This window comes from Micromys minutus, assembly GCF_963924665.1.
Source record: "Micromys minutus genome assembly, chromosome: X".
Classification (NCBI taxonomy): Eukaryota; Metazoa; Chordata; class Mammalia; order Rodentia; family Muridae; genus Micromys; species Micromys minutus.
This window is the reverse complement of record NC_137970.1, coordinates 20,575,926-20,682,948: the sequence shown is the minus strand read 5'-3', so window position 1 is coordinate 20,682,948 and position 107,023 is coordinate 20,575,926. Positions and strand designations below refer to the sequence as shown.

General features: G+C 40.4%; 2 protein-coding genes across 4 annotated transcripts in view; both read right to left on the bottom strand.

The window, feature by feature from the left end:
* Positions 1 to 5,610: 5,610 nt before the first annotated feature.
* Positions 5,611 to 67,874, bottom strand: CLCN4 (chloride voltage-gated channel 4). Of its 3 annotated transcripts, none has more exons than XM_080909988.1 (13): positions 67,741 to 67,874; positions 66,355 to 66,539; positions 41,871 to 42,042; positions 40,182 to 40,281; positions 36,569 to 36,756; positions 33,552 to 33,674; positions 26,477 to 26,683; positions 26,181 to 26,261; positions 24,554 to 25,099; positions 22,279 to 22,465; positions 20,815 to 21,213; positions 14,744 to 14,960; positions 5,611 to 7,549 (listed from the first exon to the last, which is right to left on the bottom strand). In XM_080909988.1, exons 2-13 carry the CDS (start codon positions 66,366 to 66,368, stop codon positions 7,459 to 7,461), a joined length of 2,325 nt encoding a protein of 774 aa, XP_080766114.1. In that variant the 5' UTR covers positions 66,369 to 66,539; positions 67,741 to 67,874; the 3' UTR covers positions 5,611 to 7,458. The 3 variants fall into 3 exon arrangements, with proteins under 3 accessions (XP_080766114.1, XP_080766116.1, XP_080766115.1); XM_080909990.1 differs by having other exon boundaries at positions 41,871 to 42,025; XM_080909989.1 differs by having other exon boundaries at positions 66,355 to 66,497.
* Positions 67,875 to 90,365: 22,491 nt separating this feature from the next.
* The window catches only part of WWC3 (WWC family member 3), a 106,554-nt gene continuing 89,896 nt past the window's right edge, over positions 90,366 to 107,023 (bottom strand). Inside the window, exons 12-23 of the mRNA XM_080910350.1 lie at positions 105,283 to 105,403; positions 104,006 to 104,080; positions 103,006 to 103,092; positions 101,910 to 102,102; positions 101,392 to 101,559; positions 100,864 to 101,015; positions 99,326 to 99,491; positions 98,064 to 98,228; positions 96,250 to 96,342; positions 94,784 to 95,011; positions 94,192 to 94,319; positions 90,366 to 92,835 (exon numbers count right to left, since the gene is read on the bottom strand). Of these exons, the coding sequence (XP_080766476.1) occupies positions 92,769 to 92,835; positions 94,192 to 94,319; positions 94,784 to 95,011; positions 96,250 to 96,342; positions 98,064 to 98,228; positions 99,326 to 99,491; positions 100,864 to 101,015; positions 101,392 to 101,559; positions 101,910 to 102,102; positions 103,006 to 103,092; positions 104,006 to 104,080; positions 105,283 to 105,403 (1,643 nt within the window). The 3' untranslated portion in view covers positions 90,366 to 92,768. The remainder of the gene's footprint in view (positions 92,836 to 94,191; positions 94,320 to 94,783; positions 95,012 to 96,249; positions 96,343 to 98,063; positions 98,229 to 99,325; positions 99,492 to 100,863; positions 101,016 to 101,391; positions 101,560 to 101,909; positions 102,103 to 103,005; positions 103,093 to 104,005; positions 104,081 to 105,282; positions 105,404 to 107,023) is intronic.

The window sequence follows — 107,023 nt, the reverse complement described above, 5'->3', positions numbered from 1 at the left end:
TTACTCAAAATATGAGATATTGCAGAGATTTTTCTTTGTATCTCAACTGTATAGTTCTCAAACATGAGCAGTTGTAGATGACAACAGTGACTTGATGGATACTGAGAAAGGACTTTGAGTTCTTCTGCCTAGCTTCACTCCATCTTCTTTCTTGCTCCAGGCTTCTTCCAGGACTATAATTCCTTCTTTGAAGAGAAAATCTCAGCGAATGTCTACCACAGAGCTGAAAGTAAAATCTCACCTGGATAGCTTTTCAAATTGTATTTCTCACACAATTCAGCTGAGTAGATAAGCTTAAGACTCAGCACTTCAGACCAGGGAACAGGCGGATTGTGCATTATGGCCTCACACATTCTCCGGTACTATAGGCCTAGTGGAGGTATCATCTAAACTGTTGGCAGAATGTAAGGAACAGTCCTTACTATCCAGATGCTGCAATTATAGTCCACTCAAGTGAACTCACTTCTCTCGGGGAATGCAAATAGAAATTCTAAAAAAAAAAAAAAAAAAAAACCTTAAAAAGAAAAGTTCCTGGACTTCCATGTTCCCACCCCCAATTAGTGAACTATAGCATCCACTTGCCATCTGACATACCAAATCATCCCACAGAACCATGTTTACCCTGCCGGAGCTGTAAAAATACATCTCCCATCATGCAGTCTTGCTCTTTCCTATACCCATTTAATAACCTGTGAAAATGTTTGCCCTGGGGGAAAACCTAAGCTTGGCAAGTTTCTGGAGAAAGTTCCTTGTTGATCCTGTAAACCACCCAGCAGCCATTCCTTAAAAAAAAAAAAAAAAAAAAAAAAAAAAAAAAAAAAAAAATTATCTTTCTGGGAACGGGATGAAGTTTGAGAAAGGGCAAGAAAGGAAACCTGTTCCTCAAAAGGGAGTGAGCTGCAATTTGCACTTGCATTTGCATTGGCTAGAAACAGGTGGAAGTCCTGAGAATCTGAGCTTGGTAAATGAACATGGAGCCCCATAGAAGGAAGGAATAGTATATCAGCATGCATCCTCTGGACCCAACCCATCAGGCAGCCTGTGTACTGAGAATTTATGGATGTGTTTTCAATTTCTCTGACAGAATCTGTTTGGATTGAGGACGGCTGTTTAATCTTTGAAATAATGTGTTCCATAACAAATGCTGGAATCACATATAAATTGCTCCCTTCATTCTGTGAGCCAAACCCTGACTAAAGGGGTTTGGAAATCCCCACAAGGTGCTCGTTGCTTATTGCTCAGTCAGAAAGAAAAAAAAAAAAACTTTCCTTAGTGAAATGTAATGTTGAGGAACTGCCAAAAATAGAAGCTCCCTATCTGCTTTCACATAGCTTCTTTCTAGCCAATTAACTACCAATGAACTGAGAAGAGCCAAAGGCATAGGCAGAGGCATGCCGGCACTGTGCACATGACCCCAGGCAGGGCAGAAGTTTCTGGTCTTGACTCAACCTACAAAAATCCAGGAAGCCCAGGCATGACCCAGACTTTCATTTGTGAGGCCACTCTGGCAGAGTTCCCAGAAGTAATACTGAGAGGTTGTCACCTCTGGGACAAATCCTGTTTGTTCATTATCACTCTTTAGTTTTTAACTACATCGAGTTAAAGGGAAATGCCTAAAGCCTTCGAGGGCTCTTCTTTCATGAATTCTAACAGACTTGTTTCTACATTAACACTCCAAGGGAGAATTTCTTCTTTGTCTAGTGAGTGTTAGGTTTTTACATTCTCTGAAAATAAGCAACATATACACATTCTTGTGTACCATGAGATCTTTTTCCAAATTTCAAATTAATCAGTGTACATGATCCATTCATACTCAAGATTTTTCTCACAAAGCTAATATAAAGTGACAGAAAAGTGAAATTTTCTTTTAAGTGTTTTCTTTTCTATAACTTCGCTCCCATGAACTTGGAATTGACAAACAATTTTGAAAACTCTCAGGGGGTCTGAATTTTGGTCTTTTGGAGTTTTGTGGGGAGGTATTTGCTGCATTTTATTGCTAAACTAATTAACAGGAGCTGAAAATAGAAATATTAGTATGAAAGTGATATGTGCATTTTTTGAAAACACTAAATAAATTACCAATCAAAGATAATTTGAAGGCTCCATTATAGAAGAAAACAATAGCTACATTTTCCTATTTATGTCATACACCAAGATTTTACAGTAGTTCTTATATTTAATTCTCACAAGGATGATAATGGGTGAAGGATAGTATCTCAATCTAAAGACATGGGGAAACCAGGCTCTAAGATAATGGCTATCAGCCTTTCTAATGCTGTGACCCTTTAATACAGTTCTCCATGTTAAGTGTAAATGTCCCAACCACAAAATTATTTTCATTACTTCTTAACATTTTGCTACTATTAGTAATTTTTCAAATATTATAAATTATAATGCAAATATCTGATATGTAGGATATCTGATATGCTACTCTTATGAAAGTGACCTTTGACTCCCCTAAAGGGTTCATGACCCAAGGGTTGAGAACTGCTGCTCTAAGACATTTGAAAAGATTGAAAATGTCATTTAGCCAGGTCTTGATGGAGCTGGGATTCCAATGTAGTCCTGTGGGCATCTCATATTAGCATTAACTCACTGCACTCCCAATACTGAAATGCTGTTAGGATATAAGTAGACTTAGGATGTTACCAGGCATGGCTTTAAGTGTCACTGATATACCAATGGCCTGATTTCTCTAACCCTATGGATTCCTGTGAACTCTGTACTTGAAAGCTTTACATATGGTTGTTCGTTAACATTTCTATGTGGAAAGCCTTTTCTTATCTAGCTCATCTCTGCCAATATAGGCAGTCTACCAGGAGGCTTCTCCTTTTGGCTCTTCCATAGCAATCAATCCTTTATTCATGTATTTGACTGGAGCAGGCTTCACTCCCATCTTTGTTCATCCATTCAAACTCCTGACGTCCAGGATCAATCGCCAGAATGGTTTGTGAACAGCACAAGTCAAATTATGTCACTCCTTTAAACCCTGACTCTTTGCCTAGCCCTTCAAGATCCTGAGCTATTTACTAATGTGTGCATTCTCTCTCCAAAAAGAAACAGATTTCAAGCATTTCTGTTGCTATCCCAGGTTCTACTCTGTATCTGTATCTATTTTCCCTGGGTGAGAGAACAGCTGACTAGGCCCCTTCCATCTTAGGACATTTGCAACTGATATCTCTTCTCTGTTGAGGATGTCCTTCCCCAAACTGTTTTCCTCTCTAGACAGAGAATATGCCTCTCAGTGCAGATAGTAATTAGCATCTCTTCTGGATTTCCACTTGCTTTAAAACCATAAGCCAAGCTGTACTCCTTAGCTTCCAACACAAAGCAGACTCACAGATGGCCCAGGGGAAAGTGATCCTTCCCTATCCTTGGAAATTTAGAGGCCCCTCTGCCAAGAACAAGGAATTTTAAATCCAACCACACTGACATCACACTCTGCACAACAATCTCACAAAGCAGGTCTTTCCTGTGACTGGGTGTGTCAGCAACCATGACAAGAAAGTTTCAGGGTGCCTATTGGGAATAAACGTGCAATGAAATCACCTCTCTTCAACTTGTAACATGCTTATTGAAAACTGTGCTTATTTTTTACAAAACCAACAATTACTATGTTCTTGTGGCAAAAGCAAATGCGAATATATCTCACAGAAATCACACCTAGTATGGCAAATAAATGATTATTACCATGCCAGCAAACTGAGATCTGGGTAATGTTTCAAAAGTCAGATACACTGACTCGGTACTTGCAAATCATTTCACAGTTTACAAATTGAATCTGATAAAGCACCGTCCATATCTGAAAGGTGGGATATTGTAATTACACAGAGATTGCATTGTTCTCCATTGTGAGTTTCTCATTCCCCAGCACATCTGATAATACATACAGAGCAGAATATGCACAGGTTGATAACGTGAAGTGAGACATTCTCACCTAAGTGTAACAAATTGTTCTCAATTTTCCAGTTTCTTTGGAAGGCCTTTGAGACGTGCTGGGTAGAGAACTGTTCTTGGAAACCATGAGGACGAAATAGTTGAAGATTTCCTTCTGGCTCATTTACCTGTCCTGAAAAGTGACAGGTACATCTGCATTCCCAGGAGATGAGCTGAACAACCTGGAGAACAAATCCACATCTTTTTTTTGGAAGGGTGTGGACATTTTTTTTGGTATTCTATAATTCGTTTTCTTAGCAACAGAGATGGAAGGCAAGAAGTAGGTGGTGTGCCTCAGTAGAAAACACCACCTCTATTGTACATTTCTGTTGTGCTTGCATTGAGTATTAAAAGTAGATTCATAAAGACTCCAGAAAGTTTCACAGATGACTGAAGATTTTGGTCCTGGAAAGAGGAACATATTGGGAAAGATGTTTATTTCACCTTTGTGTTCCAGTTCTTAACAGACCACCAAGTGGATGGGAGCTCTAAATTGGAATACAGGAACCCTTAGAGTTCCTAAATAGGTGCATTCATAAAAGTGACAAAGAACAGGGCAGTGTGTTGGGGAATGGGGGTTATTAAATGGCAAATGAATCCTTGAGAAGAGATGGGCTCCCTGGGAAGAAGGCAGTCTTCACAGCACATTCCCCCATCCTTGACCTTAACCTGCCTGTCTGTCCACGGCTTTGATCCTCAACCCCACATTAGAGGATCAACTTGCAAATGAAAAGAAGCCTGACTTTCCGTTCAGTCACACTTCCAAATATTTCCTTGAGTTCTGAGCATCTCCATGCTATATGCACTAGGAGAAAGACACAATACTTTCAATTTCCCCTTGGTAACTTCAGCCCAGAGTAAGCTTATGCTCTTGTCTTCCTCTATGCACTCAGCTGGATTAGAGGGGAATTATGTAGTTTTGCTGTTCTTTGGCTATTCTTCTAATTCCATGCATTGTTTTTAAAGCTATTTCACACACACACACACACACACACACACACACACACACACACACACACACACGCACACACACAAAACCAGTGGGATTATAGAAGGCCAGGCTATGACTAATACTCTCCTTCCATTACAAAGCAACTCTGAGGGGAGCCACCTGGACCAAAGAAGGGGACCACATGAAGTAATTTTTCACACTTAGAATTTACATTCCAGGAGAACCCAGCTTCACTCACAAATGTTCCATGCAAAACCTACTAACAACCCTAAAATTAGGATCTCCTACTTAATAGTTCCATGCTGCGATGAGACAATGAACTTCATTCTTGAACCAAGGCTTAAAATCTCCTCTATTAACCTGGATATTTTCACACTGATGTGTCTCTTTAGTGCTATTTCAGAGGGAGTCAATTAGTTACAGAAACAAATACTTGAAACTATAATTTTCCACAGTTGTCAGCATGGTCTGACTTAAAATGTTTGCTTTCTAGAATATAGAATTCTTGTAACAATGAGAAGATTCACAGACACCCACTTGTAGCTAGGACTGTATTCAAAACTAAGATTCCTATTAGCCCTAAGAAGTAGACTCAGCTTAGGAATGAGTTCTCTCAAATATGACAAAATGGGTAAGATGCAAAACAGTTGTAAGAATGTTTGGGGGGATATTTGGTAGGGTTATCAAGGATGAGAGAGTAAAAAAAGACACCAGAGACAATGAGAGGGACATGATGTTGGAATTTAATATGACACATACCAATCGTCCTTCCTTAATTACAGAATCTAAATTTCATCCAGAAAGTAAAGTGTTTAGCTCAATTTTTTCCTTCTTGTGCTTACAGACATCTTGGAGGATTGGGCATATAACAGCATTCCAGCCAATGGTTTTATGCTGAGATCTCTGGGAAAGGTATACACATTTCATCTTGTTACTTGCCTCTCCCTCCTTCTTCCCACACAGAGAGTAGATATCACACCTAGCATCTGGGCAACATTTTTACAACTATGAGGCAGTGTGCCAAAGGACATAGAGGAAGAAAACTGAAAATGAAATACCAGAAAAATTTGGAACCCTGGCAATAGTGTAAAGACAATCCTGGAGTGGCCAGGTCCGATGTTTCTTAATTAGGTGCACTGTCGGTTTCTGTTACATACAATCAAGTGCACGTGTACCTGATGCAACAATACCCAGTGACAATAAGATGGAAAAGAAGGATGATGACTTGGTGAAAAGTGAGGAGCAGAGCTGAAGTGAAATGGCAAATGACACAAATCTTACACAGATCATGCAATAGCCCTGAAACCCTAATTTCTTCTTGCAGAAAAGACAGATGTACAGAGTGTAAAGAATAAAAGTGGCACTAAGTTCAAACACAAAGAGACGCAGTGCTTCAATTGGCTGTATAAAATGTAACTCTGTCCCGTGCCGTGATTGCTAGTTTGAAAGTACATGCTTAGGCATTAAAACTGGACATTATATAGCCTACCGAGAAGAGAATGGAACAGATTTAGAATCAATTTTCTATTTCTTTTGCAATCCATTTGAAGGTGTTCCCACTGAGAACTCATGCGTCCCACTCTCATCATGGCTCTATCTGGAAGACCTGAGAAGAAAGTTAAGTAGAAACACTGGGAAGCTGGTTTCGAGTATTGCACATGCTACTTGGAAACAAAAAGCACACTACAGTAATCAAGAAGCACACAGGCAACAATCCATGGAAAGTGCTGGACTGACCAATCCGTCAAATGCACAAGTAACCATATACAGAAGTAAAGTTGATGCTTTGGGGCTGCAAATCAGTGATGAGGCAGGTGTCCCCTCAAAGTAAAAATGTGTCCCCTTTTATAGGAGAAATGTCCACATAGCACTACTTGGTTCACAGTCCAAAAGTTTCGTCCAGTCTCAAGGTTTTCTGTAGAAAAGTCTTTCACTCCATGCTCATCATGGTGGGCACCACTGTTACTGGTTCAAACTGATAAAGAAACTAAACAAGGGATTTGTGAACAGAGGCAAGAAATGAGATGGTCACGAGTAGACCACCCATCAGGGCCTGCTTGTAGCTTTCACTGTATCCAACTTTAATTTTCTTTTCTATTTCAACAAAGTAAGTGCAATATCTTCAGTATGATTCGCATAACATAAGAGCAAAATTTTAGGAACCAATATAGAACAGCAGCATGCTAATACCCTTTTGTCTTTTGGAATCAAAGCTTCATGTTTACTCCAAAATTACGGATTATCAACCTTGAGTGAGGTGCCAAAGTTTCTTGTGTTCCATGTCTTCGTATAACTCATGTCATTTGCACCCCCCCACATGCCCCCAAAGCATTTAGTAAATTTAATAAGAAATACAGCTTTGAACTCATAAGAGGTTAAAACTATAAAATGCCTGCTTATTATGGTTTTGCCTTTTTAAAAAAGTTACATCCTTCTCCCCTCCTTTCAAACAAGGCTTTCATTTCTGCTGCCCTCCGTGCATGTTTTTTCATTAGGATCATAATGTATCATTTGGTTATTTCTTCAAAAATGATATAATTGGTCTTCTCAAAATAATTTTCATCTTATTGCTAATTAAACATGATGGATTCAGGGTCCTGGTTTGCCATCTGGGCCATGTGTCTCAGAACATCTTTTTTTGTGATGATCCCAAGAAGTCTCCTGGAGTGGAAACAAAACAGAAAAAAATAAGTTAGCCTAACAGAAGGGACAGGCCAAGTTTCCTAGTTTCCCATATTATTGAGCAATACAGAGTAAGGTCCAACCAATGGCCTATGTGACAGGTACCTCTCTCGGGTCTTCTGTGCAATTCTCCTCTGTTCTACTCTCCTCACCTGGTACTCTGAGACAGGAGAGCCAGGGAAGGTCTTTGATATACAGAAGACTGATTCATAAGCCACTATATTCAAAGATATGAGTCTCTGAATGACTGGTTAAGAGCCTGTACTTGCATAGGAGGTAATAGGTGAGAAAAATGACTCCTTTCTTTCTCTCTCTTTCTTCTTTTAGTTCTTTATTTTTCTCTTCCTTCCTTCAGTTCTTTCTCTCTCTTTCTTTCTTCTTTATTTCTTTCTCTTCCTTCCTTTTTTCTTTCTTTCATCCTTGCTTCCTCCCATCCCTTGCTCTTTCTTTCTTCTTTCTTTGTTTCTTTCTCTTCCTTCCTTCCTTCCTTTCTTTCTTTCATCCTTCCTCCCTCCCTCCTTCCCCACCCCCCCCTCTGCTTATATGTTTGGAGACATAAATACAGCCTTTATTTGATATATATATATATATACACTTAGAATCAAAAAATTTTTTCATTGTTTTAGGCCACTGAGATCTTGTTGCAAGCTGTGTGTTACATAGGCTATGAAACTACAGTGATGACACAATGCTTTCGATTTAAGATTGTAATTAATTTATAAAGGGCTGTTATAACTATTGTCACAACTTGACTACACTGTGAAAAGTCCAAATACAAGATTTTTTTGTTTTGTTTTGTTTTTTAGTATAAGAAGTGAAGTTAGACATGGTAGTATATTCCCATTAATACTAGCACAAAGTAAGCAGAGGCAAGAGGAGTATCATGTGTTTGGGGCTAGCCTTCCCTACATAAGGAGCACCAGGTAAGTCTAAGATATAAAATAAGACTGCATCAAAACACAAAAAACTTCTACTTTTATGTTACTGGGTGGGTAAAATACAACATAAATTTCTGAACAAATATGCACATCATTCCCTCTTACAATTTTTCATCATTTTCAACTTATACAGAGTGTCAGTTTCCAGGATCTGTGTCTGTATGTCTGTCTGTCATCTGGTTCTCTCTGTCTTTCTCTCTGTCTTTCTCTCTGTTTCTCTCTCTCTCTCTCTCTCTCTCTCTCTCTCTGTGTGTGTGTGTGTGTGTGTGTGTGTGTGTGTGTGTGTGTGTGTGTGTGTATACACGTATGTGCATACACAAATGTATATGTCAAGGTTAGAGGACATCTTATGAGTCTGCCTACATTGCTAACCACCTTTTTTTTATTTTTATGCAGCCTTTCATTGAACCGAGAGCTCATTGATTCACTTAAACTGGACTAGAGGCAGAGAGCTTGAGAAACCATCCTGTTTTCTGATCCATGTAACTCCTGTGCTGCAGTTATAGATATGCAGTACCACAGCTTTTATGATGGGGTTGGTGATACAAAGCTCACAACTGCAAGCACTTTACCTACTGCATCAGGGACACAGTTCCCAGAGTTGTTCTTGTAGGGTTATCTGAACTGTACCAACCAAGGGAGAATTATTTACAGAGACTGGAATGTAAATAGGGCTCCTTTGATGATACTGTACCCATATGAACATTTACACCAACTTAGTCCTCCGTTCTTTTATTAGACATTTAATAAAAGTCTATGGAACCAAATTGTGTTCCCTTGCTGAAGTGAATTTTGCTACAATAAGGATGTGAAATTTTCTTTGGAAAAAAAAAATCCATCACCAGGTAAGCATAAAAATAATTGTTCACTCCATCTCCAACACACTGAAAAAAGGAGGCAGGAGAGAGTGTTCTGGAAGCAAGCCACAGCAGGCTCGTCTCAGAACCATGGAGCAATAAAAATTAGAGGCCACTACACCTGGGCCTGTGTAATATGATGACATATGAAAAGTATGAAAGCACATTGCCATTTAACAGAAGCTTAATTAAGTCAACTCATGTTGTAATACCCAGTAGTTAATATGAAGAATGCTAAATGAGTCCAAAGGGTAGCCATGTTGGCTACAGATAGTGAACAAATTAGGCTATTTCTGACCACATTTGGGCCTTAAGCAATCTAGGAAATACGCTGTTAGTTTCCTCGTCTATCACATTAGGAAAGTGAGTAAATACTGTTCCCTCCCATTGTGTCACAGGAGCATCTTCAAGAGGCAGGAAAACAGGCAGAGCATCCTATAAAAGTGTCCTAGATAACAACTTGAGTAGGAGTAGAGCCAGGAAGTGTGACTATAATTCAAGCTGCATAGGGCTCCTTGATTTTGGCCGTGTGTGTGTGTGTGTGTGTGTGTGTGTGTGTGTGTGTGTGTATACGAAATCCTCCTGTCTCAGGTTCCTGTGTGTTGGGATTACCAAGCATATGCCACCACATTCAGCAATATATATAAAGACACAGCAGAAACATAGTAGTGCCCATCTGTCATCCTAGGAAATAAGCTTTGGGGAAACTAGCCTCGCTGATACATTGATCTTACACTTTAATTCAACCAGCACATCCGTGCTATTTTGTGGCAGCAATACAGGGTGAGTGATGCCAAGACAGCAACTGAGCTTGGCAGATTGGGTAGAGCACCATTGTTCTTCCCTGATACAGCTGCATTTCAATTGTCCTTCATTGTGAGTCGTTGTAAACATATATAGATAGGATTTAGGAGTCAATTCAATCTTTAACAGGATTCTAACTGTCTGTGTTGGACAGCTATGATAAAGCAATTTATGCTGAATGCTCCCCTTTCCACGTCATGTGAAATTCTAAAGCTTGTACAATGTACAGATCTGAATTAAGTGAACTTAGCGTTTTCCCCATACGTCGGTAAAATTCTCAAACAACCTGAAGGAAGCAAACATTGCAACTGTTCTTGAAATGAAATGCTAGCTCCTTCCAGGAACCCATCCACAAGTGTGATCACTGACAAAGGAAACGAAGCACTCTAAGCTTCTCACATAGGAATGAATGGGCCTGATTTTAACTAGTAACTCCTGAAAATCCTGTTTTCCAAGCAGATTTGTTTTAGCTGCTTGGAGATCAACTGCCACAGTAAGAGCCCCTGTACTCATCCAATGAGAGGTAATGACATTCTTGATGGCAATATTTTCCAATATTTGGTGAATCACCATGCTTCAGTAGAAACATCACTGAGTCCTCTCAATCTTGTCCTTGGATCTTCATACATAGCTGCTAAGAACAATAGCACCAAGGCCTGAGCCATTCCAAAGGCTTGAACGCCCCAGGTTTAAAACAAAAAAAGATAGCTCTGTGCTTGGGATTAGATATAGATTGTTCTCATTCTGCTGATACTAACTTCAAGGGTACAGACCTAGCAAAGTGATTTTATTCTAGGTGAGTCATCATCTAAAGCCAACTGGGAGTGTTCAATGAGCATCCCTCCTACATCTACTTTTCTATACCACATAAAGGCTTTACCCTTGACTTCTCTACTTTGCTATTAGTAGCAATTGGGTCAATCTTTGTTGGGAATGACCTGTCCTGGACATTACCCAGATTCTAACTGCTACTTGTCCCAATCTGTCCTCCTCCTGAACCATGACAAACAAAACTTCCTCAGATATTACAAAATGTTATCCTTCATTGAGGAACACTGCCCAAACTGAAAGGAAGGGAGGGAAGAGCTAAACTAATTAAAAGAGTGACCACATGATTAAGCAACCCCACTCCTAGTTACCTAGTCAAGAAAATTGGAAATATGTCTGCTTCACAACTATGATCAGAACTAAATCTGAGCAGATCAGTTCACAGGAACAGAGTATCCATAGCTGATCTCAGTGGTACCAAGGGCCCATTAGCTGACCATCCTCTTTATGTAAATAATATTTCAGCTTAACCAGCTCACTCCTCTTCTACAATGTATTTTTTACTTGAAAACACAGATTGTGATGACTGCCTCTGGACCACCTCCCATGGATGATGCCACTTAAGTTGGATTCTATCCATATTCCTGTGTGTGGTCCATAAGACTGAATGCCACCCACACACATGCAAGGTAAGCACTCGGCCAGAGTCATGTCCGCAAGCCTCTAAAGTTTATTCTTTTTTTTTTTGAGATAGGGTCTCAGTAAATTACCGAAGCTGATCTTGAACTCGCTTTGCAGACGAGGCAGCCTTGAACTTGCCATCCTCCTGCTTTAGCCTCCTAAGTACATGGGATTTCAGATGGAGCCACTTGTCCCAAAAGACTTTTATTTTTAACATTTTATTTTTTAGGGGTGTTGGTGCTGAGCATGGAACCCAGGGCCTTGTGCACATAATAAGTGATGTAGCACAGGCTTCTATTGTAAAACCCTTTTGGAGCTTTCCCCAGTTCTCAACCAAAATGGGTACTCAGTAAGGACACTGACTGGTCCAGGACTCCTTGGAAAAAAATGAGGCCGCTATCATTTGCAAAGTGGCAAAAGTATGTACAGACACACACACAGGCACACACACACAAACACACACAGAGACACAGACACACACACACACACACACACACACACAAACACACCTTTCATGTATCTATACATAGTCTGTGTCATGTTTAATTATCTTTAACCCAGAGATAGAATCTAATATACCCAAGGTTGGTAACAGGACCCTATAGTCTCAGTTCATAGGAGGCCGAGGCATTTGAATCACTAGAGAAACTCAGGATCAACCGGAGTAGTTTAATGAGATCAGTCTCTTTACCAGCATCATCACAACAACAGCAAAAACAACTAAAATAAAGTATTTATAGTTCTGAAAACCTCTTTATAAAGTTCTGTAACTATAAAGTCTGCAAGTTAGATTGGTTCCAGCAGCAGTGAGGAAATATAAGTTCTAGATCTGCCTTGGGTTTGAGCATAAATCATGCTCTGATCTACAACAACAAAACATCAACCCAGAAGGAGGCAAAACCAAACCCAGCAGGCTTCATTAGTGGTAGTAAATGTCCTATTTGATTTAAATGGAGTGTTTGAACTCCCAGCATCTTTGGGCAGCACTCCATAAAAATTCAGTGCATTACAAATGGCCAGATGTATGACAAAGGACCTAAAATGTAGACCAAAGCAGCTAGGGTCTTCTGCTACAGATATGCTGCTCAGACCCCTATGGAGCACCTAACAAGGATAAGGTAAATCTAATACAATATTTGTTTTCCCTTGCTAGAATTTCTGGTGGAAAATGTATCCAAATTTGATATTAGTACCTGAAGGCTTCTTAGACTCCAGCACTGTGGGTACAAAGCAACTCTGTTTTTTATGAATATTCTGAGTCCCAGGCTTAGAGATAGCCTGCAGACAATCAGGTCAAGGGACCAGGCTCAGACTCTCATCCACTAGAGCAGGGACGGCACATGGCAATGGAATGTATCAAAACCATGAGCTGGCTTGAGCCGGGTCTGCCCTGGCTGAAAGCCCAAGGAGAAGATGAAAGGCCCCACAAACAAGAATCCCTTGCCAGCACTAACGTATCAGCATCTGTATTTGTTTAAAACATGTAGAGCCAGAGAATGAGGGAGAGTTGTTTTCTCTTAGAACATTCGGAGCCAATTTCAGCACCCAGATCTTCACAGGAAAACCTCACGGGGCTCCATGAGGTGTAAGTGGGCATTGGGGGCAGAATTTCCTGCCTGAACTGGAAATTCCAATGATAACTGACATCAGACTATTTTAGAGGAAAGGAGAAACTGCCATACACTTGAGATGGCCTGGGCAATCATTGTGGTATTTATCCCATGCTGAAAACCCAAGTGCAGATAGGTATTCATTTCAGTGGTTCTCAGAGTGTTATCCCTGGGAGCTTGTTAAAAACTCACTTTCTCAGACCTTACCCAAGTCCTCAGGGATCAGAAGTTCTGGAGTGGAGAAGATAAAATGGGCTTCACCTGGGTGTACATCCTCTAATGAGGGCATTCTGATATATCTTCAAGTGTTAGAAAGTAGAGAGTACCTCAAAATTTCATGGGCAGCTGTGACTTGTCTATGGCCTCAGCTAGAATGAAGGAGAAACCTGTCCCACTAACTAGGATTTGTGAAGGTAAGTCTGCACACAGAAAGCTTGCAAAGTCTGTAGTCCTATGATTAGCTCAGCAGGAAGGAAGCCAAATGAGTAATATTCCTCACTTAAAAATAATAGTCAACATGGGGTTCTTCTACTATGACACTAGTGTGACATTTTTAAGCAGAATTTGTGGTTTGGTTGCAGGAAATGTGATATACAGTGTATAATTTTAGCAGCACCATTACCCCCTATCCACTATGCAATCATACCACCAGTTTTTCAGGTTGTAACAACCAAAATAGTCCCCAGATCCAACAGAACAGAAACACTGTTGGTGAGGACTATTAGATACTACAGTGTGTTTGTTGACTCTAGAATAGTAGACTGGGTTAAGACAGGTCAGCATCTGGTTTCTACAGAGGCCTGAACTACATTGGATATCAAAGGCTACACGACATCTCTTATCTCCAACTTCTGACCTATAGAGTACGAATGACAGATGGCCATGGGTTCTAGCACCTTTCTCTACCCATTTGTTTTTGAGGATATGGAACTTGGGCCATAACCCTGAAACTGAAGAATAGCATTATCACAGCAACCCAGGCATTGTCCTAAGCAATTTGATGTTTGCAATGTTGATTCCCTAACCTGTGACAACACAAAGCAAACGTTTCATAGACGATGCCATTAGGCTGATCAAATTCCTCAGTATACTGTTTGAGTAAAAAGGTGTCACTTTTTAAAAAAATGTACACTGCTGTTTTAGGCAACTCTGAAAATAACATAAATGTGGTATTTACTTTTGGGTAATAACATCCATGATAAAGTAGGTGAGCAAAGAAAAGTTGTCCCCAGCTAAACCCAATGCTCTCTCTCTCTCTCTCTCTCTCTCTCTCTCTCTCTCTCTCTCTCTCTCTCTCTCTCTCTCTCTCTCTCACACACACACACACACACACACACACACACACACACACGTTCCCAAGCTTCTTGTACTTTTGTTTCTCAATACAATCAACTCAGTTTAGTGGTACCATCTGTCCAGGACAAGTCCACCCCAATGGACCATGACTCCTTAAGGGCAAACACATTAAAGCTGGCCCACACTGTGCATTTTCCCTTTTGTTTTCTGGATACTCACCCACTCCGTGTCACCAGGCATTGTCGGAGCCCCAGTTTCCGGAAAATGTCCACTACTGTCTCCATGGGGGTGTGGTCTGTGACAGTGAAAGGGCTCAGGTTCAGAATGCGCCTCAGCTTCAGTGGATGTGGGCTGTTGGCAGGCAGCTCAGGGGGCTCCTCTGTGAAGTACATGATGGAATTGCTCACGATCCCCTCTTGCCTCTGTCTGGCATTTTCTAGAAGAGTGAGAAAAAATGATAAGCCACACATAAAAACCTTGCACTTTACTACCCCCCCAATTACCTTACATACAGTATCTCAGAATCTCAAAAGGGAGTTCAGAGGGCAAAAGGCACAGTCATAAAAAGTACTTTAGCCAGACATCTGTGAATCTGGCATCCCTCTCACATGCTCTGAGAACCCCTGCTGTGAAAAGAAAGTTCATCGCCAACATCTTGCAAGATGGGCCCCCACCAACGTGGCTGTATACAGATGTCCCCTGTTTTTCTCTAGACTCCAGAGTACCCCAAGTGACCAAAGCTCCTCCATCCTTACTTTTATACCATCTCACCATGGGCTGAACTTTGTGAGAACAAGAAACCTCGTTTCACTGCCCAGTAACCTTAGCACAATGTTTTTTTTTTTTTTTTTCTTTTACAAACGGGCTTACAAATGGCCTAAATGGCATTATGAATCCTAAAGGAATGAGAATCCAATAAGACTTGCCTAGGCTCACAGCCCAGAAATGCAGCTCAGTCCCAAATATGGCCCTTGGGACCGAAGAAACAACCCTAGAAAAGCTGCATCCCTCTACCTCTTCATTCTCCTCTCTTTAAAATGTGCCATTTCATAGATTTCACAAAGAAAGATAGTAAAACTGTTATGGTAGCAATTACTTCACTTCTGTCTGTAGGCACGGCCATATGATGCTGAAGAAAAGTAGGGTAACCGGAATTCATTAGAGCTACACCTTAATGTAGTGCTAGAAACCCAAGCTATTTTAAGTCACACATGAAATAAATCCATCGGTCTCAAGATATTTCTCCAAGGCCATTTTCCTTCTGTTGGAATTTTAATCTTCCTTTTAGTTCATGGGAAAAGGTTGGGGAAAATGTACATCAGGGCCTGCCTTAAAAATGAATGCCAGTTCCTATAGTACAGTTCTTAACTTTCTCAAAGACGACTACTATCACCTATATTGTTCCTTCAAAAATAAAATTCTTACTGCTTCCTCTAAGACCATTTAGTGTAATAGAGTACTCTAATGGAATACTGGCATCATCTGGGTCAGGCTGAGTCTGAAAGTGGGGCTCTGTTGTAAAGAAGAAAGGTTGGCCTGCTGGGCAAATGCCTGAACATTATATGGGTCAGATTGACTCTAGCTACATCAAATGGGATGTGATTCCGCCACAAATACCCAATATCACTGATGTATAACATATTTTCAAGTGCAGATTCTGTACAATCCACACTACAGGCTACATACTGTGCTCTTGTCTCTTAATCCAGAAGGTTTCTGTCTTAAAGCTCTCAGCACAGGCCATATACAGTACATACTTATTTGCTCATTTCCACAAGCCAAATTAGTCTCTTAAAGTCCCATATAACATGATTTTCATCCACTTCAACAATCAGATTGAACATCAGGATTGGATCAAACCACAACCATTACTTGAGAACTGATCACATGGGTTTGCCAAGCCTCTCATAAAACCGCCCAGTCTAGTTGTTGAAATAAACAGAAAACGCATGTATTCTCACAGTCTCCTGATACTGTTTGAAACCCCAATAATAACTGCTATGAACTCAATGAAATAATCTTGCTCACCAGTATATCCCTTGTGCCAAGACCATGTCTAAGCATGCAATAGGCACATAACATTTTGTTAAAGATTTGTTTTCATTTGGATTGTGTGTGTGTGTGTGTGTGTGTGTGTGTGTGTGTGTGTGTGTGTGTGTGTGTGTGTATGTGTGATATTGGTGATAGGAATGGAACTTAGATCCTCTGGAAGAACAGCAAATGTTCTTAGCTGCTAAACCATTTTTTTCAGCCTCAACACAAAACATTGTTGCCATATGCATGTGTGTGCGCATGAGTGGATAAGATCTACTAAATGTCAGTGTATCTGGCTGTTTGTCGTATAGAATAGAGCTTATTTCATAGAGGAAGCATTAGAAAAGAATGTCCAAGGACTATCTACCACCAGGCAAGGATTGGGAAAAGTAGCTTGAATCAGATATGAATCTGAATTCTGTTTCTTGCTACACTGGGGTAACAGTGACTGATCCTTTCAGAATGGCTCTCCTAGGTTACTTTGGAGCTAAATTATAAAGATTTATAATAAGGTTTCAAACTCTGGAGAAGGTGCTACACCTATGATTGAGCCATATCCTGAACCTCTAAACATACAGTTTTTAAGACATAAAAGGTAGGTAGGAAGAAAATTCTGTGAATGCTAACTATGATGACTTTTGTTAACAGTGGTGAGAATGAGGGTATCTTTTAATTTTTTCCATTTTTTCAATAATAAGAGCATGTATTAATTTTACCTATAGAAAGTAATAAAAATAACTTAATCTTTAAATTTTTGAGTGTTCAAGCACTTAAATGTATCTTTCAATATTTTAATGTAGAAGGCTTCATCATAATATTGTACAAGAACTAGTCCTGGTAGACACAGCTCCTTTGAAAAATGATGTATATTTTATGAGCACCTGCTAAGGCTGTTCAACCTCATATTCCACTTTCTAGTAGTAATAATGTCAGATGCAAGAGGGTAATTAATGTGGTGTTGGTAATATGCATTTCACATACTTTATAGATGAAGAAAAATTTTAAACTAGAAATAATCAAACATTTAATACACCTGTGAGTGGCTTCAGAACAATGATTCTTAACTGGGAACAGTTTTGGCCCCATTATCAGGGGAATTGAGTAATTCCTAGGGGCCCTTTTCATTGTCACAGAATAGAAATGGGGAGTGCCATTAGATTCTAATGGACAGAGAACAAGGATGCAGTTCAACGTCCTACAGTGTACAGGACATCCCCAACCAGATCCAAATGTCAGCCGTATTAACGTTACAAGCCTTTCCTTTAGAGTAATTGTTTCCAGGGAAGCTATGGTCTATTATCCAGTTGGTTAAGAATGCTTCCATAAAAGAAACACAATTAACAAGAAAGGTTATAATGGAAAATTGGAAGCAACCACTCTCAGGCTAAGTGACATGACTTAAACACTACGTAGAAGGAAAATATTATTTTATAAGATACTACCTACCAAAGCATGAAGAAATCTCATACACACTATACATTTTAACACTTAGCAGAAAGTAATTAACAGTACTATTCCACATGACCCACTCCAATAATTAAGAGTGCTTCCAGACATAAACCTCTACACTTACAGAGCCTGTCTGGCAGATCTGATACCTATCTATCTTCTCATTCTATCCTGAACGTAGATCCCTTTATGCAAGCAAGCATCGTCCATATGCTGGAGAATCATTATTAAGTCATCCACTAGATGAAAAACCAAAACAAGAAAATAATGAGAGTTCCCTTAACTCTTCTCTATTATGCTTTAACTTTCCATTCCTTTAATCATCTCTGTGGCTTCCCACTGAGTCCTCTTGGAACCTGTACTTGCTTAATTGCAGAAGCCAGTACTTGGAGAGCCTGAGCCCTGCTGAGTACAGAAGGATCTTCATATTTGCAAAGAGTAATGAGAGGGAAAAGTCCCCTTGCTAAACAAGGATTGCAGAGACCAAATGACTAATAACTCTGATTCCCGCCAGGTGGCGCTAACCATCACCCTCTAATATAAAGACCAGGGCAGTTCTGTGGTATTCCAGAGATGAGTTAGGAATGACAAAACATAATAACACATATGTGTGACAATACTATTATGAAATCCATTACTTTGCTTACTTAACAAAGTTTTTTTTTAAGTTTTAGAAAAAAAGAACAGAACATAAATTGTCAGCAAATCCTTGTTTTTCTCATTTCTCTCTCTTTTTTTTTAACATTCCTTGCAGTAGCCCTTAAAAGGGAACTTGGCATGGGAGAGTTTTAGCAAACTTTAATGCCCTATCTCAATATTCATGCAAGAGCATATAATTTCTCAAATACGGGTCTTAAATCTCACCACCAGAAAGTGGTGATCCTGTCGTTTCCATAGCTTAGAAGAACAGCTTATCTGACTCCTTGGAGTAAAACACCCCTCACCATTTCTGCAAGCCACGTAAAAAGCAGCTTCTGCACTATGATGGGCCTAACCAAAAGCACAGAAATATGATTTACATGGCATGGTGCCTCTTCAGATATTCCAAACATAGCTTCTGAGAGGGTGCACACTTGTAGAGCTTCAAATTCTTCTCCAACGAGTTGATGCCAATTACCACTTCCCACTTGATTACAGTAATAGATTTAAACCAAATTAGTAAGCTGTATCTTAGCAGGTGTGCCTGGAGCAGCACAATGGATAATAGATTCTGTGACATTTATTACTTCAATTTCTAAACTAAACCTTTTCGGAAAAGATTTTGGGGGGATTGCATGCATTTTAAAGGCTGCTGTTTCCATTATTATCAAACAAACCCAACTCTACTTAAACAACTTTTTAACAATCTCATTATTCATAAGGCAATATTTACCCCTCAAGGCACCTCCCTATTCCAAGACAGGACCTATATAAAGAGAAACATCTCTGAGTGCTCACACAAGAATTTGCCATGGTAGCTAAAATGTAAGCTGAGACTTTCTTTTCAGTGTGAGCTAACCATTAAAGTTAGAAGGCAGTGCTTATCTACACTAACATTTGGAAAGCTTTAGAGGAAGATATCTTAAATGTATTTTAAGATGTTTAATATGGGAAAGGGAGTTTTAAAAATAGAAAAAGGAAGTGCCTGGCAAATAAGAACAAAGGGCCGGAGGATAAACAGGAGCCTGGTGAAGATGTGTTAACAGTGAGGTAATCAGCAGTCATTCAGGAGGAAGACAGTCCTATTGTTATTCTGCAAGAACGCTCTGGAAGATGTAGTGGAACATAACACTATCCTATGGGCATAAAAGTTGTGCCAGAGACTTGCCTCCCATATGATGTAGGAGTGTTTCACAGATCATGAAAGAGGACCACTGATGGGCAGGGCCTGATGTTTGCCATGCATGGGAAGATGGGCTACAACTGCACTTGTACCTGCTACATCTTGAGGTCCACAGGCTTTGTTCCTCTGAAGCACATTATTTCTCCTTGCCTGGAGCTCTCTCTACAACTTTTACCCAAGTCTACCCCGGGCTTTCCTTCCACTGCCACCAGCCCTGGCAAAATGGATCCATAGATCGGCTTCCTTAAACAGCCTGTCATTGGAACATCCTACCTGTATATCATTCCCTTCTCTGCTATCCAAAGAAAACTGTGTAACAGCAGCAGCAACGATAGCATTAGTATATATCCTAACAAGATATAATAGAGTTCCATTAGCTGCCTGTAACACAGTCACCAATTTCTAACCAGAAATATCTACCTTAGGGTTTGAGTTTAAATCTTATCTCTTTACAATGTGAGTTGGTAGCAGAAGCATTGGGAAGCTCAGAAATATGGAGTCTCAAAACCCAGTGGGACAGTTAAATAAGAACCAGTCTTGCCATTTAATATTTACTACAACAGACCAGATCCTAGATGATAACTCTGCTAAAATCAAAGCTTGGAAACCTCTGGTTTTTAATGTTTTATCATAGATTTTGTTTTTGAGAATTTCATACATGAGTGCACTGTATTTATATCATTTCCACACCTCCTTCTCCCCTTCCAACTTTTCTTGTTTCCTCCCATATCCTCTAAATTTCATGTTCTCTTCTTCTATAGCTATTATACATATGCATATATGCACTAAGCACATACAACCTATTGAATCTAAATTAGGGTTGCTTATATGTGTACAGGTTGAGACCTGACCGATTAGACTTGACATGCTGGGGGGCCTGTCAAGGAAGTGCTCGACTTAAGGAACTTCCTGAAACTCATGTGTTGATTCTAGGGCTACCATTAGTCTCTGAGGAAAGCATGAAAGCCTCCCTGTCCTTACTCACTTATAGCCAAGATTAGCTCCCGCCTCTGGGCAAAGCCAATGAGGCGCTCTGAATCTCTGGAGACTACCACAGGAAAACCATTGTAGTCTGTCTCCTTGATGAGAGTCTCCACATCCTCCACAGTCATGCTGTCCTGGGTTAGTACGGACAAAGGTGGTTCTCCCCTCCTGGGCCGCATCACATCAGTGGCCAGGGTACGGTGAGTGAACTCATCCTTCACATCAAGAAATGGGTACCCATTCAGATGGATATGGGCTTCATAAATCCCTTCTTTCCCAAAGGCATCAGCCACCCACTTGCTGGTGACAGCGGCTGCCATCAGGGGTACAATATACTCCAGACCTCCAGTCAGTTCAAACATGATGACCACCAGAGACACTGTCATCCTAGTCACTCCACCTACAACAGAAAAGAACAGTGAGATTTAAAAGCCCAGTCCCAGTCCCCATAAATGTGTGATATGTGCCAACAGCTTACAGATCATAATTTCATCCCAAGCAAACTTCTCTAAGGGGACCTTTCCGTCCTTCTCATACTTGTTCCAAAGAGCCAGTCCCACATAATGACTGGGCTCAGGCTCTGTTAAATCCAGCTTTGCATCAGGACCTAACAGGGAGCTCCACTCCAATGAAAAACATAGGTTATATATTCATGCAAATCCTGTGTCTGGCTCTTTGATGAGTGAATTTTTTACCAGACTATCCAGACTTCTGAAAGTGCAAGCAACTCAGAAGCCAAAGAGTTTTAGAAATTTTTAAGAATAGTAAATTGGTCAGGAATCTAACTTTTCCTATGTATTCTAAGGCAATTCCAACAAAATCCTACTCTAATAAACTTAAACTAGGATTTCTTAAACTTAATACATAAGATGTCCATTATCAAGAAGGTCCTATGCTCACAGCTAGGACCTCTGTGTCCTCCACCCACTACGCACAAGTGGCATTTGTAGTTATGGTAAGGAAAATTATCTCAAATATCACCTGTTACAAAGCCATATTCTAGATCAATGGTTCTAGACCTTCCTAATGCGGTGACCCTTTAATGCACTTCCTCATGTTCTAGTGATTACCAAGCACAACATTATTGTATTGCTACTTTATAACTGTAATTTTGCTTTTGTTATAAATTGTCATATAAATATCTGTGTTTGCCCATGGTCTTAGGTGACCCTGTGGTTGCGATCCACAGGTTGAGAACCAGTGTTCTAGATGGTACATCTGTAAGATCAGCCTGGGATTTTGAATTACTGGACAAAGGAGAACCTTCTAACACATGTGAACATGTGTGTGTGTGTCGAATAAGACATGAGCTACCAAAAAGTAGGAATTTACTTGTTACCAGCGCATACGCATAGCCTATCTCTATCCCAAGCAAAGCCAATGACCAAATTCCTCTCTTTCTCCTTGTCTGACCTCTAAGGTAGATCGGCAGTCTTCCCTTCTCCTTCCCCACCTATGGCTGTACCTAGACAGGCTGCAGCTCCCACCATCGCATAAAGCCCTGGTGTCACACAGTCTGCTCCAGGCCTGCACCAGTTCCTGAAGATGATCCAGTCATGGTGATGGTAGGCCAACTGTTCCACACCAATTCCAACCATCCGGCCTGCCATGGCTCCTACAGCCATACTGGGGATGAAGAGACCTGAGGGAATCTCAAAGGAGCACACAGAGAAAAGGAAGCCTGAGAAAAGAAAACCCAGTTCACCCAGTCCCAGGCAGAGTGAGAGTCTCCCACCCCCACAACATTTGCATTTGGCTTAGGCCCTCAAGAGGGAGACAGGGCTCATCAAAACAAGGAAGCTGGGGAAAGGTGAGACAAACGATTTGACCCACACAGTCTCTTAAGTGGTGGAGTCCACTGCAACTCAAAAAGAACAGTTTGACACTTTCATTTCCTCTCCTTCAAAGGCCAGCCCCTCTGCCTGCTGTGCATTAAAGAATAAACCTCACTGCAGATAACACTCCAAGCCAGCATCTGCCACCTGAGCCTCTCACCACTTTCTCACCCTCCCCCAAGCTGTGTCAGTCACACTGGCTTTGAAAATTAAATGTCAAAGCCACAGCATGAGAAGGGATGAGAAGGGCCTCCCTTTGCTCCCAGGTAAAATAAACTGAGTGCACTGCATCACCTAACTGTCCTGGATCCTCCAAAAGCTTTTCAAAGACCCAGTGCTCTTTTTCAAAGGGTGATGGCTGGACACCTATCAAGGGGAGAGGAGAAAAGTACCCCTTTCCTGACTTAACTCATTTTCCAAGAAGCTTTCAGAATATTTTCCAGCCATCTCAGGGGCAGCAAGAAAGCCGACTGTGTGACCTAATGGGTGTTGGTAGTGGTGAGTTTCCTATGTTCATGAATGAAAACTTATTTTTGCTTTAGCTGGTGATACGTATGCTTCCGAACTCCCTGACTCCCAAGTTCACTGGGAATCCACAAGCCTGTGGATCTCACAGCAGCTGCTCTTCTCACCACCCCAGCAGCCATCAATCTGAGGACCAACTTAACTTCACTGAGGCAAAGGAGGCAGCCTCTTGTGCAATTTCTAGAGTTCCGAATGATCTTTGAGAAACTGGCTCTTTCTGAATTTCCCTTACTCCGTGGTTATTGAGTCCCCCTTAACTTCAAAGTAGGCCTTTCTTAATAAACACTAAAGGATCCTGGTAGCATCTAGATGAGGGGAAGGTGAAGAATAACTATTAATACAGTATCTTTGGGGGAATGAAAATAGTCTAATCTAAATAAGCAATTGCTACCCTGTATTCATGGATGTAGATAAGCACAATGAACTCTATACTTTAAAATGATAAACTTGGCATGGCCCTAACATCTATAATCTCAGCATTAGAGAGGAAGAGGCTGATCTAAACAGTGAGGCACCATCTCAAGGAGAAAAAGAAAGCAATAATTCCTCCATACCCTGGGAGAAATATATATCTGAGTTGGGTTAAAATAGTACTTCAAACCAAAATGAAAGAACCTGTCTTTTCTCAAAAAATGAAAGCAGGCACTATTATCCACTGCTCTCAAGAACACACAAAAAAAGATACATGCAAACAGCCCATGCCATGAACTTACTTAATTTCAGACAGGAGAACAATAACTCTGTGTCCTTATGATGCTGATATAGTATTCATGTTGCCTGGTACAGATTCTCTGAATGATGGCAGCTTTGCCTGTGTCTCCTCAGAGCCACGTACCCTTCAAGGGCAGCATTTTGTTTTGGGCTCTGTACCCAAAGACCTTGTATCCTTGCTCAAGATACAGATGACTCTCTACCTGCTATCACCCACTTAGTAGCTAAACCTATACTTGTCTAAAACAATGAAATGACTTGATATCCAGCCTTGTATCTCATAAATATCCCACAAGTCATCTATAACTTCTACAACAAGAAAATGGAAATAGCCAGGTGTCTTTAATTGCAGTTCTTGTGAGGCATGAGGTCTCTATATGAGTTTTAGGCTAGTCTGGTCTATATAGCAATTTCTGCTTACACAGAATTACACTGTGAGACTCTGTGTATTTAAAAAAAACATTAATATTAAAAAATGAAAATATAATTTCTACTTCATACGCTTGCTATCCAGAGAATTGTTTCCAATCAATTAAAAGAAAACAAAGCTCATGAGTACACCGAAGAAAGGTCAGCAAATCTCTTTTTCTAATCAAAACTTTATCTGGAGAATAACATGCTGTACCCACAAAAAACATGCCCACTCCCCATTCTTTCTGCTTCACTTACCTTCATGCCAAACGTAAATATAGTAATGACTATTTTGAAGATCAGTGCCAAGGCCAGCTGCCACATGGCTGTGTAAACTCCAACCCCAGCTGGCCGGTCCGGAATGTCATCCACAGGTCGAGTCATGTTGGGGTCATTGATGTAGTCACAGAGCTGAGAAGACTCAAGAGCCCCACAATCATTGAAAAGCTCAGATATGAGCTCACTGGTGCTCTGGCGAGTATAAGGATTGGGATAGGCAATGATGGCGGTGATGGCTGTCACCACAATGACCTCCAACACTGGATACTTCCCCAGCCTGGTGGTTTTCCGCCTCCTACACCAGGCGATGTTGCAGCGTGTGAAGAGGGTTCCCCACAAACCCCCAAAGACTCCGAGCAGGATGAAAGGGAAGAGTTCAGCCATGTACCAAGGTGTATGATACTCTACATAAAAGAGAACCAGGCGACTATTTCCAAAGGGGTTGATGGAGCGCAGTGTGAAGGCAGCCACCAGGGCTGCAAAAAATGACCTCCACAAGGTTTTCAAGGGAAAGTAGTAACTGACCTGGGACAAACAGATAGAAAATCACAGAATGAGCAGAGAAAGGGGCTGCTCAGAGCCTTTCTCTTGGGTTAGCAGCTAACTGCTTGCACTTGGAATAAAAGACACAGTCTAATACGAAAAGTATATTCCACTCGTGCTATGAGTATCAGTTCAGTTGTGACCAAAAAGATACTTAAGAAAATTAATGTCTAAACATAAGCTTGTAAATTCCTGGTACAACTTGGTGGTACATTGTTTATCTAGTGACTGCTTAAGATTCTGGGTCCACTCTCTAGTACTATAAAACTTAATGGAACAAAAGTTAGACATATCTCATCAAAATAGGTTTGTGCTGTGTTTTGAAGAGAAATAAAAGGCTTGGGTATAGCTCAGAGGTATAGCACAGGTTGAGTATGCTCCAAGTCCTGAGCATAAATGAGAAAAATCGATATATGTACTCATAATACTGTTCATGTCACAGAAGTTCTCACAAACACAATCATTCCTAATGTATGAACAACAGAATGGATGGAGAGCTAGAAAATTCTGGCTTACAAGTCAACTCTGACCCAGAAAATATATTTGTATGGCAACAGAGATTTTATATTTAAGAATACTTAGGGTAACAAAAGTAACTACTTATAGCCTGAAATATCCATTCCAAAAACAGCATTGTGTTATACGTAAGAACTAAATGAAGGCGAAATTTCAAAACCCATAAAGTTTTCAGCCACATAGCCACGCCTACTTATGGCTACCGCTGCAAGAACAGTCAAAGGACTGTGGCAAAATGTGTAGCTCATGAAACCTACATAGTTAACTATCTTGATCTTTTCAGAAAAAAGTAATCTTAACCCTTGTTATGATCCCTTAAGTTTCACAACTAAGCTGGAAGCTCAGTTGTCTGTGTTCCCACACTAGAAATCTCTCCAAACATCTTATATTGGCAATTTAGAAAACAGTGCATGAGATCACATTTAACTGCAGAAACAGTGTTCCTTAATTATCTACATTAAGCTTATTCAATACTTCTGTGCTCTATCAGCCAGCCATGCATTTCTGGCTACTCCAAACCATAAGAGCCCATTCTGGCCCCTCTCACCTCCTCTAGACTGAAGAGTACACCTCCTATGGGAGCACCAAAGGCCACAGAGACACCAGCAGCAGCTGCAGCTGAAAGCACCTACAAATCAAGATGTTAAAAGTGAGCATCCTCATAGAAGCATGGGGAGAGAGGCTGGGAGAGGTGGGAACCAGGAAAGGGGATAATATTTTAAATGTAAATACATAACATATCCAATAAAAAGGTAAGCTCTGTGGACTTTAGTATGGGTGGGATGACATAGAGACTCCAAGAATATATGTCCCGTCAGTGGCGGTGGTAGGGAGCTGGCTCACCTCACGCCTCTTGCCTTCATTCTTGCTATACTTGGAGAAAAGGCTGCTGAAGAAGTTGCCACAGCAACATGCCACATGCACCAGTGGCCCCTCTTTCCCAAGGCTCAGGCCAGAGGATACAACCAGCACAAGAGTGACAGTCTTGATTAGAAGAGTCCATTTTCCCAAGTAGCCCCTGATGATAAAGCCACTCAAAATAGTCTTTATCTGCAGCAGAAGACAGAAAGTGAGCAAGAATGAACTACACTGCTCTAGGGCTGGAAAAAATTGCAGTGGCTCTGAACAAGACTCCCTAAATCACAGGGATGGAACGCTATTTCACTTCCTGATTCGACTAGAATTTTGTACCAGTAAATGTTTGTGTCTTATCACAGCAGTCCTGTTATCGAGCCATGGAGACACAAACCTCCAGTGGACACCTGAAACACAGATTGTGTCAAACTGTATATGCATTATATTAAAGTTTAATGTATAAATTAAACCCATTAAGAAATTAACACTAGTAAATAACAAAATAAAACAATTTTAAGAACCAAGATGTGTTTTATGCTTATTTGTTTTTCCAACTAACATTAATGCCTTTTTTCATTTTAATTAGACACACAAAATTTTTGTAATTTGGAGTGTACATTGAAATTACCACAAATTGATTTTTTTTAGATAGAAGTCTCACCCTTACTGGCCTGGAACTCAGTCTCACTACATAGATTAGGCTAGCCTTGAACTTAAAGAAGGTATGTACCACCATGCCCAGGCACTGATAGACTTTTTTTTTTTCAAAAAATAAATATTTTTAGCATACAAAATAATGGACTTCACTATGATATTTCCATGTGTGTAGGTTGTATACTTTGTTCCTGTTGTCTCATATTTTAAAATCTTTGAGTACAGAGAGGGCTACTATCTTGCTCCTTCGCAGACTCGCTTCCTTTTCTCTATGCCAAAAACTGTTTGATTCCTACAAGAGCATTTAAATACTGGCCTAGAATTCAACTGGATGCCAGTATCTATGATGGACTTTGTATACTGAAGTCCACTTCCCCGAGTAGTTCAGTACTTTTCGACCTCTAACCTCCACCACAATGGCCTAAGAAGAGTGAATGTTTAGCACAGTTAGCAACTTCCAAACCTCTGATTAGTTCATAAAATACTAGGTCAGTTAATCAAATTCCTACCCAGTTTTCCCAATTGTATACTATGTTATGGGATAATGTTTTCCTTTGTCAGTGTCATTCACATAACATAAAATGTCTTCTTGTGGACTCTGCCAAGTAAAACAACTTCTCAAACAGCAAACATAATGCTTCTCAACATCATCAGAATCACTTGGAGAACTAGAAAATATTAAGGAGTAGTTCGATGCAGAGGTCTAATCAAGAACTAACTTTCCCAACAGAGATCCAATGTAATTGCCCTGAGATGTAGCCAAGGCAAAGGGAATTTTATAGCCAGATGATTCTAAAATGTTCTGCTCCTGGAAAGAGTAACAAAAACCCCTAACTTCTCGTTCTTTAAGGGTCATGTTTTTTCAGTGCCTCCTTGTACTGTTTATCCTGTCAATGTTGTTGATTTGGGGAGGTTATTAGTGGACTAATCCTCAAATTTTAAAGGGCTGTGTACAGAACTTATTTTTTTTATCTAAGGATGATGATAGAGACCTCTTGTCTTTTAACAAGATAAGGTTAAGGCAGGGTCGAATTATTTAGGCCAAACTGACCTGATTCTCCTGCCTCCACCTCACAAGTGCTGAGATTACAGGTTGGCACCAGGGTCACTCAGACATTAGTCTCTCATTTCTCAATTTGAAGAGGAAAGGGAAAAGACGAGGAGAATAGAAATGGAGAGGGAGATGGAGGGGAGGAGGTATACACATACAAACACACACACACACACACACATACACACACACACACAGAGAGAGAGAGAGAGAGAGAGAGACAGAGACAGAGACAGAGAGAGACAGAAAGAGACAGAGACACAAAAAGAGACAGAGACAAAGACAGAAACAGAAAGACAGAGAAAAATCCCCAAAATATCTGAGTTCCTTCTCACAGAACATATGAGAGAACTTGGAGCTAAAGTCAAACAGTACTTCTTGAACTAGTATTTATTAAGTGGTGATTAATCGGTATTTAGTGGTAGTTGCCCTAATTGAGCCTGTAATCTGGGACTCTCAGACCCCTGGATAGAAGAGATGTCTGATTATGCCTGCCCCAATCTAGCTCTTTTGTGTTGCCTCAAATAAAAATATCTGTATTTTTTGTCAGTTAGTTAATATGGATTTGTACCCCAGGGTACATTATAAAAGCATAATACCACTTAGAAAGTCACAAGCATCCAAATTACCCGAGCCTTTGCCAGCAATGGCATGTGGTGAATTGAACAAAGTAATTGGTATTTTATAATCCTCTAAAATGATTTTCTAAAATTGTCATGATCAAATTAGGCAAACTCATTCCCAGAAGATGCACAAATCTAATTACTTCAATTTGAATTGATAGAGACTGAAGCAAGCAGGACTTCAGTGAGATGTGTTGTAGAGACTCTTAGTAGGTGGTGTTACCCTTAAAAACAATATTCTTTCTGATCAATAAACGTTTGTATGAATGCTCATATTTTGTAAAGAACAGAAATCAGTAAAGAACAAGTTTTGAGAGGATGCAATTTCTTGCCCCGTTGTTGTCAACACTTGTGGCTTTTGGAATTGAGAACTTAAAGAGGAATGTAGGTCTCTCCAAACTCTGACATCCAAGAAACTATGAGTGTTCCTTTTTATGTTATTTGTGTGTATATGTGGTATGCAGGTGCATTCACACAGGTGAATGCATCCATGTAAGTACATACAGAGACTAAGGGAGGATGCTAGGTACCTCCTCTGTCATTCTCTATTTAGTCTTTGAGACAAGATCTCTCACTAAACATGAAGCTTAGTTTACCTGTCTCAGGTAGACTGGCGGGTCAGTGAGTTCCTAGGATCTGCCCATCTTCATTCCATAACGCTGGTGCTATAGGAACGTGGAGCCATGCTTAACTTTTACTTGGTGCTGAATATTCAAATTCAAGCCTTCATGTTTGCATAATAAGCACTCTTACTAACTGAGACATTTCCTTTGCTGAAGTGTTCATCTTCAAAAGTGCTTGACAGAACTTACAGAGTGCATTTATTACACAGGAAAAAAAAAAACAATCTCCAAATTAGCATTTTAAAATTCTTTACACTGGGTATGGTGATGCACATCTGCATTTTCAAATTTTGATAGTGGGTGACGCAGGTCTGTGATCTCAGGCAGGACTCAGAAGAAACAAGTACAATGACTGATGTAGTTCAAGGTCAGCTTGTGCTGGATTGTAATTCCTCACAGAGCTCAATAGTGAGAACCTACCTTAAAATGTTTTGAAAATGAATTTTGCCTTAAATGATCAGAATATTATGGAAGAAAATTCTTAGGAGGATGAGCAATTTTGAAAACCTGCTTTGATCTAGTTTGTAGCTCAACAGCAGAGCACATATTCACATTGTTTTATGATGCTGAGGATGAGCCTGGAGAGTGCTCTGATGTTGAGCTACAAATATAACATACTCTACTAGATCACATGACTCTAGTAAGACATGGTAGCTTTTCTAAGCATCTTAGCCCATACCTTTGCTAATGTGAGGTAGCATGGCTCCAACTCCTACTTTAAGTTAATCTTTACTGTAATCTGGCTTTTGCCAGAGATACCCAAGTCCAGATTAAGGGCTTTGATTTGGCCCACCATAAAATGTACCCCATCTATGAACTGCTGGAGCATGTGAAGAAGCCAGTCTGGCAGATTCAAAGCTATAGTATCTCCACAACATAGGGGAAAAGAAGAATACCCTACAGGAGTCCCAGTGACGATACAGTAGTAATAGTGTAGTGCCAGAGACCTAGAACCAGAGCAATGACTCATTTCAGTGAACATCTACAAATAAAACTGTTTGGACAAAGGGTATACTGTGGGGCACACTGTGACACACACTACAGCTTCCTCAGCAGTTTTGCTTTAAAAACTGGCTTTGTTTTCTTTTGGGCAGGAGGTTGCAAGGGCAGAGATCAAATATGGAGGGATGGGGAAGTGAGTGGGATTTGGGTACATGATGTGAAATTCCCAAAGAATCAATAAAAAGGGCTTTATAAATAATTGTACTTGGCTAAAATGTGTTAAAATGGCAAGCAGCCCACATGTCTTTTACCCAGTAGATAGCTTTGAAAATTCTGTTTCAAAAAGCTGTTTGCCTCCTCATCAGAACCTTCCCTCTTCTCCCTCCACTTCCAATCATCCAATTACATTTCCTGATTAAAGTTAGCACATAGGTTGTTTATTTGAGGCTGCTATATAAATAGAATCATACTTAAGGTATCAGTCCACTTTTTGCATTCCACACTTGACATCACTGTTATGAGTATCATCTTCGTCACATGCCATTTTGTCACATGAGAAACTTGAATGTGCAACTACCAACAATAACGATGTCAACCTTAGAGTCAGTCACATCCATCTCTCAGCAAGTAAAAGCACTTGTGACTCAAGCCTAATGACCTGAGTTCTATCACCAGCACCCAAAGGAAGGTTGAATTAGAAAACTAAGTTCACATAGTTGTCCTCTGACCTCCACTTGTACACACTGGCATGTATAGAGCCTCCCACCCCCATGTACATAACACTGCACATACACAAAGTAATAAAGACTACTTTTAAAAGATATTCACATTGGAGCAAAAAAAAAGTTACAACTTTCTACACTACAAGATCGCCAGCAGAATTACTCATCTCTGGTTCTTGGAAAGGGGACAAGGAATGATCCAGTGTGCAAATTATTGCTGTTTTAGTATCAATAATGACCATCTTCCTGTTTGGGGAAAAGCTTGAGTAAAAGCATGCTTACTAGGAGGGCAGTAAGATCATAAACTCAGACAATAATTACCTATTCTTTTTATTTTCAGAGTCCCTTAGACTTTGACTATCAAATCAAACAGCTGGATCTGCGATAACACTTGCTCTGAAGATGCATAATGGCCACCCATGCTATTCCTTCATCAGAGAAGAATTTAAGCATAATGCAAACTTTATGAATACTCATGGATAGTTTCCCCAAGGAAAAATACAAGGTGAATTTAGAAAAGCGCCTTTAGTTGAACTGACTTATGTGGGAAAACATAAAATGTTCATTTTAATATGTCTCTAATGCCTACCATCTCATACCTCTGCCAGGGTACCATGGCTGCCTATACCTGCTGTGACCACTTTCTGTTGATTTTGGATCTTACCCCACCTTAGTCCTTTCAAGATGAAATTCCTTTAAGCCTCAACTTTGCACAAGCAAACACCAAGGTTTTTCACCAATGAAATATTTATTTCATTGCCATATTTACTTAGGTAGAGGACATTTAAGATGTGTGACACTGTGATACTATTCTTTGCAGGTTTCTCAATTCCTCTGTGCCAGTGTTTTAAGTGTGATAACCCCACTCTGAACCAGTTTTAGTGTGCCATTTTGCATAATGCCATGTGCTTTCAAAGTAAACAGTTTCTTAGAGTAGAATTGGCTATACAGAGGAAACAGAATGCCATGGTGGTTTGATAAAGAATGGTGCTCTCTATAGGCTCATTGGTTTGAATGCTTAGTCATCAGGGAGTGGAACTACTTAGAAGGAATTAGGAGGTGTGGCCTTGTTGGAGGAATTATGTCACTGGGGATGGACTTTGAGGTTTCAGAAGCCTAAGCCAGGCCTAGTAGATCTTGCTCTTCTGGATGTAGAACTTTCAAGTACTTCAACAACCTGCACACCACCATGCCTCCTGCCATGATGAAAATGCACTAAACCTGCCAAAATGTATACAAGCCTCCAATTATGTAATATATGTCAGAGTAACCTGCCAAAAAAATTCAGTACGACACCACAATATATATTTTTCTCACTTTTGTGAAGCAAGTCTATATTGAACTTTACAGTACATCTTCTTCATAATCTTCTACATCTTTGTGTGAACTGTTTAGACAAACATCAGTGTGGGAAGGGACAGCAAAGGGGAAACTAGACTGTGAATGTAGTTAAGTTTGGAGACTGTTACCCTAGCATTTGCAAAGCTATGCATTCAATCCCCAGCAACACATAAAGCCGGCCTGGTAGTGCACGTTTGCAATCCCAGTACCCAAGAAATTGAAGCAGGAGGATAAGTAATTCAATATCATTTTTGGCTACACAGTAAGTTTAAGGACAGCCTGGGATACATGAAACACTGTATCCAAAAATAAATGAACACAATTTTAAAAGCAAGAGGCAAGACAACCCTACTTTCAACATACAACCCTCCTTTCAGACTTACTCTTTCCATTTCTATTCAAGGGACGATGGAAATGCACAGTCTAGAGTTGGCATGTAAGGCAGTTTATGATTTTCTGATTACCAGTTTGCCTGAGATTTTTTTAGGACTCAGCTCTATTACCATCATTCTACCCGGCAGATTCTCCCAGGCTTCAAGGTTGGTTTCAGTGAATGATAGGGTCATTTTCTTGATACATTGGTTACATGAAATTGCTTTTAAAAAACTATGTACAAGAACCATACTGTCACTGGCATATTCCCAGTGTCCAGTATAAAAGCAGAATTCTTGTTTCTAAAGAGTCTTATTACCCTGTCACCATAAAAGAAAAATGTGGCAGAAGCTTCTGAACACCAGTGAATGTTCCCAGTGATACTCCTCCACTATTGTCTGGTTTTTCACATTACATCATAGAGTTACTACTGTAGCACATTTATGTGGATGCTTCATGAACTCAGTTTCTTCAGGCTTTAAGAGTTTATCTTGGCTGACAAGGAAGAGGTCTAATCATTTGAGAAGCTACAGATCAAATCTGATGAATACAGTACTCATTGTGAAGCCACACTGCTAAGTTCAACTCACAGTTTGCCAGCTTAGAGTCTTCTGTGATTTAACTGAACTGGTTTATATTTTAGTTTCCTTAACTACTAATTGAACCTAAAGGGTTTATCTACTAGGCTTATTATGGGGATTAGAGTTGGTACACAGTACTTCATCCACAGCTTACCTCAGGTATGCCAGAGCCACAGGCATATGGTGCAAAGACACGTACGAGGGAGACAGCCAGAAATGCAAACAGCAATGCCCATAGAATGTACATTAAGTAATTCAGAATGTAAGCACTGGCACCCTAGAGATCAGACACAAAACAAAGAAGTATTGAGCCATAGCAAACCTGAACAGTATACCCAACCCCACCATCTCCATCAGAGAAAGTGAAGCTGTGATAGGCTTTCATCCCAGGCATGCAAAAATAAAAGAATCAGTTGTTGCTAGTGCTACAGTCACTACACTACACAAAACAGCATCAGATGTTTTTCCAGGAGCTATTTACACAAACCTTCCAGTGGATGACATCTCAGTAGTAATGGAAAGCACGGATGATTCTGGGTTGTAATCACCACTTGTATGGTAGTTAATAAAAGGTGTGGTGCAGAAAACTCTGCCTGTGAGACTCTTCATGATTTGTTTTGTCTTGTCTGTGGTGGGATGGCCTCTCTTAGCTTTCATTATGGCCACACCCAGACCACAGTGAATAAGTGTCAGTACTGTGTTTAAGAAGGCTGCTTCTCTAAGTGTGGTCCATGGACCAACAACATCAGTATCACCTGGGAGCTTGGCAGAAACATAACCTGTGGGCCCCACCCTAGGGCTGCCAAATCAGATACTTCACACAGGCACATAGCCCAGTGTATTTTAACAAGCCTCTCGAAGATTCTGGCAAGTGCTAACATTTGACAGACACTCACAGAAGAGAGCTATTCATGCATCCTTTACAGAAGAATGTATTGGACTATTTGCTCCAAAGTAGCTGGTGGGAGGATATTTTTCTTTCTGAAACAAACATAGTCTCGGCCCTTTTTCCTTTCTCAAGTTTTCAGCTTCTTTTCGCCATCTGGATTATTCAAGTGAGAGCAAAGGAAATTGAGATCACCTCCCTACCTGTCAGGCCATGACCAGGGCCACATGTGTGCCTACTAAATATAAGGACACGTTCCTGGAGACTGCAGTGCAAGCACATATTTCACACGCTATGTGGTGAGAAATCAGCCCAAAGAATACCTTTCAGCCACTTAAATAAGTACTTTTTGGAGGCTAAAAATAACTTCCCACTCTTCTAAAGAGTAATTCTTTGAAACAAAAAATAAATCTTACAACCAGTTGAAGATAGGCACCTCTGTTTCCCCTGGAACACATACTGCAAGTAGGAGAAAAGATGGCAGCCAGCCAGTCGCATCTGCCAACACCCATCTACCCAAGTAAAGAATTTCTTTTTGGACATAGTGGTGAGAATTGAGAATGTGTGAGATTTCAAGATCTCTCTCTATTTCTGAGATGTGAAAGAAGAGGTAAAATGACAAAGTGTGCGCCAAATGTCTTCCATTTCAGTGGTGAAAATCAGTCAAAAGAAACAAGGAATGAAGGAGAAGTTCAAATAGATCACAAATATCCTCTAAGAATACTGTAGCTGTAACTGTCTTCCCAGTACCCCTAATGTGAAGCTTGATACCTAGCTTCCCTCAGCTCACTTTCTGATCCTTCAGTGACCCTTCTCCTCCATATTTTGAGTCAGACCCTCACTATGTAGACCAGGATGGTCTCAAACTCATAGAGATCCACCTGCCTCTGCCTCTGTCTCCCTCCTGAGTACTGGGATTTAAAGGGATTTATCACCACACCTGGCTCATTAGTGACTTGTGGATTCATTTGGATGCTAACCTTTCCCTGATCTAAGATACTGAAGGTAAGTACTAGATCTATAGCTCACTCATGCCCGAGACATGCTTTTCACAGAAGCATCCCCTGATTAGATCAGAAGAAAATAATTGATGGGCTGTCATAGAAACCACTGTGAGAAACCTCTCTTCAAACTAAGATAGTTACAATGAGAACAGGTACTAGCAAGTGATTGAAAGAAGGTAGGCATATCACGCTCCTCATATACTGCTCATAGGAATGCACAACAGTATATCCAATTTGAAAACATCCTATTAAACTTTCAGTGGTTAACTCTAGAGGTCAATTCTCACCCTAAATCCAAGAGAAATGAAATATATGCCCCCACCTTGAATGCAGATGCTCATGGTGACATCTTTCAGGCCAAAAAGAAGCAACACATGTTCATCAAATACTATCCAGCCTATGCATGCAAGAGAGTATCATAGAGCAATGAAAAGAAAGGAAATGCTTACTTATGCTGTTACGTGAGGAAACTTAGAAAATAATATGTTAAGTGATAAAAATAATCCACGCTGTACATGGGCTCATTTAACTGAACTACCTATAAGGGAAATCTATAGAGGCAGAAAAAACATCAGCAGTTGTTGCTTGTGGCTATCAATCAGTGAGTCCTGGATTAGTTCAGACAGGTTTGTTGTTTTTTGTTTGTTTTGTTTTGTTTGTTTTTCATTGTTATTGTGGGGGGTTTTTGATGGAGGAGGGTTATGCATGAAAATATTCTAAAATCACGTGATCATTACATCGTTCTGTGACTGTGACAAAAGCCACTGAATTCTACTTTCTGTGGCAGAATCTCATCAACTGTAAACTGGTTCCCTGAAACAGATAATATCTTTTCTTCTACCTTGAAACATGAAAATCAACTCCATTTCTTTGGATAAGAAAAAGGGAAATGCACCAGCAGTGATGGCCCCATGCCTAAAATCCCAGAACTTGGGAAGCAGAAGCCGAAGAATTACTGTGAGTTTCGGGCCAGAGTGGGCTATAGCCTATAGGGTGAGACCATGTCTGAAAAAAAATTAGAAAGGAGAGAGGGGAATAGGGAAAGAGGGAAAAGTCCGATAAAGTAAGGGGGAGGAAAAGGGTTTCATGGAATATACCTATAACATTCATGAAAGTGAGCAAGAGTTTTTCACATGGATTCTGAGCAGTGGCAGAGCGCGATGAAAGCAAGTGGAAACACTATTAGGTGAGAGATTATTATCTGAAGGTGAAATCATGAGTGTGAAGAAACTGGGGATGATGATGGTCCTCAGGCAGGATACTGCACGGATAATAACATACCTCTGACTGGCTCAGAAGAAGCTCTGACCACTTCTGCCACAAGGGACACTTGTCTCTGTCCTCAAAGGTCGTCTCGTTGGAGGTCCAGCAACATTGCTCATGGCTGTACCAGAATGCAGACAGACAGACCCCCTCCTTGAGGTCCGTCATCCAGTCAACGGCAAGATCAATGACTCCAGCCAAGGTACCTAGGAAAAGAATGAATAGTGGAGAACTGCCACATGGGGAGGAGATGATACTCTCAAAGCTGAAGACACATCCATGACATGATACTGCCACTTAATCCAACAGCTGCTTTCATTTACCTAGAAGTCATCTGAGAACTTGGTATAAGCCTGGCAGTGGGAAGCTCAAAGAACCACAAAGGCCTTAGCAGGGCTCACATCAGGTAGGAAAGCTATGTGAGGGCAGACAGAAGTTCAAGATTTACTCATCTCTTTCCAAGGTTTTTAAGTTGCCAATATTCATCTTGAAAAATTATCTTCAGGTTAGCAAGATAGTTCCGAAATAGGATTGCTTCTATGCAAGCATGAGGAACTAAGTTCATATCCCAGCACTTACATAAAACCTGTGTATGACCATGTGTGCCTAAGCCTCCAGTGTTGAGGGAGGGAAGCAACTAGAAGATACTGGATGTATACTGGACTGGCAGCCCAGCCAAAAACCAAAACCAAGCAACCAAAGAAACAAAAACAAGCAGAGCTTTATGTGCTGTGAGAGATCCTGTCTGGAGGGACTATGGTAGAAATAAACACAGGAAGAGATCCTTATCTGACCTCCAAATATGTGTATACAGGTAAATGCACCCACACACATACACACCACACACATATAATACACATCACATGCACTAGATACACAAGCAAATAAACAGCTCTTCCCTCCGATGGTTCCTTCTCACCAATATTTAAGTCACACCTAGTCCACATTCCCCTCCTGACACTGTCCTCCATATTCCTTTCTCTCCACTTCCCCTCAGTCCAGTTCATTGCTTTCTTCCACTAGGAATGCAGTAGCCCGTACCAAGTCCTTATTTCCCAGAACAGGCCATGCAACATACAACCAAAATGCCTACTTCCTTTGTGCGAGTGAAACTTTATCTCGGCATAGCCACACTAGCAGGGAGACTGTGGCTATTCTCCCTGCTAAAGAGGCAGAGTTGAACAGCATAGACAGAAACTACACAGATCTGAAAACCCTTATTTTTCTAGCCATTGATAGAAAAGAAGGTTGCCAATCCTAGATGTAACCTTCGTGACAACACTTGAAACTGCTGAGCACTCCATTTGTCCACAGACTTATCCTCTCATGGCTTCTACAATATTTAATCTCTCCTGTTTCCTCCTCACAATCAGACTTCCTGTCTCTCTTGATCTTTCCTACTCCTCCACCCAGCTTTATAAAGAGGATATTTCCTCAAAGCTTGTTCCTAAATTCTTTTCTTCTTCTATACCATGCTTTCTTTCCTGACAGTCTTATTTGTATCCACCTTGCTACTGAGCTCTAAAGGTACACTGTGACCCACAGAATCCTGCCCTCAGTATCAGAGAGAGAGAGAGAGAGAGAGAGAGAGAGAGAGACAGAGACAGAGACAGAGACAGAGAGGGGGATAGAGTGTGTGTGTGTGTGTGTGTGTGTGTGTGTGTGTGTGTGTGTGTGTGTGTGTGTGTTTCCACTAGTGGGGAAAGGGTTTTGTCATCTAGTTTTTGTACCACAATTAGTGTCAGGCCAGACATCTGGACCTGAGTCCACTTCAAAAGACACACATATTGTACAACTTCATTTATATGGGAAGTTAAGAACAGACAACATGGAAAGGAAATAGACTGGCAAAGGTTCAGATTTTTCCATAGCTAAAAATACAAATGATATTAAGGTAAAAATGATAGAAATGTTCTAAAATTGGTCATGATGATAATTGCACTGACTCTCTAAATGTACTAAATGTACACTTTAAATGGGTTAATTGTGTAATATGTGTAGTATAATACATCTAAGCTATTTTATACACACACACACACACACACACACACAAACACACACAGAGAGAGGAGGGGGGTTGAGGAAGAAGTTCAAGGAAAGAAAGATGTGTTTTTTAGAGAAGTGATCAAACAAATTTCAAGTGGAAAGTGACATTTAAACAAGATTTGATGATCACCCTCAAAGCCATCATTTTTTAACTGTTCAGTCACATTAGTCTTCCTCCTCTGCCTACACCCTTTGTTTTGTGAGCCATGTTGGCTTTAATCTGTGGTGCAACAGCGCCCCTTTGTGGTAACTTCTGATAAATTAGTTATTCAGAGGATATGTGTGTTTCCTTATGAGGAACCAAGGACAGGAAGTTGGGCATCTGAGCCCTTCCACCATCAGAGCCACAGGAAAATGATACTACCTTCTAGATCTCCCTCCAATATTCATCCAAATCCAAAGGACAAAGGAGGGGCCTGTCTCCAAAGCCTCTTTTTTCTGCACCTTCCCACATTTCTACTGTGTCCACAGAACCAGTTGCACATTGGTATCATGAAGGAAAAAGAGAAGGTCTTTACCCAGCATCAGGGTGTTTTATCCAGGAAGGCTATTTAATAGAAATCTTCATAACCTCCTAAAAAGAAATTAAGTTCAGCCAATAACTGCCATGAAGAGCCAAGGATCTATCTCCACAAAATGGCACTGAGATTATGACAGCAGAAAACAAAAAGCCTCTAAGAGCCAGAACAGTGTGTAGTCTAGATGCAACTATCCTGGAATCACCTTACATTCTGTGGGTGGAGACCATTACTTTGAAAGTCTTGGCATGTTTAATGACGAATTTCCAGGCTTTCTAGCAATAGGAAAAGCACATGTGGTGCTTGATGCTTGCAGATTATAAAGCTTCTGTATTTTGTAACCACACACATAGCCAGGTATAACAGAATATAAACTGTGTGCTTTCTGTAAAAAATTCAGGGTGGTCATAAACCTGTTCAGGATATGGACAAGGTCAAGCAACACTGTTAATTACAACTCTTCAGAAGCCCACACTTGTTTTGTGTGCCTTCTTTGCTTTGGTCTTTGGTGTCACAGTTGAGATTGGGCCCTTGCCTTAGTCTCAGTGGTTCAAGAAGTGAATACCTTTCATTGTGTACTGGCTGGTTTTATGTCAACTTGACACAAGCTGGAGGTATCACAGAGAAAGGCGCCTCAGTTGAGGAAAGGCCTCCATGAGATTCAGCTGTAAGGCATTTTCTCAACTAGTGATAGGGGGGGGGAGGGCCCAGCCCATTGTGGGTGGTGCCATCCCTGGGTTGGTAGACCTGGGTTCTATAAGAAAGCAAGCTGAGCAAGCCAGAGGAAGCAAGCCAGTAAGTAACATCCCTCCATGGCCTCTGCATCAGCTCCTGCTTCCTGACCTGCTTGAGTTCCAGTCCTGACTTCCTCTGGTGATGAACAGCGATATGGAAGTGTAAGCTGAATAAGTCCTTTTCTCCCCAACTTTCTCCTTGGTCATGATGTTTTGTGCATAGAATAGAAACTCTGACTTAAGACACATTAAAATGAAAAATGAATATTCCACAGTTTCATTGTCTCCCAAAAGGTATGGAGTTTGGGGCCACTGGAAACACCACACACATACCTGCCAGCAGCCCGATGAGGAGCATCACCACCCATCCTGACCATGCGTCCAACAGGCTCTTGATGAACTCCCAAATTGACTCCTTACTTTTGCTGGTTATCTGACAATCAAGGACAGACAGCAACTGATCAGAACACATTTTCCAGCTCATGCTTCTGAAGTCAAAGTAGATTCCTCAAGAAACAAAGGGACTGAGAAGATGAATATAATGAAGCCACTAAATTCCCAGTCACACTGTTCATGCAGCAATACAGCACAATGATCAAATGGCCTTTCTAGTTCATGGGGTTATAAGGATGCAACACAGGATCAGTTTTCCCCTCACATGGATGTTAGATCATCAAAGAGCAAATCGGATTCAGCACGGACTTTATTTAAGAGTCTAAACTCTTAGAGACCATTACGGCATCTTTATATCATGCCTCTTTCCCTCCCCATTCTGGGGAAACCCTACACTCCTCCTCTGACATCATCACACCCACCTTTCTTTGGTTCCCTATTTCATCTCTGTCTGACTCTGACTCCCACCTGCCTCCCTCTGTACCCGGAATATGTACCCTGACTTTTCTAAGAACCTGCTTCCATCCCTATTCTCATTTTAAGTGCCCAGGTCACCTTGTCAGTGTCTCAAGCTTCACCAGACATTTGCATGCTAGGAGTCTCTCACTCTCCAAGGTGAGCCCTACCTGCATGCTGAGCTATGCAGTATGCTGTATCCCATCACCTGCTGCAAGACAGTCCCCACTCCCCTTCCTACTCATTAGCAAAAGCATCACATTGTCTGACAAGAGCTTACTGTTTTGTGACTCTACCCCCTCCTGTAAAGCTCCCCATGGCTTGACCCTGATCCCATCTCCATTCTTTTTATAGCAAGAACTCCTTCTTCCTCTTGACCATGCTTCCAAGGTTCCTATTTTTTTTCTCTCTGCAGCAAATATTTACAGTCCTCTGTGGCCATCACCATGTCTTCCCTAGGGCCCACTTATTCATTCCTAACATGGTCCCATAGCCCATTCTTCTAGGATTATCTCCATTCATCTTTTCCTGAGAAGCCTTCAACAAACCCAGAACTCTCCAGATTATTTCATGCCTCTGTGACTTTATAAAATCCCACTCCTGATATTTAGGAACTTCTCCCCATCTCTGATGTCCAACCTCTTGGTCACACCCTTTCTGAAAAAGTCTCCTTTAGTCATTCTTTCTAAATAAGCCCATGGCCTTTGTTATAGAACTGCATTTTGTCCCATCCCAGTATACTGAATGCCAGCTAGATGTATGGCAGCACAGTGACACTCTAGCTTTCCCCCCACACACATCTCAACATAATATAACAAGCATTCAATATAACACACACTTGAAAATAATCACCTCTATCTTCAAGGATATGAGAATGAGCCCTCCCACAAAAAAAAAAAAAAAAAAAAAAAAAAAACAGCAGCTTCAAACTCAAGTCTCATGAAGGTGTCAGGGGCAAGATGTAGTTGAAACATTTCTGGCTCTGGGGTCCCCTTGTTGCTTGCACTGGTCATATTTCTACTCAGGGTACCTGCTATTGTCTCTGCTTCCCTACTAGCTCTTCCCCTCTGTGCAACCAATTTGCCATACATAGCCTCAGGCTCAGATCCTAACCTAAAGATGGAAGCCTTGTGGAACTATTGGTAACGAGCCCTTTAGCATAGTACCACCTACCTTTCTATGTCTGTCAGTGTCCCGGGACTTTTCCCTCAGCCAGTCTATGGTGTGGAAGTCTTCATAGGTCCCCACATCAGGGAAGGGCTCATCAAGGAAGTCCATTAGGTTCCCAGAGGCACTCATGGCTCCTGCACTGACCGTGCTAGTTACTCCTGGAAGAGAAGTCCACCTGTTAAAAATGCAAACAGGGCTCGAGTATAGCTCAGGACAGAGTGTCTGCATAGCATGCATGAAGGGCTTCAATTCCCAGCTCCAAAAAGAAACAAAGTAAGCATGACCACAACAAGGTTATGGCAGCATAATCCAAGAAGTCTCTTCTTTACTTTAATCTCCCTCCCTCCCTCCCTCACTCACTCACTCCCTCCCTCCCTCCCTCCCTCCCTCTCTCTCCCCACCTTTCCTTCCCACTGTATTTGGGCATGTGCGTGGGCTTGTGCACGTTCGTGTGGGGGGGTGTGGGGGTGTGAATCTTTTACATGTTAGGCAAGTGTTCTACCACTGATTCCTTTTATGTGTTTGTTTGAAGACAGAGTCCCATTTAGCTCAGACTGGCCTTGAACTCTTTATGTCCCAGAGAAGTACTGGGACTCCTGATCCTCTTACTTCTGCCTTTTGGGCACTAGGATAACAAGCATATACCATCATTCCCTGCTTCAACTTTTTTTTTTACATAACTAAAAATATTATTTCCACACCAGTATCTTTGCTGTATGGAATATGTTCTCACTTCACCCTTATTATTCTCCAGTTATCTGTTGCAAAGTCATCTTAAAAGGTGAATGAGGAAGTACCAAATAACTGCCCTCAAAAGAATCCTGCAAGCGTTTCTCACAACTCCTTTATCAACGTATCAACATGCCATCGTTATAAAGACATATTATTTCATATACTTACTCAGTACACCTGAACACAGCCAGATGCACCACTGCTGAGGCCTGATCAAAATGTCTTTATCAGGCATATTTTCTCCACAAAACACATCCCAAACAATGCTCTAGCACATAGGAACATAGCTAGTACGATAGTGCAGTATTTCAAGGACACTTTAAACCACCAAACTACCAACAAAAGGAGCATCAGTTTGTTTCGAACATGGAACATAATAAAACAGGAAAAGGCCACTTGCTGTCAATATGACTAAGGAAACACGAAAGTTGGTTATTGTCTGTGACCACGGCTGGCAGATGTGCTTCTGTTGACTGGAACTTTTCACCATTCTACACAATTGCCAAGACTGAATTTAAAGCACCACTACTAACTTGGTGCTATAGTTTGGTTCTTAGATGTCCTTTAAAAGTCCTTGTATTGCATACTTTATCCTCAAGGTGGCGCTATTGACAGGTATTGAAATCTTGAAGCAGTGGAGCTGAGAGGAGGGATGGGGAGTGGTGATAATGTGTGTGCCCACAAAGAGGAGTTTGGGGACCGCAGTTCCTTCTCTTCGCTCCCCTCTCATGTACTGGCCATGAAAAGTCTGTTCCACTACAAAATTGTGCCATAACATAAACTCATACACTGTCAGCAGAAACCCAAAACAAGGTGGCTAACTGATCACAAATTTGAAACCTTGAAAACCATCAACTCAATGAGCCTTTCTTCTTTTTAAGTTGACTACATCGGATATTTTGTTAATGTGGCTAAGCTGAAGTGAATGTATGGTGGCAAATTTCAGGGAATAGGCAAATTTGCAAATACAGTTCCCAAATAAGTATGAGTTACTTTCTTCCCCTCTTCTACAAAATAACAGAGACAGACTGGCAAATAATAGTAACCAAAATCATTGGTTCTCCCCATAGACAAAAGAAGTAATCAGCCTCTATGGTTGTCATCAGAGGCAATCAAATGTATAACAGAGCAAGCCTTTCATTCACTTCACACATGACAAGGCAATCAGTAGGTGGCAGCATCCCTCTTCAACAGGAGGGCCACCCCAGATACCAACAATGCTATAGGACAGACCACTATCAGCCAAGAACTGTTCCCAGGCCCCTGGGCAAGTAGCTCTGGGACCAGATACCCACTTTAAGTCTTTATTAAAACACAGTCAAAACAGGTCCTGCTGCTGGGGCAATAAAAGACTTGAATGTCTTAGATAACAATTCCATTACAAATGTTCAGGCTCCCCAGGCCTGGAATCTAGTCTATCATAAACCTCCCATGTTCTGCCACCCTCGGAGCTTCATTTGCAGATCACATCGAGACCAATTTGAGGCACAAAAGAATTTTGTCACAGGACTTGTACAAAGATAAGAGCCTGGAATATGCATCAAATAAAATTTACTTTGGCAAAAAGTATGGAAATTTGAATGCTTGGATGAAGACCACAAAGTCTTGAAATCAATGATTAAAATACTGAAGGTGGTTATGAAAATATTTGATGCAGTCCTCTCTCATTGCTGTACATATTAATGTATTTTGAGGACTCAACCATGTCCTGATGAAACTGCACTTTAATCAGCTAGAAACGTCATTATCAACAAAATGGGGTAATGACCTTACAAACAATAAAATGGCCACAGTGATTGATTTATTGACCGTCTGTGCAACTCAGCTGCTTTAAACCTTTCTCAAAGTTTTATTTCTGAGCTGTGCCAAGTTGAAAACTACTCCTGCTGATGAGTACCCAGGGAAGAATCATGCTGCATAAGTCAGTAGCAACCAATAACATAACCAGGACTATGAAGGAGTGAATAAAATTAGAAAACAGGGAATGCATTCTATTTTTTTTCAAAACAAGATGGTCAGAATTTCTTGTTATATCTCTGACAATGAAAAAAAAAAGATGACAGTCTGTAAACACACAGTAAGATGTCTCATCAGAAAACAAGCACAAAACAAACAAAAAAACTTCAGTTGGTGAAAGAATTGCAGAGATTTGACCTGCTATGAAAGAAAGTCAGTGCCAGACAGAGTGGCTGGTGCTTCTAATCCCAGCACTTGGAACATGAGGCTGAAAGACTGTCCTGAGTTCAAGATCAGACTGATCTACAGACTTAGACATATCTCAAAGTATGTGTGGGGTGACTGTCTGAAATTTAACTACAGTAGCTACTCCAGGTTACAGTGCTTGAATGAAAAATAGGCACTCCAAAGAATAAATTCATCAGCAACTTCTCATTTGGGGAAGAACTGGGTATGTGTAGGTGTGTATAGGCACATGTTAGGGTTTTTTTTTCCTTTGCCACCCACCTTGATTGAAAAAGTATCTATTATTTACCCCTTTTTATACCAGGCTAGCAGACCCACCAGCTTCCAAGGATTCCCCTGTTTCAATCTTATCTCAACATAGGATTTCTGAAATTCTACATAAATGTGTTACTATAGTTTTACATGGGTTCTGAAGACCTGAATTCAAGTCCTATGATCACATGACAAGAGTTTTACCCACTGACCCATCTCCATAGCCCGTCTATCTGTGGACATTCCTGGAGCTTGTATGAGCGTTAGACCCAGAATTAGTAGAGGAAAGTAAACATCATCTAATTAACTGAGTTCATGTTGCCTCTCAAGGACCCCTAAAAGAATTGCTGATGTCTCTCCTGAGATTGTAGTTAAAGGACAAAAAGAGAGGTTCAGGAAGAGTGTAAACAAAAACAACATGGGTGAGAAAAATGAAAAAAAAAAAACTCTATTTGGGATCCAGTGGGATGGCACAAATGAAGGAGTAACTTGAGACTAGACAGATAGGGAGCAGCAAGAAGAAAGTATGTGTGTGACTTGGATCAACTCCACGAGAAACGAACTGATCTTCTCTCTCAGCTCAGAGTGGTGAATGTCGAAGGAACCCTGAACAAATGGTTATTTGCACCTAAGAAGGGCTCATTGTGTTTTTCACTTATTTTTCTTCCTTCTCCCCAACAGGGACATATTTGCTGGCAGATGACAGCTCTGCTTATAACCTTGAGGGCATTGTTTCAAAAGACAACCTCCTACAGTCTGAACCCAAGGTTCCTTGCTGACCCCTGTCACGGAGATCAAGTCTCTGCAAACTGCGCCTTACAGAAAAATTCAAGCCACTTCGCTTTGTAAACAAAGCTTAATCAGCATAGAGTCAAGCCCACTTGGAGTCTGGAAAATGAAGACTGGTGAAGTTAGCTCTGTAGATAGGAAAAGCAATTCCAGTGGTGAAGGGGATTGAAGCAGCAATGGATGACAATGCCCAGCAGAGATAGGATGGAATTGAATTTTTGATAGCTCATCCTGGCTGTATTCTGCCTGAGAAGATAACATCTCTCCTACACAACCATTATTTACCTACAAAGGGACTTTGGAAAATATTCAGGACACCTAGGTCTTTTATCTAATCCTTAAAGCAAGAAAGTATCTGTAAGACAGTCTCAGCATGAAGCTCCCAAGAGGCCAGGATCAAAGTCTTCAACAGCAGCCGATAACAGACCCCCTTCCCATAAATGCAATTCACCAGAGCCCAACAAAGACAAGCATGTGTTAGCAGTGATAGCATCAATGATACTATTTAGGACTTTGATGTTGAAAGCTACTCTGAATGGGCCGGCTCACCCTCAGAACAGGGATCTGTATCATTTAAAGGAAACCCAGACAGTGTATAGTTGGGTGTTGGTAAAGATGTAATGGATTCGAGAGATGAAAGAAAGCAGGAAATCACTTGGATAAAGATCAACAAGGATAATCAAGGCTCCTACTAAGTATAAAGGAATATACCACCCTGAACTAAATGGTGGCTCTGAGCATATCTACCCCCAAATGCCATTCCTTTGAATGTGCTGCTCCTCTCCTTTGAATAGCTTATCCTCTGCCTGTAAAGTCCTGGTTTAGTTTGTAGAGGTTTTTTTTTTTTTTCCTGCATCTTCACATCTATAGAGATTGCATTAGTTTCCCCAGAGAGAGAGCTGGGGCACCCTGCTTACCCATTTCAAAGACTTCCTTATCAGAACTCCTGAGTACACCAAAGCCATCCCGAACTTCTCATTTTACTGTGATCTTCTGTAGTGAAAGACTTACTCATTTTCACCTCTCTGTGGCTGGGCCTGGAGTGCAGTCTGTTCAATACCCTTCCCTGAATTAATTCAACCGTATGTATTATTTCTGGACCCCCCCGGGGGGGGGCAACAAAATCCATTGGACTTTTTGCAACCACCACAAATAGCAAAGAAGTTTTAACATTATCCTAAATGAAAAAGAGACAGAGGGGAGAGGAGAAAATGAAGTAATTGGAAGATACATAGACAAAAAAATGTGCAAAACAATGAGCAAGTTTTTCCTAGTTCCTGTGCAATCCAGGGAAATCTAGACCAGTGTCCTTAGGGGCATGCTTAACATTGCTCTGAGGGCATGGGTCATTCAGACCAAAATGTCAGAAGCCACCAGTATCACTCCAAAGAAACCTTTGACTGTGCCTACTGTCAATAGAAGTCCCAGTTATACAAATTATAGACAAAAATTAACCTCCAAAACCCTAGTACAGCCCGTATTTGACTTAATATAGCAGCATTTGCATGTGCAAGAAAGCTCCTCAGCCGTTTTCAGTTGAGCACTCTCCTTTTGGCTGATCGGCTCTCTGTCCCTGGAAAAATTAAATTTTGAAGCAAGGGAAATGAAGTTTGGTCCCCTGCATGTGCTGTCTCATAAGGTTCTGCCCAGGCTTTTAGCTCTGTGCCAGTTTCTTCACATCCCTTAGGTAGAGAAACAAGACTTCCCCTTATGTGCATGTGAGGATAAATAAAGTAAGGCATTATTAATAAATCACTCAAACCAGCACGGTGATACTACACTTTTTAAACTGTAAAACCCATATGATATATTTCTTTTGAGAAGTACTTGTGGGAGAAGAAATAGGCCACTGACCTCTCTTTACTCTGAAGGATAGAGTTTGGAAACATGCAAACAATGTACCAAGTCTTCAAGTTCCTGGCTGATTTTACTTCCACCCTGCTGTGGGATTATGAAAAATGTCCTCCTGATTTCTATGGACATTAGTTTTCTCATCCATTAAAAATGTGCAGTGTGAGATTCTTTTCAGATCTGGAATTCTGTGACTCTGGTTTTAGAACTGTGCTCAGTGGCTTGAACACATATTATTGGTCAGAAGGGGCTTAAAAGTCATGCTTTCTTTGAGTCTTTAGGACATTCTTCAGTCTTTAGGACATTCTAGTCTATATTCATTTTTTCCAGGAGAAAGCAGAATTTGTCTGGACTTAAGGACCCAGACTTCCCATGGTTCACCACTAGAAGTATTATGTGAGCTCAAAGTGAAGGAAGAGGTGATGCTAGAAATGGTAATAGTGCAAGACAGGTAAGCAGCCCCATTAGCTTTGCACAGTTCTTTCGAACATGTTTGTTTCTAGAAGTCAGAGAGTGAACATTGGACAGGACTCATTAAATAGGATCCCCAATGTTTCTTGAGAACTTGAGTCCACCAGAAGAGCGCTGTGAACAAGAAAACATGCCACTAACTTGCTCAGAGAAAGCAAGAAAACTAGGGATGGTAACTTGGACTAAGATGGTCTAAGATGAATAGCAGGGAGGTGGGTATGGGGGAAGGGAGACTGGGAGCAGCTAGACTCCAACTATTTTGGGTGAGGGGGGTAGAAGGAACCTTTGACCTTTGACTAGGATTCCAGGAAAGTAGCTCAAGAAGCACAGCTTTGGGTCGAGTGGACCAGGTTCTTTAGCCCCAAACAGCTAGGTTTAATATAATATCGTCTGTGTCCCTTTTCCTTCTGATACTACTAGAAGGAACTATGAAGAAAGCTCAATGAAGTGACTGCCATTCAAGACTGAGATCAGAACCCATGAAAAAACAAGATGGGTAACACCTGTGATCTCAGCACTGGGGAAACAGGAATTAGTTGTGTCACTGTCACCATAACCAAAAACTCTGTAGGTTTCAAAACATGATGGCTTACACAGAAACAAGTACCTCATTTTATCACTGTTAGCCCTGGGATTTGACTAAACAGAAAATAGTTCTCACTAGAGATTGTTCGGGAAGCGATAGTCAGCAGGGCCTGGAGTCATGTTAAGGCTTGCTCACTCCTGTTTCTCTGCCTGGCTTGGAAGTCCTCAACAAATGAGGATGGGAATGGCTGAAGCTCCACATGACACCTTCATGTGGCCTCTCCAAGGTGTGACTGTGTCCTGAGAGAGACCAGGCAGAGGGCGTGCCATTTCACCTCCCCTAGCTTCAGAAGTCGGGCAGTGGCCCTCTTGTCACATACTGTGGTTGTTGCAAACGCACACCAAGGTCAAATGGGAAAAAAATAGATTACAATCCTGCTGGGGGAATGCTGGGTCTCTAGAAAACCCCCTGGAATCCAGAAATAGTGTTATGGCTATTTTTTAAAAAATGGAACTGATCATTCAAGTTACAAAAATCTTCACAAATGCAGAAAGATACCCAGAAGAAAATAAGGATTATTTGTGATCATCTTAGGTTGTAAATCACTATTATATGTTGCTATATTTTTCATAAGTATATTTTTAAACACATGGATGGCTGGTATTGTATGTAGTTCAGTGGTAAAGCACTTGCCAACATGCTTGGGGTCTTAAGTTCAAACATCAAGTACTACTTCATTCTTGAGACAGGATCTCATACAGACCAAGTCAGCCTCCAGCTTATATAGCTGAAGATGCCACTGAACATTTGATGCCCCTGCCTCCACATCCCCAGCGCTGGGATGGCATGTGCCCACTACCACTACCAGTTTTCAGGGCACTAGGGATAGAACTCAGGGCTTGATGCATGTTAAACAAGCATTCTACCAGCTGAGTTCCTGTCCCCAGCCCAAGATAAATTTTTAATATACGATTCCCTCTGTATTTTGAGATTTCTTCCTGAAAAGTAGCACTATTAGGACCCTAGAACAGTGCTGCCTGAGTTTCAACTCAACTGGGACACTTCCCAGTGGTATGATTGTAGGCAAGTTGCTGAGCCGTACCTGGCCTCAGTCTCCCCATCTATGAAACAAGAGATTGTAGCAGTACTTTCCTCATGGTATTACTACGACTGCATGAAGTCTCTGGCTGACAGATAGCACCACCGAATCCCAGACTTCATTTCAGATTGAGGAAACTGGGGTGATTCAATGGTGCTTTTCAAGGGGCCTCCTATGGTTGCCTTTACCAAGGATCAGTGAGGTCACTAAAACAGGAATCTATGCCAGACTTTTCAAATCTCTTTTTCCTAAAATACCATTAAAGTATTTGCATTTATTAGAGACTGGTTCCCTTCCAAACTGAATTTCCTCTATTCAAAGTGGACAAACCACTGAGAGATTTATGCGAATTCCCGAGCTAGCTATGTGACCTCCAGTGACCTGCCCAAACATGTGACGCCGAGATTGAAAGTTAATACCTACTCCTTTCACCCTCTCATGGACAAGCAAACATTTATTCATTAATCAGAATGGTTCGTCTGTGCCTCAGATAATGTTTAGGCCTTTGGGACGTTCCAGAAATTTCAGAGCTATCTTCCCTGCCATTTGGATTTAGTTAGTAGTACAGAGAAGACAATCCTAAAATACATATTCTTTGATGGCAGCAAAATTCAAATGGAGATAATCTGTGTGATTGTCTCAAATCCTCAAAAGTAAGCATCATTGTCTTACCACCTCCAAGTGAGGACTGAGCAGTATAACACAAAAGAGACTGATAACCATTTATAAAAAGATGCCTATCACGGGTGCTGGCGGTGCATGCCTTTAATCTTAGCACTTAGGAGGCAAAGGCAGATAGATGGATCTCAGAGCTCAAGGTCAGCCTGGTCTACACAGGGAGTTCCAGGACAGCCAGGAATACACACACACACACACACACACACACACACACACACACACACACACACACAAACCCTCAAAAAAAAAAAGAAACAAGCAGAAATGTACCTGCAATTGGATATAACACGTATATCTGTAATTTTAGCATTGTGAGGCTAAGGCAGGAGGACTGCTGCAAGCTCAAGGCCATCCTGGTCTACAGAGCAAGTTCCAGTGCTGTTTAGAGCAAGACTGCCCCAAAAGAAAAGAGAGAGGGAGAAAGGGAGGAAAAGAGACAGGGTGGAAGGAAAAAAGAAAGGAAACTAAAAGAAAGGAAAAAGAACATTTACAAGTAAGTAATGGGGCCTTGCAGCAACCAGCAAGAAGTTAACAGTCCTTGCTCACGAATGGCAATGCAGAGCAGTAGCCAACTGTAAGTCTCACTGTTTTCTCTTCAGACGAAAGAAAATAAGAGGTCAGGGAAGTGGAACCAATCACGGAAAAGTCCAAGGAAGATACTGATTTTACTATGACATTTTAATTTGCCTTGTATTTCTGAGAACTAGAATTTGAGTGGTCCCTTTTAACTGAATTCTAGAAGCTGCTTTGCAGTGCTCTATCAGCCTGGACCCAAGGGGTGAATTAGGATAACCTGGTGGAAGAGCCAGTCCCTTCAGCTGTGTTGATGAGCTAGGTGACTGTCACTTTAAAACATCTGCATTCTGACCTATATAAACTCACAAAGGGCTATGGAGCACGAATCTGTTTTAAACATAGTTTATAATAATTGAAATATTATAAAGTTTGAATTTATGCTTGAGTACATTCCAAGACTTGTATAATCACCATTACTATCAGTCTCCTCTAAATGTAACCTCACAGCTATTAGCAGTCCCTCTTTAGTCCCCTATTTTCTGTCTATGAATCTACATATTCTACAATACTTTCCCTAAATGAAGTCATCTGATACGTGGCTTTTTGTGGCGAGTTCTTTTCACCTAGCCCAACATCTGCAAGATCCAGCTACAGAATACCATGTATTAGCATTCAATTCCTTTTTATTTCGAAATGATACCTCACTATATCAAGATATCACATTTGGTTTCTTTGTATCTCCTGACAAAAGATTTGGATGGTTTCTACTTTGGGACTGTTATGAATAATGCTATTGTAAGTATGGCATAAAGCCTTTGTGTGCATCTTTTCATGTCTCTTGCATATATGCTTAAGAGTGAAGTTGCTAGGACAGAAGGGAACTTTATATTTAACATTCTGAGGACTTGCCATACCGACGCCTCTCTCTCCCCCATTCCCTCCACCTGCTTTTCTTTTTCTTTCCTTTCGAGTGCTGGTAGATTGATTTGAGGTTCTCATGCATACTAAGCATGTGTTCTACCACTAAACTACACCCCAAAGCTTGAAATCATTTACAAAAATAGAAAAAAAATTAGGGTTGTGAAGATGGCTTAGTCAGTAAAGTGCTTGCTGTGCACAGAGAACCTAAATTTAACCCCTAGCCCCCACCCAAAGAATAGAAAAAGCAGAACGTAACAATATACTTGTAACCCCAGCACTGGGGAGGCAGGCAAGGGAGGATGTCTGCTGCTCACTGTCCAGCCTCCCTAGCTGACTTTCTGAACCCAAGGTTCAATGAGAAACCCCGTCTCAAAAACCAATGTGGATAGAAACTGAAGAAGATATCCAACATCAGTCTCTGGCCGCCAGATGTGTAAACACAAATAAATACATAAAATACACAATTATGAGAATACAACTTAAAAAGCAACTCACCTGCCCTCTTTCAAAGGGAACCAGTACTGAAGACAAAAATAGCATGTGCCTAGCCTGCCTCCCATTATACCCCCCATCCTTAACTCCTGCTAAGGTGAAGTTTACAGTACATGCTACTTCTGATTATCTGCGTGCAAGCTTTCCACTAATTTCCACTTCCTTGCATTCTAAATTGTGCTATAATGTCTATCTACATTGTCGAACATAATTACTATATGTTCAACCTCTTTGTTTTATAACCCAGAGGGCCAATGTTTTTTTGCTCCAGGGCCAGAGTGAAAATGTTTGAAACATTGTGAGCCATGTGGTTGATGTTAGGTTTATTTGACTCCTGTTATCATTCAAAAGTAGCAAAAGACCTGACATGTTCACAGCCAAGGCTCTGGTTCAATAAAACCGTATTTACGGTCACTGAAATTCAAATTTCATATATTCTTCCTGTGTCACAAAATATTGGGGAGCTCAAAAATAAAAAATTGTAAAAATCATTTGAGTTCAAAAACAGTAAAATACAGAAGTCAAATAAGGGCAGGTAGCAATCTGAGTTTGCCCCATGAATGAGTATTCCTTGCCAGCCCCTACTTGGCTATTTGACTGTAGAACTAAGTCCCAATGCATTGCTCCATTCAACCATGGGCAGATATTTGCTGTGATCCACTAGAACTAATTCAAATTTAAGCAGCCTCAGTTGTGCCTCAGAGCATTGTTTAAGGGAATGAGGTCCCAGAAATACCAATAAAAGGCATCACTAACATTTCAACCTTGACACTTTGAGATAATAAAAGGCAGTTCTTAATGCACACACACACACACACACACACACACACACACACACACACACACACCACTGAAGTTTCTATGAGATTCTCCAACTAATTAATTCTTTCAGTTTCTAGTTGCCCTGGCTCATGAATAAAATATCATGGCTGTATTTCTCTAATAAAAAATTTAAGGTCAGAGGTAAAGGTAACCTCTAGTTAATATCATAGGCCTCAACAGGAATTCTAGAAGTATACAGCTGAAAGACAGGAACTGAGAATATTATGCTCAGAGACAGGCCTAGGTCATGTGACATCTAAAAATAAGCATCCCTCCTCCACAGGAAAGGAAAAAAAACCTTTCATTTCTTACAGATGTTGAAGCCAATCTCAATGACTAATCCACAAGCAGCCTTTTAAAAATTCTTGTAACCTACATGAGTTACATAAGGTGCTCAACTCAGGAACTGGTCCAGCCTCTGGGCTCACAAATGATGTCACATCACACATGACCACCAGAGGGAGCCTCTCCGGGTTTGCTGATTCAGCACCTACCCATCTGGCAACCAAAGCCTCTTTGTGGAAAAGGTTTCCATCTTCTTTAATTTATAACTCGACCCAGCCTCGTCGCAGCTTCTCTGCTGAGCTTGTAGTTCACCAGAAGTCCCAAATTAAAGATCCCATTATAGGAACAGAGCCCTAAGGATCAGGGACCAGTGTGATTGCCTGTCCTACTCATGGCAGTTTCTTTGTCCCCTTCTGTAGCTTCTCTTTGACTCTGCTCTGACTCAAGCACATCCCTAAACATGCTTATAGTAGGTGATGGTTGAACTCGGAATGATGAGCCAAACAATCCAGACACACCAGAATACACACTATTCAATTATGGTATATTCAGAAACAGGCAGAAGTAGGCTGATTCACCAGAACAAACAATTCACTAGTAACTCTGCAGAGAAAAGCAAAGACACAACAAAACAAAAGTCACTAGACTGGTTTAGGATATAATGGCCAATACGTATTCATGATAGTCAATATGCTGTATCCTGATCAGGGTGACAGGGGTGTTTTGGAACTGCTCTTAAACTGGGCAGTCAGATGTGGGAGCATCACCAACCCACTAAGTTTATACAGGCAAGCCAATTTCTCATTCTCCACTTTCTTGTTTTCTGAAAGGTGTATTTGGAGCTCAGTGAATGAGGATGGGCCAGGCTGCCCTAACTCAAAGCTGGAGTTCACTCAACAAACAATGCCAACCACTACAAAGTAATTTCTAGCTTCAGACTGCCCAACAGAGTACTGCACTTCGTTTGTTTGTTTGCTTGCTTGCTTTGTTTTCTGTTATTCTATATCTCAGACTGCCGAAAACTCACAGCAATCCCACTGCTTCGGCCTCTTGACATGCACCACCATGAAGCACTCAATGTTCTTAACCTGCTTTAGCAGATGGAGGTGAAAATAAATTTTCCACAGATGTTTTTTAAGGCAGCAGCTGATATTGTTCTTTAATCTTTCAGATTTAAAAAAACTGGAAGCTTAGAAACATTGAAGGGGCCAGGTGGTGGGTGGCTCATTCCCAGCCCTTGGGAGACAGAGGCAGGTGGATCTCTCTGCACATCTTGTTCTACAGAGCAAGTCGTTACCCAGAGAAACCTTGTCTTGAAAAACCACTCTATCTATATACATAAATAGAGTGAAGGGTCGAGTACGGTGCTGCAAATACATAATCCTAGTACTCTGCAATACTAGGACCCGGGTAGGAGCACTCACTCGTTTTCTTGTGGTGATGACATAAAACCATCATGAGAAAAGGAAATTATTTCATTTTACATCAACAGAGGAAAGCCACGCAGAAGGCCAAATAGGACAAAAACCTGGAAGCAGGATCTGAAGCAGAAGCCATGGAAGAACACTGCTTACCAGTTTCCTTCCCATGGCTTGCTCAGTCTGCTTCCTCACACCACCCGGAAGAAGCTGTTCAAAGATGGCACTGCCTAATGTGGGCTGTGCCCACCCACATCAATCACTAATCAAGGAAATGCCCTCATAGATTTGCCTACAGGCCAATCCATTGGAAGCAATTCCTCAATTGAAATTCCCTCTTCCCATATGACTCTGGCTTGTGTCAAGTTGACAAAGAAATTAACCAGAACAGGAAGTCAGAGTAAAATCAAGATTTCAAAGTTATCCTCCACTCTACAACAGGTTTTAGCTTAGTCCAGGATATATGAGACTTGGTCTCAAAAAGAAAAAAAAAGGTGAAAAGGAAAAGAGAAAAAGAGAAACAAAACAAAGGGACCAGGATTTTTATTTTCTGTCCACACTGTGTTCTGTCTTCTTTCTCTCTCCCTGCCCCCTTTGTCTGTCTGTCTGCCTCTCTCTCTATTTCTGTCTCTGTCTGTCTGTCTCTGTCTGTCTCTCTGTCTTTGCCTCTAAAACACACACACACACACACACACACACACACACACACACACACACACATACAGAGTTAGGTGCATGAAGCTCTCCCCAATTCCTCCAACCTCAACTCAACCTTTACCAGGCATTCCTGTAACATTCCAATGAAAGTATGAAAGTATTAACAAGTCTGCACCTTGACCAGAGATTGTAATACAGCTTTGTGACCACATGCATGTGAACATGTGACTCTGTTGTCCATCTGATATACCCAACTCATACCACTCAAAACCTTGCAATAGCTGCAGCTGATTCAAATATCGTCTCTATATCTGATGCCACTGTTTTAGATGACAGATATGATGGCTCTGTTCATGTGACATGCTTTAAATGCATAGTTAGGAGCCAGTGTAAACAATGACTCTCAGAACTGGTAAAAATATATACCTTTACTCCCTTGACCCCCACCCCAAAGGGATAATTTAAGTAACAACCACAATCTGGTAACTCCTTAAACCAATCAGGGGGCAAACCCCTGAAGTTCTCCTGCAAATAGTGGAGGAATGTGAGAAATCAACAAGAAATCTGGTTTTAAAATTTGTTAGAGAAAGGACTGAAGGAGCTGAAGGGGTTTGCAACCCCATAGGAAGAACAGTATCAACCAACCAGAACCCCATAGGAAGAACAACAATATCAATCAACCATACTCCCAGAGCTCCCAGGGACTAAACCACCAACCAAAGAGTACAAATGGAAGGACCCAGGGCTCTAGCCTCATATGTAGTAGAGGATGGCCTTGTGAGTGTTAGGATTCTAACCCAGGCTCCTCTGGAAGAGCAGCCAATACTCTTAACCACTGAGAATTCTTCCAGCCCTGAAGCAGGGTCTCTTAAGATCAGTTAGGGATAAAATAATTACACAGACAACAAACAGTCACAAGGTCAGCCTTTACAGTTAAGCAACAAAGGCACCTCTATCTCAGGCATGGGAGGCCCCATCTTAGAAGGTAGCTTCTCCAATAATGGAAGCTTTTTTCCTCACCTTGCTGTTTTTCGTGACTATCCTACCATTTCAAATTCATTTGAGCTAATACCATCTAGCTTTTAAAAGGCACTATTGAGCTAGTGAAATAAATCAATGGGTCAAACACATACCACCAAGCCTGATAACTTGATTTTGATCCCCCCAGTAGCCAAATGGTAGAAAGGAAGAACCAACTCTCAACCAAACGTCCTCTCATAACTCATGCCATACATGTATAGGTGCATGCACACACACACAGCACACAAAAATACACACACACATACATACATACATACATACATACATACATACATACATACATACATACATATTTAGAGTTGCTGACAGGGCCTGGGGGTGTAGCTAAATCCAGATAATTTGCCTAGTGTGCAAGAGGTCTAGAGTTTGATTCCCACCAGATCCATGCCTTTTATGCCATCATGTAGGAGGTAAAAGTAGAAAGATCATAAGTTCAAGGTTATAAGTTCAAACTCAGCAAAGTGAGTTTGATACCAGTCTGAGATACATGAGACCCTATCTGAAAATTATAATTTGTAAGTTAATTAAAATATTTTAATATTAGTTTTTTTAAGTTACTGTTAAATGTACTCTATGAACAAACTTGCATGACTTAATGGATAATTTGACATCTGGTGGAACTAGAGACAAGGTCATTAGAGTTGTGGAAGTCCTTGGATATAGAGAAAGGAGAAAAACAGCTGTTTCTTTAGTTGTGCTGTTGACTAAATAATCAGAAATAAAGGATAACTTACAATTTTTGAGAAAACCATACCCAGTTATTGGCTGGGCTTCATTTGAGATCAGGGCTTTCCTTAGAGAAGGATGAGTTTAACATGACTTGAAGCTACAGAATATGGACGTAAGAATATGGATGAGGCCAGGGATCATGCAACAAGAGAAAGGGTGGCAGAATGAACCCTATGGGGTAGTCACTCTCTTCCTAGGCTTGAGCTGGGGTTTGGCTAACATGACAAGGCTATGGCCTAGCCATAGCTAGGAAGCCTGTACATATATCTCAAGGTGGCCACTGAGACTTGTACTTATGCTGGCCTAGGATTTTATGGCCTAGCCATGTTTCCTTACTTCTCATGTCTTAGTTTCAAGTCTAGGTTGATTTGGTTAAATGTGAGACTTACTATTTCTCCTACAGAGGAAGCCTGGGAGGTACTTACTTGTCAGCCTAACACGACTTTGTGGTCAGGATATAGGAGAGCCCACCACAGTGAGCTATTTTTCCTCATAGCTTAGTCATACCCTTCATCAACCCTGCTTCCCCCAAAGACTGAAACTTCGGCCACCATCTCAGCCATATCAGCTTTGTTCTCTTTGCTGTGGCCAATCTGAGAACACAGGAGGAATGCATCAAAGCTGTGTTTGATGACTCCCTGCATGAAACCTTGACAAAGGCACTAGTCATTGGTGTCTAACTTTTATTAATCTATGAGTAAGAGTGTCACAGGGAAGCAGAACACAGATTGTGGAGAAAACCTTGCCAGAAAAAAAAATGGTCAGCATAAGGCAAATGTGGACAATGCCAGGACACAAGGCGCCACTTCCCTGAAACACTGTTTGACACTGTTATGGTTGAATTGTATCTACCTCCAAATTCCTGCGTCAAAGTCCCAGCCATCAGTATTTTAGAGTGGACCATATCTGAAGACAAAGTCTTTATAAAAGTAATGAAGTTGAAATAAGGTCAGTGTCCATATAAGACACAGTTTGGGTACAGAAACACATACAGCATAACAGGAGAAGCCATGGTGAGAGCTATAAGAGACTTTCCTCACAGCCATCTATAACTTGATCTCAGATTATGAGGGAAGTTGCTGTTATCTGAATATTGTATAATCCTACATTACAGCAACCCAAGCAATGAAGAGAGTATAGCCAGGTTTTGTGTAGATGTGTTTGCCTTTTCCCACTTACAAAATGAGAGGATAACCTGAGTGTCTATAGTAAGCTGCTTCCACACAGTTTAGGAGAAACATGGCTCCCAATGCCCACTCAATATAACCAGGAGGCATCCAGGTACTAAAATGACCATGGCCTGTTGGGAGTAGCAAAAGACCGTGTGACCTGGGCTCTATGAAACCCATTTCTTGTGGTGTATAAGAGCTATGTTCTCCTCTGCCTCCATTAATTTATCTGAACAAAGACTTAGGGTAACAGCTCTTGACTCATAGAATGCTGGAGAACCCCACGAATTTAATGTGTATGAAGTGCTTTTGCTCATTATTATTGCTATTATTTTGAGCCCCTTCCTTTTGCTGTTGTTGGAAGGTGTCTGTGGGGAAATTCTAAAATCCTGACTCTTGGCAACAGCAACACAGAGAGAACTCACAGTCCCATCCCCCTCTTGGGGGAGGGTGGAGAACACTAAGTTGATTGTGTCACCAGAGGCCATATGAGGTTGGCTTGGTCTCCTTTCCAATACTCAGGCTAGGTTTCAAGATGGGACAAATAGCTGCGTGGGACTGGGGCTGTAGGAAGTCTGCCATGCCACACATCAGCCTGCTCAGTCCTGTGTCAAGCAGACAAGGGGTATCAGGGTACATAGAGTACTAGGGGGTGGGGAAGAAGGGAAAGGAGGTAACAGGAAGTAATCATCCCAGACCTTTGTGCACTACAGGCTTGCAACATACTAACATTTTGGGGAACCGTCCCAGTTTAATTCTCCTGTCCATCTATATACTCCATTGTTCTCGGCCTCCATTTGAGGCATCTCCTCTTTAATCCCATGGCCCTCAGCCCCTCACTAAGTGGCTAATAGGGAGCTCTTGTCACTGTCACCAGCCTGTTATTTGGAGAGCTAGCTGCAGAGATGACTGTGTCACAGCCCCTCACCATCGTAAAGTTGTCTACAATTTTGCCACCCAGGGGACACCTGGTTATGACTGGAAACATTTTCAAATGCCATATCAAGAGTGGTTGCTATGGAAATGCAGGTGAGGGGAACTGTTAACCCTTGATACTGACCCCACCAGAAAGAAGCCTGCAACCCCAACAGGGTATGATGGTGCATGACTGTAATAGCAGTATTTGGAAGACTGAGGTAGAAACATTATACATTTGAGACCAGCCTGGTCTACATGTCTGAGATCCTGTCTCTAAAACAACAAAAACCAAACAAACACAACCTAGTATCAACACACCATTATAGTATCATGTTGAGAAACTCTGGCCTAGACACACAGAAGGAAAGCAAGGAATAGTTGCTGGATTAAAATGTTATTGAAGAAGTTGGAGGGATGGCTTGGTGATTAAAAGCACTTGCTTGTTGTGTAAATGTGAGGACCTGGGTCAGAATTGCCAAAGACACATAAAACCAGCATGAACATCTATCTGTAATGAAAGTTTCTACATTTCCAGAATTCCTATAAGAAGATTCGAGAAGGAGACAAAAAGATCCACAGAAGCTTGAGGAGCAGCTAGCTAGCCTGGTTTGGGGAATGTGGTAGAAAAACAACAAAGACCCTGTCTCAAACAAGATGAGAGATGAAGCTACCCCAAAAGTTGTCCTCTGACATTTATACATATGACCACATCCACATTTTAATACATTGTTGTGCATGCATGCCACAAACAGACAGACACACAAACACACACACACACACATACACACACACAAAGTACAATGTTGCTAAGGTGTTGAGGTTCATGTCACAAAAAATGCTATTGCAGTACTCATAGTGATGGCTTTTTCTTAGGACATTAATGTATTTAGTTTTTTTTCCTCTGGGACAGAAATTTTAACTGTAATTTTTTTACTTAAAATATAATCACATCACTTCCTTCATTCCTCTCACTGCCTTCAACCTCAGCCAAGTATGCTTCCCAGTTATTCCCTCTAAAATTTCTCTCTGACTCTCTCTCTCTCTCTTATGTTTGAACTTATTTTTTTATTTTTATTATGATTTTTAATGATTTATTTTCTTTTTTTATAAATAGTACATATGGGTATGTGTCCACGTGGGATTATCTGCACTTAAGTGCAGGTGCTCACAGAGGTCAAAAAGGGGCATTGCATCTCTTAAAGATGGAGTTACAGGTAGTTGTGAGCTGCCTGATATGAGCGGGAGAGCTGAACTTGGGTCCTCGGGAAGAGCATTACTCCTTCTTAATTGTTAAGCCATCACTACAGCTACCTGCACAGATTTGTTGTTGTTTTGAGGGAACGTCCAACTACATAGCTTAAACTTGCCTGGAGCTCATTATATAACCCAAGCTGGCCTCAAACTATCAATCCTCCTACCACAGCCTTCGAAATACACCACCACACCCAGAATATAACTTGAGTGAGCATCTTCTTCGAGCTCACAGCATTGAAGAAGACAAACATGGTATCTACCATCACAAGGCAGAAAAAGGAAATAAAGGATGTCTCATTTTTTCATACATAGCTCTATCAAAACTACTTGATCTTGGAAAGGTGGTTCAGCCTCTAGGCATCTACTCCTCAGATGTAAATTAAAGAAATTATTTTGATTTTGAAGTTCGCTTCCAACATCTAAACACTATGTGTTGAATCTTAGAGTAACTCTTCAGAGTTTTCTATTTTTCATATAATACCATCATCATTGCTTGTAATAGATTGTCTAACTTACATCTCTATCAATCACCATTTGCACCTGTACTGCCAATGCAATGAAATATGAATTATGAATATTGGGACACAAATTAATCCTCTAACAATAGCTAGAGAAATGGAGATATAAGTTACTGCTCCATTTTTTTTCTTTTCTCCTTTTGAGACAAAGCCTCCCTCTGCAGCCCAGTCTATTCTGGAACTCACTCCATGCTGGCCTCAAACTCTTCACAATCTTGGCTATGCAGTTGTATATCTTATGATGTTATTTACAAGAAAATGAAATGAGTCACAGCTAAACAGAGATGAATTTCAAAGCCATTTAAATAGAAAGGAGCCGGATGTGAAATTGAATTTTCTGTCTCTACCTACATGACACTCAAGAATAAGCAAGTCTGTGGTAATAGAAACTAGAATGACAATGGCAGTTCTAGCAAGTGGAACAAGACAATGTATAGATTTACCAAAAGTAATAGAATATCCTTACATCTGACTTTTTGTGTATTCATGTTTATATATTTATGTATTTTATGTGTATGTGTTTTTGTCTGAATATATATGTGTGTACTACATGTTCACCTGGTGCCTGTAGATGTCAAAATGGTATAAGATCCCCTGGAACTGGGAGTTCCAGATAGGTTGAACTGTCATGTGCATACTAGGACTCAAACCCAGGTTCTCTGCAAGAGCAACAAATACTATTAAGACAGGGGTGAAAAGGAACAGATGATAACATATTATTTAAATGGGTGTGTCTGCAAAGGTATTTTTTTCAAACATGTATAACCAAATTATCTATGGGCATTTGCATTGGAGAAGGAGGAGGCAAGAATATAAGGGAACTAAATGGTTTTGTGTAACATTGAAATTGTCACCATGTCCAAAAATTACTATTTCAACAAAAATAAGGTATTATTTTTAATTAATATGTAATTAACGTCATGATTTATAAAAGAAGCACACTCCCACAAATGAGAAACAAAATGTCTGTGGGCTGCTCATGAAGACATAGTTAAGAAAAAGACTGATAATGAAGCTTTCTGATGTCCAACACACCCACTGGCTGAGCAATGACGCCGAAAGTAATGCAGTTAGAACAATCATTCTTCTGTCTTCTAATTAAAAACATATTAAAGAGATCTCAACAAAGCACTAAAAATAAAAGAGATGAAATTGTTTTATCGTAGCATTTTACCTCTATGTACTTTAACAAGCATCTCCAAAATATAAGACTTCATCCATGAACATATGCGTGGAATGTCTGTTGCTATATAACAAATTACCCAAAACAAAGCAGCAGGAAATAAGCTTGACTTATCTCACTGCATGTCCTAGTTTCTTTTCCTGATGAAGTGATACAATACCTTAACAAAAGCAACTATAAGGGAGAAGGGGTTTATCTGGTTTACAAGTCCAGATTACAGACTATCATTGCAAAGAAGTCAAAGAAGCAGGAACCTGAGGACCTAGTTATATCCACACTCAAGGAAATATATATATTTCCTTGTGTATATATACATACATATATATATATATGCATGAGTCTTATTGCTCAGCTCATTTTTTTTCTACTTTTATACGGTTCAGAAAACAACAAACAACCCCTGAGAATGGTGCTGTGTAGGTCTTCCCATAACAATTAATGCAATCAAGAAAATCTCCCAGCATGCCTACTGTTTAGCCCAGATGGATAATTCTTCCCTGAGACTCATGTCACGTTAACAATGTAAAACTATCACCACGGTATTTGGCACACAAATCGGGATGTACCTGAGCCAAGTGCCTAGACCCCATGTCTCTGAGAAGACTTCCACCATCACAAGACACTGCTGAGAGATTTGCTTTCAAGTACACCCATGCCACAGCTGGTTATGGTTTTCAAAATAAGGTAGGACTGCTCAGGACACAGCATACCCAAGACAAAATCTCCAGTTCTTTATATGCTAATTTCAGAAATGCCAGGACATTGTCCCAGCTAAGTGCGTCACAGGGTGTGGTCCAAGTGCCAAGAGAGGGCATTATGCAAGATTATGCCCAGAAAGAGCAAAAGTCTCAGATTCATTTTACCAAATTACCATCTGATAGCAATGCACACAACTCTTCAAGTGTCCCCCAAATGTTTACTGGGACATTTGTTCAAACTGGGATCCAATCAAGGGCCACAAATTGTATTAGGCTCTTTGTTCTCTTAGGTATCATTTGATAAAGAACACCCTCACATACTCATTCTAATTTACTTTTATGATTCTGAATTATGAAGGGGCAAGGCCAGATAGCTCAGGGTGAGAGACAAGCCTTCTAAGGCAACAAGGATTGGGACAGCCTTCTCTGGATGCTATAGGAGCTACCTGGATTCAAGGGAAAGACACCTGAACAGAAAGTAGTCTGGGGACCAGATACAGCCAGATGCTGTCATCCTAGATTTCAGAAGCTGCCTGTTTCACTAAAGGCAAAGTAGTATTTTGTCATCAGACATGAGCTGATGACAAAATAATGGGAGATGTTACATCTCAAAATCCCAGGCCCAGGGGACCAGGAAATATTTTCAGGTTCTTCTAACCCTCAGTAAAGATGTTTCCCACCTCAGCACAACACTGAGTTGTGCTGCAACAGCACAGGGACTCACAGTTTCAAGTCTCTTGGAATATTCCTATTTTACATTTCTTCTCCGATCAAGCTGGCCCTTTTGAAACATGAGGAAGTAGGACCACCAAGTAAAAGTTGGCCACATCATACATATGTTGCATCTATTCTGAGATAGAAAGTGATATGGCCAATTGTCTACCCTCATAAGTGCCAAAGAAGGCCACAGGAAACATAGTTCTATCCTAAAGCTTAAAGCCTGCATGCATGGCTGCCCTGAGATACCTGCCGTCGCCATGGTTTATCAGACAGTCATGTTGGCCTCCTTGTAGCTGTGGGCACACCACTTCTATCCTTACTTCACCACATCTGGCCTCAGAACAAGGGATCTCACTCCATTGTCCTTCAGATACCTTCAATATAGCCTGTCATTCTCATCCTTGCAGAAGAGAAGGATGGTGTTTTCACAGATACTTTGCCCCATATTGATGTATATAGGTTCGCTGGACAGATGTGTCTCAACAAATTTCAGTCCATGATTGGCTAATGCCTGTTTCTTTGTCTCAAACACTCATTTTTGTGTCAGCCCATCCCTACACTACAAACACCATGTAAGCTTCCCTCTCATCTTCCCCCAGAAACTGTGAATGTAAACCTTCACAATAAAAAGGCCTTCATGTTGTAATTCATATATACCTGACATGATGCTTTCAGAACAAGGGCTTCACATTGAACAAGTCACAAGAAAACAAACTCTGGAATGTTAGAGCCAGTATAACATTTAAAACACATCTATAGGCTGAGATAGCAATTCAGTGGTAAAGTGCTTATCTCACATACAATATATAGTCTTGGATTCCAACCCCAGTACTAGGAGTGTGAAAAAAAAGAATAAAGGTATTATCTAAATCAGTAACTCCTAACCATGGTAAGCAGGTAGCAATTTGCCTGGTACATTTTGGATTGTCACATTTCGAAGTAAGACCTTCATACTAGCATCGGTCACATACTAGGCTAAACATCTTACAATGCATCAGAAACCCCTCGTGGTCATCCTAAAGTTAAGAAACTCTAATTGCCTTCATTACATTCAGAATGAGAAAGTAGAGGTATGAAAAGATAACAGTGACTATTTCAAGGTTATACAGCAGCAAAGCCAAAAGTGTATCCAAGTGTCTATTCCTCCTGCCTCCATCACCTGCTTTGCTCTGTCAAGTGTTAGGGAGAAGAAAAATGGGAGGACTTGAGGATGTTTTGTTTTCTGCTGTTAGAGATAGAATTCAGGGTCTCTCAAATATGAAGCACATGACCCAACACTGAATAAGAATACTGCTAAATACTAATCTAATGCATGTAGCCAACCTAAAACAAAGGAAGAAATTCACAAAAAAACAAATCACTGAATGAAGGGCACAGCAACCGATCAGGATATCCCAAAGTGTGAACAAAAATCGTCATTTTCAATTATCAGTTTGAATAGCACTATTTCACCAAAGTTGCTGGTGGATGGAAGTCTTCAGAGGGTAAGTTCCAGTGCCGATGATGCTCCAGCTCCCAAAGATATCAGGTTTTCAGGAGAGAATATTACATTCTCCTCTCTCGGATACCCACACAAGTACCGGCCACAGACCAGAAGAAAGGAATATAAACAGAGTTGGTGGAAAAGAGGGCATTAACCTACCTCCAACCCCCTCCACTCCCAGTCACACACATGCACACACTCACTAGTTGTCATGCTGGGACTGAAGTCACCTGACCCCTCCATCTGCCGCTGAGTCATCAAGCCCCTTCCTTCAGTGAGCTAATTATGCAGCAAAGCAATTAAAAATGCTGGAAATTCTAAAGGTCTGGGTTATCTCCAACTCCCAGCTCTCATTAAGGACCATTTTGTTCTTAGAGATATAGCCACGTTTTTACCCTGGCCCGTTATCTTTGAAAACTAAATTTTATTGTATTTATTGAATGCTGTTATTTTTAAATCTACTGAAAACACATTTGCCAGGGCCGGAGGCCACATTTAAGAGCTGGACCTTTGCATAATAATACAAAAACGACTTCAATTACAGCTAAGAAGTTGCCATTCCCCCAGCAAGTTTTTGCTTTGGATGAAATTAGGCTCACTGCTGAGAAGCAACCTCTGTGAGAAGAATCAATAAAAAATGCCTTTATTCAGCCAGCACAATGGCAGAAGGAAAATGGATTATGGCTATCTTTTCAAAGCAGCTCCTTCACTTGGTCTTTGGCTTTAGAATATATGTGTTGTAATCAGTACAAAAAAAAATTTCCCCCTCCTAGAAAGAGGCTATTATTTCTCTGTCTGGCCTTTGCCCACTTTCTGCAGGTGAGCACGCCAAAACCCAACTCACTAAAGGACCGGCATCAGGCCACTCCCGGTGTGATGCTTGCAACAGCAAAAGCAGCAGGAGGAAGCAGCTGTGGGCAGCAGGCATTGCAGCAGCTAAAGGCCCCGCTTTCAGTTTTAGGGGACGCTGCCAGGGCACCAGACCACCGACCCGGGCTCCACCTGCAGCGCCTGTACTGCTAGCAGCTCCAGGAAGAACATCCGGGCACCACGCACCCCTTACCTGCAGTGCCGCATCTTGCAGCGTGGTCGTCCACCTGGACAGCATCCTAGAGCATCCTTTCTTCAGCGCGTCTGCTGCGAGTTGTGTGACGTCATCAGGAGGCGGGCTTCACGCTGCCACGTGACGTCTTTGAAGTCCTGCGGCTGGGAGCAAGACCTGAGGTCTGAGGGTGGGGTAGGAACACCCTAGATGTTCCAGAAGAGACAGGTAACAGTCAATCTGACCTCCTTTCAGGGCTTTGTCTTGAGCATTCCTATTGCTTAGCCTTATTGGGAAAGTTATAGGAAACAGCACACAGGAGCAATCGACATTATTAGACGTTCCAAGCATATAATAGGATTTCACAAAAGGGAGCAATAAGGAGATTATTGTAAGAAGAAACACAATCTGGTGTTCCACTTTATCAGATGCAATAGAGAAATGTATTTTATGAAAATCAAAATGACACCAGACATAAACCATGCATGCACTAGACAGTGCAGAAGACGATTGGTGTTCCAAATTATATTCCAAATATTACACTCAAGCAATTCTTGATGGAATATTCTAGTAATCACACCAATGACTAATGCTTTAAGTTATTCTTGATGATTGCACTACATTGGTTTTATCTACTAAGAAAACAACCAGTGGCACCACACATTAATACTATTTACTGTAATATTTGATTATTTAAAATAAAATACTGTTGACAGAACATAGCTGTATGTGTCTATGTTTATTTTAAATCCTGGGGTAAGACATTTAATCTCTCAAGCATGAGTTGTAACAACTCATTATTTCAGGTTGTCTAATTTTTCTGACGTTCTGTAGAAGTGAGTCACTTTACTATTATAATGTACATTGTCAACATTTCTCATTCACAGTAAAACAGTCTTTGTTTAAAAGCTTTTGAAAATTCTGCGATCAGTTCATAAATTGGAACTAGCACATTTGAAATTATTAAAACATTTCATGTATAAAACTATTTATTTGCCAAACCACATAAATGTCGTGGGGATGTAAAAGGGCATTGATAGAAGCTCTTTTCCTTCATATCCCAATTGTTTTAACTTTAAATCGCAATTATAACCTTCCTTTTGATCACTCCCCCGAAAGACACGTTAAATAGATTGTTTTACAAACAGGCATGGGTTAAATTGGTCAGCCACTTATTCCAACAGCTTTTATTTCCTTCTATATTTAACCCTGTCCCCTTTACCACCATTGCCTCCGGATTAACCACATTTCTGCTCAAAGGTCAAACTCTAATTTAGATTAAATACAGCCCTCGCCTTTCTCAACAATCATTTATTTTCAAGATCGTATTTTTTAAACTGGCAGTGGTGGTGTGGATTTCTAGGTCACTCTTCTCAGGTTTGTTTCTCAGAGTGACAAATAACTTACCTTTATAGTTCTGAGATACAAAGGCAAATTTACTGCAATTCCTGGCTCCTTTGGGTCGAGGGTCTGAAGCACACCAAAACTGACAAGTTCATTTTCCTGCCAGAAGCAAAAGTCGACTTCAGCCTTGGGCACACAGAGGGCCTGGGAGGCAACCTAGCAGTATCACGTGTTCAGCTCTGCCACTGAGCCCAGCCCTGCCCTACTGGTCAGCTCCTGGCTCTGGAAGACAGCCTTTGCAGTGTGGTTGGTCTTCTACCCCCGGTGGAAGGGTGTCTGGAGAACCCTAGTTCTGCAATAAAGGACACCCCACCTCCAGCGGCTAGTGCTCCCTGGTCGTAGTTTTTCCCGGTTGGGGGAGGGGTAAAGGACATAACTTACCCTGCTGCCAGCAGCTTGTAACTGAGTCCACTGCCCACAGTTTTCCTTTGTGTTTCAGCCTGGCTGAAATGATTAAATTCCAACACCTTCCTCATCCGGGGCGGTTTTTTGTTTGTTTGTTTGAGGTTAATTTTACCTTCTCCTTTTCCGGGTGATTACTCTATTGAAAACACACAGACACACACAGCAGGAATGGTGGCACACACCTTTAATCCCAGCACTCCAGGCAGAGAGGCATGTGGGTGGACCTCTGTGATTTTAAGGTCTACAGAGTGAGTTCCGGGACAGACAGGGCTACACAGAGAAACTCTGTCTGGAAAAACAGACAAACTAACAAACAAAAGGAAAGAAAGCACACACCTGCTGTCTGTCTGTCTTTTACACACACACACACACACACACAAACTGTAATAGACCTAAACTCACTCAATTGAGAACACACATAACAGACCTCAAATGGAGCCATAGACTTTTCCACAGAATGAAATAACTCTTGCAATATCCTCACCTTCAACTGTCAAAAATGAATAAAAATTACAATGATGGTAGATATTTAGGGTGAAAAAGACATTCATAGCAGGTTAAATGGAACACAATCAGGCTCCAAAACGTGTACCAAGTGATCTATCTTTTTTATGTGGGTGTAAGATAATTGTGTCTAGCTACACAAACTTTTATATATGAACATAGAAAACAATTAAAAATCAAATTCATCCAATTATCAAATGTGGTACTAGCCAGAGAAAAGAATTAGGGGTTTTTCAATTTTCTTCTTCTTCCTCTGCTCCTCCTGCTATACGATGATTTCTCCACAGTGACACAGTTTTGTGACAAAAAATGTGTAAAATTCATAGTTGTAGCTACTTTTGATGTACAGTTCTTATTTCAAGAGTCTTCAATCCTAAGTACAAAGCTTGAAGTGAACAATCACAGCCAATCTCTGGAGTCCTACCTGTCTGACAGTGGACAGAGGGCCAATCCTGTCATTTTCTCTTTCTGGTAACCCTGCTTCATTAGATGGGGAAATACCATTTAGCTCTAATTTCTACATCCCAATTCCTTTTGTTTTCTTCACATATTTTATAATTTCCCAACATGGATCTTCCTAAACCTTTTCCCTCTTCATTATCTGTACGTTTTCCAGAAACACACACAGATTCACAATACTATGGAATTGTTGCTCAGTTGCAGAAGCTTTGTTTTGTTCTATTTTGAAACACAATCTCACTCTGTAGCTCAGATTGCCTCTTGAGTGTTGTGAGCCACTTTTAACACCTAAAACACTGGTTCTTAATGGAAATTATATTGTTCCGTTTCCCCTGGGGACATTTTCAGCTGCACTACGCAGGCACTAGATGGACAAGCAGTATATTCTTGGCATTCAGTGCTTGGAGCCCGAACAGGCTACAGTGTGAAGAAATGTTTCTCACAACAGTGAATGATATAGCCTCAAATATCAATAATGCTGAGGCAGTAGAGTTCTGGCTTAGAATGACTTATAAAGTATGATTTGATGTCCCAAGGAATCTGAAGCATTACCCCCCCCATGATGTGCTAGAGGTTCTGATATATAATGAAGCACCTTATTTGGACATAAGGAAAAATAACTACCTATCTGTATATACAACATCTCTTAATGAACCCCAAGAAATTGGTGGTTAAATCTCTAGGGAGGAGAGCCCAATGTCTGGCCCAAAGAGGCTGGTGGAAAGCTTCAAGAGTTTTGGAATGCATTAAATATAATTTAAACATACATGTCTCAAGCACTCTCAGTTTTATGTGTCAAATATTAAATGTATTGAGCACATTCATCTCCAAGGTGTCCTTTGATGCTTACAGCTAAGCATTCCCAGCAATAGCATGGAGAAAATGCCATGTCCTTATCATTCAGGATAGACAAAAGAACAGTAACATTGATTCTTGCTCTCCAAGGAAAGATCATCATTCAGCACTATCTCTAGGCCATATCAAGTTATACCAGTTCTGTTTCAATATCTTCAGCCAAGAGACTAGAGAAATACATCAGAGATTAAGAGTGCTTGCTGTTCTTCCAGAGGACGCCCAATTTGGTTTCTAGTACCCACATCTGGTGACTTGAAAGGGATTGTAACTCTAGCTCTAGATGATTAGAGATCTTTTTCTGAACTCTCCAGGTACCTACCCTTACATGTGCCCATACCCTTACACAAGCATATATATACATAATTAAAAATAAAAATAAGTTAAAAATATTGGGAGGATGGGAGAGAGACATTGGATGTAGGACTGGGAAGGGCCAGTGATCTGGATTTAAGTAAGTAAATAAATACACAAAATAAATAAAATATCCTCACCAAAAATTAACACACCTAACTTATAATACCTTAATGTATTTAAAATACAATACAATATGACTTTCTATGATACTTTTGAGACAGTCTCAAGTATCTCAGACAGTCCTCAAACCTAATATGTAGCTGAGAGTGACCTTGAACTTCTGATTCTTTTACCACCCTCTCCCAGAGGCTGGGATTGCAGAGGTGCACCACCATACCCAGTCTGTGCAATGTTAAGGATCAAAGCCAGGGGGGTGTGTCTACTAAGCAACCACTCTACCAATTAAGCTACAGCGCAGTCCTGTTTGTGCTATTTTTTCAAAGCTAAATAAACTTCACTTTTCCCTCCTGCAAATAGGGTCAGTGTTATAGAATCTACCTGTGCTTTCTAGCATTTTTTTCTGATCAATTTGGCACAAGCTAGAGTCATCTGAAAGGAAGGAACCTCAATACTCAATAGAAAAAAAATGCCTTGCCAGAATGTAGATGCCTCAGTCTTTCTTAGAAGGGAGAACAAAACACTCACAGGAGGAAATACAGGGGAAAATACAGATTAAAGAAAATATCATCCAGAGACTGACTCACCTGGGATACATCTCATATGCAGCCACCAAACCCATACACTATTGCAGATGCCAAGAAGTGCTTACTAGCAGGAACCTGATATAAATGCCTCCTCGGATGCTCTGCCAGAGCCATACTAATACAGAGGAGGATGATTGCAGCTAACCATTGGGCTGAACACAGGGACCATAATGGAAGAGCTAGAGAAAGGACTGAAGGAACTGAAAGGGTCTGCAACCTCATTGGAAGAACATTATCAACCAACCAAACCCACCACAGCTCCCAGGGACTAAAACACCAATAAATGAGTACACATGGAGAGACCCATGGCTCCAGTTGTGTATGTAGCATTGTCTGGCATCAATGGGAGTAAAGGCCTTTGGTCCAGTGAAGGTTCATTTTCCCAGTGTAGGGGAATGCCAAGGTGCTGAGGTGGTAGAGGGTGTTTGGGAGAAGGAGCACCTTCGAGGAAGCAAAGGGAGGGGGAGGGGGAGGGGGAATGAGAGTGGAGGGAAAAGGGGATAACATTTGAAATGTAAATACAGATAATATTCAATAAAAATGAAAAAAGTTAAAAAAATGAAGAAAGAAGAAAAATGCCTCCATAAGGTCCAGCTGTAGTGTATTTTCTTAATTAGTGATCTTTGTGGGAGGGCCCAGCCCTATTGTGGGTGGTGTTGGTGGTCCTGGGTTCTATAAGAAATGAGGCTGGGCAAACCATAAAGAGAAAGTAAGTAAGAAGTATACTCCTCCATGACCTCTGCATCTGCTCCTGCCTCTGGGTTCCTGTCCTGTTTGAGTTCTTGTTCTGACTTCTATCAATAATGAAAAATGATGCTGAAATATAAACCCTTTCCTCCCCAAGTTGCTTTGACCATGGCATTGTTTCATCATAGCAATAGTAACCTTACCTAGGACACTACCATTGGAGGTGATGTGAGACTTAAATGTGCCATTTAGAAAGAGAAAGCAGTGCCTAACCCCCCTTTTTTGTATGGGAAATATGAGGGGAAATGTATGCACCTATATACAGTAATTTCCAACCCTTATTTCCAACTAAGTGAAAATTGTTGAGAGTACACACACGGTTTGGCGGGGAGGGGGAGAGAAAGAGGAGAACCATACTTAATTTATTTACATGTTGTTGTCAAACAGTATATACCCATCTTTAAGGGGAGACATCAGACATATAACCTATAGCTGACTGGAAAGGACTGCTACCCTTGCACAATAATTCAGGCTCCTCAAACAACTATACATTTTTTGAAGATTTATTTTATTTCATCTTATGTATTTTAATGTTTGAGTACTACATGCATACCTGTTGCTCCCAAGTTAGAGGAAGGTGTTAGATCCCCTGGAGCTAGAGTTATATAGACAATTGGGAGCCACCATGTGAGTCCTGGGAATCAAACCGAGCCCATCTGCAAGAATAAGTATACTTAAATATAGAACCATTTTTCCAGTCTTAAAGAGCATGTTTTAAAATTTGATATCTTCTGCACTGGGAATTTTAGTATTAATTTTTATTTATTATTTCAAAGGTATGGGCATTGTGTTTGCATGTATTTTTGAGTACCGCTTACATGCCTAGTACCCGCAGAGACCAAAGACAGCATTGGATTCCCTAGAACTGGAGTTACAGATTGTTGAGAACTGACCATATAAGTGCTTGGAATCAAACCCGGGTCTTTTAGAAGAGTAGTCAGTACTCTTGACTGCTACTGATCCAGCTCTCCAGCCCCTAGCATTAATTTTTACATTAACAAATACAGAGATCTCTTTAGATACCTTTTATGGTGCTCTTAAACCTTGCACCCAAGGCAATAGCCTCACCTTCAAATTTCAGTCCTGAGTATCTAGTAAGTTATTCTGAGAATCATGAGTCTTACAAAAGCCTATTCTGCTTGATTTTGCATCCTAAATGTTTTACACCTGGGTCCATTGCCTTAAAGGAAGGAAGGAAGGAAGGAAGGAAGGAAGGAAGGAAGGAAGGAAGGAAGGAAGGAAGGAAGGAATTCTTCACATCTGGTTTGTTACTATGCATGTGATCAGCATCTTTAAAAATTTAGGTGATGATGGTGTGATATGTAAGACTATGCAATCCAGTCTTTTTCAAGCTTTCTGAGCTATGTTTATAGGTCACATCAGACATCTGAAAACTGCACACTTGAACCATAGTACTCAGTTACCTAGGCAATTAGAATGCCTTTATGGATGTGGTGAACTACAGCCTTAAACACTCTATTCTGCAATGGAATTACTGTCAAGGTCACTGTCCAAGGTCATGTCTAGGCTTGCTCAAGACAATAGCCTGCATAAGCTGTGAGAGTGAGAGAATTGTTGTTCCACCCCATCACACCCTCTCCCGAAAACTCTACATTTAGAACTCTGAAAATGATAGTATCTCCTTTTACTATTCAGCTGCCAGGAAACTCAGACTGTGCTAAGGCAATTCACTAGTCTGTCTCTACTCCCCACTCTCATTTGCTTCCCTCCCCTTCAGTTTGAACCTGAGGATATGCACATGATAGGCCAGCATTTTATCACTGAGTTACAATGTGAGCCCTGTTCTTGACATTTTTCTTTGAAACAATCTCACATAGTGTAGCCCAAACTTGCCTTAAACTGTTATACACTTATTTCACGTGGAATGATAGGCATCCATCACCAAGCCTGGATCAGAAGGCTGCCTTCTTTAATTGGTATTGTATCATGGTGTGTCTGTCAGTGAAAAACAGCTTAGTTCATAATGATCAAAAAATGGGTTTTCTCTTGCTCTTGCCTTTCTTCTCCCACTCTGTCCTCTTGTTCCTTCCCTCTCCCCATTCCCTTCCCTATCTCTCTACTTCTCTACTCTTCTCTCTCCTCCCTTCTTCACTCCCTCCCTTCATCCTCCCCCCCCCCACCTTTCTCTTTCTCTACTACCCTCTCAACTCCCCTCTCCATTCACTGAATAAACTCTATTCTATACTAAAAAAAAAATGGGTTTTATGACCCATTTAGTTTAACCAGGCAATATGTGTGACCATTGAATTGGGACTACCATTGGAAGCCAGTCATCCTATGGCCAACATCAAACTACTGAGTGACAAATTTAAAATTGACACAATGGCCACTGTTACATAACATCTCAATTGCATAAAGGTCATAGAAGTAATTGGGTTTTTATTCAGTTATTTATACTTTTCTTTAGTTTTTGATACTATCCATAGGAAGTATTTCAGCAGTGAAGGACAGGGTCTTCTGAGCATTTCCTCCCTCCATGACTGACTGTAATGTACCCATTTTTGTGCAGACCCAGTACAATTGTGGAATGTTCTTGCTTAGAACAACTGTGTATTCTATCAGAAGGTTGCATTTTACAACTCTTCTCTTCAGACTTTTACCTGCTTTCCACTTTCCTTTCCCACAGTGTTCCCTGAGTTTGGAAGAAATGATAGAAATGTCTTCTTTAGGGCTGAGTACTCCACTATCATGTAGTGCCCTGTGCAACCTATGTCTCTTCAGTCAATAAAGTTCACTGGAAAGGGAAGTTTCTCTGACATTAAGGATATATATGGTGCTTCAGCATGATGTCAAGTTAGCTAAATGACAGAATAAATGTTTTATTTTCCCTAAGTAAGTAGTAGCTCTTTTTACCTTGGACATGGATATGAGAAAAATGTTTGGCTCAGAAATAGGATTTTTATTTTCCTGAATTGTACTGGCCAATGATGCTGTTCACCACTCACAATAGCTACTTACAAAAGAATTAGCTTGAAATTTAAGTTGAAATGTAGTTCCTTATTCATAGTATCTACATGTTAAGTGAGTAAGGGTCACATGGGCTCCAATAACTGTGGTATTTTAGTAGGGATCTAAAACAATTGCATCATCACAGATAATTTGATTAATGCCATCAAGTATTTCTAGTAAATGAATTCCACTGAAATAAAATAATTTGCGCTTATTACCCTTGGCATGCTGCCTGTAATTTCAGGGCAGGAAAGCAATCTAGCCAGACAGTCTGTCGGCGGGAATGATAGAAAGGCGCTAATTTCAGAGAGCTGTGTTCCTTTAGGCACAAAACACAGAATTCAGGTGTGGCGCTTCCAAATGACACAAAATGGGCAGTTTCTACCTTTGGGGTCTCCAGACTATGCTTCAAGAAGACATGACGGTACTAGACGATTGGTTCCAAAGCAAAGGTATAGATATCTGTAAGTGGACATCCACATAAGAACCCAAACCTACCCTTCAAAGGGTGTGCTTTTGCATTATATTGGACAATTCCTCCCCAAAGGTGTTCAATTTCATGTCTGTAGGACCTCTGAAGATGCTGGCTTACACCAGAAAGGATGTATATAGATATGATTAAGTTAGGGGTTCTAGAGCTACGGAGAGTCTGCCCTGTGTCTTGGTTAGGTTTCCATTGCTGTGAGAAACATCAGGAATGAGAATAACTTGTGGAAAAAGGGTTATTTTTGGCTTACACTTCCAAGTTATAATCTATCATCAAAGAAAATCACACCAGGAACTCAAAGTAGAAACCTTAAGCAGCAACTAAAGCAGAGTTCATGGAGGAATGCTGTGTACTGACCTACTTGTTCCTTACGGCTGGCTCTGCCTGCTTTCTTATACACCCAGGACAACCTCAGAAATGTCACCTCCTGAAGTAGGCTCAGCTGCCCATATTAATTATCTATCAGAAAAATGCATCACAAACTTACCTACAAATCTATCTTAATTTTTATATTTCCTATTAGGCTCATTCATTTTAATTATTTTATTTATATTCCAAATTTTGCCCCATCCCAGTCCTCTCACCCAGAGTTCTTCATCCCATGTCCCCTTTCTTTTGCCTCTGAGAGTGTGTTACCCATCCCCCAACCCACCCCTGAGAATCCCCCTTCCCCAGAGCATCAAGTTTTTACAGGACTAGTCATATCTTCTTCCACTGAGGCCAGACAAGGGGAAGCAAGCCAGTAAGTTACATTCCTCCATGGCCTCTGCTACATATGTACGGTGTGGAGGGGACAAGAACCAGCTCATGTATGTTCTTTGGTTGGTAGCCTAGTCTCTGGAAGCTCCCACTGGTCCATGTTAGTTGACACTTTTTGTTTTCCTATGGGGTTTCCATCCCCATCAGCCCCTTCAACCTTTCTCCTAACTCTTCCATAGGGGTTCCAGAGCTCAGTCCAATGGTTGGTTGTAAGTATCTCCCTCTGTCCCAGTCACCTGCTGGTAGAGCCTCTCAGGGGACAGCCAGGCTAGGTGCCTTAGTCAGGGCTTCTTTTCCTGCACAAAACATCATGACCACGAAACAAGTTGGGAAGGAAAGGGTTTATTCAGTTTACACTTCCACATTGCTGTTTGTCACCAAAGGAAGTCAGGACTGGAACTCACACAGGGCAGGAAGCAGGAGATGATGCAGAGACCATGGAGGGATGTCACTTACTGGCTTGCTTCCTCTGGCTTACTCAGCCTGCTTTCTTATAACCCAGGTCTAACAGCCCAGGGATGGCACCACCCACAATGGGCTGGGTCCTGCCCCTTGATCACTAGTTGAGAAAATGCCTTACAGCTGGATCTCATGGAGGCATTTCCTCAACAGAGGCTTCTCTCTCTGTGATAACTCTAGCTTGTGTCAAGTTCACACAAAACCAGCCAGTACAATAGACACCTTGTCAACTTGACACACAAACAAATCACTATTAAGCCTCAACCCTTACTTTTTTATTCATCACCAAGATCTAAATAACCTTAAGAGACCCACAATTTTTACAAAATCTTACATATTAAAATTTCAACTCCTTTAAAATATCTAATCTCTTTTAAAAATCAACATCTATTTTTCAATTCAAGGTTACTTAATTGTGGACCCCACTAAAATACTTTCTTCCTTCAAGAGGGAAAAATATCAGGGCACATTCACAATCAAAAGCAAAATCAAACTCTAATCCTCTAATCATCCAATGTCTGGTATCACTCACGAACTTCTGGGCTCTTCCAAGGGCTTGGGTCACTTCTCCAGCTCTGCCCTTTGTAGCACATACGTTATCTTCTAGAATCCAGCTGCCTATTTTTCACTGCTGTGGCTGTTCTTGGTGGCCATCTCATGTTAGAAACACAAAAAGAGGAAACACAAAAATTGCTTAAAGAATTACAGGAATACATAACCATAGAGGTGAAAGAATTGAACAAAATCATCCAGGATCTAAAAATGGAAATAGAAACGATGAAGAAATAAAAAGGGGAAACAACCTTGGAGATAGAAACCTAGAAAAGAGGTCAGGAGTCATAGATGCAAGCATCAGAAACAAAATACAAAAGATAGAAGAGAGACAAGCAGAAAATGGCATAGAAAATATTGATACAACAGTCAAAAAATGCCAAATTTAAAAAGCTCCTCACCAAGAACATCCAAGAAATTCAGGACACAATGAGAAGACCAAACCTAAGGATGATATGTATATAAGAGAGCAAAATTATTCCCAACTTAAAAGGGCCAGTAAATATCTTCAAAAAATTATAGAAGAAAACTTCTTTAACCTAAAGAAAAAAATGGCCATGAACACATAAGAAGCCTACAGAACTCCAAATAGGTTGGACCAGAAATGGAACTCCTTCTGTCACATAATAATCAAGACACCAAAACACACAAAACAAAGAAAGAATATCAAAAGTAGTAAGGGAAAAAGGTCAAGTAACATAAAGGCAGACCTAACAGAATTACACTAAACTTCTCTTCAGAGACTCTAAAAGCCAGGAAACCTTGAGCAGTTGTCATACAGAACCTAAGAGAACACAAATGCCAGCCCAGGCTACTAGACCCAACAAAATTCTCAATTAACATAGGTGAAGAAACCAAGATATTTTTTGGCAAAAAAAAAATTTACAAAATATTGTTTGACAAATCCTGCCTTACAAAGGATAATAAATAGAAAACTCTAACACAAGAAGTAAAATTACACCCTAGAAAAAGCAAGAAAGTAATCTGTTTTCAACAAACCCAAAAGAAGATAGCAAAAGAAACAGAATTCTACCTCTAACAACAAAAATAACAGGAAACAATAACAATTGGTCACTAGTATCTCTCAACATCAATGAACTCAATTTCCCAACAAAAAGACATAGACTAACAGACTGGATACATAAGGAGACCCCAACATTTTGTTGCCTACAAGAAACACACTTCAGTGACAATGACAGATACTACTTAAGAGGAAAAAACTGGAAAACAACTTTCCCAGAAAATCATCCCAAGAAACAAGCAAGAGCAGCCATTCTAGTATCAAATAAAATTGACTTTCAACTGAAAATTATCAAAAAAGATAAGGAAGGACATTTCATTCTTGTCAAATGAAAAATCCACCATGATGAAATCTCATCGTGGAATATCTATTCTCTAAATTAAACAGCACCTACATTCATAAAAGAAACCTTACTAGAGCTCAAAGCAATCATTGAATGTCAAACAGTAATAGTAGGAGAGTTCAACACCTCACTCAAATCAATGGACAGATACCTAAACATAATGAAAGCAACATTCGGCAAACCAATAGCCAACATCAAACTTAACAGTGGGAAACTTGAAGCAATCCCACTAAAATCAGGGACTCAACAAGGCTGCCCACTCTCCCCCTACCTATTCGACATACTACTGGAAGTCCTGGCCGGAGCAATTAGACAGCAAAAGAACATCAAAGGGATACAAAATGAAATGGAAGAAGGAAAAGCATCACTATTTGCACATGGCATGATAGTGTACTTAAGTGACCCCACAACTTCCACCAGAGAACGCCTACAGCTGATAAACAAGTTCAGCAAAGTGTCTGGACATAAAATTAACTCAAACAAATCAGTAGCCTTCCTATATTCAAGGGACAAACATGTGGAGAAAGAAATTAGGGAAAAGATACCCTTCACAATAGTCATAAAAAATATGAAATACCTTGGTGTGACTCTAACTAAGCAAGTGAAGGACCTGTATGACAAGAACTTCAAACCTCTAAAGAAGGAAATCAAGGAAGATCTCAGAAAATGGAAATATCTCCCATGCTCATGGATTGGAAGGATCAACATTTTAAAAATGGCCATCTCACCAAAAGCAATCTACAGATTCATTGCAATACCCATTAAAATTCCAACCCAGTTCTTCATTGAGTTGGAAAGAGCAATGTGCAATTTCATTTGGAATAACAAAAGACCTAGAACAGCAAAATCCATCCTCAACAACAAGAAAATATGTGCAGGAATCACTATTTCTGACCTCAAGCTATATTACAAGGCAATTATGCTGAAAACTGCATGGTACTGGTACAGAAATAGGCATGTGGATCAATGGAATAGAATAGAAGATCCAAAAATGAGCCCTCATGTGTATGGTCACCAGATTTTTGACAAAGGAGCTGTAAACATTCAATGGAAAAAGGACTGCCTATTCAACAAATGGTGTTGGTTCAACTGGCACTCAGCACGCAGAAGAATGAAAATAGACCCTTCCTTATCTCCTTGTACAAAGTTCAAGTGAAAGTCGATCAAAGATCTCCACATTAAACCAGATACACTGAAACTATTAGATGAGAAAGTAGGGAAAACCTTAGAACATATAGGCACAGGAGAAAATTTCCGGAACAAAACACCAATAGCTCAAGCTCTAAGGTCAAAGATTGACAAATGGGACTTAAACAGATTGCAATGTTTCTGTAAGGCTAAAGACACTGTGAAGAAAACAAAATGACAGCCAACAGAGTGGGAAAAGATCTTTACCAACCCCACACCAGACAGAGGCCTAATATCTAAGGTATACAAAGAACTCAAAAAGCTAGACACCAGAAAATTAAACAACCATATTAAAAATGGGGTACAGACTTAAACAAAAAGTTCTCAATCGAGGAATATCGAATGGCTGAGAAACATCTAAGGAAGTGCTCAACATCCTTAGCCATCAGGGAAATGCAAATCAAAACAATCCTGAGATTCCACCTCACACAAGTCAGATTGGCCAAGATCCAAACCTCAGATGACAACAGATGCTGTCGAGGAGGTGGAGAAAGAGGAACACTTCTCCACTGCTGGTGGGGTTGTAAACTGGTACAACCACTCTGAAAATCAGTCTGGTGGTTCCTCAGAAAAATGGACATAGCACTACCTGAACACCCAGTTATTTCACTTCTGGGTATTTACCCCAGAGACACTTTAATACACAACAAAGATACATGCACCACAATGTTCATTGCAGCTCTATTTATAATTGCCCGAAGCTGGAAAGAACCCAGATGTCCTTCAGTAGATGAATGGATACAAAAATTCTGGTACATTTGCACAATGGAGTACTACTCAGCTATCAGAAACAATGACTTAATGAAATTCTTAAGAAAATGGATGCATCTAGAGAATATCATCCTGAGTGAGATAACCCAGTCACAAAAGATCAGACATAATATGCAGTCACTGATAATGGTATACTAACTCCAGAAAGCTCTGAACACCCCAGAAACAACTCACAGACTGTGTGAAGTTCAACAAAAAAGGAATATATTTTAATTAAAATAGAACTGTATCACATCCCCCTTTCCTCCCTACAGCCCCTCCTGGTTTCTCTCTTATCCCCTCAAATTAATAACCTCTTTTCCTATATTGTTGTTACATATATACATATTTGTATGTATATGTACCCACAAATACTTAATTACAACCTTAAAAATGTATTCGTATACTTTTATGCAAAAATGCTGAAAATTTGTACATTTATCTTGGTTTTTAAAGTAAATTAAATATATATACCTTCTCAGAACCTTATGATACCTTCTCCAAAACTGACCATATAATCAGTCACAAAACAGGTTTCAACAGATAGAAGATTGAAATAATCTTATATATCCTATCAGATCATTTCGAACTAAGGCTAGTCTTCAATAACAACAAATAACAACAAAATGCCCACATACACATGGAAGCTGAACAATGATCTACTCAGTGATACCTTGGTCAAGGAAGAAATAAATCAACAGACTTTTTTGAATCTATTGAAAATGAAAGCATAACATCTCCAACGTTTTGGAACATAATGAAAGCAGTGCTAAGAGGAAAACTCATACCTTTGAGTGCCTCCAAAAAGTAACTGGAGAAAGTATACACTAGTAATGTTCACTATCCTAAGTCATCAGGGAAACACAAATCAAAACATTCCTGAGATTTCACTTCACACCAATAGGAATGGTTAAGATCAGAAACTCAGGTGATAACAGATGCTAGCTAGGATGTGGAGAAAGAGGAACATTCTTCCATTTTTGGTGGGATTGCAAGCTGGTACAACCATTCTGGAAATCAATTTGGTTGTTCTTTAGATAATTGAACATAGTACTACCTGAAGACCTGGCTATACCACTCCTGAGCATATACCCAAAAGATGCTCCAACATCTAACAAGGACACATGCTCCACCATGTTCATAGCAGCCTTATTTATAATAGCCAGAGACTGGAAAGAACCCAGATGTCCTTCAACAGAGGAATGGATACAGAACATGTGGTACATTTACACAATTGTGTACTACTCAGGTATTAAAAACAATGACTTCATGAAAACTCCACATCTTGTGGAGCAGAGACTGAAGGAAAGGACACCCAGAGGCTGAACTACCTGTGGATACATCACATATACACTTACCAAACTCTAACACTGTTGCAGATGCCAGGAAGCGCATGCTGACAGGAGCCTCATAAAGCTGTCTCCTGAGAGGCTCTGCCAGATCATGACAAATACAAAGTCAGCTTCTCACATCCAACCATTGAACTGAGAATGGGGTCCCCAATGGAGGATTAAGAAAAAGGACTGATGGAACTGAAGGGGTTTGCAACCCCATAGTAAGAACAACAATATCAACCATATTCCCCCTGCCTACAGCTTCTTTGGACTAATCCACCAACCAAAGAGTACACATGGAGTGACCCATGGATGTATATGTAGCAGAGGATGGCCTTGTAGAACACCAGTGGGAGGAGAGCCCCTTGGTCCTGGGAAGGCTCGATGCCCCAGTGTAGGGGAATATCAGGGTGGGGATGTGGGAAGGAGTGGTTTAATGAGTGAGGGGCACCCTCATAGAAGCAGGGGGAGGGGATGTAATTAGAGGTTTCCAGAGGGGAATCCTGGAAAGGGGATAACATTTGGAATGCAAATAAAAAAATTACCCAAGAAAAAAAGATTACTGTGTGTCCTTTATTACAGAGAAAGTAAAACACTGATAAAATAATTTTCAAATTATTGCACCTTCTGGGGACTTGGGTCAGCAGGTAAGAGCTTATCCTGCTCTTTCAGAGGACTGGAGTGTGATTCCCAGCACCTAAGTTGGGTAGCTCACAACTACCTGGTAATCCATCTCTAGAGGCTCTGATACCCTCCTCTAATCTCTGGCACTGCACTCATTTGCACAAATATAGACATAAACATAGACATACTTTTTAAAAGAGCTACCAAAGTTAATCTCAAGAAATAAGTTCGTATTTCAAAATTAATTTTGTTTTTGACAATTTTACACATGTGTATAATATATTCTGGTCACTCTCACACACATACTATCTTTTATCTCTCATTCATATTAACCCCTCAACATCCCCATTAGTCCCTTTCCCATATCTATGTGCTACCGTTAGCATTAATTAGACAAGTGTATTAATACTCTCTTTCTAGTGTATGATGATGAGTTCCATGACTGCACAAGATGCTGGGAGTAAGTGACAAATAATGGCCTATCTCTAACTAAGACATGTATCCTTTCACTCTAAGCTCATAGAAAAATGCAGAATGGACAACAGAAAGAATATAACATCTGGCACAAAGAGATGAGGGTTGCAAATTGCTATCTCCTTCACAAGACATCCATTGCCAACACCAACTCAGAATGTATGCACTGTGTTTGAACAAAAATAGGCTTGTCAACAGGAATAGAGGGTGAAGGATATCAAGGGGGTGTTATTCAAAGTCGAACTATTGGCCACTGGCAGATTCAGGGGTCTTCACTTGTGTTTCTACTGGTGTCCCCACCAGGCAAAATGGATAGTTCTCATTCAGTGATCATACAAAAGATCCTGGTTAAACCAAATGTGTCAAGAGATAAAATTGAAAAGACAAACTTCCATGGAAAACATATTAAGAAAATAGTTTAAAGCACTTCTATAGAAAAAAATAGAGCACAGAACAGGCCCACATAGCTTCATTGAAGAATTCCTCCAAATTTATTCCCCAAACCAAGAAAAACAAAACAAAACAAAATCCAACACCAACAGCAAAAAACAAAACAAACAAAAACTTAGGCCTGGAGATATACCTTAGAGGGGTAGTGTTTTCCTAACATATATAAACTATAGGCAGTCTATAAAATAGGATTGGTTGTTTATAATTGTAATCAGACACACACACACACACACACACACACACACACACACACAGAGGGGGGGGCAGAGACAGAGAGAGACAGGGAGAAACACAGACACACAGAGCGAATATTCCATTTGTTTAATGGAATAGTTATTTGCAAAGACAGCATTGTATTGCATACATGACATCTCAGAATGTGATATGAAAAGACAGGAGGATTCATGCAAATTTGATGCTTGTCTGGTCTATATGTCAAGTTGCAGATCAGTCAGGGCCCCTTGAAAGTGACTGTGTCTCAAACAAAATTTACAATGTTTTAATACAAGAATAATCAATTCTAGCAGACCAGGTTCAAAGCACTTCAAAATATACTCATTCTCCTTTGTTGTTTACTTTTACAGAAGCAAGCATAATTCTCTACCAGGAGATCCAATGTTTTCAGGGCTAAGAAGGAAAATTTTACGTTTATCTCAGTAGATGGAAAAGAATAATGTGAAGGAAATTCAACCTATTCATTGTAAAAATACTCAAGAGAAAGCTGAACTCAGGACCATACACAAGCCCAAGTTCTTGCGAAGGCCCATTGTTCAGTCCCCAGAAATACTGACTTAAAAGCACCCAAGAAGGCTGGAGAAATGACTCAAAGGTTAAGACTACTAACTGCTCTTCCAAAAGACCCGGGTTTGATTCCCAGCATCTATAACATGGCTCAAAGTCATCTGAAAATCCAGTCTCAGTGGGCTGAGGACCTCTTCTAGCCTTTGTGGGTATCACCTACATGTGGTATACTTACACAAAATACCCATAAAGATAAAATAACTTTTAAAATTTAAAAGATATGTAAGAGAACTCAAAAGAATATCAATTGGATATTAATACATATGTATGAACATGCCATTTGTGTGTGTGTGTGTGTGTGTGTGTGTGTGTGTGTGTGTGATTAACCTCCACAACAATATCTTGATTTAATTAGGAAACACCCTAGCTATTTTGGTTTGAATAAAACTGTAGTTTTTAAAATACATTTGAAATTTGATTGATTTGTGCATGTATTGGGATATGGAATCCTTATAAGGTGATTAGTTGCTAAAATACATTAATGCCTTTCTCAAGGAAGCAGGTTATTGACAGTGGTAGTCTTTAAAGATATCCCAAGTTTAGTCTATTCCTCATGTGGTTGCTTGCCTTTATTCATTTTCACCATGTTATGATGATGCAGCGCAAGGTACATATAAGAAATTGAACTGATACCGTTATTAGCCTTTAAGTAAACCTATGTCTTCCAGGGTGAACTCCTACTTTAGGTACTTTGCTTCATGTCTCTTTTGTTAAAGGAGGGGACATTGCCTATGTGGGAGTCTGTACTCTCTTTACTCGTGGCAGGTAATAAGTCTATTTGTTTGTTTTTCAAGAAAGGGCATATTTGTTTAGCCCTGGGTATTCTAGAATGAACTCTGTAGACCAGGCTGGTCTCAAGCTCACTTAGATCTACCACCTGTCTTCCCTCCTGGGTGCTGGAATTGAAGGTGTGTTCCACCACAGACTGGCAGGTAATATGTCTTACTATTTCCCACTAGTGCTGGGTTTGGCTTTGCACCCACCAAAACGTGAAGCCATTGCATTCATTTACATGGTCACACTTTGTATGGTATTATTGGTTTCCAGAACAATTATTGAAATAAATTTACATTCTTTATAAGTCACCAGGCATCAGGTATCTTATTATACCATCAGAAAACAGACTAAAAAATTTGCTTCAAATGGAGTGATTCAGGCCTCTAATCCCAAAACATAGGATGCAGAATCAGGAAAATTACTGGGAGTTTAAGTCTGAAGTACATATTGATTCCCAGTCTACTCTTAGTCTCTAAAATACTAGGATTATAGGTACATGCCACAATGCCCATGTGAAAAATACTGCTTTCTGTGTATGTGTATTTGTCTTAATGTTATTTTCTGTTTTTAATACAAAAAAGGAAACAAACAGAAAACAAAAACAAAATAGGCAAGAGGATCAATGTCCAAAGACATTATTTGCTTTTTTGTTTGTTTTGTTTGCTTTCTGGAACCAGATAAGTTGATTATAAAGTTCATTTGTAAGAACAAGCAAGGATAGCTAGGAAGGTACTGAAAAGAAGAAAGGAAGGAGGGTTAGGGTTAAAAATTAAGAACTATCAACAGCTCCTCCCAGTGGGACAGATACAGAGTCTGTATGAATGGCCAGGACTCACAATATGACATCCTACCAGTGAGGCTGTGGGGAAACTGACATATGTTACAATGGGAATATGAAATAGGACACCTTGAGTAGGGAAATACAGTGATACCTCACAAAATTACATATGCCATTATTCTTTGGCTCTGAAGTTCCACTTTTTGGGTCCATCCCCCAAGAAATCCTGGTCTCCCTAAAATGTGAAAATATGTTTATAAAAGAAATGTATAGAATTTATTTTTAACAGTAGACTAGAAATAATCTGAAGACAGTTGGATAAACTCACACTCACCGATGCAGTGTGCAAAAGTGAAAAAAGGATGAATAATCCTCTATGAACCATTGTGCCAGAAATGGGAGTTGGAAGAATGTATTTTGCATGTAGGACAGATTTAAATTTGGTGGTGCCAGAAAGCAGTCTGTAGTGGCTGATTTTCTTTTTAAAGACACAGTTTATATAGCTCAGATCAGCCTCAAATTTGCTATGCAGCCCAGGTTGGCTTTATGTTCAGGCTCCTTTTGCCTCAGCCCCCAAAGTGCTGGGATTATAGGCCTATACCACGATACCTGACAGTACACTGGTTTAAATAGTGGTGGTTTTGATGATCCAAAAGATATGTCACCTATGAACCCAAGTATGTGTCCTTATTTAGAATGAGTCTTTGCAAAAGTAATTAAATAAAAAACCCAAGCTGGGATTTTCATGGATTAGCCATGTGACCCAAAATCCAATGTCTTATGTTCTTACTAGAGACAGAAATACACAGACTAAGTGATGAGTGGATGGGGATAGTGACTAAACGGAAGCTTTTATAACCACCAGTGCAGAGGTGTGTGCATGAGCATGCATGCGAGCATGATTGCACACTATCTCAGAAGGGTGATCAAACTGACACCCTTGTGGCTGTGACACAGATGCTTTGCTACTGAACTACACTTACAGCCCTTCAGATATATTGATATGAAAAATAAATCAAGTGGGGAAGAATCAAGGAAAGGAATACAAATGTAATTGTGTATATATTTGTGTGTTTATATCCATGTCTGCATTTGTATATATTTGTGTGCAAATGTGTTTGTATAAAAAAAATCCCACCTGTACAGAAAGGAAAGAAATAAGGAAAAAGGGGCAAAAATAGATTTTTTTTTATTTGTTTGGATAGACCTTACATTCTACATTTGTCTTTTAGCACTATGTCAATGTTTGGTTATAAAAATTTAAAAGTAAGTTGACTTCACATTCCTAATAAGAAATACATTAAGACTCAGGAGACTGCAGAAAAAAATTCCAAATGGTTTGCAGCAAGTCTATCATTAATAGTACTGTTGGCCTCATTATTAAACTATTGTGCACACATGACATGGGTTAAAGCAAACAAATGGGGTATGATAGTCTAGTGCTGATATCCATTTCCTCCACTCCAAGTTAACTCAAACCATTACAACAACTTAAAAATAATGATCAACACAGTAGTAATAAAGGCTACTAGCAAGAAAATACATTGCCTTTGAGAAAATGTTCAACTCCTGTGTTGGGGCATAGAGTCATACTAAGATCAGAGCAGAGGGGCACAGGAGCTGGGCAGATTCCTCCAGCCAAAGGTGAGTAAATTTCAACATCAGTTACAATTCTAGTGCATGGAAACACTAGAAAAGGTTTCACAAACTAATAATAATATGTGCTAATAATAATAATGGTAAAGCTCTCAAAAACAAAACAACAAATTTCTCACCACTGTACATTGGGAGTGTAATTTGCTCTGTTGAAAACCAGTAAGAAAAAAAGTTAAGCGTTTATCTTGCCTTCCTCACAGAAACTGTTATCACAGGGTAACAAAATAGATGGGGATCTTTTTAAAATATATTTCAATTCATGAGTGGAAAAACACGCTAGACTCAGATTACCATTAACTAACCCTTAGGAAATCACTGGCTCTATGACTTATCAAGAGGAACTGACAAAAAAAGACACAGGATTTTGGAAGTCACCAGATGAGGACCATATGGAAATCTTACCCAGACATTCCTCTCAAAAAAGAAAGAAAAGAAAATGCATTTCCAGATTTGACTAAGGTCAAGGAGCAGTTTTCTTTGAATTGAAACAGTCCACCCTGGAGGAAAGCTCATTAAGACTGAGAAAGTTTTTAAAGAGGGCCCAGTTTTAATGCAAAGGAAGAAACAAAGAAGCAACAATAAAAAACAGAGGAACTAATGAGATGGCTCAGTGGGTTATTCCCTTAACCACCACTCTTGCAGGATCTGAGTTCAGTTCTTAGCCCCCACTCTAGGTGGCTTATAACTCCCTGTAACTCCAGCCCCAGGGAATCCAACACCTTCTTCCATCTTCTGCAAGAGTGCTCTTTCTTCTTCCTTTGATCTGTCCCACACTGTAGCCTTCCCTTTTTTCCTCACTCTCTCTCTCCCCAAAAATACAGTAAATCTAAAATCTAATTGAAAATAGGAGCTGAAAAGATTGCTCAGTGGTTAAGAGCATTGGGCACACTTCATGAGGGCCTTGGTTCTCTCAGTACCCATATGGTGGCTCAGAAACTGCCTGTACCTTCAGCATGAAAACATGCATGCACAAAAATGAAGGTGCACTTTAAAAATTAAAAAATACCCAAGAAGTGACCAACTCAAAAGTCTCAGCAGTTTCCTGAAACCTTTCACATGTACAAGGTTACTCTCTCCCTAAGGTTACATAAACAGTAAAGACTGCACTGAGTAAATGTACTCTCCATCCTGTGGAGCCTGCAAGTTGTGCAGAGTATTGCAGGGTTCTAGTTTTCATGAGATGACTCCCAGCTCTGGCTAGATGTTTGAATCACCCTTGCTTTTTTAAGTAACTCGAATACACTTATTGGTCTGCCAAGTCATATTTGGTGCTTTTTCTCCTTTTGCTCTGTTGTTGATTAGAGTAAACACTAATCCGCATCTCCCCAGCAATACCTCCACACAATTGCTAGTTTATAAGTAACAAACTTTGTAGAGAACTTCAATTATATCAGAGATTAAGTTCATTAATTGGAGGGGTTGGAGGACTTGTGACAAATTGTGTGTCTGTGAAGACTCAGACTACAATGATAACACTTTGCACATTCAAGATTGGCTGTCACTATAATGGTAAAACAAGTATTGGCCAGAGTGTGGAAGCACTGGAGGCCTGGTGCTTACCTGCTGGGAATGTAAAATGGTACACCTGCTTTGGAATATATTCCAGCATACAAGGAGTCACATGACCCAGCAACCACTCTCAATACAACCCAATGAGAAATGAAAACATGTCTACATAAAAACTTGCACATGAAAGCTCACAGCAGCACTACATAATCATCTCCAAAGGTAAGCAACCTAAATACCCATGTGATAAATGGATGTATAAAATATGGTCTGTCCACATAATGGAAGATGACTCAGATCTAAAAATGAAATTCTGATAGATAATACAGTGTGGCTCAATCTAGGAAGCATTATGTAGTATGAAAGGAGGCATATAAAAAGCTGCATATTATATGAGTCCCTCCAGATGAAGTGGTCAAATCCATAGGGAGAGTAAGTAGACTAAAAGGGAAGAATGAAGGGAGACAGCTGATAGATGTGTAGGTTTCTTTGGGAGTGATCAAATATCCAAATTCATTATGGTGATACTTGTGCAACTCTAAACATGAAAAAACTCTTGAGTCATGTGCTTTAAATGAGTACACATTCTATGATATTTGAATTTTGTTTCAAGAAAGGTAGCAACAAAAAGTCCTATGTATAAAATGAATGAATGAATTGATTCTATTTGGATTCTGTTCAGAGTTAAACAGAGCTGTTGACTTTGGTGCTTTAATATGAATGAGTAATTAGATGCTAAATAATAAGTCATTATGCATTATTAACAACATATGACAAAATATTTTAAAATAAAAAAGGGTGTATGGAACTTGCTCCAAATCAGAAGATTTGAGAGTTTGGGAAACACTAATGGCCTGTGTGGATGCCAGGTGGGTATTAAGTGTGCATTTCCTTGTACTGTTCTCTCACCTCACACCTCTATTTTGTATTGTAAAATAAGCCTGGGTGAGATGGCTATTTTTGTTTGACAACTTGACTATATCTGGAATTAAATAAAACCCAAATGATTGTGCACCCCTGTGGGAGACTTGTTTCTTAAACTCTTTGAAATGGAAAGAACCACTTGTAATCAGGATCTTTGAGGTCAGAAGACATGCCTTTAATCTGGGCCACACCTTCTTCAGACAGCCTATATAGAGGATATGGAAAAAGAAGCCTGTTCTCTCTTTGCCTGCTTGTTCTTGCTCTCACTGGCAATTCCATTTCTTCACTGGTATTTAGAGCCTACTTCTTCAGGATTCCAGCACATACTAAAGACCAGTTGAGACATCCGGCCTTGTGGTAGAGATTCTTGAAACTTCTACTCATAGGTAGCCATCGTTGGGACTAGCTAGACCACAGCCTATAAGCTATTCTAATAAATTCTCTTTCTATATAGATATAGATTCACTCTATAAGTTTTGTTTTTCTAGAGAATCCTAATACAATATCTCTATTTTATTTATTTTGTTGCTGTTGAGACTGAACCCATTTCCTTGTACATATGAAATACATACTCTGTCACTGAGTCACATTTCTAGCACCATTTTTGTTTATTTAAAAGCCTCCTTTGAGTTACATATCATTAAAAAGAAAAAAACAAACCACACATTTCCATTTGTTCTTAAGGCAGGTTAGTTTAATTTTATAGAAGAAATACTTTCAAACGATACAAATTACACAATCAAAGAGAACAGTGACAAAACAAAGAGATGAATACTGATTATAACTTATTCCCACAACAGAAGGTTACTTATTTCAGCAATAATCACCAAAGTCTGACAAGGCAATGATTAGATAAAGCGAAAAACCAAATTCCCTTTTCCACACGGTGCTGTTCAGAGACCCTGGTGGCAGAATTCAGGTCGTTGCATGACCAGAGCTGCTCAGAGACAGTGGTTTTCTTTGTCACCAGGCTAAGCACATATACAAACTCACACAGCAGATGGAAACTCCCTCCAGCTCCCTAATGCCCACATACCTTCATTTTTCTGAAGTAGGCAATATATTCCTAGCATAGTAGTTTTCAGAGGTTGGCAGCTACCAAAAGGAAGCAAGTGAGGGTGTCCTACATCAGTCTCCTACAGCAGCAAATAGTCCATGCAATGCAGTACACCTGCACAATTCACCTTCCACATGTTGCAAAGCCAGTTGGCAGGGAGAGGTTACAATGGAAAGGTATCAAACCTAGGTGCTCCTCCTCCGACTCTTCCTAAAGCAGGGACTGCATGTGTTTCCTCTGGGGGGCAAGATTAAGAAGACAACACTCCCCACATAAACTGGTATAAAGTAGGCAGTGATGTTTTTGAAAAATACATCTGGGAGATTTTTTTTGTACTGGCATAGTTGGTTTTTCTCAGCTGCTCCCTCATTTGGACTGGCAGAAAAGCTACCTCATTCCAGGCAGAGAATGGCCTGGGAAGAGCTGTACCTGTGAGGCAGTGTCAGCCACATTGGCTCTGGCTGGAGGTTAAGGTCCCAATATTCTGCAGGCATATGGGAAAGGCCTGCTCAGCAATGCTGCTTGCTACTGGCAGTGCTCTAAGGGTCTCTACCTCTACTGTAGGTTCATATAAAAAGGAAATTGGGGGTAGGGACAAAAAAGCATGGCTAGAAGCAGGAATGCATAGCAAGAGATGACAACTGTAAAAAAGAAGGTTTTCAGTCTTACCACCACTGACAAATTCCATTGTCTGTGATTGGTCATGTGTCAATGAAATGCTTTTAACAAAATTCATTTTTAATAAATCCAAAAATGAATGTGGGTAATACAAGGGAAGAGGTTACAGATTGGTGAGAAAGGAGACCTGATTAAAAGGGATATTTCCAAGGAGGGGAAAGAAAGATCTAGGAAGAAAGTTCTGTTTTCTTTTACATTTCCTGTGATTACTTCATTTATTCATTCAAGGCCTCAGAAAGGAAAGCACATTTATTTATGAAGAATAAATGTGTGCTAGGCAAACTAAATTGTTTGGCATTTAAAAGAATCATGGCATATTTTTATTCCATTAATTTTCTCCTCATGAGCTAGTTCTAAGATTCTATGAGGGATGTTGGTTAGCTCCAATATGAGAGAAGCATTCTGATTTGACTCAAAATTCCCCTGCAATGACTTGCTGGGTAAGCCATGTTACCCACATGCCCTTCTCTCCACATACAAAAAGCACCTTCAAAAGTTATGTCTCTGCCTTTAGTATCTGGTGTATCCACTCTTTTCACTTTCTTTCATAAAATAGTAGGGTAGCAGGAGAGCACTCCCACCCCACATCTGTCAGATCAGCCAGAGGCGGCAAGGGAAGCTGCTCATGCTTTGAGAAACGTAAGCAATGTGAACAGCCACCAGTCACCAGTGGACAGGCAGGCTGAAACCTGGGATGCCGGAGGCTCTGTTGCCAGCTTCAGAATTGTGGTAAGCAGAGAAAGATGCATTAGATGACAACACAGCGACGAGGAGTTGTCAGTGCCCAGGACACAGAGCCCTACAACGCATACACAGCTTGCAGAGTATTACTGAACCACTGCAGTTGATATTTTAACATAACACACAGAGAGTGAAAGTGTACAATATACATGGTAGATGCACCTATGAGAAACTGATACACATGACAAACTCAGCACATAGTGTTTGCGTTTCAGGTGTCAGAAATACAACCGGCCCCAAGTTCCATTCTACTGCATGACAAATACTGAAGAACAAAATTTCAGTCTTAAAATATACCTTAAAGTCAGTATTTTCCTTCAAGGAAAAAAAGTACTATAAATAAATTACAATACAGTGAATTTGCCTGAACTCACTTCGTTTCTGTCTTCCAGCCTTTAAGTCAAATAAAACAGTGTAAAAACTATACACTCTTAACATGATAGTTGATCTTTTATAAAATAACCTGTCTTCAGAGATGTCGATTTCACAACAAGGAAAAACCAAGCCCTGTTGCCGTCACTATTATAAAATATATATGTATAGATATATGTTTTTTTACAAAATGTGTATATTAATAGCTTTGCACAAATATTTTAAAGACAAATTTAGCTAACCTAAGAACTTCATGAAAATAAAACGGGCAGATAAATACTTCATGTGCACAATGCACTACATCAAACGTCATCAGCTGGGAGAGGAGGTATGTTAATCCTTGGTCTTGTAAAAAATGCTATCTTCTCCCTAGAATTAGAAAGAATTATATGTTATAAGTAGATCTCAAAGGGATATGGATGTAGTTCAGTGGGAGAGTAAATGTCTAGTTTATGGAAGACTCTATTCATAGTAGTAGAAGCTGAATTAAAAAACTCAGTGACAACTGTATGAAGCCCTATGGTGTGCTTATCTATGGGGGCTAAAATACTCACTTGTATATAGTAAGTACACAGAAAATACTTGTTTTGTTAAGAAATAAATATGAGGGTGAGAGATGTATGAATGAAAAAGTTCTAAATCATAACTGAAGATAGAATGTCATACTCCTTAATGCTAATTATGGCAAAGATATAAATATTAAATATTTAAAAATATTAAGGCTGAAAGTCAAACGTGTTGTATTTAGCAATAAAGAATTAACACAGGTAGATGCTACAATGTAAAAGACCTTCAGAAGCCTGATGCTAAATGCAGTGAGGAAGACACAGAAAACTACATGTTGTCATGATTCCATTGGTAGAATTAGCCAGGAGGCAAATACAGACGGGGGGAGGGAGGGCATACAGACTGCTGGTTGGCAGAGCTCAGGGAGGGGGATGAGCTTAACCATGAAGAGGATATGAGGCACTTTCCTTTGGGGATGATGACAGTATCTGAAAACTAAATGGAGAGAGTAGCAGCGTGACATTATTGATACAGCAAATGCTACTGACATGTTTGCTTTAAATGCATTAATTTTATGCTTTCTAAATTCTGCTGTAATTTTTCATAGCCAAAAAGAATATAAATATAGTCATGCAATTAATTCTCCCCAAAAAGCTTAAGCAGATTTTGCAGGTAGATCTAATTTATGCAGTAGTGATTATCTTGTACGAAAATTGATGATGATGATAAATGCTTGATTCCTGTGACAGCAAGTCTGTGATAGATGAACTATATGATAATCATGTTTTGCAGTTTGTAGATCTGGTTACAAATGAAAGTTAATTTAGAAGAAATGTGACAAGGATATATGTATGTATGTAAATTAGTTACCTATAATAACAAATGTTTAGAAAGCAGTATCAGGTTAGAAAATAGAGCAAATGGGTGAATTAGAGAAAAAACAATAAAACATTACATTCAAATAAGCTAATACAGCCTGTAGCACTGTGGGATATTTTAATTTTTAAACTGCAATACTCTATTATGATTGCAGGTAGCATGAAAAAGTATAAACATATAAATGATAGATGAAAACGTCAAAATGCTACTGGTGGCAGGAGATGCTGTTTATAGTAGATTTCTGGTGACTATACTTTTTATATTAGCCCGGATACCATGGTGATAGGAAAGCACTGAACAGTAATGATGACACAGGGTCCATCCTCACTTCACACCTACCTAAAGGTCTGTACTTGGATGGGCTCCTTTTGGTTCTGTCCTCGCAACTGGTAGATCTCTTTGGAGGCCTTCTTCAGCATCTTCTCAGCTACTTGTTCCTGATGGTAGTCAAGTTTGGTCTGTTTTGTCTGTGACAGAAACATTTGATGAGCAAGACTTTTTTTACTGCTACTTAAAAAAAGAGAATGAATGAGTTCACTCTCATTCCCTGGAGTTCAGAAGATATAGTAACAGCTACAGAGATCCAGAATGCAGGCCTGCCCAATCTGTGTCCATAGAGGAAATCTCCACAGAGGTGCCTGGGGTGGCCGGAGCCAGGCCTGGCTGAATATGGCCTCAGGGCATTCTCCACATAAGAAAAGGAGGACCTTGGTACCCCTCACTCTCCATAAAGAACCTCTTGGTGTCTACTGGTGCCACCACCAATGTGCATAGTAGGGGAAATTTTCATAAAGTAAGTGTGAAGATCCATCCTTTCTATTACTGTATTATTATAGGAACACTCACAACTAGAGATCAGGGTAGCAACTATGAATAAGCAATAGCTGGGGAAATCTAGAGGGAGTTTAGAGCAGACCTTTGACCCTCTTACCTGCCTCTCCGCTTCCTTCAGTAGGCTGCGGAACCGCTCATCACGGAGCACCCAGTGTGGGAGGTCAGTCTGGCCCCGCAGCTGGGCATCTTCCAGACGCTGCCTCAGCTCCCGGAGGGTGCCAATCTCCTCATTCAGCTGCCTCTGCCTAGTCCTTGAGGCCTGGAGGTCCAGCTCCAGGTCCAGAGAGGTGCGGGCCATCAGCTCAGCCAGAGATGACCTGCAAGACTGTAGAAGGCAGGCAGGGGGCACCAGTGAGTGTGCAACCAGCTTGGGCTGGCACAGGCTCCACCTTCTGGAAGGTTCTTCCATAATTAACAGAAGATAGCTGTGGTACAATTATTTCTCTATGCCCGATCTATCCCATATCCATATTTAAAACACCAGATTCTGGCAAGGTGAAATCTCTACTTCAAAATAAGAACAGCAAACTTTCTTCTTTAATCATGACCTACAACTGTTTGTCAAAGTATAGAGCAACAGACCCTCATATGAGGCTGACAGATAAAACAAAACATCACTCTTTTAGAAATGCCATTTGGTAATATACATCTAAGGTAGCAAAATGTGCTTTACTTATTTATTTATTTTTGTCTTGAAATTTCATTTTGCACTGGCATCTGGAAAGCATGACTGGCAACTCACAAATGTGATTCAATTAGGTAAAGTTTAAGATGGGGGAGGGGATGCTAAATATGTAATAGCAAGAAACTAGTGTTTCTGGTATCAAATGGGTCAAGGTCAAGGATGGTGCTCAACAAGAGAGTATAGGACAATAACAATGACTCAACCCAAAAAGTTCATACTACTGCTGTTTAGACACAACCTCTGCAGACTAATTATATGCTCTTTTAGATTTCCCCCTGTCTGAAACTAATCTGACTACCAACATTACATGGGAATCTTGATTTTTTTAAAATATCTATTCCAGAAGATGCTTGCCCAGAAATGACAGGGACCTACCTTCTACTTTATAATCAACAACTTTTAAATTTGGTACCCTTTCTAGGAATCCACAGGCATCTGCATTCATATTCGCACAATTTTCCACACATATATACATAATTAAAATTAAAGAATAGAAAAGAAGCTCAAATTTGCCAGCTACTATATATATGTGTGTGTATGTGCATGTGTGTGTGTATGTATTTAGACAGGAGTCATATATATATATGTACACACACACATATACTGTCCTGTCTAAAAGGAAAAAATACAATGATATGGAAATGATTATCCATTTAATACATATAAGAATATAATGACCACAAATGACAGAAAATCACCTTAAGACATGCTAACAGAATTATGACACTATTGCACTTTCTAAGGAAGTCACAATGAAATAAAAAGTCTTTTGATTAATGTGGCCTTAAGCATTTCCTAAAGTAATAGCTTTATAAAGAAAAATATATAAATAAAACACAAGCTGTTATAGATTCCATATTGGTTTCTGTAGTACACACCTGTTTATAGCGAAGGGTTCGTCTTTCCAAAGTATTTCGTATAAAATGGGACTTCCTGGGTAGTGTCGAACTATCACTGTCACTTCGATAAAGCTGTACCAAAAAGAATATCCAGAAACAATTAGACATTTTCTATCTAATCTCTGAGAATCCAAATGGGATTATTTTTTTCTTTTCCTAGGCATTTAAAACACATTAAAACTTTTTGTAATGTTGTTACCAGGTCTTTGGACTAACAGAAGAGTTTTAAGGGAAAAAAGATAAAACCAAAATAAACAAAGCTGCCAACCTGATATTTTTTCATGCTCATCGATTTAACCACATGGACTTTCTGCACTGATCAAATCAATCATAATTCTGTGCTATCCATACCAACAACTATTTGATATTAAGTAAGTTGCTTATGAAAGCAGGCACTGTCTTCAGCATGTTTCACTGTTTAGCAATCATTCACATTTGCTATTTATTCCTGGTTTTAGTAAAATGGCTTTTTGGAAAAAGAGACTCATTCCGGGTAGAAGGACAAGCCAACATTCACCAAGTTGTGCTGTGCCAGTCAAGTGAAAGGTGTGGTTTTAAAGAGGGAAATAAAGAACACTTCTTTATGGGAGACCCTACGGATTTCATGTGGTGGTGGATCAATGGTTGTCTGTGTGTGTGTGCCCAAGTCTTGCCTTCCCAGCCTTATTTTCTGTACCAGTTTACAGGAGATATTCAGGAAACACAGTGGCATGGAAGCTTACTTGCCCTGTGGTCATACCAACATGCACATAAACAGCAAGGCTTCTAACACCATTACTAATAAATGCAGCCTTTTATGCTGGGGCACAGAGCTCAACCCAGCAGCTGCCAGTCTTCCTCTAAGCAGCAAACTTTGACCCTATTGTCAAAGAGCATCTGAATTTGCTTTGTGGAGGTTCTGCCAAAGCATATGCTAAAGAGGGACCATGAGAATGGTATTCAGATGAGTATGCCAACCATCCATATAGGCATCATGACCATTTTCCCTTCAAAACCATTTTACTATCCAGGTCAGTGGTGTTACTGTCACAGTGGTGCTGCCAGATCAGCTCATATTCACTGTCCTCCTTTCAATGACAATAGTGGTTTAGACCTCCAAGACACCTACCTACTGGTTCTCAGTCCCATGTGTAATAGAATTTCCAAAAGTTCTAATTCTCGGGTCCCACCTGTGACCAGTGACAAGCCTCTAGGAGTGGGACCTGGGTGTCAGAATTTATTGATGCCTTTCAATGTTATTTGACTATATATGTCCATCAAGGCTATAAAATTGGAATATATTCCTTTGAGCCTGTGGGATTCAAATAGGGCAGTACCTTTGGGACTTCTGAAGATGAAGAGAACGTGCTAATGCAACCTATAGATTTCTATCCAATTCAAGACAATCTCCATTTTGAATTGTTGCTTCTCAAAATATTCACCCTGCCTCCTGATCATGAGATGGGGCACACAGAACAGTGAAATCTGTAGGAGGTAGAATTCAAAGGAAATCCAGAATTCAACAGGCTCAGAGCCAGGTGGCAAGCTGAGTACCTAGCACTCATTTTATCTCCACTCATATATAGTAGTTCATTTTCTCCCTCCCTACTCTTATCAACTCTGTTTTCCTATTTTTGGAGATAGGGTCTTGCTATGCAGCCCAGGCTGGCCTGAAACTCATTATATAGTCCATGGTTGCTTGTCTTGAACTTGTGAGAACATACATATTTTTATGAGATAATAAAAATGAGAACATAACAAAGAGAAAGAAGAAAAAAAACGCTGCACACAAGAGTAAAGAAGTTTCAACTCACTCTGCAAACATACTGGCTCCTTGCTCCTGGAGAGAAGGTCTGCGAGCGCACAATAGTGCTACTGCGGACAAAAGGAGAGCCACGGGTGCGGCGGTTAGGCCATTCCTTTCGAACAGTCACTGCTTCCTCCAGGTAAAGGTCTTCTGTGGTGGTTTCCTTGTCAACCTAGGTAGTAGGCTTATTGTTACTCTGACTTCTTCATAGCACAGATGAGTTAGTGTGAACAACCTCCTTTTCAGAGTTTCTACCTGCCTTTTTATACCTACCAGCTATAATCGTGATGGCTGGAACTATAGTAGTTCATTTTCTCCCTCCCTACTCTTATCAACTCTGTTTTCCTATTTTTGGAGATAGGGTCTTGCTATGCAGCCCAGGCTGGCCTGAAACTCATTATATAGTCCATGGTTGCTTGTCTTGAACTTGAGGCACTCTTCCTCCCTTTTCTTCCCAAGAGGTAGGATGAGACGAATGAGCCACCAGAAGGCCTGCATGACACTTTCCATAGCAATTATACCATCTTTCTAAACTATTGTTTCCAAAATATAAGTGTAAATAAAAAGTGGGGGGCATCAACCTAGCGTCCCCAGCAACTCTTTTGGTAGTTACTTTTCAAGCTTGTAAACAGTAGAGCAGCAGCAATTCTTGGAGACCTCATCTAAAGCAAGTACTCTAATCTGCTGTACAAGCTGAAGACTAAGAAGCTGCCTAGGGGGAGAGTTCATACATGCTGCTTCAGGGACCATAGTGGTAGAATATGTTGGTATACTGAATAGTTAGAACAATAATATTTTAGTGAGATATAGATACAGTGTCAACTGAGCAATACTTAGTTGTTCCTGAAGATGGGAAGTGATCACCACTGAATGGTGTTAAAGGCTTCATTTCTTAAGTTGGAGCTGTACTTTTCTTATAATCTACAGGTGATAGACATTTCTGTAGGACCTGCTGAGTCCACATTAATCCCTTACACGTCTTAGTTAATGCTGCAGTTCAGCACTCGATAATACAGTCCTGTGCCTTACATGTTAGCTTTAAACGCCACATATCTCCGTACCCTCTGACACCTACAAGGCATGGTTGTTAGTGAGTGTCTCATCTATTCCTACACGTGAGCATATCAGTCTAGCTTCCTGCAGTACACTTACCACTCATCTACTCTGCCCCTCACACTCCCCATAATAGGTATGGGGACACATCCTTCCTCCCTCTAGGACTGGCCAGGTGCTAGATATTCAAAGGCTCTATTGACACGTTTTACTTACCTTAAGACTCAAAGGTTGAAGTTTCTCAGCTTTGTAAGATTCTGCCTGAACAGTAACCGCGGGCCCATGAATAGAGTCTGTACCAATGTAACAGGAGTTTGGGTACTGGGGGACAGTCTGGATACAGTTGCTACAGCCACTATCAACAGAGTCAGCTTGCCAACTCCTAAAGGCAAATATTGAAACAGCCCATGAAAAACTCATCAGAGATGATACTTCTCATAGCTGTTTTCAGAGCAGAATAGCAGAAAGAGCAAGAAAAACCTGTTTCTTTTCAATGACTAAAGATAGCTGCTGTTCTCATAAAGTAGGAGTGTTTCTGTTTTCTAAGGAAGATGCTACTTCAAGGCCCTTTATTAAGTTTTATCTTTTCCTATCACTCAATCAAAAACTCTTTTAGAAAATCCCTCCCATCTTGCTGTCTAACCATGAACAGCATTGCATGCCTTAGCCCTCTGCCAGGTGCTCCAAAAGCACATTTATGTCTAAGCTAAATTCATGGAAAGCCATGGGAATAAATAGTAAGCTTCGCAAAGACAATACTAATTTTGGAAACCTGTGGAAGAGATTCAACATGTAAATGCCCCCCACCCCAGAAGATCAGACAAGCCACTTCACCATAGGTATTCATTCACGGGAAGTATTCACCCATTTCCCATAGGCCTTTTTTTGGTAAGGAGTCACTGATGGGCCACTTCAAGCAGCAGTGGCTAGAGATGCTGCTTGGTTATGTGATTACATGCTTCCATTGACGAGTGTGTCCAGAAGGATGCAAATCTACAAAATGGATTTGTGGTTGAATGTGGTCAGAGGGAAGGAGGATTGGGAATGATTGCTAGTGTGTGTGGTGGTCTTTCTGTTTACTGAAAGTTCTCTACAGTTGACATTGGTAAAAATGGCATACTGTAATTATACCTCAAACTAGTGAGTTGTGCAGCGTAAACGCAGGTATATTAGATTTCTATAAGGTGGGTTTAACAACAACAACAGTAGGAGTATAGCTCAGTGGCAGAATGCCTACCCAGAATGTACAAAACCACAGGTTTAATTCCCAGTACCCTAAGAGAAATAAAAAAAAGCACACATACAAGAACAACAACAAACTGAAGGGAACTTTGAGTCAGGTATGGTGGCATATGCCTATAATGCTAACACTCAAACGGCTAAGCAAGACAAGTCCAAAGCCACCCTAGGCTAAGCGCTAAGAGCCCATCTCCAGAAACCAAACTGTTCAGGGGAGTCCTGAAAAGAAATTCTTGGATTAAAGGAAGAGGACTGGGCATAGAAGTCAGGGTATTTATTTTATAACTATCACCATGATATTGCTCCTGAGCAATGGCATGTTAGCACCACCCAGAATGTTCTAGAAAGGCAAAGAGGAGGAAAGTGATTTGCCTCCAGAAGCCCTCCTGAGCGCCATGCTGACTGGCACTGGGCAGGCTAGCCTATCTGAATAACTTCACTTCACTTCCCTAAGATATTGTACTGAGTTTGGCCTCTTCATGCAACCTTAAGAGGGTAGAGGACTGGGTACTCACCTCTCAGACACAGCCTCGCCTTGTTCTTCCTTACGCTCCATCTCCAGAATCTCCTCCTCAGTATATTCTAGCTTCACACGCTCCTCAGCCAGCTCTCTCTCTACAGCTCGTAGCTGTGCTGTGGTTCTGGCTAGCAGCACTGTCACTGCATCCTGAAGAAGGAAAGAATGTTTCTGAGAACTAGCTTAACCTCTTGGCCACACACAGATTCCATCATTCAGAGTATCACACTGCTCACCCTGGGCCTATCGCTCTGTGTCCACAAATTTGTACAAAAGTAATGATCATGAACATGTTTGTATTAAAATTCATTTTCAGAAAGTGGTCTTCTATATTGCTATGTCCCCATCTGATTCCTTTCCCTGAAACCCCTTTATTGATAACTCATGCTGCTTTGTAATATACAAGAAATCTTCTTAGAAATGAGTACCTGGAGCAAAGCCAGTCTCAAAGTACAAAAATAAATAAATAAATAGATAAATAAAAAATAGCCATAGAACACTGGCTCCTTGACCCATGGCCACATACCGTCTTTCCGGAGCTGGCATCCATGGTTTCCTGTGTAGTATTCTCCATAACTCGCACAGGTTCTTTTGGCCTGGGTGGCTCAGGGCTGGCAAAGACCTGCACAGGATACCAGCGCACCTGCATTTCACTTGAACTGTCACAGTCGGCCAAGTTTATCTGAGCAATGCCCTGCATGGGAAAGTAAAAGCAAGAACCAGATTTTAATGGCTTTCTTCCATAAATAATATTGTCCTTTAAGATATCAAATTTGACTGCCAGAACCCACATATGCACGATAGTATGTTCACTCTCACTCCCTACATGCCTCTACCCCCACATAGATACATATATGCATACACAGAAACACACACATATACAAAATACAAATGAGTAAGCATAAAAAAGGAATCAAAGACCAAATTAGAAACAAAGAAGATAGAGGAAAAGAGAAAGAAGACAGAGTCATAAAACAAAGAGAAGGGAAGAAGAAGATGGGGAAGGAGAAAGTGAGTGAGCAGAAGTCATACTGCTATACTTACCAGCAGTTCTTCCTGTAGCTGAGGATTCACCGAACACACATATAACTGAAGTGATTTCAATGTCAACATGCTGGAATGCACAGGGATTCTAAACACTTCATTAAACACCAATGGAGCTTGGAATTCCAGAGACTTGGAGCAGTAAGTAGTGGGAGTGCTGGAGTCGAGTGGGGGCAAGTAGACGCGGATATGGCTAGGAACAGAGGGAAGAAGACATATTGGTAGGCAGCATGAGCTAATATGGTTCCCACCCTCCAGGTCCAAAGGACTAAAGTGTCTCTGTAGAGTGGATGGAGCATGCCTGACTGGCTAAGATAAGACATGGAGCTTTGAGGTTCTACTGGACAGTGTTTCAGCATGAGTTCTTCTGCCCTCTCCTCAGAGTTCTAGCATCCACAGAGGTACAGTCTATTTTCTGCTTTCTACTTCCCAGCCTGGAACTTAGCAAATGGTTGAGAGGCCTGAAATATTTGTGATGACTGCTGTGTGTATCACAAGGAGAGCTGGATCCCGATGTGGATCACCATGTACACAAAGCTAGTTCACAAGGAATGTATGGGATTGGTTACCTTAGATTTGAATGGACCATTATTGGCAGTTACTCACCTTAGGGAGACCCTCCATGAGCACCCACCTAGGGTCACAGAGCACATAGAGGCAGCAGTTCTGGGAGTGAGGCTAAGAGCACTAGTTGACTGTGAAATGGTCCAAATTCATATTTCCTACTCGTCTCCACAGCCAAGACTCCTTGAACCCAGGCTTAGGCTTCTTAATACACATCATAGGATCACAGTCTGGAATGGGCTTATACTAGCACCACAGAGTAATCCTCAATATTGCCAGTGACAGGCTCTTCCTTGACAGCAACACAGTATACCAAATGCCTCAATTAATTAAGCTCTTTTAAAAAATACATAAGTCTTTGTACTTTAGATATTTCCTACTTTTTTCCTGAAAATTCAGACTCCCAAACTGTTTTTCTCTCCCCAGTCTGTTGAGCAGAAATAGGCAATGAGCTGTATCATGCAGAGGAGAGCCAGAGAAAGGACATCACTAGCTCTACATAGCCTCCAGGTCTCCAGTATCAGGAACTTACATTTTGCAGTCTTCCTTCATCACCAGCCCAGCAAGGTTCCTCAGTTGCAACACATGCACAAGGAGATATTCATTTGTACTATCATGCCTAGAAGATAAAGCTTAAATTTATGGACTGTAAATTCCCCATGGAGGAAATGACCCTTTGATTCAATCCCAATAGTGTCCAGGATCTGAGGGGTATTTTAATTTATCTTGCACCTAAGGGACATTGGTAATATGTCAAAGAATTCTGTATTATGTAAACCGGAACAGCAGTGTCAAGGACACAACTGAATTCCCTACAGTGTACAAGATGGGGACACCATAGCAAAACAATGACCCGATTCTAAAAGTCAACAGTATGAGAACTAAGAAAACTGGACTAGAATAACAAGAATGGGCAAACCAAAAACTACAGAGACCAAAAGCAAAACAAAACAAACAAAAAAACCCCAATCCTGTACTGCCAGTATAAACATCGTGGCACGTGCTTTCACTAAAACTGTAGCTAGCCATCTATTAGTGCCAGTGTTATAGACCATTGGATGACTCTGGGGATGAGAAAAGGACCCTGCTATCTGTACTATGGGGAATACTGTCAACTTCCAACATAAATGTGGAAATACAGTCCTAAGCTCTCCAGTTTGATGAGACATTGAGTATCCAACCTTTCTGACTCCCAAGTGTAATCTAATAGTCCTCAGCTGAAAGACAGCAGTGCAGTCACTTCTCTCCTTCCCTCTTACCTCCTACTCTTGTCAACTCATCTGAGACAAAGAGAGAGAGAGAGAGAGAGAGAGAGAGAGAGAGAGAGAGCTAACAAGTGTGGGGAAGCAACACTTGGGTCATATGGTCCCTCTATCCCCCTTCAACTGTCTGTGGAAATGTATATATGCGGCATCTTTAAGGCTGAAGACATGATAGAGAGTATCAAAGCTGGTAGAATATCACACAAGCAGGCTTTATTCCACAGGGCATCCAGAAATCCTGAAGAACAGGAAGTTGGCTTCTATACTCACAGATATCCCACATAGATCTGAGGCTCATTGTTTCCGTACATGTCTCCAAAAGCCAACTCTTCAGCATCTTCATTTCTAAACATAATGGTAAATAAAACAGGTTTATTCCAAAAGGACCATAGCATTGCAGGTATGTACATGGTCTCTCGAGCTCAGGGTGTCTCAAACTCTGATTCAAGTATATATGTTCGTTAAGGAGCTCAAAAGGCATAGCTCATCGGTTATCTGCCCACAAACTTCTTTATCATTTTATCACTCCCTTGGTTTAAAAAAAAAGACTCATCTTTATTTTATATGTATATGCATATTTTATACATAGTTTATATGTATATGTAAGTTTATTCGTGACTGTACATATGTGCATTGCATATATGTAGTGGGCATGGATGCCAAAAGAAAGCACTGAAACTCTGGAAATGGAGGAAGAGATGATTGTGAGCTGCCATGTGGATACCAGGAACTGACATCAGGTCCCGTGCAAGAACATCATGTGCTCTTAACCACTGAGCCATCTCTCCAACTTGCATCTCTATTTTTAGACAGGGTCTTGCTATCTTAGGTCAGAACTCATTTTAATAGCCCAAGGTTGGTCCAAATTTGTAGCATTTTCCCCTGTCTCAGCTTCCACAATGGCAAAATTATAGGTATGAGCTACAGCAACAGTTGTCTTGTTTTTTATTTGTGCTGTCTTAGAGTTTTCCTTTGTCTTGGAAAATAATTGCATAAATTTTGAAATCCATGTAACCCACCGAAAGCAATTTTCAAAAGGTGAACTCTAAAAAAACTTTGCATCGAATAAAATGTCTTTACAGATACTTGAGATTAAAACTGTACAAATTCACAATGAGAGCAAAGACAGTTTATCAAAATGAACTACCTATTACCCAAAGGTTGTGTTTTGTTTTGACTACAAGGAGCTTCCTATAGCTAAAGAAACAAAAAGGAGGAGGGACTTCATTGCTAGGAATGCAGGTCCCTTGTATGAACTGTGCATAGTTGCTCTTTTTCAGCTCTACTGGTCAGGATCAGGAGGGGAAAACCATTCCAGAACAATACAATAAGAGCCAGCCTCCAAATACACACGTCAAGTCAGAAGTGTTTTCTCCACAGACTTCTAAGGCCAAACCTTCCAAAGATTAAAGGATGTAGAAAAATATGTATGGAGCCATAAACAAAGTTTAGAATCCAATTATTTCCATATGGATTTTGGTGTGCATATCAATAGTGCTCTGGCAAGTGTACTTAGGAACAAGGCAATAAGGCGATCAGCTCCTAACCTTTTGGTTAGAGGTTCAAAAACCCCACTGTCACTGGCAAGGGAGTAATCTGACAGGCATGCAGAAACACGGCGTGCTCTTCTCTCCAACCTCTTGGCGCTGTCTTCCCGCAGGGTCACTGCTGCAAACAAGGGACACACCTAGGTCAGGAGGTGATGGCACAGGAGGCCGAGACATCTATGGCAGAGTGCTGAAAAGTCACTAAGTGCTCCAAAGACAAGCCATGGCATATGCATGCAGATAGACATTGTGCGTCATTGTCTTTAATATTGAAAAACACAAGCAAAACCAAAGCAACAGACTCCTAGGTACTACTTTTTGCTTTGCTTTTTTTTTTTTTTTTTTTTTTTTTTAAAGGCAGAGGCTCACTGTGTAATCCTGGCTCTTTGAACTTGAGATGTTTCTTATCCTCCTGCATGCTGGGATTACTGTATGCACCATTATGGCTGACACACATAAGCCAGAGGTGACACTGGTATCTGATTCTTTTAAAAAATAATCTCTTACCTGTCTAAAAATACATTTGTTACTCATAAATCTTGTATTTTCCCTTTGATGGTGAGCACATACTGATTAAGATGACAAAGGTGGGAAGCGCCTAAAAGAGTCTGGGAGGGAAAAGCTACAAGGAGGGGATAGAGGTAGTGGGGGGTTGGAGAGGGTTGGATTGGGGAGAAACAGAATCACAAACACAATCTTTGTTCAAATCTACTATAATGCTATGTAATACATTATAGTATTGATTAAAATGTAAAAATAATTTGAAAATAAAAGAAAGACACTTGGGCTCAGGAGAACAGCAGATACACTAAGAGGTTTTATTTTTCACTTCCCTTCTTTATGCTGTTTGGTGTTCTCTATATTTTAAACAATAAACCTATTTGATATTGTACTTAGAATCACTTTCAAAAATTATCCAAATACATCTTAATAATGCTCTTTAAATCAAAAACTTGGATCTATCCTTTGAAAACGGTTTTGGAGACCTATGGCTTGCACAGGGACTGACATATCTCTGTAGAAACCTCCTCAGATACCCTAGGCTGGACTGCTTTCTGGAATTGCTTTTCTGTATCAGAATGCTACCATTACTGAGTATTTAATTTTTATCTTTCATATCTACCTTTAAAAACCTGAAATAATCACTGATATTTTCTTACATAGTTTATTCCTTTCTTTCACTGGAACGAGTTTCTTTAAACAAAATCAATACAAACATATTCAACCTTTTTATGATACATGTAGTTACACCTATAGGAACCTATGTTTTACAGGGGCCATGCTTTGTTAAAATACAGAATAAATATGATGCCCCAAGCTAAGCACTACTTGGACTTCATGTTGCCACTTGCTGATAATACAGGTATCTCTGTGGTCTCTCTACTTCTCTTTGGCTACCCTAGTTCCATAAAATGAACACTTGACATTCTGAACTAAGGGAAAGGATGGCTCCAATGACAACCAGCCATGTCTCTTTGTAACCAAATTATTTCCCATACCAACTAAACCCAAGAATATTAAACAGATAAGGCCTTTGGTCTCTCAATGTTAACTGTAAACAAAAACTAGCCTTCCAGTCATCTGTAGTACCAACAAGGAGGGTAAGCCACACTTCTGCTCATCAGCCAAGGACAAAAGTAGGCTTTATCCTGAAGTAACTAAAGGTATACAACTCTAAAACTCTAAGTAGAACTCTAATGCCCTGCTCTTGTCTTTGTCCCTGTCCTATGAAATGACCCCA

Excerpts from the sequence above, each read along its gene's own strand:
- CLCN4 (XM_080909988.1), bottom strand. Across the intron at positions 33,675-36,568 it reads TTCTTCTGAGCCAGTCAGAG|GGTGCCAGTGCTTACATTCT; the intron begins GTATGTTATTAT and ends TCTGATCTCTAG. Across the intron at positions 21,214-22,278 it reads GGGAGCTGCAGCCTGTCTAG|GTGGAGTGACTAGGATGACA; the intron begins GTACAGCCATAG and ends TTTCTGTTGTAG.